Source organism: Pinus tabuliformis, chromosome 4_1 (genome assembly GCF_031772625.1).
Source record: "Pinus tabuliformis cultivar Carrire ecotype Pingquan chromosome 4_1, CPIR1, whole genome shotgun sequence".
Lineage (NCBI taxonomy): Eukaryota > Viridiplantae > Streptophyta > Pinopsida > Pinales > Pinaceae > Pinus > Pinus tabuliformis.
Window position 1 is genome coordinate 136,854,291 of NC_142303.1, and position 144,179 is coordinate 136,998,469.

At 38.1% G+C, this 144,179-nt stretch overlaps 1 long non-coding RNA gene and 1 pseudogene across 1 annotated transcript; one reads left to right on the plus strand and one right to left on the minus strand.

The window, feature by feature from the left end:
• Positions 1-5,765: 5,765 nt before the first annotated feature.
• On the minus strand, positions 5,766-108,597 carry LOC149174586 (uncharacterized; annotated as a pseudogene).
• Positions 108,598-128,477: 19,880 nt separating this feature from the next.
• On the plus strand, positions 128,478-130,353 carry LOC149174587 (uncharacterized). The gene is made up of 2 exons (XR_016258504.1): positions 128,478-128,887; positions 129,651-130,353. It is a non-coding gene; the product is annotated as an uncharacterized LOC149174587 (long non-coding RNA).
• Positions 130,354-144,179: the final 13,826 nt, after the last annotated feature.

The following is a 144,179-nucleotide window of genomic DNA, read 5'->3' on the forward strand; positions in this document are numbered from 1 at the left end:
ACCCTTTCAGGTCTGTAATATCACGTCGGGTGCATTTTCTTTGTGTTTTTCTTATTTAACGAAAAACACAAATACAAAGGAAATTGCTGTTTTATGGAACTCAAATTATATCAAATATTGTTTATAATGTTATCGGGTCTGGCTATCGCGAGCTATATCGGCCCCACTCAATTGTAATACTCCGATACAATGTTGCGATTGTGACTTGTCACTAATCGCATATCGCATAGACCCCGGGCCATTGTAACTGCTCCTTTTCATTTTCCGATAGCGATTCTGCGATGCAACTTGGGTCGTCGATCTATGTGCTTGATCAACGGTCCTCGTTGACCCCGCTAATTGCCATTGAAACATTTGTGTGGTATCTGTCGATAGCCTCCCTTTGCCACTGCCTATTGTGATTTGCCTATTAGATCTGAATTGTTGATCGGCCAGATCCAACGGCTCCTGTGCATTCACTGTTCAAGCCTCCGATACTCTGTTTTTTAATGTTTTCTTTGTGTTTTTGGCTACCGATAGTGTTTTCCCTTGTTTTATGAAGGTTTTCCCATGCAATAATTTTGATCTTTTGAATGATTTTTAAAGACTTGGAGAGTATTCTAGGATGCATTTGGATCATAGATATAGAAAGCAATTCAATTCCTTGGCTATCTTACAATGAATAAAATTATGGGTACTACTCGAATCAATCAGTTCTGTTACATTTCCTTTCTTGATATATCCTTTTGTCTTGAGAGTTTGAGGAGTGGTAACTCCTACCAGTGCATTACAAGATATTTCTGGATTCATTTCTTATTTATCTAGGGTCGGTTCCGAGTGTATATCCTGTTTTGTTGATGATTCTTGTTCCTTTTCTTCCTCCTCTTCACAATCTATGTAAAATAATTTCTTCTCAACACACTGATGGCCTTTAGTGTATTTTCTATCACAATTGTAAAAAATCCCTTTTGCTCTTTTTTCCTCCAGATATTGTGGTGTAAACCTTGTAGGTTGTGGATGACTAGGAGTGGAAACATTTCCATATTTATAGTTGTAAGTGGTATACCTCCTTGTTGCCATAATTTTTCTTTCAAATTTCCTTTCCACCATAAATGAATCCTCAAATGACTTAGGTTCCCAAAGGTGAACCTCATGTTGTATGTTATCCTTTAAAGCCCCTATGAAGAGATCAATCAGATTCTCCTCAGGAATGTCAGTTACCTTGATATTCAATCTTTGGTATTCCTCAATGTGCTCCCCAATTCAACCTTTTTGTTTGAGATTTATCATTTGGATAAATAAGGTGTCACTACTTGTATCCTCACAATGTGCTATCAATTCCTCTGTAAAAATTGTCCAAGTGACTAGTGCTTTATGAGAAAAAAGCCATCGATACAATATAAATTTATTGGGTTCAAAATATAAATATGTGATATGTACCTTTTGTGTGTTTTGCACAGCATGTAGATAAAATAACTGCTACATTTGTAGTATCCATGTTACTGGAACCTTGGCATCAAACTTCCTCATATCAGAATTTGGAATGTGGTATGTGTTAAACCTAGCATTGGAGTCTCTAAAGTCGTAATTCATATTCCTTTTGTCCTCATCCCAATTTTCATGGAGTACCTTGTCACCGCTAGGTATCATTTCTTGTAGAAACTTTTTCAAACCTTCCTTCAATCCTTCAATGTCTTCTTTTAAATCATTCTTCCAACCATCTATTTTAGCTTTCATGTCTTCTTTTAAACCATCCTTCAATCCTTCCATGTATGATTTTAAACCATTATTCAAACCATCCATTTTAGCTTCCATGTCTATTTTTAAACCATCCTTCAAACATTCTATTTCTTTAAAACCATTCATCAAACCATCCATCCTAGATTAAATATAATTTTTGGTTATTGTTGGCATAGTGGATCTTGACCCAGGTTCAGAGTTAAGTTTTCTAAACAAATCCCTACACTACTAGCCCTTACGGCATCAATCCGTGGAGAGCGGACTAAAGTCTCACCCAAAGAAATTGTTTCCGCACCCAAAGATCATGGTTATGATGTCGTTTTATGCCCTAAACCTTCCTTCACAGACATCGAGAAGCCCTTGAGGCTTATCGATATAACTCCCTCTTACCCGCCTCTAGACCTTCACGAAGGTCAATGAATGTCATTAGAAGACCCTAAATAGGTGAGTCAACCACTTATGCACCTCTGTAATTTCCCTTAGTTCAGTATTTACCTAGAACGCTTACGTGTCTGATAACTTTACCATGCATTAAGATATTCTTCGCGTAAATAGATATTAGTACTTGCGTTTTTATAAGAATATAAAATATGCATAATCACACATCAATAGAGTAGTACATCATAAACCCATTATTCATCATAACATAATCGCATTTATTCATAACAAAAGTAAATGGACAAAACATAGGTATTTCCAGAATAGTCTCTTTATTGATACTTCATATTTGCTTACAGAATCATGACTACCCTATCCGCTCAACTGCAGGGGTCTGTGCACTCAGCTGCAGACTCTACTCTAGGCCTCTGTGCATAGAGCTGTAGAGCCTCTCTTCTACTCTAAGACTCTTCACTCTTCACTTCTAGTGACCCATTACATTCATCATCATCAAATATGAGCTACGAACTCCCTTAGACTCTCTAAGACTATCCTTTTTTATACAATCCCATGGTCCATGGACGATGGGTAGATCTACTAAATCCATTGACACAACTTACACAAAAGAAGGGAAAATCCCTTTATGACACTTACTATCTACGTGCTTTGCAACCACAACTTGTGGAGACTTTACACTTTACATCACAAAAACTTGGGCTTTCTGCCCAAAAACTTGAGCTTTTGCCCCAAAATTGACCACAAGGGACTCTATCCCAACAAGCCCCCAAAAAAAATATTGTGACTCACCCCCAAGTCACTCATATGGTGCTGAGATCTTACTCTGGAGACCTCCTAGCTTGACTTGCGCTACTGCTACGTCGGTCGTGCTCTGCGTGGCTGCTTGTTTGAGTTGCTCAATCATTGGTCCTACACTATCTTCTTTGACCTTATGTTGTGTCCTATGTAGGCCTACCAACTTATCTTCAATGGTATTAGAGATGACATAGGCCTCGTCCAACCAAGGCCCTAATCTAGCCTTGAGGATCGCTTCTTTTCATTGCACTTCCTCCACATGTTTGAGCAACTACTTTGCCTCATTACGCTTAGCCAATCGTTCTGATATAGCGACAATGCACATCGTCATTCTTGCTTCGTCATAATTCTGCTGCAATTCTTGGGCCTATGTGTTCAGCCTCTACAGGTTAGGATCCTCCTGCAGAGTTATAATGACCTCCATCAACTATTCAAAGAGCGCAATGCAATCCACCACCGCGACATCTACTGTCGCAACTCCATCCTTTAAATTTACCTCGTGCTAGTCTCTGACCTGTGGAGGAGTTGAAGGTTGTGTCTTCAATTCAATCTCTATGATTCTAAGGTTCAATTCAAACTAAACCTTGGCCATCTTTGTCCTTGCATCATGCACACCTACAGCCAACTTCCTAATCTTGGCCTCCACCAGTGCTTCTTTTGGGATATGCAGCTCCAGAATGGTTCTACATGCTTCAGCTACCACTGCTGCGGTGTGCTCATTATTCTCCTGAACCTTCTTCCAAGCTTCTAGCATGGCTATCTTCTCAACGAATATTTGTTCGCTGTTGACTTTCTACTCATTGATCATGCTCAGCTTGTGATGCTCTCGGGCCTTAAGCTCTACAATCACACCTGCTTGCAATGTGTAAAGGAATTCACTAGGGAGCACAGCCAATTTCAAACCAATATTCTTTAAAGCACTGACAGTAGCCTTTTTAGCTTCCACCACCACATTCAGAGCTCCATCTGGCACCGTGACTACCCAGAGATCCAAGGATCAAACCAACTCAGTGGCTTGAGTAGTCCCTGACACCAAAATAGTTGATGTCATGTTGCTTTGCACTACACCTGCCTGCAGTCTAGTTGTTTGGATCTGCAGCTCACGCAGACCTGTCTGTATGGCACTTAGTGCCTGCTTATGCTACTGCTCGAAGTGCTGCAGCAGTTCCGCTGTCGTATCCCTTACCTTATCTCCAATATCATCCAAGTAACCCTCCGTCAAGGTGATTAGATCTAGTGATGATTTGGAGGCTTTAGTCTTCTTTCACTGTCCCTCCTCTTCCTGTTTCCAATGTAGCTTTACATGAAAAGGAGTGATCTCCAGATCTCCACTGTCATTCCCTGACTTTTCGGCTTCCTCTGTTTGAGGTGAAGGATATTTATGACTTCTGTCATAGTCACACTCTTTCTTCTCCATTTGCTCCTTTATGGCGTGCTATGCTTCTGTGTGGGCCTTCTCCTCAGTCGCCTTCTTCCTCTTTTCTGCCAACTGCTGAACCTTCAGTCAGAACGCTTCCTTTTTCTGCTTCTTTGCAGACTTTCTAGTCCTAGCGGTCAAATCTGATCATGTGTTCCAATCTTCTAGCCATCGCTTGAGGACCTCTGTGATGGCATCATCCATAGCCAAGTAGGGGAGATCATACCACTTATGGTCTGGATCCTTTAGTGCCTAGATGTAAATGTGGTGGAAGTCTACTTTGAACTCCGCATACCTAGATAACTACTAAAAAATGGTTGGTGACAACCGCGGCTTTCGGTTGATGGCCATATGAATGCTCATCTCCATTAATCCCCAAAAAACTTTAGTTTCTCGAACCCGTGCAACATCCTTTTTGTCCCATAGCAAAGAAAACTTCACTACTTCTGGTAAATATATCTAAATCAGAGGAAACTGGTTGTCCCCTGGCAAATCACATGTGACCAACACAATTGATAGTAAGAGCCATGAGTAATGGAAAGTTTTACTCTAGTACTATGCCGCTCTATAGTTCACAAGGAACTCGCTGAACAGGTAGTGCGCCCAGTTGAACTGTATGCCCTCCACACACTGAGTTGCTAACAAAACCACTCGTGCCTAAATCTCATCCGTGCAACACTTCCTCATCACTTTGCCAGCCAAAATTTGGGTGGCCACCTTCACTGCGGGGTCAGTAATACTAGAGATGGAATACCCACGCACTTTCTTGACAAGTTTGAACTTGTCCTTCATTTTCTCAGCAAGGTCACACTCGCCCATCTTTCTACCACATGCCTTTACAGGATTTATTCCAGAGTGAGGGAGTAATGTGATCCTATGGACCCTCATATCAGTGACTGGTATTGCCTTAGTCAACCACAAGCACCCGTCATGCACAAGGCACGAAAACTGCTTAATAACTATTAAGTTTATGGGGGCACAGTTGTTGTGAGGCACCCATAGGAGGTTCAACAACCCTGCCTTGTTTACCCAACTAATCCATTCCACCGGTTCCAGCGCGGTGACACCAGACTCCTTGTAAAATACTCGCTTCATGAAGGTGTCGGTAGCTAGGTAGGGTAACCGCTCAACGTCTCCAAAATCCCAATATTCAAGTTTCAGATGTGGGACATGCACCAAGCACGGACCTTCAAAAGAGATTTTTTCTGGTAGCAGGGGTGTGTTCAGGAGGAATTGTCCCTCATCTGGGTCCTTCAGGACCTTCGCCTTGCCTTGGCATGGAGGGATGTACTCCAGCAACTTCAAAATAGGGTCTACCCCCTCAACATCTATGTCTTCCACACCCTCATCACCCTCCAGGTCTACCACTTTTCCTTTCTCTTACGCGGTTGGCTTTTGTTTCCGCTGTGCCTATGTAGTTGCATGTTTCCTTAGTGACTCATGCACCGATAGCATCTTCTTTTTTTTTATCTTTCTTCAGCTTGGGAGCCTCTCTCGGTGGCATAGGCTTTGGCCTAGGTGACCTCAATGCCTTAGGCATTGCCAGGCGAACCTCCATACTCACAACTTTAGGGGCATCTCCCTTAGAGATGACAATGCCCCCAGCACTAGCAGTCTCATCTAGTGTAGACATGCTACTATTAAAGAAGTTCTGATTAGACTCAGACATAGGCCTTACAAGCAAATTTGCAAAGAGATCACGTAATAGACAATAACAGTTAGAAATTCTTAGAATGCAAAGTGTTTCTCGATGGGTGACCATCTGTAATTTATAGGCAATTTCAAATTCAAATTCAATCATTCCCCTCGAAATCCATTCATAAATGTGAGATTAGCAACATATTTCCAAATATTTCACACTTGATTTCAGCCCTAAATGCCTTAAAGTTCAACCACCCACTCCTCTTAATCGCCTTCTGGTAGTCAAATCATGAGTAGTGTCAGTAATGGTCACTTTCCGGCTATGTTGCGTAGCCTCTTGTCCTGTATCACATCTCCCTTCATGCATCTTCTGATACTGTGACACCCTTCGATTCCTCGCAGACCCCTCATTACGCAACTCTACAACCCAAACAATCTAGTTTATAGTCTTGTGCCTCCTTGCAGCTGCCTGGAGTGCTAAGACTATGCTACGATCATATAGTCATCTGGCCAAATCCCCAGTGTATGGCTTCAATCGACTTCCATTTACCTTTCCAGGAAATGGATCTCCATTCAATTTCACAAGTTGAGCTACTCCACCATTGGTAATCTCCTTGATTGTTGGGTTGTGTTATATTCCTTCCACGACTAGCCCATGTAGTTAACTAGGGGGTTAGAGAGGGGGCAAAGCCCCCCTTCGCTGCGTCGATTGTGTAGCGTGGGGGGGGGGGGTCACAAGGGCTTTGAGGTGTACCCGTAACCCACTTATGGGGTCCAGGAGCGCCGCGGAAAATTTTGGTTTTGGACCCTATGTTAGGTTGGGCAGACCCACCTATGGTTTTGTGCATAATTTTCGCACATGTTTTTTGGATGCAATGGTTTTCGGTCCATGGTATTGGATGCTTCGGCCTGTATAAATATGTATTATAACATTGAAATGAAAATAATGAAAAATCAAGCTGGTAGTCCCGATTTTGGGATCCAGGGGAAAATCTCTGTGTATATGTGTTTTTTATGTGTTATGCTCTAGCATTGTTTATTTTCTATGTTTTAGAATTTGTATGCAGGTAATTTCTGTATGGGGTTAAAACCTACATTTGGTATCAGAGCAGTTTTGGCTTCAAGAGGACGCCTTTGTTGCTGAGGGGTTTCACTCGGGCCTATGGTAGACCCTGTTCAGTGGGAGATCTGTGAGATCGATTCTGGTGGTGAAAGAAGATGGCGAGCAGTGGAAGGATAGAGATCAAGAAATTTAATGGTTAGAGTTTTGAGTTGTGAAAACTCAAGATGGAGGATCTATTGGTGGATAAAGATCAATGGATCACGGTAGATCTAGGTACTAAACCAACGGGAGTGTTCGATGAAGAATGGAAGAAGTTGGATCGGAAGGCAAAGAGCACAATACGATTATGTGTCTCAGATTTAGTATTGTTGAATGTATTAGGGGAAGCTACGGCGAAGGCTTTCTGGGACAAGTTAGGGACTTTGTACCAATCTAAGTCTCTAGTGAATAAATTATTCCTGCGGAAAAAGTTGTATAACCTGAGGATGAAAGATGGAGACTCGGTGATAGAGCATATGAACGCATTTAATACTATGGTAAATCAGTTAGCATCTGTTGATATTAAAAACAGAGCATCTGAATGCATTTAATATTGTGGTAAGTCAGTTAGCATCTATTGATATTAAAATTTCAGATGAAGATAAGTGCATTAGTTTGTTGTGTTCTCTACCAGATTCGTGGGATAGTCTGGTTATTGCAATAGGTAGCAATGCAACTACCTTGCAGTTTGATGAAATAGTCTCATCCTTGCTGACGGAGGAGATGAGACAAAAAAATATGGAGAGCTAGAATGGTGATGCCTTGTCTGTACGAGGATGGTCCTAGAATAGAAACAAAAATAAGTCATTGAGTGGGAGATCTAAATCTAGAGGGAGATCTAAATCTCGAGGAAAACCTGTAAAGGTGGTGTGTTGGAAATTTGGAAAGGAAGGGCACTACAAAAGGGACTGTAAATCTAAAGCTACTGATAAAGGAAAGGGATCTGATGATGCTCCTTTTGTAGAGGCAAAAACCACCTTAGATGAAGGTGGGGATGTGTACTTAGCTTCTTCAAGTACACATGTAGATCATGAGGCATGGTTGATTGACTCAAGTGCATCCTTTCACTTCACTCCCCATAGAGAGTGGTTCTGCAAGTATGAGAAATGCAATGGTGGTGATGTCTTCTTAGGGGATGATAGGAAAGCTAGAATCATTGATCGCGGAAAAGTAACGTTGAAGTTGCAAGGTGGAAGGGTTAGAACACTTCTAGGTGTTCTGCATATTCCTGCATTGGCCAGAAATATAATTTCTGTAAGCAAGCTAGATGATGCAGGTGTAAAAATAGCGTTCGAGAAGGATACCTACAAAATGGTTCGAGGAGCACTGGTATTGATGCGGGGAGTTCAAATTGGAAATCTGTACAAGCTGCAAGGTAGCACTGTTATTGATGGGTGCAATAGTTCTGTGGTTCCTGAAAGTGGAGGAGAAAATCTAGTGGTCTCTGGATAGAAGACCATGCTGTGGCATCAAAGGCTTGGACATATTGGAGAGAAGGGCCTTCAAATACTTCATGGTAAAGGTATGGTAGAAGATATGGGTAATAGTTCTCTGGATTTTGATTTCTATGAAAATTGTGTATATGGGAAGTAGAATCGGGTGAGTTTCCCCTGTGGTAGTAAGAGAGCAAAATAGATATTAGAACTTGTGCACAATGATGTGTTTGGACCTATGAAGGTTCCATCACTGGGTAAGTCTGTGTACTCTGTATCATTTATAGATGACTTCTCAAGGAATACATGGATATATTTCCTTAAGAATAAATCTGAAGCCTTTGACAGGCTTAAAGAATTTGAGTCTCTCGTGGAAAATTAGATAGAAAAGAAGTTAAAGCTGTTGAGGACATATAATGGTGGAGAGTTTTGTAGCAAGGAATTTGAAGAATTCTATAAGTGTGGTATCTCACGACAGAAGACTACTCCATATACACCTCAGCAAAATGGAGTTGTAGAAATAATGAATAAGACGTTGATGGAAAGGGTAAGAAGCATGCTCAGTGGTGCCGGGTTAGGATAGGAATTCTGAGCAGAGGTGGTGGATACTGCATGTTACTTGGTCAACAGCTCACCTTCATCAACATTGGAGGATAAGACTCCACAAGAGGTATGGACTGGTAAGAAACCCTCTCTTCCACATTTGAGGCTATTTGGATGTGATGCATATGTACATGTTCCAAAGGAGAAATGAACCAAGTTGGATAGTAAATCTGAAAAGTGCATCTTTATCGGGTATAAGGATGGTTTAAAGGGTTATAAGCTTTGGAACCCAGTCACATGGAAGGTTGTGTACAAACAAGATGTGGTGTTCAGAGAGGTAAAAGATGTTATTAAACATGAATTCCAACCAAAGGAACCTATGAAGATAGAGTTTGAGCTTAAGGAGGAAGAATCAGACTCTACAACAGAGGAGGAATTAGAAGATGAAGAGCCACAAAATCCAGGTGTGAGAAGATCAATTCGAGAAAGAAGGCAGCCAAAAAGGTATAGTCCATTTTCTTTCTGTTCAAATTTTGCTTTATCTATTATGGATGATGATCCCAGAACTCTGAAGGAAGCAGTAGATTTAGAGGATGGAAAACTCTGGAAAGAGGCCATGGCTGATGAAATGGCATCTTTGAACAAAAATGAGGCTCAGGATATGGTGGAGTTGCCATCTAGAAGGAAACCCATTGGTAGCAAATGGGTGTTCAAGAAGAAGACAAATGTAGAAGGAAAAGTGGAGAAATACAAAGCTCAATTGGTAGCAAAAGGTTACTCACAGGTGTCGGGAATTGATTTTGGTGATATTTTGTCTCCTGTTGCCAAGGTAACTTCCATTAGATTAATTTTATGTGTTTCTGCTCCTTTTGATTTTGAGGTAGAGTAGATGGATGTGAAGACAACATTTCTTCACAGGGATCTAGAAGAGGAAATATACATGAAGAAACCTGAAGGCTTTGTGGTGAAGGGTAAGAAAGAACTGGTATGCAAGTTAAAGAAGTCTCTGTATGGGTTAAAACAGTGACCAAGGATGTGGTATCAGAAATTTGATACATTTATATGGGGACTTGGCTTCACCAGAAGCAAAGCAGATCATTGTGTTTATTTTAAATTAATTGGTGACTATGTTATTTATTTGGTCTTGTATGTGGATGATATGTTGCTGGTTGGAAATGACAAAGAAATTATCTAGGATTTGGAGACCCAATTATCCTCCAAATTAAACATGAAAGATCTTGGTGCTGCAAACTATATTTTGGGCATGGAAATTAAAAGAGATCAGGCAAAGAGGAAGCTCTGGTTAAACCAAAGGAAGTATGTTGAGACAATATTGCAGAGCTTTAATATGCAGGATAGTAAACCGGTGAAGGCTCCTATTCCTGTAGGTGTGAGGTTATCTGCTGAACAGTGTCCCAAGACAAAAGAAGAGGAAGAGGACATGTCCCGTGTTCCATATGCAAGTGCAGTCGGTAGCTTGATGTATGCAATGGTCTGTACTAGACCAGACATTGCACATGCAGTGGGAGTATTGAGCAGGTTTATGTCAAAATCAGGGAAGGAGCATTGGACAACAGTGAAGTGGGTTTTCAGGCATTTGCGTGGCACTAGTGATTATGGTTTGTGCTACCAAGGAAGATCAGGATTGGACAGAATGTAGGATATTTGTGGCTTTGATGATGCAGACTACGCTGGAGATCTGGATCAGAGAACATCTACAAGTGGGTATGTGTTTAACCTATTTGGAGGTGTAGTTAGTTGGATGAGTAAGAAACAATCTATAGTGGTACTATCAACTACAGAGGTAGAATACATGGCAACCGCTCATGCAAGCAAGGAAGCAGTTTGGTTGCAGAGATTGTGTTCAAGTATGGGGTTAGTAAAAGGATCTATAAGGATATACCGTGACAGCCAAAGTGCAATTTTCTTGGCAAAGAACCCCGCATATCATTCAAAGAAAAAGCACATTGATGTTCAGTACCACTTTGTGAGGGATATGATAGAAGACAAAAAGTTGTTGTTAGTAAAGGTGAACACTTTGAAGAATACTGCAGATGAATTGACAAAATCTGTGAGCTCTGAGAAGTTCTCTTGGTGTAGAGAGACAATGGGCATTTCAGGGCTAGAAAGATGACTAAGCTCTCTTGTGGCCCCCTGTGGAAAGAAAACAACAAGTGGGAGAATGTTGGGTTGTGTTATATTCTTTCCACGACTAGCCCACGTAGTTAACTGGGGGGTTAGAGGGAGGACGGAGCCCCCCTTTGTTGCGCTGATTGTGTAGTGGGGGGGGTCACAAAGGGTTTGAGGTGTATCTATAACCCCACTTTATGGGGTCCGAGGCAGCGCCCCAGAAAATTTTGTTTTTGGACCCTATGTTAGGTTGGGCGGACCCACCTATGGTTTTGTGGATGATTTTCGCACATGTTTTCTGGATGCAATGGTTTTTGGTCCTGTTAGATTTATATACCAATAGGGGTCATATTTCATGATCTACTATGGAAATGCCAAATATGATCATCCTTTCCATGCTGCAAAGATTCCATATTTTCAGAAAACCAAAAAATTAAAAGAATGTAAAGAAGGTATGCCCTAAAAGAAAAATCAAAGGGCAAAAAGAATGAATTGGTCAAGAAAGAAAGAAAATGAACCCCAAAGAAAAGACCAGGAAAGTGTGTTAGTCCAAAATGCCACTACTATCCTATTTTTTGCAAACAAATTCAGAATGTGCAATCACTGACTTCTGTCACACTTGATGGATGGCCAAACCACTTACCGCCTATGCCCCCTCCGCACCAACGTCACCCTCACGTCATCAAACATGTCATCTGCCACCCCGCCTCCGTATCATCCGACGTGTCCGCCACGTCACTGCCAAGTCAGTCTCCGTACCCCTCTATACCACAAAATCATGATGCCATGCTGACGTCACCTGACCAAAGCATGCCAAAAACCCACCAAAATCAAACTTTTTGTCAAAAAAGTCGTTAAATGTCGTTTTTTGTCCATTTCACTTTGTATTTTCTATGTGGCTTTTGCATGGTTTTTATGGCCAAAACTCCATTTCCACTGAACAGTTCACCATCCAGTGAACGTTCGATCCACAGCTTAGCCCTTCAGCTCGGTCTGCAGTCCACATTTTTCACAGAGCGCCTATAAAATAGGTATTTACCCCAAATTCTTCTTTCAGACCCTGTTTTTCCAAATTTTTCTGTAAAAACTACTCGCATAACCAAAATTTGAATTAAAATTACAGTGCTGCCTACAAACCTCTGCATTTTAACTTTTGTTCGGCCCATTTTTCTGAGAAATTTCTCAGAATGTTACTCCCTCTGCAAATTTACCTATTTAGCTAGAAGTTCAAGCTCATTTTGGCCTGGAATTCCCGAAGAAAGCTCTTGAAACTGATATTTTACCCACTGTTGCTGTGAAAGCCCAAATTCCAAATAAAAAAAATCACAGAAGATTGAAAATGGAACCTCCAGTGGCCCTCAATGTTGCCCCGTTGAATGCACCACACAAGGAGCTGGAATGGTTGCCCTTAGCTGATAGGGACATCTAAATACAAGACTTAATGGGTATCAAAAACCATCTGCAAACATTTTGTGAAATTAGAAACAACTACCTAAACAAGACTGATCTCTATGGCATCGGGAGTCCAATCTGCCCATATATTATCTTTCATCAGTCAATGTATTTCCATATATAATCCACTTGTGTTGTGCTAACTATGAGCCTACTCAAAGGGCAGTCATGTCCCCAAATGGCACTGTCCTATTCTGTTATGAAACCAACTCAAGAAAAGATAGATCAACGCCTTAGAATTCAGCCTCTTCGAGGGGGCAACCTCCTTTACATTACATAAATGAACAATTCTTGGATGATTCAAATGACAAAACCTCCTTTCTATATATAGGAGTCTAAGGAGTCACAATATAATCTAGCCGACCTAACAATAATAATATAAAGCCACAAAAATAACAATAGAGGAATTCTATGGGGCACAGTAATAACAATATGGGGGCAATAGGGGCACAACAATATTAATAAGGGGTATAACTACAATAGTAATGGGGTAATCACTAGTATTATAGGGACCCAACATGCCCCTCGCCTTCAAAAGCGTGTTGTCCTCAACGCTTGAGTAGTTCTGGATACTGCTGCATAAAATTCTTATCCTCCCATGTGGAATCTTCAGCGGATAAGTTCTTCCACTTGATAAGATACTCTGAAATTGATCGATTTCGTAGCTGTCGAGTTCTTGTTTCTATGACTGCTTCTGGTTCCAATATAATTTTTCCTTCCTTGTCAAGTTCTGGCAATATTGTTTGAACTGGGAGCTTGTCACCTATAACCTTCTTTAAACATGAAACATGGAAAACTCGGTGCAATCGAGAAGCTGCAGGAAGCTCCAATTTGTATGCCATAGTACCAATCTTTTGCAACACCTTGTACGGACCATAATACTTTGGTGATAATTTATTATCCTTCTTAGCTTGCTTGAGGGACATTTGCTTATATGGTTGTAGCCATAGGAATACCCAATCACCTACATCAAAACTTCTTTCACTGCGATGTTGATCTGCCTGTTGTTTCATTCTATTCTGTGCCAACACGAGGTTATCCTTTAAGAGTTGGAGGACTTGTTGTTGATGTTCGATGTGATGTTCCACTGCCTGAACCTTAGAATTTTCTCTTAAATATGATGTGATGGATGGTGGTTGATACCCATAAAGTGCCATAAATGGGGTCATTTTTGTTGCTGTATGGAAGGAAGTGTTATACCACCATTCAGCCAGAGGCAACCATTTGACCCATTGTGTCTGTTTATCAGATACAAAGCAACGAAGATATCCTTCCAAACATTTGTTTACTATCTCAGTTTGCCCATCAGATTGAGGATGATAAGATGAGCTATGAGCTAACTGAGTACCAAGACAAGAAAATAATTATGTCCAAAAATTTCCAGTGAAAATGGGATCTCTGTCACTTACAATAATCTTTGGGTTTCCATGTAGCTTTTGAATTGTTTCCATAAATGCAGTAGAAACTGTACTGGCTTTAAATGGATGTGATAATGCACAAAAGTGTGCATACTTGGTAAGTCTGTCAACTACCACCATGATGACACTCTTTCCCTCAGACTTGGGTAAACCTGTGATAAAATCCATTGAAACCTCCTCCCAACGTTGGCTTGGAATGGATAAAGGTTGTAATAGACCTGGTGTCTTAATTGTTTCAACTTTATTTTGTTGGCAAACCAAACATTCCGCCACAAACTTTTGAATATCTGATTTAAGGCCATCCCAAAAAAATTCCTTCTTAACCCTGTGGTAAGTTTTTAAAAATCCTGAGTGCCCTCCTAAGGGAGAAGTGTGCAATTCCATAAGAATCTTTTGTTTTAGCTGGGAATTCTTACAGAGGTATAAGCGATCTTTGTACCATAACGAATCATTTTGCCAGCTAAATGTATCAGACATACTGGAATCTTGTTGTAGCTTTCGAATAAGTGCCCACACTTCTTCATCATTCTTCCATTCCTCCCTTGCTTCGTTTATCCAATCTGGTTGGATAATAGAAATGGCGCACAACAATGCTTCCACATCCTCATCCTTTCTTGAGAGTGCATCTGCCACCACATTTTGCTTCCCTTTTTTGTAGATGATTTCAAAGTCATAACCCAACATCTTTGTGACCCACTTTTGTTGCTCTTCAGAGGATAATCTTTGTTCTAAAAAGTATTTAAGGCTATCATGATCCGTTTTTACCTTGAAGTGTCTTCCCATTAGGTAGGGTCGCCATTTCTTAAGTGCATGGAGTATTGCCAACATTTCCTTCTCATAAATAGCTTTTCTTAAAAACTTTCCCTTGATTGGACGACTTTCAAAAGCAATGGGTCTTTCATCTTGCATTAGAACAACACCAATTCCATTTCCTGAAGCATCACATTCCACAATAAAGGTTTTTGTGAAGTCTGGTGTAGCTAAGACCGGTGCTTGGCACATTGCCTCTTTAAGATGTTCAAAGGCCTTTGTTGCTTCCGAAGTCCATGAAAATGCATCTTTCTTCAATAATGTTGTTAGAGGTGCTGCTATTCTCCCATAATTCTTAACAAACTTGCGATAATACCCTGTCAACCCAAGGTCCTCGTAGATGCTTTATGGATGTGGGGATTTTCCATTCCTTAATGGCTTTAATTTTGCTAGGGTCTACCTTAACTCCTTCATGAGATACAATATGACCCAAATATTCCACCTCCTGGACTCCAAAGAAACATTTGGATCTTTTTGCATATAATTGTTTCTCCTCCAATAGTTGTAGCACCCTGTCAACATGTTCAACATGATCCTTCCAAGACTTGTTGTAGATTAGTATATCATCAAAAAATACTAACACAAATTTTCTAAGGAATGGTTTGAAAATTGAATTCATCAAACCTTGAAATGTTGAAGGTGCATTGGTAAGGCCAAAAGGCATGACCAAAAATTCATAATGACCCTCATGAGTTCTAAATGCGTTTTTGGAATGTCTTCAATCTTCATTCTGATTTGATGATATCCTGAACGAAGATCCAACTTGGTGAAGTAAATTGATCCATGCAATTCATCCAGTAATTCATCAATGACAGGAATGGGGAACTTATCTTTAATAGTGAGCTTGTTGAGCTCCCTATAATCCGGACACATGCGCCATGATCCATCCTTCTTGTGCACCAATACTACTGGAGCAGAGAAAGAACTTTGACTCGGTTGAATTATACCAGCCTCTAGCATTTCTGCAACCATACGTTCAATTTCATTTTTTGGACATAGGGATATCTGTACGGCCTGATGTTTGGAGGAACACTTCCTGGAATCAGATGAATAGCATGATCATGATCACGCATAGGTGGGAGACCTTTGGGAGTCTCAAATACCTTGGAATGATTGTCCAGGACTTTTTGGAGATCTGGAGAAATAGATGATTCCGATGTGGAAACATCTAGCGAACATAATTGTGCAATTACACCTCTTTGCTCCTTTTTTAGAAGCTTTGTCATACCATTAGAGCTGATTATCTTTCCTGGTTTCCCTGCAATACCCCTTAATTCAACTTCCTTTCCTTCCACAGAAAATTTGATGAAAAGTTCTTGAAAATTAAAAGCTATTGTACCCAAGGATTGTAGCCATTGGACTCCTAGTACAACATCAACACCTCCCATTGGAATGGAAAGCATTGGGCTAGTCAATACATATTCTCCCATGGATAGCTTGATATTATGGCACTTTCCAGAGCAATTTATTGTTCCTCCATTTGCAATCATCACTTGACACTCTGGTGCTGGATATAGGAAGCAATTCAATTCTTTTGCTACCCTACAATGAATAAAATTGTGGGTGCTTCCTGAATCAATCAACACTATTACCTTTTTCTTCTTGATTTGTCCTTCTATCTTGATGGTTTGAGGAGTGGTAATTCCTGCCAATGCATTACAAGATATGGTCGGATTTATTTGTTCTTCATCTAGGCTTTGTTCCTGGAGTATATCCTCTTCTTTTGACCTTTCTTGCTCCTTTTCTTCTTCCTCTTCACAATCTATGTAGAATAATTTCTTCTCAGCACACTTATGACCTTTAGTGTATTTGCTATCACAACTGTAACAAAGCCCTTTTGCTCTTTTTCTTCCAATTGTTGTGGTGTCAACCTTATAGGTTGTGGAAGACTAGGGGCAACAACACTTCCGTCTTTATAGTTGTGAGTGGTATGCTTCCTGGTTGCCATAATTTTGCTTTCCATTTTTCTTGCTAACCTGAATGCCTTCTCTAATGAATCAGGTTCCCAAAGGCGAACATCATGTTGGATATTATCCTTTAAAGACCCTATGAACACATCAATCCTATGCTCCTCTGGAATATCTTTTACCCTTATGTTCAATTTTTGGAACTCCTCAATGTGCTCCATTATTGAACCCTTTTGTTTGAGACTTATCAATTGGCTAAAAAAAGTGTTGCTTTTTGTATCCTCATAATGTGCTATCAATTCTTCCGTAAAAATTGCCCAAGTGATAAATTGTTTACGAGAGCAAAGCCATTGATACCATACAAACTGATTTGGTTCCAAATATAAAGTTTCCATACGTACCTTTTGTGTGTTTTGCACATTATTGAGATCGAAAAATTGCTCCATCTGTAATATCCATGTGGCGGGATCCTTGCCATCAAACTTCCTCATATCGATTTTTGGAATATGGTGGGTCTTCGATCCAACATTAGAGTCTATGGAATCATGATTAACATTTCTTTTGTTCACATCATGAGTTTCCTTTACTACCTTTTCACCATTAGTAAATATTTCTTGTAGAAAATTTGTCAAATCGGTCTTCATATTTGTCATGCCTGTCTTCAAGTTTGTGTTCAAATCTATCTCCAATTCTTCCATGTCTGTCTTCAAATCTGTCTTCCAATCATCCATCTTAGCTTCCACGCCCTTTATCTTAGATTCCATGCCATTTATCTTAGCTTCTGTTAGCTTTTGTGAGCGTGACATTTGTTGCACTTGTTCTTGTAATTTTGATATATCATGTAGCATTTCTTCCTCTTCTTCATGAGTCATGCTAGAGCTTTCAGGTTCCTTACTAGGTGTTTGCATTTTCTTTCCTCGGGGCATCAGTTACCGATAATAATGCTTTACTATGCCCTTTGAATTCCTTCAAACCAAGCTTACGCAAAAAATAAAAAAAAAAAAACTACACACCTTTTTTCACTTTGTAGAAGCCTGATATTGAATCTGATGTATCTCTGTAATTTCAGATCATCCAATTCTGAAGTTGTGTCCTGTAGTAGCCTTCTGTGTCCTCTTTCCAATGCCACAAGTCTGACCCAAATTGGATTCTCCAAGGAAGAGTTATGCGAAATCTCCCACAGTGACTTGATTATAGACTAGTTCAGTAGAGCGAACTTGTACGACATGCCACGAGTCACTGTTTCTACCTTTGGATCTGAAACATGCATACAAGAAACTACAGTCTGTCCTCTTTCTATACCTTCTTACGAAATTTCAATCTGATCCCCAGAGAGAAAGTTATGACGATTTTCCCCAGGTCACCTGTTTGGAATGTAATTCAGGAGTCTGCAAAAAGACCAACTTCCTCAGATCATATCTCAGTAAATATAGCGTGCAAAGCTCTGAAATTCAGACCCGAGGTTCAGAGAGATTTCTTCTCAAATGGGTTTTTTTTGTAACTTCTGAAACATTGCAGAAAACAAGTTATAGCGAAAATTCCACGATGACCTGTTTGGAGCAGCGAAACCCTAGAATCCAAAGCTCTGATACCAAATGTTATGAAACCAGCTCAAGAAAAGATAGAAAAGATAGATCAACGCCTTAGAATTTAGCCTCTTCGAGGGGGTAACCTCCTTTACATTACATAAATGAACAATTCTTGGATGATTCAAATGACAAAACCTCCTTTCTATATATAGGAGTCTAAGGAGTCACAATATAATCCAGCCGACCTAACAATAATAATATAAAGCCACAAAAATAACAATAGAGGAATTCTATGGGGCACAGTAATAACAATATGGGGGCAATAGGGGCACAACAATATTAATAAGGGGTATAACTACAATAGTAATGGGGTAATCACTAGTATTATAGGGACCCAACATATTCTATATCACTCTTGACTCAATCAATGAGATGTTGCATTTCAAGCCTAATCAGCCTCTGGCTCCTTTTTCTATGAAACATTTGCTGGACCAAGGCTCCAAACTATCCTCTGCAGAAATAGGACAAATTGCCAAGTTATTCATGAGCCTAGACTCCCAGCCCAGAGACTCACCTCCTTTTCACCATGTCTATTTCAATGAAGTTGGGAGAACTATTATTGACATGATATCCTATGTCCTGGGTTTTAGAACAAGTGAGTATGTTGATGAAACCATTCTAGCTCTGATGTCTATATTTATTCCAGGAAACCCTCCTGCCATCAAGTTTGACTTTGCGACCTTCATTAGCAACAAAATCCATGAACAATTCATGAGCCTAAATAGAGAAGGGGTTTTTAAGTATACAGCCTATATATATCATCTGTTCTTATACTATCAAATAGATAGTTTTTAGTTCCCTGTCAAGAAATTGGATGCAAAAGGAGAAAGGAGATCTGTCATATTTTGGACCCCAGTCTTCCATATAGTCCATAATTCTCCTTATACTTATTGTGAGTTCACTGATATATTCATATATCCAGTCTCATCTCTGTGGATGAGAAGTCCCCCTCCCAGACTCTCAGCTGAAATGCAGAAAATCTTGCAGCTGTCCAAAAGCTATAAAATAGGTGACTAGTACTTTTACCAAAATCACATAGAGATCAGGATTTATGGCTGTGAATTGTGCCCCTACAAGCTGCCAAAGTATGTGCCTATGAGATTTTTTGCCCTTGAATACTTTAGGTAGTTTATTAGCTCAAATTTGACTCATTTTTATGGGGCGAAGAAAAAGGCTCAGCTGAAGCTAAGAAACCAACTAGGCCCCCCCATCATTAACAAAAAGGAAGGGTGGAAAGATGCTGAAAAGATATTAAGTGAGAAACTCAAACTAAAAAGGAGTTTTTGGTGGGTACCCTATGACCCAAAGGGATTTATCCATGATAGAAAGACAAAATATAGGCTATCAGGCTATGAACATTGTAGAATCCCTGATATAGAACAATATGCTAATCAAGATGAATGGGTAGAAGGTACATTGGTAGAACAGATTACTGAGGAAGAGAAAATGGAGCAGGCAATGAAAGACCTTAAAAAAACTCTTGACCTAGACTTTTTTGGACAGGTCTCTTTCAAATTGCCTCAACACATTGGAGCAGGCACATCATCTACTACGATTGCACAACAACCTGCCCAAGAAAATACTCCTCCTGCAAGTACATCCAAAGGCAATGAAGTGCTACATTCAGAGCAACAAGAAATGACAGATCAGCCAACATCATCACAGCAGCAAGGCCAAGGGCAAATTCCTCCTCCCTAGACCCATGCACTAGAGATACCAGCATTGCAGACTCCTCTCAATGAGGAGAAGGGCAGAAAAAGGGACCGGGAAGAGGACACACCAACAAGTGGGCCAGCTAAAGAACCAGAAGAAAATAGGCAGAGAGTGGATCCTCCACCTGAAGAGGAAGTTATTGAGGAGATCATTGAAAGTCCAAGAAGTGAAAGGGCAGCCAGCCCACTAACCTCCCCAGTGACAGAATCACCTACTAGTTCTCATGGACAGCAATTTGGAAAACAACCTATTATGGAAATCTCATCAGCACGGCCACAAAGCAAACAAAGTTCTAATATTAAGAGAACATTCATGGAGATCAAGGCACAAAATGAGCCAATAAGAATGTAGCTTCACAATTAGTTCCTCAAAATGACTCCTGCCAAACAGCAGAGATTGATGTCTGCCTATGATATCAAGGAAGGGAAATTGATCTTGAGTCATTTCAAGCCCACAGTGCAGTAGCCACAGTCGGCTACCGACGATATTAGAACAAATCTGGAGGCTCTGGCCAAAGACATTCACCCTTTGGACCAGGTTGAGCTGCACAAACAAACTGGTGAAATGGTTTATTCCACTTTAGTAGATAAAGCCATACTAGCTCAGCAATTGCAGAATTCACTAAACAATACATCTGCTCAATTAGAGTTGGAAAAGGTATCCTCTCTAGCCAAGGACAACAGGATAAATTCCTTAGAAGAAATCATCATTGAGCTGGGACATATTCCCAAGGACCCTAAGGCAATAAAAGCACTGATAAAGAAAAAGGAGGATGACATAGCTGCCCTCAAGAAATATTTAAAATTGTTAGTTACTATGCATCTGCAGGCCACAGAGATGGTGAAAGAAAAAGAAGAAGAAGATATGATGGAGTTGTTAATAAAAATGAATCAAAGGCCAAGTGAAACAGAGCAGGCTTTGAAGAAGGCATTGCAGGAAAAATAGGGAGATTTGGCCTCTCACCCAGCTCAAACAGCCCCAATAGCTACAACGGCTCCTTCTACAACAACAACAACAGTCCCTCCCACTGCCCCAACATCGACAACAGGTACATCAGCCACAGATACTTCAATAGTAGCAACAACAACAGTGCCAGATACCAGCATGAGCATGTAAAAGATATGGAGGAAATAAAGGCCTTAGGACTCCGAATGGCAGAGCTAAAGGAAGCCAAAGAAAAACTGGCCAAGTTAGAGGTAAGCTATGATAAATAAAAAATAACGGTGGCTGAAAAAACAAGAGAGGTAAAGGCCTTGGAAAATAAGGTAAAATCTTTGGAGAAAGATCTGACTCTTCATAAAACTCTGTCAGAGATCAAAACAATTTTGTGGACTAAAATTGGCCAGTCCATTACTGATCAATGGAGATGAATACAGACTATCCATGAGCAAATCGAATTGATAGAGACAGCCCGAGTGGAGATTCAAAAGGCCAGAGCATTATTGAGAAACATGCTCGAATAGGCCAATAAACTAATTCATTTTTTGAATACTCATACCAGAGAGCAACTAGCAGCTCTAGATATCGGAGACAGAACATGTACAATTTTGACAATTAAAAAGGTGCTAACTATGAAGAATTTTGTACAAAATCTGGAGAGAAAGTGTCAAGAAATGCAGATAGAAATAAATGCTTTTACAGAAAAGTTTACAATCTTGCAGCAAAAGGGTCTACCCAGTTTGTTAACCAGCAATCATAGGCTATTGACACATGAAAAATATGCTCACAGGGTAAACACATATTTTGCAAATCAGATCACAGCATCATCAAGCACTTCAGAAGACATAGTACCTCCCTTTGGACAAAGCTTATATGACAAGTTGGAAAATCTGTCCTATATTGAGCATGAAATAACACATCTTTTTGAAGTCCAACCCAATTTCTACAAGTATACTGAAGTTGATGAAATATTGATAAAACTACAAAGACACCAGTTGCCAACAGACCAATGGTGGCAGAGCATGTTGGAGATTTTACCAAGGTAGTTTTAATTCTCTTTTGATCATCTGCATATAATCAAATTCAAATGCACGTGTCACATATCAGAAAAATGAAAACAACAGAGGAAGGAATTCACGCCAAAATGCATTAAAGCGGAATCAGGAAGGGATGAAAGGGTCGGGACATCAACGCAGGAACGTAAATGAAAGAGACAGCTACCAGCTGACTTTTTGAGTTTAAAAGTCAAATATATTAGACCACCTAAGGTAGTCAGTATAGAGGAAGTTACTCCTACATTCATTACACTCTATTTTCAATGTCATTTACTACCTTTGAAGAAGTAGATGGATAAAGTTATTGCTTGATATTTTCCCTATGAGATATTTTGTAACTCTTTTTGTATAAATACCTCCCCTAGAGATGTATTGGGGGTTTGGTTGGTGAATATCATTCTGGACCTGAGCTATAAATTTTGAGAGCCCCTTTGAATAAATATTGCTGGAATGCTTTGCTGATGAACTCTCTGGTTATGGAATTAATGACAGAAGAATATGTTGCAGAATTCTTGGATTGTCTCATGGATCAATAAGTCTTTTCTAACTCATGTTTTATTGTTTCTATGTTTTATATATCATCTAAATACCATGTTCTAAATTGCAGGGAAAAAGAATAGCCCAGAATTTACTTTGTTGTACTCTATGTTCAATTCCTGTAATTTTTTATGTTTTCTACATGACTAGCATAGGTAGGAATTCTTGACTGCTCCTGTCTCCCTGGTTCTTACACTCTGAATATAATTAAGGAATTCTTAACTGCTCCTTGATAATATTTATTCATTTTCCCTCTGTTAGCATAATGAAATATCTTTAACTTCCTTTCATTCCCTGACTCCATTACATCTTATTCCAACTTGAAAATTGTTCCGTGGTTAATCATCTTGCTCTGTAGTTCCTCCTTTTGCCAAAGAAACCATACCCAGAAGTTTATTTTCATTTGACTCCATTAACCCAATGGTCTAAACTTCTTATACTTTGCAGTCCTGTTTTATTGAATGTCACCATCCAAACATCAAACAACTATCTGCACTTCATAACTAGCCTAACATATAACAAAACAAAGCTAAATCATAAAGAGAGAGCCCTCTCTGGTTGTAGATTGGCTAGAATCTGCAGCTAAAAGACTGGTTAGTGGTTACCTCGGCCATATGCCCTTTTCCACTACTTTTGGGGAACAACCTGAGTGATAACATCATTGGCGACTCCACTGGGGAACTGAATGACTATGTTTGTTACTGCTGTCTATTTTCTAAAGCTACAGATGGAGCCTGAAGTTAGCCAGGTAACCTTTGAAACTGTTTTTGATGTGCATTTATAGGAGTAAATAAAAGCTAATTCAGTCAATCTCCATAGGATTTACACAACTGTCTCAAAAATTTGATCAGTTTCCTTCAGTTTTCAAAAGATCTTTAGGAAAATTCAAGACTTCCACAATTCATACTTTCCTAGAGAAATACTTTCAAAAGCATCATTATATTTCCAAAAAATACCAAAAACAGATTTAGAAGCTAGCTACAAAAAAGAAAACTCGTTATACTAGATCAAATCTAGATCCTAATCCTCCAACTATTTTTGAAAAGCCTAACTTGATCTCCAAGACCCTAAGAAGACAAGAAAGTCTAGAAAATTCTGTTGATTTAAATCTTGATATACTTCAACAAAATCTTACCCAATCACCTCCTGGAAAAGTAGTAATCCTTTCTACTGTTGCTGCAGCTTCTTCTATTTTACCATCATCACTTCAAAGCACATATTCCACTCTTCCATCCACTCTGTTTATCTCAGTTGTATCCCTGTGCTCCCAGCTGTCCCATTTATACATGTAAATATGGAAAACTGATATGCCCCTCTACAGTTGCCTGCAAATCCAGGGGCTATGCCTCAAGATTATCAAAGCAAAATTACATATTTTGATGGTACTAGCTCCTATACAGCCCAACAACATACTAAGAAAATGATGGACTACTTTGAGAATTATGAAATTGATGATAACGATGTTAGAATGAAAATTTTTGTTCAAAGCTTAACCGGTGATGTAAGGACCTGGTTTAGGGCACTTGCTGCAAACACAATTGCTGATCCGGATGCCCTTTACCAAACCTTTTTGAACAGATGGGAAAAGAAGAAGGACCCATTACATATCCTATCAGAATATGAAAGTTTAAAAAGAGGCCCACAAGAAACTGTCCAAGACTATTGTGCTAGATTCAATAACGTCTACAATGCTATTCCTCAGAACCTTAGACCCCCACCTGACTTAGCCTTGATCAAATTCCCTGATGGATTTGATTCTGACATGGCATATCAACTAAGGGAAAGAGCTCCTCCAAGCTTAGAAGACATGCAGAGCATAGCTGTTAGTGTAGAGGCAAATCTGATCTCTAAAAGAGCCCGAGCTAGAGCTGAAAGAAGGACTCCCTTCAAAGAAGAGCCTTCAACATTTGAGCAAAAACTAGATGCAATCATCAAAGGAATGGATAGACTGGGTGATAGAGTGGAAACCATTGAAAGAAAATCTTCTTGGGAAGGTCAACCAAGTAACACCACTAGAAATCCAAACTTTAGAAAAAATCAAAATCCTAACATTGGGAAGGCTGGCCCTGATCAGAATATCAGACCCCCATTTCAAGAGAACTATGCCGAAGCATCAACCTCTAGTGAGCCAACAAAGGATACTCAAATCAACCTAATGGGACTAAACAGTGAACAACAAATCTTTTTAACACAAGATGACCAAGAAGCTCATAATTTCAACCAATTTCAAACCAAATCCGAAGAATCATTTGATTTCAGAGAAGGATATGATGCAGCGGTCTATGAGGTCCATAAACAATACAAATTGAGAAGCAGAACGGTAGATGTGCCTGAACCTAGCAAGCTGAAAGATACCAAGCAGCCTAAGAAAGCAAAGGATAAAACTACCCTGACAGAACTCCCTGCTAAAACAGACCTCAATCCAAAAGAACCCATGGTTGAGGACATATCAGACTTACAGCCATCAAATAATCAACCATCCACCTCCTTTCCTCCAAAAAATAATGCAAACAACTCTCTAGAAAATAATTTCAAAAAAAATTTAGTACATAACAACACTCATGATGAAGAAAAAACCACTGAAAACAGAGCAGAAAAGGAAAACCTTGCTGCGCGGAACACAAAGATTCAAGTGTAAAAACCTTTCAACCTAGAAACAGAAATAGGCAAGTTAAAAATAGCCATTCCATTGTCCGAATTGGCTAAACATGAGGTTTATAGGGAACAAATCAGCAAGTCACTTCAAATATCAGAGAATAGAGATGCAGTCAATGTTTTAGATGACCAACCAGAACTGATCTTTGGTCCTGAGGTGAATGGTAAAATAGTAGATGGAGGAGTTCCCCCATTCTATGTAAGCCTAAACATTCATGAAAAAGTACTGCATAATGCAATGTTTGATTCGAGAGCTTCCCATAATCTGATGCCTAAAACTGTGATGGAAAGATTGGACCTAGATATCACACGGCCATATAAAGACTTATTTTCATTTGATTCCAGCCAGGTCAGGTGTCTAGGCCTAATCAAAGATTTGTGTGTATCTCTAGTGCAATACCCTGCCAAGACTATTTTAATGGATGTAGTGGTAGCTGATATCCCACCAAAGTATGGAATGCTTTTGTCCAGATCTTGGGGTGGAAAACTTCAGAGATCCTTGCAGCTAGACATGTCTTATGCCACCATTTCAGTCTTTGGCCAGCCAAAGAGATTGTACTAGGAAACATTGATGAAATATGTGGTCAGCAGTCAAGAGAAACCCCAAAATTTCCCCATTTATTCCATGCATTCTGATATGGATTCGTTCATCTTATACAATGCTGAAATGTGTCCCAAAACTAATGACAAACTTCTAGAATTAGCACAAGCAAGAGACATAAATGAAGAATCTACTGCTCAAGCTCAAAAAATGGTTGAAATAATTGATATAACATATAAACAAGCCAAACCATCTCAGTTACAAAACCCAAATCTGCCCACTAAGACAGTTTCTAAAACTCCTCATCCTAGTGGTAATCAAGAAATCTTATGGTACTTAGAGTTTGATGGGTCAGTGAATAAATTGGGAGCAGGGGCAGGGATTTGGATACACAACATGCAAAATGACCATGCTCAAGGACATGCATATAGGCTGAATTTTAGATGTACAAACAATATGGCCGAATATGAGGCCCTTTTGCTGGGACTCAAACTGATTAGAAATCTAGGGGCAACTAAAGTTTCAATTCTAGGGGACTCAGATTTGATTATCCAACAGATGAAGGGGAACTTTGTTACAAATGATCTTAGGCTGAGAGCTTACAGAGGGGCAGCAATGGAAATACTCAATAGCTTTCTAGAGTCTCATCTCACCAAAATTCCAAGAAACCATAATTTACATGCTCACAGTTTGGCAACATTTTCTAGCACTTGTAAGCTTCCATTTGAGCCTAACCACCACTTCACTGCTGAGATTAAACACAGACCTGCTATTCCAGACAATGTTAAAAAATGGCGGGTGTTCGAAAATGATACACAAATTAATAATTTCTTGACTTTGAAAGAGGAAATCTCAAGCACAAACATAGATACAAGTACCATTTGTGAAGAATAGCAAATAGACAAAATTGAAAAAAATATATCAGCTGAAACAGCAAATCACATTTGCATCCAAAAATCTTCACCAGCAAAAATTTTACAAGAGCTGAAACAAATGGACCTTGATGAAATTGCCGAGAGAGAATCTGAAGTAATTGAGTTGAAGGATAATTTTTTGCCCACTGGCTTGACTCCTTTAGAGGATATTTTTGATTCAAATGATATACCAAGAAAGCCAAAAATGCAACCTTTAAATGCAGAAATTGAGGACTGTAATATAGGAACTGCAGAAGACCCTAAAATGGTAAAATTGTCCAAAGCCTTGCCTCCCGACCAAAAACTGAAATATATTGAGCTGTTTAAAGAGTTTCAAGATGTCTTTGCATGGAGCTATGAAGACCTCAAGTCCTATGATACTTCGGTCATCCAACACACAATACCTTTAAAAGAAAATCAAAAGCCTTTTAAACAAAAACTTAGAAGGGTTAATCCAGTCCTCCTTCCTCTCATTGAAAAGGAAGTCAAAAGAATGTACCAAGCTGGAATAATTGCACCTATTAGATTTTCAGAATGGATTTCAAATCTAGTGCCCACTAGGAAGAAAACGGGAGAGATAAGACTGTGTGTTGACTTAAGAAACCTGAATAAAGTTTCTCTCAAAGATCACTATCCCTTACCTAAGATGGATCACATTTTGCAAAGGGTAGTAGGAGCTTCTAGGATCTCACTGTTAGATGGATTCTCAGGATTTAATCAGATCCTAGTTCACCCGGATGATCAAGATAAAACTGCCTTCACAACACCTTGGGGAACCTTCAAATATGTAAAAATGCCTTTTGGACTTAAAAATGTAGGGGCCACATTTCAACGAGAAATGGACATAGCCTTTGCAAAAGAAATTCATGATTTTTTAGTCATATATCTTGATGACCTCACTGCTTTTTCCAAATCAGATCAAGAACATTTAGAACATCTCAGACAAGTGTTCCTAATTTGCAGAAAATATGGCATATCATTGAACCCAAAGAAGTCATTGTTTGGCCTTGAAGAAGGCAAACTCTTAGGTCACATAATCTCGAAAGATGGCATTAGAATTGACCTGGATAGAATACAAGCTATTCTCCAAGTGCCTCACCCAATAAATATCAAAGAACTGCAAGCCTTCCTAGGAAAGATCAATTTCCTAAGAAGATTCATACCCAACTTGGTTGAACTAATAAGATTGATGAATAACATGCTAAAGAAAGATTCCAAAGTCAAATGGACAATAGAAGCTAAGCAAGCCTTTGAAGATATCAAAATAGCTTTAACTAAAACACCAGTCCTCACAAGCCCTAAGTTTGATAGAGACTTCATAGTCTTTTCCTTTGCATTTGAGCATACTATTGCTGCTGTCCTATTACAAAAGGATGATCAAGGATGTGAGAAGCCCATTTCTTTTTTTAGCAAAGCACTTAGAGATGCTCCACTCAAATATCAAATCATGGAGAAACAAGCTTATGCCCTTGCAAAAGCCATCAGGGATTTCGGAGTTTACATCTTGTACTCTCATATAATAGCTTATGTCCCAAATGCCGCGATCAAAGATATTCTAACTCAAGAAGGAATTGAAGGCAAAAGAGGCAAATGGATAGCTAACATTTTGGAATATGACATTGAAATCAAGCCAACAAAATTGATAAAAGGACAAGGTTAGCTAAACTGATGACTGAAACCAATTTTCAAGCCCTTGACATCAATGAACTGGATAACAAACAGGAGATGGTGACTCCACAGATCAATCATGCCTTCTTACAATCACCTTGGTATGCTGATATAATTTATGTATTGTTAAACCTGCAAGCTCCTTCAGGGTTATCCAGAACTAAAAAGAGATTCTTGAAAATGAAAGCTTCAAAGCTCTGTATTCTAGACAATGTTTTCTTTTGGAAAAATCATGAAGGGATCTTATTAAGTTGCTTAACGAAAGATGAAACTGACAAAGTGCTGAAAGAATTTCATGTAGGGGACTGTGGTGGACATTTGTATTGGAAATCAACAGTTGATAAAATCCTAAGAGCTAGGTTTTATTGGCCCTCCCTGTTTGCTGATGTAAAGAAATTTGTAGTTTCTTGCCATAAATGTCAAATCTTTGAAGGCAAGAGAAAATTGTTACCTTTACCCCTAAAACCCATTTCCACTGAGATACCATTTCAACAATGGGGTTTGGATTTCATTGGAGAAATTCACCCTTCCCCTTCTGGCCAGCATAAGTGGATTTTAACTGCCACAGACTATTTTACCAAATGGATAGAGGCCATTCCTTGTAGGCAAGCCAATGACTCAGTCATCATGCAATTTTTAGAAACCAATATCCTATCTAGATTTGGCTGTCCAGAAAAGATAATAACTGACAATGCTGCTGCCTTTAAATCTAAAAGAATGATCAATTTTTGTCATAAATACCATATTACCTTAGGCCATTCCATAGCCTATTATCCTCAAGGTAATGGTCTAGTCGAATCATCCAATAAGAGCTTGATCAACATCATAAAGAAAGTATTGGAGGAAAATAAGAAGAATTGACACAAAAAGCTTGTCAATGCACTTTGGGCAGACAGGCTGACTACCAAGAGATCTATTGGAACAAGTCCCTATGAGTTGGTTTATGGTATGGAGGTTGTATTCCCTTCATCCTTTGGAATCCCTGTGATAAAATTACTGCAAGAAATACAGGCAGAACCCAATGACACTCAGAGAAGAATCAATCAAACAATTCACTTATAACAGACTAGAGAAGAAGTGTATCACAGATCTCAGATCCTACAAGAGAAATTGAAGAAGATTTTTGAAAAAAGGACAAAGGCAAAAGATTTTTTCATAGGAGACAAAGTGCTGAAGTGGGATTCCAGAAGGGAAGATAAAGGAAAACATGGCAAATTTGATTTCCTATGGAAAGGACCTTTTGTCATTCAGGCTGTACAAGGAAACAACACCTATTTTTTGAGAAGCCTAGATGGTACAGAAGCAGAGGATGGGCGGTCAATGGTCGGATGCTCAAGCATTATTTTGATCCACTTTGTTAAGATGTTAGGACTGTATTTTGTACATAATAGTGCCTATTTTCTGCAGTTTTTTACAGCAATAAGGTAGGGAGTAAGATGCAGCAAATTTTGAGGAAAAGAAGCAAAGAATTGTGCTACCTTTTTATGTTACATTTTGAGTATATCAGAGGAAATGAAGAAGAAGACTTGGGAGTTAAAAATCTGATGGCAAATATTCAGACAAACTATCAAAGACAGAGCTGTAATTGATCAAATCAGCTCATGAGGAATGTATATATGTCACAAAGATACAGTTTTGTTTGTCTTCAACAAAGGGAATTTCAGATTGCAGCAATAGATGAATATAAGGCCATCTGGCCTGCTGTTCTTGGCTTTTCATCTGGAAAAGCCATCCCCAAGTGGGGTCATTGTTAGGTTCCTATACCAATAGGGGTCATCTTTCATGATTGACTATGGAAATGCCAAATATGGTCATCCTTTCCATGCTGCAAAGATTCCATATTTTCATAAAACCAAAAAAATTAAAAAATGTAAAGAGGGTATGCCCTAAAAGAAAAATCAAAGGGCAAAAAGAATGAATTGGTTAAGAAAGAAAGAAAATGAACCCCAAAGAAAAAACCAGGAAAGTGTGCTAGTCCAAAATGCCACTACTATCCTATTTTAAGCAAACAAATTCAGAATGTGCAATCACTGACTTCTGTCACACTTGATGGATGGCCAAACAGCTCAATCTTGGCCAGTCCATGTTTAAATTTCTTGTTGTAGAACTAGAGAATAAGATCTGTTCCAACAGTTCAAGCTTGGCAGATCATTAGTTAGGTAGAGAAGCAAGGGTGCTCAACAGCTAAATCTGAGCCCCTAGAAGAAATAAGGGCAGACTTAGATAGGAGGACAGCTAAAAGAAAACAAAAGAGAAAGGGTTTGCTAGTGCAAATGCACCCTGGAAAAGGAAGAAAAAATGATAGGATAAATAAGCTGGGTAGGCAGTTTTGGTGTTGCAGAAGCAGATTTGTGATCAATTTTGTCTTGTTGAATATGATCTATCTCATGAATATCACAAATACCATAGCAAGGTGGTTACAGTTCAGTGGAGCATGACTAATTTCCCCTCTCATTTCCCCAAGAACACTTATTAACATCCCTTCAAGGACAGTGAGATCTGCTCAGTGGTCCTAGTTCATTTCATTTTATGAGAAATACTAAGTGAAACTCTGTGTTTACTTAGCCAAAACAAGCCACATTTCTTGTGTAAAAAGATCCTTCCATTTCCCTTTCATTTCCCTAAAAACCTAAGTTGTTACCTTATAAACTTAGCGTTTTCTATCCGCAAAACCATATTAACACTTTAACTCTATTATATAGCTCCTATTTAAAGTTTTCCCCACCCCTATTATACATAAAATACATACAAAAAACCCCAAACTTTATAATATCCTGCCCCGGGCTTATTAAAGCCATATGTCAATATTTTGGGGGTCCAAGGTTTACCCGAAACCTTGTTGACAACCCTCCCCGCGCATACAAACCATGGGATTTAATTAACACTTGGTTGATTAAATAACCAACCCGCAAAACCCAAAATTGAATTACACTGTAATTCTTCGCAAAAACCTTAAAAAACAATGGAATAACATGGCAGGTCCCATATATTACCCCTCCACCTGTTTATTAGATCTCCAGCCATTGGATTCGATCCCCTAGATCGTACAGCCCACATGCATATCGCAAGCCTTCATATGCCGAACAATAACGTCCAAGGGATGGGTGATATTTCCACCGTACGCGAGACATGCGGCAGGCGCCCAGCGTGATCGCTGCCCCCTCTAACAATACCACTATGGCCCAAAGGTGGTGCGGGGGCCAAACCGCTTACCGCCTATGCCCCCTCCGTGCCAACGTCACCCTCTCGTCACCCTCACGTCATCAGACATGTCATCCGCCACCCTGCCTCCGTATCATCCGACGTGTCCGCTACGTCACTGCCAAGTCGGCCTCCGTACCCCCACTATATGACAAAAACATGATGTCATGCTGACATCACCCGACCAAAGCACGCCAAAAACTTGCCAAATCAAAATTTTTGTCAGGAAAGCCATTAAACATCATTTTTTGTCCATTTCACTTTGTTTTTCTGCGCTGCTTTTGCATGGATTTTATGGCCAGGACTCCATTTCCACTGAATAGTTCGCCATCTAGTGAACATTCGATCCACAACTTAGCCCTTCAGCTCGGTCTGTAGTCCACATTTTGCACAGAGCACCTATAAAACAGGTATTTACCCCAAATTCTTCTCCTAAACCCTGTTTTTCCAAATTTTTCTGTAAAAACTACCCGCAGAACCGAAATTCGAATTAAAATTACAGTGCTGCCTACAAACCTCTGCATTTTAACCTCTATTCGGCCCATTTTTTCCGAGAAATTTCTCAGAATGTTACTCCCTCTGCAAATTTACCTATTTAGCTAGAAGTTCAAGCTCATTTTGGCCTGCAATTCCCGCAGAAAGCTCCCGAAACTGATATTTTACCCACTGTTGCTGTGAAAGCCCAAATTCCAAATAAAAAAATCACAGAAGATTGAAAATGGAACCTCCAGTGGCCCTCAATGTTGCCCCCTTGAATGCACCACACAAGGAGCTGGAATGGTTGCCCTTAGCTGATAGGGACTTCCAAATACAAGACTTAATGGGTATCAAAAACCATCTGCAAACATTTTGTGAAATTAGAAACAACTACCTAAACAAGACTAATCTCTATGGCATCTGGGAGTCCAATCTGCCCATATATTATCTTCCATCAGTCAATGTATTTCTAGATATAATCCGCTTGTGTTGTGCTAACTATGAGCCTACTCAAAGGGCAGTCATGTCCCCAAATGGCACTGTCATGTTCTATATCACTCCTGACTCAATCAATGAGATGTTTCATTTCAAGCCTAATCAGCCTCTGGCTCCTCTGTCTATGAAACATTTGCTGGACCAAGGCTCCAAACTATCCTCTGCAGAAATACGCCGAATTGCCAAGTTATTCATGAGCCCGGACTCCCAGCCTAGAGACTCACCTCCTTTTCACCAGGTATATTTCAATGAAGTTGGGAGAACTGTTATTGACATGATATCCTATGTCTTGGGTTTTAGAACAAGTGAGTATGTTGATGAAACCATTCTAGCTCTGATGTCTATATTTATTCCAGGACACCCTCCTGCCATCAAGTTTGACTTTGCTACCTTCATTAGCAACAAAATCCATGAACAATTCATGAGCCTAAATAGAGAAGGGGTTTTTAAGTATACTGCTTATATATATCATCTGTTCTTATACTATTGAACAGATAGTTTTTAGTTCCCTGTCAAGAAATTGGATGCAAAAGGAGAAAGGAGATATGTCATATTTTGGACCCCAGTCTTCCATATAGTCCATAATTCTCCTTATACTTATTGTGAGTTCATTGATATATTAATATATCTAGTCTCATCTCTGCTGATGAGAAGTCCCCCTCCCAGACTCTCAGCTGAAATGCAGAAAATCTTGCAGTTGTCCAAAATCTATAAAATAGGTGACTGGTACTTTTACCAAAATCACACAAAGATCAGGATTTATGGCTGTGAATTGTGCCCCTACAAGCTGCCAAAGTATGTGCCTATGAGATTGTTTGCCCTTGAATACTTTAGGCAGTTTATTAGCTCAGATTTGACTCATTTTTATGAGGCCAAGAGAAAGGCTCAGCTGAAGCTAAGAAACCAACTAGGCCCCCTCATCATTAACAAAAAGGAAGGTTGGAAAGATGCTGAAAAGATATTAAGTGAGCAGCTCAAACTAAAAAGGACTTTTTGGTGGGTACCCTATGACCCAAAATGATTTATCCATGATAGAAAGACAAAATATAGGCTATCAGGCTATGAACATTGTAGAATCCATGATATAGAACAGTATGCTAATCAAGATGAATGGGTAGAAGGTACATTGGTAGAACAGATTACTGAGGAAGAGAAAATGGAGCAGGCAATGAAAGAACTTGAAAAAACTCTTGACCTAGACTCTTTTCGACATGTCTCTTTCAAATTGCCTCAACACATTGGAGCGAGCACATCATCTGCTATGACTGCACAACAAACTGCCCAAGAAAATACTCTTCCTACAGGTACATCCAAAGGCAAAGAAGTGTTACATTCAGAGCAACAAGAAATGACAGATCAGCCAACATCATCACAACAGCAAGGCCAAGGGAAAATTCCTCCTCCCCAGACCCATGCACCAGAGATACCAGCATTGCAGACTCCTCTCAATGAGGAGAAGGGCAAAAAAAGGGATCGGGAAGAGGACACACCAATAAGTGGGCTAGCAGAACAACCAAAAGCAACGAGGCAGAGAGTGGATCCTCTACCTGAAGAGGAAGTTATTGAGGAGATCATTGGAAGTCCAAGAAGTGAAAGGGCAGCCAGCCCACTAACCTCCCCAGTGACAGAATCACCTACCAGTTCTCATGGACAGCAATTTCGAAAACAGCCTATTATGGAAATTTCATCAGCACGGCCACAAAGAAAACAAAGTTTTGATATAAAGAGGCCATTCATGGAGATCAAGGAACAAAATGGGCCAATAAGAATGCAGCATTACGATCAGTTCCCCAAAATGACTCCTGCCAAACAACAGAGATTGATGTCTGCCTATGATATCAAGGAAGGGAAATTGATCTTGAGTCATTTCAAGCCCACAATGCAGCAGCCACAGTCAGCTACCAATTATATTAGAACAAATCTAGAGACTCTGGCCAAATACATTCACCCTTTCGACCAAGTTGAGTTGCACAAACAAACCGGTGAAATGGTTTATTCCACTTTAGCAGATAAAGCCATACTAGCTCAGCAATTGCAGAATTCACTAAACAATACATCTGCTCAATTAGAGTTGGAAAAGGTATCCTCTCTGGCCAAGGACAACAGGATAAAGTCCTTAGAAGAAATCATCATTGAGCTGGGACATAATCCCAAGGACCCTAAGGCAATAAAAGAACTGATAAAGAAAAAGGAGGATGACATAGTTGCCCTCAAGAAACAGTTAAAATTTCCAGTTACAATGCATCCGCGGGCCACAGAGATGGTGAAAGAAAAAGAAGAAGAAGATATGATGGAGTTGTTAATAAAAATGAATCAAAGGCTAAGTGAAACAGAGCAGGCTTTGGAGAAAGCATTGCAGGAAAAACAGGGAGAGTTGGCCTCTCAGCCAGCTCAAACAGCCCTAATAGCTACAACTGCTGCTTCTACAGCAACAACAGCAGTCCCTACCACTGCCCCAGCATCGACAAAAGGTACATCAGCCATAGATACTTCAGCAACAGCAACAAAAACAGTGCCAGATACTAACATGAGCATGGAAAAGATGATGGAGGAAATAAAGGCCTTAGAACTCCAAATGGCAGAGATAAAGGAAGCCAAATAAAAACTAGCCAAGTTAGAGGTAAGCTATGATAAATAAAAAATAATGGTTCCTGAAAAAAAAAGAGAGGTAAAGGCCTTGGAAAATAAGGTAAAATCTTTGGAGAAAGATCTGACTCTTCATAAAACTCTGTCAGAAATCAAAACAATTTTGTGGACTAAAATTGGCCAGTCCATCACTGATCAATGGAGATCAATACAGACTATCCATGAGCAAATTGAATTGATAGAAATAGCCTGAGTGGAGATTCAAAAGGCCAGAGCATTATTGAGAAACATGCCCGAACAGGCCAATAGACTAATTCATTTTTTGAATACTCATACCAGAGAGCAACTAGCAGCTCTAGATATCAGAGACAGAACAGGTACAATTTTGACAATTAAAAAGGTGCTGACTATGAAGAATTTTGTACAAAATCTAGAGAGAAAGTGTCAAGAAATGCAGATAGAAATAAATGCTTTTATAGAAAAGTTTACAATCTTGCAGCAAAAGGGTCTACCCAGTTTGTTAACCAGCAATCAGAGGTTGTTGACACATGAACAATATGCTCACAGGGTAAACACATATGTTGCAAATCAGATCACAGCATCATCAAGCACTTCAGAAGACATAGTACCTCCCTCTGGACAAAGCTTATATGACAAGTTGGAAAATCTGTTCTATATTGAGCATGAAATAACACATCTTTTTGAAGTCCAACCCAATTTCTACAGGTATACTGAAGCTGATGAAATATTGATAAAACTACAAAGACACCAGTTGCCAACAGACCAATGGTGGCAGAGCATGTTGGAGATTTTACCAAGGTAGTTTTAATTCTCTTTTGATCATCTGCATATAATCAAATTCAAATGCACGTGTCACATATCAGAAAAATGAAAACAACAGAGGAAGGAATTCACGCCAAAATGCATTAAAGCGGAATTAGGAACAGATGAAAGGGCCGGGACAACAATGCAGGTTCACAAATTAAAGATACAGCTACCAGCTGACTTGTTGAGTTTAAAAGTCAAATATATCAGACCACCTAAGGCAGTCAGTACAACAGAAGTTACTCCTACACTCATTGCGCTCTGTTTTCAATGTCATTTACTGCCTTTGAAGAAGTAGATGGATAAAGTTATTGCTTGATATTTTCCCTATGAGATATTTTGTAACTCTTTTTGTATAAATACCTCCCCTAGAGATGTATTGGGGTTTTGGTTGGTGAATATCATTTTGGACACGCGCTGTAAATTTTGAGAACCCCTCTAAATAAAGATTGCTGGAATGCTTTACTGATGAACTCTCTGGTTATGGAATTAATGACAGAAGAATATGTTGCAGAATTCTTGGATTGTCTCATGGATCAATAAGTCTTTTCTAACTCATGTTTTATTGTTTCTGTGTTTTATATATCATCTAAATACCATGTTCTAAATTGCAGGAAAAATGAATAGCCTAGAATTTACTTTGTTGTACTCTGTGTTCAATTCCTGTCATTTTTTATGTTTTCTACAGGACTAGCATAGGCAGGAATTCTTGACTGCTCCTGACTCCCTGGTTCTTACACTCTGAATATAATTAAGGAATTCTTAGCTGCTCCTTGATAATATTTATTAATTTTCCCTCTGTTAGCACAATGAAAGATCCTTAACTTCCTTTCATTCCCTGACTCCATTACATCCTATTCCAGCTTGAAAATTGTGCCATGGTTAGTCATCTTGCTCTGTAGTTCCTCCTTTTGCCAAAGAAACCATACCCAGAAGTTTATTTTCATTTGACTCCATTAACCCAATGGTCTAAACTTCTTATACTTTGCAGTCCTATTTTATTGAATGTCACCATCCAAACATCAAATAACTATCTGCACTTCATAACTAGCCTAACATATAGCAAAACAAAGCTAAATCATAAAGAGAGAGCCCTCTCTGGTTGCAGATTGGCTAGAATCTATAGCTAAAAGACTGGTTAGTGGTTACCTCGGCCATATTCCCTTTTCCACTACTTTTGGGGAACAACCTGAGTGATAACAGGTCCATGGTATTAGATGCTTCGGCATGTATAAATATGTATTATAACATTGAAAGGAAATAAATGAAAAATTAAGCTGGCAGTCCCGGTTTTGGGATCCAGGGGAAAATCTCTGTGTATATGTGTTTTTTATGTGTTATGCTCTCACATTGTTTATTTTCTATGTTTTAAAATTCGTATGTAGGTAATTTCTATACGGGGTTAAAACCTACATTGAGCACATATGGCCCCAGCCAATGCATTTGAAATTTTCCTGGAAATTTATCAAACTTTTTGTCATATAATAAAGCTAAATCGTTTACCTTGAAGGTGTGCAATTTAATGTGTCGATCGTGCCATGCCTTTTCACGCTTCCTCTAAACTTGTTGATGGAATCTAGCTAACAATCTATCTTCCTCCATCTCTATCATCTGTGCGAGCCTCTCTTCTAAGGCTCTGTGGTCTGCCATTCCTTTGAATGCCACTATGCGTAGACTAGGTACAATGTATTCCATTGGCATCATAGCTTCTACACCATAGACTAGCCTAAAAGGTGTCTGTCCAATCAACTTTTTACAAGTAGTTCTATAAGCCCATAACACTGGCGGTATGCTCACGTCTCAATCATTCCTCTATGCATTGCAAACCTTTGTCATCACATTCTCCAATATCTTATTAAAAGATTCCACCATCCCATTATCCTGAGGATGATATGGTGTGCTCTGTTGATGATACACTTGGAATTCTTCCATCAGCGTGTTGAACTTTTCATTAAGGAAATGCGTACCACGATCACTCATCAAAATATTCAGGTAACCGAACCTGGTCAGCACATATTCAAATAGGAACTTCACTATTGTTGCCCCTGTAAAATCCTTCACGGGTTGTGCCTCCGCCCATTTGGTCAAATACTCAGTCATGGTGATGATATACTGCGCACCCATCTTCTTTCCTGGAGGCTGAATCGGTCCTACAAAATCAATTGCCCACTTTTCAAATGGCTGCAATGACACTTGCGGATTCAGAGGCAGCTCATCCCTCCTCGATGGCCTGCCCGTCCTCTGACATGCATCGCATGCCCTAAAATATTCTTTCAAATCCTTATGCACTGTTGGCCACCACAATCTGGAATGTAAAATATTCTGCGATGTTTCCTTTCCTGCATAATGGCCTCCCGCAGACCCTCCATGAGCTTCGGCTAGGATGTTGCTTCATTCAAAATCAGGTACATAACATCACAATATCTCATCCTCTCCCATCTTATACAAGTGACCTACAATAACAGAAAACCCTAGGGGTTATAGATCATCTTTCCTTGACAATGGGCAATGTAAAGGCATTGTTTTACAACTTGACATTGTTTCATCGAGGGTAGCACCTATCTGTGGGAGGGTAAAAGTGATCCAGATCTCTACCGTGGGGCTGGATTTTCATTGGATTTGGGTGTTTGGTGCACAAAAAGCATGGCATCTCAACCATCCTAGTGATTTCAGCTTCTATCTGCATTGAACTAGCAACAACTAGTTGGAAACTAGAGGAAGAGAAATGCAGTGAGCTACTGAAACCTGAAGGAAAGTGAGTAGGCTTTTAGATTCGAAGGTCCTTGTAATGGAGACCTGGTGGGTGGTGGGTGCTTCTGTGGCCGTTTGTTACATTCCTGGTAGTTCAAACTGCTACCAATGAGATCAATGGATGCAAAGGTTCATCGAGGCAAATTCGTCTTTGACAAAGTTGAGGAAGCCTTCTGATCCAAAGCTCGACTACTCTCACATTGTTTTTGAGCTAAATCAAATATTCAACTTGCAGAATGATTGATCCAATCATTACGCACTATGGAAAAGGTCAACTATCTTGCTTCTTGGCCAATCCAGATATTGTGTTTGATTTGGTAAGTAACTCTTAACAAAGTGTGAAAAATCATTTACTAATTAATTTTAGATTTTACAGGAGTATTCCTATATTTTTTTTATTAGATTAGGTTTTTATCTATGTTTTGATGATGATAATGGATGGTTCCAAATTTAGATTTTACATTTCTTAATTATTTAAAGATTTTTCATGAGCATCTTCACATTATTTATTTTTCTTGGGAGATCTGATCTTCTATCTATATCTTGAGGATGACCGTGAATAATTCAAAAATTCGACCCAAAAAAACCATTATCTACTTATCCTTTTTCTCTTAAATGTGGTACTTTATCTTTTTTATATAAAAAAACCATTATCCTTTTTCTCTTAAATGTGTTATTTTTTTGGTTGAATTCAAATTGCAGATATCAGCAGACATGGTTGTGAATGCAACTTTAGCAGCTATGGCCAAACACGCAAGAAAGTGTGGCGTAAAGGTTTATCACGTTCCTTGTGTGGTAAATCCCATAACAATTCGAGAATTTTTAAAAATAATATTTCAACATTTTAAATGTAATCCATACATTGATCCCAAAAGAAACCCAGTAAAATTGCTGAAGCAATTAACTTGTGTTAATACTATGGAGAATTATTGGTAGGACACAGCTATTAGATCATGTAAGTTGTAATGATACTTTGTGTTTCTTACTCGAAATTTGATGAATATAAGTGGAATTTGAAAAGTTAAAAATTTACTCATGTAAATTTTATTTTGCATATAATCTCCATTCAAGAAGTAGATTTGTTACTTAGTCTATATTAATTGCTTAATCTAAAGAATTATCGATTCACCATAATTATAAAAAAAATACATAAAATTATAAAAAAATATACATAAAATGAGTCATTGCAAACTGATAGTGATATTGCAGATAGTGGGGTTATCAAGATCATTTACAAAATATATGTTACAGCAATTGAAGCACCTAATTCTATGAAGGAAGGTGAATTATGTGCAATGGATATGAAATACAAATTTGTTGGTGGTGTATTGTTTTAAACATTTTGATTGGTAATCACGCAACATACATTAATAAATTTTTTAATATATTTGTGGAGATTTAATATCTCCAATTTTGAAAAATTGTTTTAAGAGCTCTCTCGAGATGAACTAGATAGTTTCGGATTTGATGTTAAGAATATCGAGTGGAAAAATTACATCCGAAATATTCATATTTTGGGACTTCATGAATATGTCTTAAAAGGGTGAATATGTATTAGTGGATCACAATGGTTGCAATGGCAATGAAGACATCAATTTTCGCTTCACTAGGTTCACTATTTCTGGGAGAGTGTTGGGGGTTGTTGAAGCAGAAAGTTGTCTAGAGATAAATGGAGGTCCTGCCAATGTGAAAGTTGAATTCATTTCCACCAGCAATGACCTCATTAATGTCATGTTTACCTCACAGGTAGGCAATTACACGTTTACAAATGTTACTCCGAGTAAATATAGGTTGGTTGTTTCCCATCATGAATACATAAATTTTGTTAATCCTCCAACAGTATAAAAATATCATTCATATCAAAACCCACTATAATTTTTGTCAAAAAGGAAAGATCATGCTATTTTTCTCACTCTTTGCCTTCGTTTGATATGCACAATAATTTTGGAGAAAGAATCATTTGCCTAAAGTTCAGTGACCAAATATCTGTCAAGCATAATTTCAATCAGAAATAGTAGCCTAATGTTTTCAACCTAAAATACTACATTGTGAAGACATTAGGAAATAAAATGTAGAAAGTGTTGACATGCGCTTCTGTTTGTTTGTGCATCAACATTGACTATGCCCACGTAAATATTTCAGAGTTATTCCTTAAGGATGAGCATCCAGATGACACAATATCCCTCCATCAAATGTGAAGAAGTGGAAAGAGTAGGCTCTCTGAGCCTATAGTTAAACGGAGGAAGAAGATACAATGACCTGCCTAATGTAGGTCCTAGCCACGATGGTGCTACACGTGAGGTACAACAATTGAGGTTTATAGAGTATATTTTCTATAATATTCTCTTTAAAATACATGATTCTCATGTTCTCTTAACAATTGTGCCAAGAGGCTCTCCAGAGATGGAGTTGGGCTTTGGAAATCTGGGAGTAGATGACATATTTTATGTCCCTGGTTATGATATGGATGTCTCGCTTGTTTCTCAGGGTAACCCTGTTTTAGGTGCTCATGTATATCTTTATTCAAATGATGTCCATGACGTGAAGTGCCCTCACTATTTTGGAGCAGCTCCTTGGCCAAATCAAGTGCTTTGTCATGCAATATCTTATGCAAATGGGAAATTTTATTTTAATTTTATTCCATGTGGAAAACACAAGTTGTTTCCATTCTACAAGGGTGAGAATACAATATTTGATGTTTCACCTCCATCTATAGAGGTTCTGGTTGAGCACGGTCATGTTAATATATCTCAGCCATTTCAGGTCATAGGTTTCTCAGTTGGAGGATGTGTCATGACTTCTCAAGGTGTCAGTGTTGAAGGTGTTAATATATTAGTTGATGGACAAGAAATAGCTACAATTTTTTTTTAGGGATATTATAGACTTGATCAGGTAACATCAACACACTACACAATCAAGGCCAAGAAGGATCACTTCGATTTTAGCAGTTTGGAGAAATTCATAGTTCTGCTAAACATGGCTTCAATCTGTTATGAAACCAACTCACAAAAAGATAGAAAAGAGAGACCAACACCTTAGAATTCAGCCTCTTCGAGGGGGCAACCTCCTTTACATTACACAAATAAACAATTCTTCGATGATACAAATGAAAATACCTCCTTTCTATATATAGGAGTCTAAGGGGTCATAACATAATCAGAGCCAACATAACAATAATAATGTAAGGGCACAATAATAACAATGGTGGGCTTCTATGTGGCACAATAGTAACAATATGGGTACTACATGGGTACATCAATATAATAAGTGGGTTGTACTAATACCAATAAGGGGTTACACTAGTGGTATAGGGGCCTAACATGCCCCTCTCCTTCAAAAAGCATTGTCCTCAACGCTTGAGTAGTTCTTGATGCTTCTGTATAAAATTCTTGTCCTCCCATGTGGAATCTTCAGCAGGTAAGTTGTTCCACTTGATGAGATACTATGAAATTGATCGATTTCGTAGTTGTCGAGTTCTTGTTTCTGTGACTACTCCAGGTTCCAATATGATTTTTCCTTCCTCTTCAATTTCTGGCAATATTGTTTGAATTGGGATATTTTGCAACTTTTGAATAAGTGGCCATACTTCTTCGTCCTTCTTCCATTCATCCCTTGCTTTGTTTATCCAATCTAGTTGGATAATGGAAATAGCACAAAACAATGCTTCCACATCCTCATCCTTGAAGAGTCTTCCCATTCAGTAAGGTCGCCAATTTTTAAGTGCATGTAGTATTGCCAACATTTCCTTCTCATAAATAGCTTGCTTGAGATGTAGCAGTAAAAATACCGAATCACCTACATCAAAACATTTTTCACTACAATGTTGATCTACCTGTTGTTTCATTTGATTTTTCACTGAAGTGGCATTATCCTTTAAAAGTTGGATGACTTGTTGTTGATGTTCGATGTGACCTTTCTCTGCTTGAACCTTTTTCTTCTTGATATGTCCTTCTATCTCTAGAGTTTGAGGAGTGGTAATTTCTTCCAATCCTTTACAAGATATGGTCGGATTCATTTCTTGATGCTCGATGTGATCTTTCACTTATTGAACATTTTTCTTCTTGATATGTCCTTCTATCTTGATAGTTTGAGGAGTGGTAATTTCGACCAATGAATTACAAGATATGGTTGGATTCATTTCTTCTTTCTCGATGTGATCTTTCACTTCTTGCACCTTTTTCTTCTTAATATGTCCTTTCATCCTCAGAGTTTGAGGAGTGGTAATTCTTGCCAATGCTTTACAAGGTATGGTCTGATTCATTTCTTCTTTCTCTGGGGTGGGTTCCTAGCGTATATCCTCTTCTTTTGATGTTTCTTGACCCTTTTCTTCCTCCTCTTCATATTCTATGTAAAATAATGTCTTCTTAGCACACTTATGACCTTTAGTGCATTTGTTATCACAATTGTAACAAAGCCCTTTTTCTCTTTTTTCTTCCAATTGTTGTGGTGTAACCCTTGTAGGTTGTGGAAGGTTGGGAGAAACAACACTTCCATCTTTATCATTGTGAGGGGTATGCTTCCTGGTTTCCATAATTTTGCTTTCCACTATGTCACAAAGTCCTTTTACTCTTTCCAATTGTTGTGGTGTTGCTCTAAAGAAGGTGTTGCTCTGTGTATCCTCATAATGTGCTATCATTTTCTCCGTGAAAATTGACCACGTAACAAGTTGTTTACGAGAACAAAGCCCTTCATACCATAAAAATTGATCCGGTTCTAAATATGAAGATGCAATACATACCTTTTGTAACAGTGGTACACCATGTAGATCAAAATATTGCTCCATCTGAAGTATCCAATTTACCATATCCTTGCCATCAAACTTCCACATCTTGATTTTTCTTGATTTTAGGAGCTCGATCTTGAAACGACTGTAACTCTGTACTTTCGGATCTTTAAGTTCTGAAATTGTGATCTGTAGTAGCCCTCTGCGTCCTCTTTCCAATGCCACCAGTCTGATCGAAATTGGATTCTCCAAGAAAGAGTTATGCACAATCTCACAAGATGACCTGATTATAGACATTTCCAAAAGAGCGACCTTTTATGAAGTGCCATGTGTCATTGTTTTGACCTTTGGCTCCATAAAATATATACAAGGAGCTATAGTCTTTCGTATTTTTGTACCTTCTTATGAAATTTCAATCCAATGCTCAGAGAGAAAGTTATGACAATTTCCCCAGGTCACCTGTTTGGAATGTAATTCATGAGTCTACAAAAAGACCAACTTTCGTAGATCATATCTCAGCAAATATAGCACGAAAAAATCTGAAATTCAAACCCAAGATTCAGGGCGATTGCTTGTCAAATGGGTTTTGTTTTTAGCTTCTGAAACGTCGCAGAAAAAACGTTATAGCAAAAATTCCATGATGACCTGTTTGGAGCATCGAAACCCTAGAATCCAAAGCTCTGATACCAAATCTTATGAAACCAGCTCACAAAAAGATAGAAAAGAGAGATCAACGCCTTAGAATTCAGCCTCTTTACATTACACAAATGCACAATTCTTCGATGATACAAATGAAAATACCTCATTTCTATATATAGGAGTCTAAGGGGTCATAACATAATTAGAGCCAACATAACAATAATAATGTAAGGGCACAATAATAACCATAGTGAGCTTCTATGTGGCACAACAGTAACAATATGGGCACTACATCAGTACATCAATATAATAAGTGGGTTGTAGTAATAACAATAAGGGGTTACACTAGTAGTATAGGGGCCTAACACAATCCAAGAGATAGAAGCAACACATTATAATATTTGTGGTTGCCTAAAATTAGTGACAAATGGTTATTATGGCAAGCATCAGGCTAGATTGACACACAAGCTAAAGAATGTTAAGCCTCAAGTAAAGAGGATTGAGGATATGGGAAACTTCTGCTTTGAGGTTTAACTAGGTGAATATCAAATATCCCCATTGACCACAACAATAGAACGTGATTTTGGTCTTCAATTTTCACCATCACATATTGATGTGACAATAACTCGACCAATGCTTGGCATTGAATTTATAAAGTCCCTTGTTGATACCCATGGATCAGCGATATGCAAGTAAGAATGTGACTCCTCGGTTTCTATATCACTTACTTCTCTAGTTGTTGAACTCTGGGTTCAGAGAAGTTGAAATATTTAAGTTTAAAAAATGAGATCAGTGACTTCATATTTGAGAGAAAGTCTTACCTGGTACATGGTGTCTTAAGGTAAAACATGGACCTTTTTCTGATTTTTTAGACTAGGATGATGATTGGTGTTGGGAGAAAGGTTATTGATGTCAAGTTGTTGTTTTTTATCATTCGGAGATAGTGTTTATCCAAAAGGCTATTGGTTACGTATTATGTCTACTCATCATGGGGCTTATTACATCGTACAGCCAAACAAAGAACCCATGAATTTGTTGATTGAGAAAGGATGGTAGAAAATCTACTTAGAAGCTCCTGGTGTGCACATGCTCCATTTCTTGAACTCGTGCATTTTCTTTGGAATGTCTCCATTAGAATTCAATGTATTGAACCATAAGCCTATATATTTGACTCGTGAAAAATATCTATTGATTGGTGAAATACATGTTGATTCAAGTTCTTATCTCGAAGAAAATGAGTTGTCTTGAAGCATTATTGTAGACATATGGAAAAAGGAGGGTGAATTTATAGATATGATCAATGATGTCAAACTTGTTTCAAGTGCTAATGGACCAAGCAACATTGTTGTATATCAGTACACTCATTGGGCCAATATTGAAGATGAACTGGTCTTTGTTCTGAGAGATAAAAGGAATGCTAGTGAGAAAAACAAATTTGAAATGATATTGTTTTATCCAAGAAGTCAACACGTTGTTGTTAAAACTGATGGGTGCTAACCTCTTATTCCTTCTTTTATGGGATGCTAGGAAAGTACATTTAGGGTGAGTTCTTCCAGCAATCCCATGTTTCAACATTAAAATAATTGCTCAAAATGAGAGTATCAATGTCCTTTTGAAAAAGGGTCACTTGGTTCTTCAAACTTTGACAAGATCAAATGGTTTGTTTTTGGGTGGTCCTCTGTATAATAATACTGAGTACTTGTTGAAGCTTTCAATTGATATAATTTAAAAGCACTTGCATAGGAACCCTTTTAAAGCTTAGTTGTATGCTCATCCAATTTGATGAGACACCCCACTCGACTAGCCAAACCATACAAAATATCGAATCGTCACTATTCGACCTTCCCCTGTGTTTAGAGGAATCACTGAATTTGCATCAAACAACTGCTAGATATAGACAAAACCTCTTCAATAACACTGCTTCAAACTACGACAATGTAAGTCTAGATTTTATTATTACTTTCAATGCTTTACAGTGAAACGAGTGTAAATGCAGGTTGTATGTGGATAAAAGATAAACCACTAAAAATGCATATTATCTTATATGTGTATGCAGGGGAATACATGATAAACGATTTGAGAGTGAATGGGATATTGTTTCAAGAGCTTTCATGCTCTATATTGAGACTCAATATGCAGCGTGGAAGTAATTTGACCGTACTGGAAATGATCTCTTGTCCTCATAATGCTTACAATTCTTTGTGGACATATTGATTGAGATGATGGGGAGATTTAAATCATTAAAGGCGCTGGTCATATTTGTTGGGACTTTGCTTAATGATATATGTGTCTTCTCAATTTGTTATTAGAGAGGCTTCCTAATCTCGAGCGTTTGTTAATGGGTGACAACTTTATCTTGGTAAGAACAAAATTTATGATTTTCTTTTACATGTGCAGCGAACAACATGTTTCAATGTTTAAGAATGTTTTCATTTGCTACCTAGTTGTTAGGGTATAACATCAAAAATTGTTTATACAAAACATATATTGATGTAGCTTAGGTTGACTATTATGTTTTGGTTCATTATTATGTCATGTTTGCATATTCAGTATATCCAATAGATATGAAACAAAACTGAGTAACGACTTTGTTTCATATCTATTCCTTAATGCAAATCTACACTAGCTAAATTAAAAATTTTAACCTCCTATAAGATGTGAAAAGACCATAAAATTCTTCCATGGTTTTTTTCGATGATGTTCATAATGAAAATTTATGTCTTTTACCTCATCAATGAGTGTAGAGTTGGCTTATGCAGGAACTTTTAAAATATCCCATACCTTGACGTCTCAAATCCCCACTCTCTCATCTCCATACAATACATGTTTATTTAGACATAAATGAATTTCATGATAGCGAAATCAGTGTATTAAGTTGCTTTATTTAGAGCACTTGTCCTATAGAGATGATGGAACTCCATTTAACTGATGACTTGAATTATGATGATCCACGATATGTAAAGTTTTTGGAAGAAGTGATTTATTTGAATAGAGTTTCAAAGCAAGCAAGGATATTGGTATGAGAATTTTTTTTTTAAATACAGGCTTCAAAATATTTAAATCATTGACCAAGAAAAAGGCTTTCTAGCTTCATTTTCTTTTATTTTTTTCTTTATGGAACGATATTTCCAATGCAGGTTGTATGTGGATATGAGGATGAATTCTACTATGGATACGAGGATGTGGACACCATTTGAATGACGTGCTTAGTCTTGGGAAACATCGAGTGTGGAAGTGGATGGAAATCTCATGGAATGGGTATGCAACATTTTGCCCCATTTTCATTTTGTTTATCATTCATTGTTTGCACTAGTTCTGACTAGGCAAGGTAAAAATTTTTGTTGTTCTACATGATAACCTGTAGGATTAGGATGTTTCTGATGAGATTTGAACATTTGTCCAATACACCCTGTCGATTTTGGATTGTCATTGCAGGTTCTCACTTGAATTCTTATCCACTTTGACATTTGATTGAAAATGAAATGTCTTGCTTTTATAAATTATTTGTATGTTACTTTTTAAAATTATTTAAGAAATTTGTCTTTAGTAGCCACACTTCAAACAATGGATGGCACACTACCAGGTTTAAAGTTTGGGTTATGTATTTGGTTAAAATTTCCCAAGATTTATATCATATCTCAAGTGTCAAGTTTGGGTTATTTATTTGGTTAAAATTTCCCAAGATTTATATCATATCTCAGCCTTTTAAAATCCATGCCTTCATGCCATTCGAATGTAACACATCACGACAAGGATGAGCCCTATTAAGCTCACCAACTTTGTTACTGTGCTTCATGAATCATAATTCAAATGGACTCTGAATTTTATTATTTTCCTTGACTAAACAGTATTAAGCAAACTCCTCCCAATCAAGCTCAACCCCAAGTCATACTAAAAATTTTGACATGTGAATAACATTGGCTCGACAACAATTTTGACACCCAAGTCCTTGCAAGTCAGACAAGAATGCCCGTTTTTAAAAAAAATTGTTCATATCCTTAAACTGTTAGCCCTTGGACTCCATCATTAAAGATAATATCATTCTATGATCTTGATAATTGTTCTATCAAAACGTTGATGGGGCGAAATATGAGTTAAGGAGTAGAGAAAGAAATTTTCCTTGACATTTCCTAGAATATTTTGAACTTTTGGGGGCACATCACGTGACACTACCATCACCACACCACCACTTTTTGGTAAAGTTCCATTGCAAGAGGCATCCACTGATTCACATTCCTCAACCCATGACCATAAAAATGATTCTTCCTAAACTTTTTTCCCAGATGATGATAAGGATATATAGTCCTTATCATCATCAAGTATGAATTTTCTTTCTTCAACCGTGCTCCACCTTCTTCCTCGCAAATTTAAATAAGCATCAATTTCTCTTACATGCTTCCCTCTAATTGAAAATTTATTCCCATACCTAACATCCTTGTCTTGATCTTCGTTCTTATGCTTCTCTGCTTCTTCTAAGCTAAGCAATCAGAAAACCATTACTTCCCTACCACCAAAAATAGATAAACCATTTTTCCTACACTATCTTTCAAGCTCCACAAGAGGAATACTAAAAAATTCTCGTGTTCTGGCTCCCTCGCTAATCGCTAGGGCGACATCATGATTTGGACCAAATCCATCTGTTATGTCCGTAATATTGTCTTCAGAACTATCAAGGTCTTTCAATGGTGGGGCCTCTCCACATATCGAATGAAAAGGAGGGACACCTGAATTTCTAGACCGAAGAAAGGTAGCTCCCAGTCCATTCACATAAGCATCTGAAAAGAGAAACCAGTCTGACCAAACCTAGAGAACTTTCATCACTCTCTCTTGCAAGGACGCCATAATATAAATGTGAAAAAATTCACAAAATGATCCACACAATCATTACACTAATTATGATATTTTTTTTTTCACAAGTAAAAATTACCAGCCGCCTTGCTAATTGATGACCAATAAGGTGCTTGATCTTCATACATGATTTGTTCTCATCATTATTATCCCCAACATGTTCTATTATTTAGAGTGCGATTTCATGAATTGGCAGCTATGTTTTTCCACATTATCTTTTTATATCCCACACAATTGGAATCTTGCTACATTAGGCCTCCTCTACTTCCCTAGGTTACATGTGCTAAAGAGGGTACAAAACACTAATGATATGTTCTTTTTCCATAAGTTCTTCTAATTTTTTGGATGGATTCTGTGGAAATTTTATTCATGCCAATTATGTGGTAGGAAACAATGTTCCATTATTATTTTTTATCAAATCATGTTGATGAGTTAGCATGCTTCTATTTTGCTAGTTCATTACGAATATGTCATGTAAAGATCAAGTTGAGTGGGTTTTACATTTGATTTCCATTGCAGTCCAAAACTAAATATATATATTTTCTGTTAGGTTGAATGATGGTATGACACACTTTCATTTCCACTAGTGCTCTCTTTTTCATATACCATCACAAGTGCACAAATACAAACTCACTTTTCTTTTTACATGGATAAGGAAATGATGACAGCTTTGTATTTTGTATCGACAAGGATAACTATGTATTAGAGCCAGACCTTGAGCCCTTCAATTCATCCTTTCCTTACCCAACATGACCATCTCCTATTGGTAATGGAGTTCAATTTCTGAACCAACATTTTTCTTCAATTCTATTTCATGATAAAGAAAGAACATAGCCATTGTTGGATTTCCTTCGAGCACAAAAATACCAAAGCCATGTCATTTTTTTCTCCTTGGTTAATATATTGAATCATTATGTTTGATAGTTAATTCATTATTATTCTATGCCAATAAATATCTATCAAATAGCAGAGAAGGATGACCTAGTTGTTTTAGAGATATATAATATGAATTAATTAAAAATTCACACAGTTATTTCGATTCTCATCTTTCTATTTCACGTCTTTAGAGAAAACTATATATTCAAATACCAACTCAATTCAAACCAAACTAAAATAGAGAATACTAGTTATGAATATGTTTCTCTCTCCATATCTATTAATGACATTATTTTTTTGAATTATACTTGAATTTCACTGATAATAACTTGGCTTTATGTATTTCTTTTAGCACCAAATTGACATAATGGTAAACATACGAATATCCCATTAAATATGACCTAAACATGATTCAAATAATATCACCTTTAGTCTGAGCACGTGGCAGAGTAATTTCTTAGGTGTGAATTTTTATTAGAGGCACTGTTTGTTTGTTTGTTTTGGTTAGAAAATGGTTTGCTCTTGCTTTTATATGACTTTCAATTTATCATATCTAGCTTGTTGAGAAATGGGAAAGAATAATGTGTGACATTTATCTTGTAGAAATTGATGCGAAATGAAAGGATATAAAGCTTAACCAAGCTACAATCCGCTTTGGTAAAGGTATAGGGACATCTTGAAAAGTTACCTAAGAATACACCATATACATAGTTTGAACATAAGTAATATATGGCTTTTTCTTTTGCAGATATGTTCTTTTTTCTATCCAATGTATCACAGCGAGACAAATATTGATATTGTAGAAATTGTTAGAGGACCTCATTGAGGTCAATTTATCTGATGTCCTACTTGATTGATACATTCTCATGATAGGAAGGATTTAAATATGAATTAATATGTTCCCAAAACAAATTATATTCAAAGTTTATACATATGAAAGATAAAAATTACAAATGTCAATGCCTTCATTTGATTGTTAGTTGACTCTGGTGGGCGCAGGTTACATGAAATGTGATTGGGAAAAGGATGGGGAGACAATATAGAGATCATGTCTTGGATATGATTCATTTGTTGTTGGAGATCCTTCAGGCACTTCAGCCATCTACTTTGGAAATGTTTCTAGTAAGTATTCCTATGGTTTTTAATGTTGTGATTCTTTTACCTCATGGTTATTTTGGGTAATAAAATGTTTTAGGAATGCCTGATAAGATATCGATGGACAGGTAAACAATTCTTTTATAATTTCACTATCCATTCCATGATATCCTCTCTTTATTGTTTGATTTTATTTTGAACGTTTATTTTGATTTTGTTTTGTATTTTAACTATGAAATATTGAAAATACTTGGTATTATCTCTGTCTAAACAACAACCAAAGCTTGGTGATGAAATTGGTATTACACGATATTGATTGAAATCCTTTTAATTGTTTTGTGTTGAAATATTTTCATGAAAATTAGAAAATTTTACTTTCGTGTTGTTATTTGAGCACATGTTGTTTATATACCTGACCAAGTTCATGCATTAGAAAACAAACTGTTGTTACGAATAAAATGATAAGGATTAGACATCACACCTTAGATTATTTGTTTTCATGAGTTATTTACAACTTGAGCTTTTTACCATGTAACTTAATTGGCAAGATTGTGCCTAAGCTTTCCCTGAAGGTTGAATACTAAGTTACTAAGGTGTTATTTTCTATTGTGACATTTATTTGTTTATACAGGTCATCTGGCCACATAGTGGACATTATCACTCAAATGAAGAAACCTTGTTTGAGTATCTTGCTTTTATGGGAAGAATGGCTTTAGAATTGTTGATGTTGAGGTATATGTAATATAAATCCTTTATAGCCTACTTTCGTTTATATTGTAGTGTTCATCATATTTCATGTCTTACACTCTGCATTGCATCTTCTTCTTCTTTTTTCAGAAAATGAACTCAGTATTGATGGTAAGCAGGGGGGTTTGAAGGAAGAGGAGAACACTAACACTGGAGTGACAAATGAAAAAAGGTAGAGAAGAGAACCATTCTACTGATACCCTTAAAGCCAATATTCCACATAAGACACACACATAGAGACTGGTATTCAAGTCTTCATAGTTGGTGAATTCACCTGCAATGACTTGACAACACAATGATAATGTTTTGTAGTGATGAAACAACATTTCATGTGTAAATTGTAGTCCAACCTATGTTAAGTTGGAAAATCATATTGTAGTCCTTAACATTTCATATAATATAATTTATGTGGTTAAAATTATTTATAGTTGAACTTGATATTGTTTAGTATTTTAACTAACATATGTAATTTTGAATTTTCATATTAGATGAACCAGTGCATATTGTACGATGTTTTTTAATTTAGTTGCAAAATCATACTAATTAATTTATGTTGATTAATAATGAACACATAAAGTCAATTTAAAACTACCAAATTAGTAGTTTATATTGATTAATGATGAACATAGATAAAATGAATATACCACTAAATTAGTCGTTTATATTTTATTGATGAAAATAAATGAAATGAATATAAACTACTAAATTAGTCATTTGTATAATGAATATGAAATTACCAAAAAAATATAAATGACTACTGCAAATGATTAATTTTTCATTACAAATGACAACTAAATTTTTCATATATACGACTATTAGTAACTAATTTATGGTATCTTATAACACGACAAAAATTTAGTCATATTTCTTTGGTCATTAATTAGTTTCAAACGAAAACTAAAATTTGCATATATATATATGACTATTATTAGTTAATTTACAGTATCTTATAGCACGACCAACATTTTGGTCATATTTCTTTTGTCATTAATTGGTTTTCTCGGATGATCACATAGTAATATATTTTGTTGTATATTTGATCATTAATTGTGGCAAATAATGACTAAATTAATGACCAAATTTATGACTAAATATACTACTAAACGATAAAATTGAGACAATCAATTAATCACTAAGCTAAAAACGACTAAAAGTTGGTTGCGTTATAAGATACTATAAATTAGCTACTACTCGTCACCGACTGAAAAATGGTCATTTATATGCAAATTCTAGTCGTTGTTTTAGTATCTAATTAGCCATTTTGTACTAGTGTTATCTCAACCCCCAAACATGCACACTCTCTCTCTCCCTCTCTTCCCCTTCTCTGTCTTTACTCTCTTCCCCTTCTCTCCCTCTCTATATATATCCTTCTCTATATTCCCTCCCACTCTCCTCTCTACCTCACTCTTTCTCCATGACTCCCTTGTCCCCACTCTCTCTCTCCACCTTTCTCACTCTATGTTTTTCTTTTTCCCTCCCTTTCTTACCCTCTCCAATTCAATCTCTCTCTCTCCACCTTTCTCACTCTATGTTTTTATTTTTCCCTCCCTCTCTTGCCCTTTCCAATTCCATCTCTCTCTCTCTCTCTCCTCATCTCTATCTTCCTTCCTCTCTATCCCTTATCTCCCACCTCCCTCTATCTCTCCCCCGCAAATCACTCTCCCTCTCTCTTCCCTCCAACTGTATCACTATCTCCCCCCTATCCTTCTCCATCTCTCTCTCTTCTCCTACTCTCCCTATCTCTATTCTCTCCTCTTCTTTCTCTTCCATCCTCTCCTCTCTCCCTCACTCTCTCTCCATATCTCACTTCTCACTCCTCTCTCTCTCCACCTCTACCTTTCTATGTCTTTGCTCTTTCCTCCCTCTCTCTCACACTCCAACTCCATCTATCTCTCTCTCCCCTCTCTCTTCCTTTCTCTTGCTCCTCTCTCCCCCCATCACTCTCTCTTTCTCTCTCTCTCTTCCCTCCAACTCTTTCACTACCTCCCTCCCTCTCTCCGCCCACTCCCCAAATATCTCTTAAATTTGATCACATTGTATTGTGTTTAAGAAATTATCTAAATTAAAAAAACTTATTTGTTTGTAAAATATTAAACCTATATTTTCGATCAATCATGTCAAAGAAAATAAAATTATGAAGAACTTTAAAAAATCATGCACGATATTTTATCTATTATAATTATTCAATTTTCTTGCTCTCCTCCCTTGGATCCTTAGCTAAGATGGATCTATGTTGGTTCTATATATATATAGAAAGAACGACATAGATCCATCTTAGCTTAATTTTATTAAAACATTAATTTAATTTCTATGGGAATATTTTTAGTAGTCTCGAGGATAGAGGAATAAGATATATCTCAATTTGTAACATTTTCCCTTTTAGATTCAATTAAAAAAATGTTGTAAAATTAAATAAAAATAAAATATTTCTACTATGAAATAGGTTATGGTCTTTTGGCATGTGCTATTGATAAGCCATGGTATTGTAAAAAGGATAGAGGGTTTAGATATATCTCAAATTGTAACATTTTTCCTTTTATATTCAATTAAAAAAATGTTGTAAAATTAAATTAAAATAAAATATTTTTACTATGAAATACATTATGGTTTTTTGGCATGTGGTATTGATAAGTCATGGTATTGTAACAAAGCCGATTTACAAGTTAATATCCATGGTAAAGTGAGGGTGAATATCCATGGTTAACAATCTTGTCATATTGTTATAAAGTATTTTGATTGTGAAATAATTTATGTTTTTTGGGCATGTGGTATCGGTAATCCATGGTATTGTAACAAAGAATATTTTTTATAAGTTAATAATATCTATCGTAATGTGGGGTTGAATACCCATGGTTAAGAATCTTGTCATATTATTATAAAATATTTTGGTTGTTAAATAAGTTATGGTTTTTGGACTTTTAGTATTGATAAGCCATGGTATTGGCCCATGGTATTGTAACAAAGCTTATTCACAAGTTAATAACAAAATCAAAATATAACAATTTGAATTTTATTATTTCTATTAATTTAGCGTTTTATTATTAATTGAGGCCATATTTAAATGTTTACACTCATCCAAATATCATTTTTAACTTCTTTTTCTCCTTCTCCTCTTTAATTTAGCCCAAAAATAACAAATTCTTATTAAAAATCAATCATTTAACCCAATTGCAATTTATATATTTTATTTTATATTATAGATATTTTATTTTATTTTTTCCCTTATAAATATTTCTTTTCTTTTTCATTTCCATTTTAGTGTTGGGTTCAAATATAATATTCATAGATTACAACATCACATTGTAGCACTGCATTTTTCTCTACCTTGCTGATATATGTGTGTTAATTCCAGAAGAAGGAAGACCATGAACGTGATCTATGGATTTCATGGGATTCGAACCCCAAATGGAGTTTGCATGGGAAACACCTTAGGAGAGCATTACCAATTATATGGAGGAAGGACAAGGTCATTTGGCATGGAGATTTTGGCCATTTGTACATGGGCATGAATTTGAACTCTAGAGAGTTCTTCCCTTTTACTAAAGATGATCCTTTTTACTAAAGACAATTTTTGTTCTTATGGGTAAAACATTTCGAGGGTTTATATGATCAAATCATAAATTTCATCTAGAATTGAGGGTTTAATGATTATGATAATGGAGATCTTGATTACCGCCAACAATTCATCAAAAGACAATGCACAAGTAAGAATTTTGCATGTACTTATTGTACAAATGGTTTAATGATTATGATAATGCAGATTTTGATTGCCACCAATAATTCATCAAAAGACAATGGACAAGTAATAATTTTGCATGTCCTGCATATACTTATGTAGAAGTAAGCATTTTGCATTTCCTACATATCCTTATTGTACAGATGAGTTAGCTCCTCCCTAACATTTCTAGGGTCAAAATGCATGAAATTTTGTTTTTTCCTTTCACCTTTTTTTTAGTGGTTGATTGTTTGTGTAATGGATGCTACTATGCCAAAATTCGAAGGGCTCGAGTGATGTAAGAAAATTTTCTAGCAGGATGCAAATACTAGACCTTCCTCGGAATTTGTTACATGAAATTAAAATTTCTTGTAATCATGAACATAAATATTTTTTGTTTCATCCTTAGATTCTGATCTCAATGCCTACAGTTTTAAACCATGTTACTATATTTTAAGTAGAATATATTTAGATCCATTAAACCTGACAACCCTCCAAATCTTAGGTTAATTTCAGCTAAAAGGAAGGAACCTGAATGGCTTTTGAACTTTAGACTCAATGGTTACGGACAATGATTAAAAATGGAAGAACCCAAATGGTATGATAACTTTTACCCACCCATCAATTTCCAAGACCTTTGCTATTATTCTGAACCTAAATAGAGAGAGTAGAAGAAGAATGGGAGCTTGGATGAGGTGGACCCTGACTTGCTTGATACTTTTCAAAAGGTGGGCATGCCCTTGACTAGAATAAGAGATTGACTTAATTTGTTGTAGATGTTGTTTTTGATAGTGTTTTCATTGATACCATGCATAGGTAGACTCTATTGGAAGTTGAGGTTATATTTTGTTCATTATAAGAGGTAATTCGGGAGTATCTTGATCTAGTTAGGAAGTATCTTGGCAGGGTTGTTCCTCATGATGATAACTATTATGTTGCATTGTAATTTTTTTAGTACTAGCTTCCTCTATTGAATCCCCAAGCACACTTTGTCACCCATGGAAATATCCACTTATTTCAGGATGAATGAGATGGAGACCAGGCAGTTTGAGAGGACTCTTATTGTTTTAGATGAGAGGAGTTCTATGAGGTGAGAGTAGTTCTATGACATATATTGAAGGATGCACTGCACCATTTTATGACACCAATCATCTCCATGCCACAATAGTGGATCTCTATTGCAGCGTCGGAGGAACAATAAAGTATTCCACTGTAAAAAATTGGTATTTCGGGGACGAGGAATGAAGACATGGGATTTATAGTTTTATTACGAAGATCGGTTTGTGCGATGGAGAAAAATCAAGGATTTCGTGGACCTGAGTAGAGACTGGCTCGACAATCACCTGGAAATACTCAAGCATTGTTTTGAAAGGAGATGATGCAATTGGAGAGTTCTATTCTGTTGCCTTGAAAAATAAATATCAATAGGGGGGGACAAAGATGATCCATATAGGGAAGAATTGTAGGAGTAGGATTGTTTCTAAAATTATATCTATAGGCAAGTCAAGGAACTACTACAGAGGATTAGGGCAGGTGTAACCAAATTCTCATAGTCATAATGCAATGAAATTTTCACATTGTGATTTGATGCTCATCAATGACCAGGCAGTTGCAAGTACTTATCGTTACATTCAGGTAAAATTTGAGTTGCATTCTAAAGTCTCTAATTTAATTTATTGATAGTCCTTCTTGTGTCCTTGTCTCTCTTAATTTCATTGTGGTAGGATTGGAATGGGTTAAAAAATCAAGCATATCATTGAGTAAAATAGACACCCACATGTCACTACATGTCATTGTGCATACTCTCTATTTTTTATACAATTAGAAGTGAGCAATATGATGTGTTCACAACTAAAAATCCTAGCAGGCATGATGAATCGAGTCTTAGCATGGAAATCAAAACCAAGAATCATAAAATATCAATAAATTTGTGACATGGAGTAAAAAACACAAAAAAAAAAAGATTCTATGCCAACATTGTCTATTTAGTGCAAGATACTACTAATATTTCATAATTTTCAGAGATGGTGGATGTCATGAAGATGCCCTCAAGCAAATTTACTAACTTGAAGATAAGATGGTTAGTGCAACTATTTACTTTAAATAGGCTAAATCTAGGTAATTAAAACAAGTTTGAAAATCACTAGAAACACCACCCCCACATCATTTTATTTCTAGATGTACAAAATAATATTGAATAAAATTATGATCACTTCCATTTAAATTGACCATACATAAAATAACAAACAAGGATGATACTTTTAAAAGTTATATCCATCATTAAATATAGGAGATGACAAGGATGAATCATAATTTTAAAGGCTATATCCATCACCAACTATAAGATAAGAGTTAATGAGATGAGAAAAAGTTTGTCTTGATATAACATGTAAACATCATATTACTTATAACTCATGCATATTGTAACTTATTGTGCATATGTTAATTGTATAACTTCAATCAGGGTAATTTTTAACATTTAAAATCTCAAATATGTAGAAGTTACATTACAATAGCTTAAATATGCACACAAATAAAATATCAAAAATATGGCAGGGGAATGAGTAAGCATTTTCACACTGCTTTAAAATTTCCCTTCGTTGGTGAAGAACCAATTCAATGCTATTTTTGGTGGAGCGTTAAGTTATTAACCAAAGATAAAAAAAAAAAAAATTACTCTCTTAAATGATTGAAAAAGGATATTTAGAATGTTATATAGAAGATACATTTCACATTAGTTGTATCTACCCTGATGTAAATATAAAATTCCAACTCCATTTTTTCAATAGAAGTTACATTTACGTGTTTTAGATAGAAGTTACATTTTACATAGCTATATCTACCATAACATAACTATAACATTCCAACTCCATTTTTTTCACGCTTTTCAACATTTTAAAGATTTTCCTATTTTGGTGTGATTATGCAATTAAATAGTTGATACTGTTTAAGACGTCTCCTATTTGCAACATTTCGAATTATTAAGTGGGATCTTGGGTAGGATTTTTTTTTACTATCATATATCATGTTTTAAGTAGATGGTCTTTTATAATTCACCCAAGAGACTTTAGGAGAAACGTTGAATTGCATGCTTGTTTCCATTATACATCTAATATTTGCAACCTTTTCCATGTGAATAACCCAATAGCCCATGTTGAAAATGAAGCAAGTACATCAAAAATTGGGGAATATCAGTTATTCTATTTCCAGAGGGGGATAGACCTAGAGAAAGCAATGACAACTATCATAAATGGCTTTTGTCAAGTTGTATTTAATGACATCCCATTAGAATTTGCTATTAAAGTAAATCAATTGATGGATTTGAAGCTTTAAGGTAGTGTTGACTAGGTGTTGCAAGGTATCTCTATAACATTATATATCTACATGATTCTAATGCCATGAGATGGTGTCTCAATAACACTATTTTCCAGTGACGAGTGCTAGATGTAGATATCTTTCTCATGTCCTACAGTTAAATCGTATCATTATATTTCTATGAAATCTCGTGTGTTCAAAGTTTGTCTCAGATAAGGAAATATGTATATACTCTTGAATTTATCTATGTTGTAATAAGATCAAGAATAAATTTGTCATTACAAATAATTGGGATCTACCATGTAAGTTTACTTTACTACATGAAATTCTTGATTTGTTAGATCCCAACTAGTTAGGGTTGAATTTATTTTTGTTGTAATGAGATTAAGAATAAAGTTGTCATTTTAATCACTGAAATATACCATGTAATATTTATTCACTACATGAAATTGTTTATTTGTTAGAGCCCAACTTATTAGGATTATGAATAGTCCTCTTTCATAACAATATTTATGAATGCTCTATTCTTGCTCAAAGAATTACATATTACAGAAAGGTGGAAAATATATGAGATGCAGCTGAATGGTTTCTGTTTTAAAATGTGTGGAGGGAGTATAAAATCATTTTTAGTTGCATTCAAATATTTTGGAGCACCCACTAAAGTGCTTCATTTTCCTCCTAGTTAATTCCATTTCTACTATCCCAATGCTTCTAGAAGTCCTTCTGCAAATTGATCTCTTAACTATCTTGGAGGGAAATTGATTACTTGATTAGAACCCACAAATTACAATTTGATTAGGAGAAAGGGATGAGAAAGCTTAATATTCTTCAATATATTCTGAAAGTTAAGAGCATATCGAATGATTTCCTTTCTGTTTAAATGATCGACAATCACTCTAGCATTTTTTAGGATTTTTAGACCTTTTTCAATGATTTTTTTCTTCTGAAAGTTATGTTCTCAATTAAAGAAATTAAATAAAAGGTGAAAATGATGCAATGGAAGGAATTTTTGTTTTAGTGCCTAAAATTGGCTTCCTAATGTGAAGGTCTTGGTATTTTCTTGACTCAAGATTAGTCATATTTGACTTCGTAACATTTCTTTTAATTTAATTTTTGTTGTGTTTATATTGCTATCCTTGAAGTTGGTGATGTACTTTGTGTGTAATGGAAATTATTAACTACTAAGCACTCTCAAAGGTGATATTGATGGATGACTAAATTTAAATGTCCCTACTTGACACTTTAGTATTACATGATCATGCAAAGAAATTATTAATCAATATTAAAGGGAAGATGATTAACGTGAAGTGTTTCTTGGGTTGTCATATAATTATTGCATTTTGACCCCCAATAATATATTTGAGGCTAATTTTTGGTTGTTGCTTATGGAGATTCCCTTTGGCTTAGAAAAAACATCGATGATAAATGCCCATTGCATTGGAATTGGACATCATCAAAGAGGAATTCACCAAAAGTAGTAGAGGACATGGGAGAAATTGGTACAATGAGCAGATAACTGCTAGAGAAACACCGAGGCACGATAATTTCTTGTGTATTTAGTTTCACTCGAAATTAACTAGTCACAAAAAAGTACCTTTTTTTTCTAGATATTTTCATGTATACAGAAATACTAAAAATGAAATTTCAAACTAATAATTATCTGATAGTCATAATTTACAATTAAATAGTATAATATTATAAATATGATAGGACACAACTATAGGGTCTGATTATGAGGGGAATTGTGACAATTTATGTACACTTATCATTGTATTAAAAAATCATCTCTCAGAGTGTATTATCCATCCAACGAAATGTACTCCCAAAGGCCATTATGGGATTGAAATTTTTTTCAGTGGACAAGTCGTGATATATTTTCTTAGGCCTTAGTTTTCTACTTCCCGAAGGTTTTGCCACTGCTCTCGGCTAGCACCTTCATTCAACCAAGTGAGGTACTCATCTTGGAAAGTTGAATCATTTTGTCTCCACAATCCAATATGATGTTGGATCAATCTCATGATCCTAAAAACAGAGCTCATAATAGCGAGGAACTTTTACTGTGGGCAAAAGAATATCCAAATTTAAGGAACATGACTCTTTTAAAAAAAACAATAAGGATATTTTTTACACTCATCTTTCTTTTTTTCTATTTGTTTTCACAAGTTATCTATTGCCTAATATTTTTGACATGTAACTTAGTTGGCATGATTGTGCCTAAGGTTTTATTCAAGGTTGAATACTAAGTTCCTAAGGTGTTATTTTCTATGGTGATATTTTATTTGCTTTGTTTATACAGGTCATCTAGCCGCATAGTGGCCATTATCGAATGTTGAGGTATATGTCGTATAAATCTTTTATAGTCTACTTTATTTTATACTCAAGTATTCATCGTCTTTCATGTATTATACTCTGCATTGTATCTTCTTTGATTTCAAGAGAGGAACTCAATATTGATGGTAAGAAGCGGAAATTGAAGAAAGAGGAGAACAATAACACTGGAGTGACAAATGAAAAATGAGAGAGAGAAGAGAATATGTCTAGTGATACCCTTAGAGCCAATATCTTGCATAAGAGACACTCATAGAGACTGATGGTCAAGCCTTCAAAGTTGGTGAATTCACTTGAAATGCTTTGGCAACACAGTGATAATGTTTTGAAACGATGAAACAATATTTCATGTGTAAATTGTAGTCCAACCGATATTAAGTTGGAAACTCATATTGTAATACTTGATATTTTATATAATAAAATTTATATGGTTAAACTTATTTTTATTTGCACTTGATATTATTTAACCTTGTAATTAACATATATAACTTTGCGTTATCATATTAGATAAACATGCACATTGTATGTTATTTTTTTAAAATTTAGTCACAAAATCATACTAATTAATTCATATTGATTAATAATAAACACATAAAATGAATCTAAAACTATTAAACTAGTAGTTTATATTAATTAATGATGAACACGAACAAAATGAATATGTGACTAAATTAGCCGTTTATAATGATTATGAATTAAATTAAATTAAATGAATAGAAACTACTAAATCAATCATTTATATAATGAATATTGAAATACCAAAAAAAGATAAATCACTACTGCAAATTATAATTTTTTTATTAAAATGATGACTAAATTTTGCATATATACAACTATTAGTAGCTAATTTATAGTATCTTATAACACAACTAAAATTTAGTCATATTTATTTGGTCATTAATTAGTTTCAAATGATGACTAAAATTTGCATATATATGACTATTAGTAGCTAATTTACAGTGTCTTATAACACAACCAACATTTTGGTCATATTTCTTTGGTCATTAATTAGTTTTCTGAAGGATTCATATAGTAATATATTTTGTTGTATATTTGGTCATTAATTGTAACAATTAATGACTAAACCAATGAAAAATTTATGACCAAATTTATGACTAAATATACTACTATATGGTAAAATTGAGGAAACCAATTAATGACTAAGCTAAAAATGACTAAAAGTTGGTCGCGTTATAAGATACTGTAAATTAGCTACTATTGGTCACTGACTGAAAAATGGTCGTTTATATGCAAATTTTAGTTGTTTTTTTAGTAACTAATTAGTCATTTTGTACTAGTGCTTCCACCAGACTCAGGCTCGAGTATGTTCTAGAAGGAACCAATTTTTTTATGGCATGGAAGATCTATATGGAGGATGTATTAGATGATAGTGGGCTACTATATTACATCAATACAGATGTAGTTAAACTCCCAACGGTTGATGCCCAGGATATCGCTCATTGGAAGAAGGATTTGGATAAAGTGAGGAGGATCATAGTGGAAGGAGTTCGAGATCATATTGTCTCGAATCACCACGGGAATGAAACTCCATTTTCAATGTGAAAAAAGTGACCGACCTGTTTGAGAACAACAGTGACCACAGGAAGATGGCACAAAAGGAAAAAATTCATAGCATCAAAATGCAGAAGGTTGAATCAATTCCCCAGTACCTAAGAAAATTCACACAGTTGTTAATTTTTCAGATTGTTCTATGTTGTATCAATTACATTAGCCCAATTTACTTCTTCATTAACAATGCATCCAATTATTAGCAATGTAACCAATCATAAACTGTAACTGAAGATATAGCAATATATGCAATGAAAAAAAGACAACAACACAACCATAAGAGACAATAGATTGGTCCAAGACCAAGGAAAACCCCCACAAGGGGAAAACCCCCACAAGGGGCAAAACCCTTTCAAATATTCTTCTTTATTATATCATCATTAAAAGTTTTCAGCAAAGAGTACAATGAGCCCAATACAGAAATTTGCAGCAGAGATTTACAGAAATAGATTCACTAGTACAAAATGGCTAATTAGTTACTAAAACAACAACTAAAATTTGCATATAAATGATTATTTTTCAGTTGGTGACTAGCAGTGGCTAATTTACAGTATCTTATAATGCAACCAACTTTTAGTCATTTTAAGCTTAGTCATTAATTGATTGTCTCAATTTTATCATATAGCAGTATATTTAGTCATAAATTTGGTCATTAATTTAGCTATTGATTTAGTCATTGATTGCCACAATTAATGACCAAATATACAACAAAATATATTATTATATGATCATTTGAGAAAACCAATTAATGACCAAAGAAATATGACCAAAATGTTGGTCGTGTTATAAGATATTGTGCATTGGCTACTAATATTCATATATATGTAAATTTGATTCGTCGTTTGAAACCAATTAATGACCAATGAAATATGACTAAATTTTTGTTGTGTTATAAGATATTGTAGATTAGCTACTAATAGTTGTATATATGCAAAATTTAGTTGTCATTTGTAATGAAAAATTAATCATTTGCAGTAATCATTTATATTTTTTTGGTAGTTTCATATTCATTATATAAATGACTAATTTAGTAGTTTATATTAATTTAATTTATTTTCATTAATAATCATTAGAAACAACTAATTTAGTCATATATTCATTTTATTTGTGTTCATCGTTAATCAATATAAACTACTAATTTAGTAGTTTTGAATTGATTTTATGTGTTCATTATTAATCAACATAGATTAATTAGTATGATTTTGTGACTAAATTAAAAAAAACATCATACAATGTGAATTGATTCATCTAATATGAAAATTCAAAATTACATATGTTAGTTAAAATACTGAACAATATCGAGTGCAACTAAAAATAATTTCAACCACAAAAATTATATTATATGAAATGTCGAGTATTACAATATGAGTTTCCAACTTAACATTGGTTGGACTACAATTTACACATGAAATGTTGTTTCATCACTATAAAACATTATCATTGTGTTGTCAAGTCATTGTAGGTGAATTCACCAACTATGAAGACTTGAACATCAGTCTCTATGTGTGTGTCTTATGCAGGATATTAGCTTTAAGGGTCCCACTAGACCAGTTCTCTCCTCTCTCTTTTTGCATTTTTCGCTCTAGTGTTAGTGTTCTCCTCTTTCTTCAAATCCTGCTGCTTACCATCAATACTGAGTTCCTTTTCTGAAAACAAAAGAACCTAGAATGAAGAGTGTAAGACATGAAAGACAATGAACACTAGAGTATAAATGAAAGTAGACTATAAAGGATTTATACTATCTATACTACAACATCAACAATGTCAAATCCATTCTTCCCCATAAGAGCAAGAAACTCGAACAAGCTTTCTTCAGTTGAGCGATCGTGGCCACTATGTGGTCAGATGACCTATATAAACAAATTAAAGTCACCATAGAAAAGAACACCTTAGTAACTTAGTATTCAACCTTCAAGGAAAGGTTAGGAACAATCATGTTGACTAAATTACATGCTAAAAAGCTCAAGCTATAAATAACTTGTTAAAACAAATAATCTGAGGTGTCATGTCTAATCCTTGTCATTTTTTTTGCGACAACAATTTGTTGTCTAATGCATGAACTTAGTCAAATATATAAACAACATGTTCTCGAATAACAACTTGAAAGTAAACTTTTTTAATAATCATGAAAATATTTCAATACAAAACAGTTAAAAGGATTTCAATCAATATCATGTAATATTAATTTCATCTTCAAGATTCGATTGTTGTTTAAATAAACATAATACCAAGTACTTTCTATTTCATAGTTAAAATACAAAGAAAAATCGAAATAAACATTCAAAATACAATCAAACAATAAAGAGATGATATCATGGAATGGACATTGCAATTATAAAAAAATTGTTTACCTATCCATCAATATCTTATCACACATTCCTAAAACATTTTATTGCCCAAAATAACCATGGGGTGAAAGAATCACAACATTAAAAACCATAGGAATACTTACTAGAAACATTTCCAAAGTCGATGGCTAAAGTGCCTGAAGGATCTCCAACAACAAATGAATCATATCCAAGGCATGATCTCTATATTGTCTCCCCATCCTTTTTCCAATCACATTTCATGTAACATGCCCACACCAGAGTCAAGTAACAATCAAATGAAGGAATTGACATTTGTTTTTATCTTTTATATGTATGAACTTTAAATATAATTTATTTTGGTAACACATTAATTCATATTTAAATCCTTCCTGTCATGATAATGTATCAATCAGGTATAACATCAGAAAAATTGACCTCAATGAGGTCCTCTAACAATTTCTACAGTATAAATATTTGTCTTGTTGTGATATCTTGGATAGAAAAAAGAACATATCTGCAAATGAAAAAGCCATATATTACTTATGTTCAAACTATGTATACGGTGTATTCTTAGGTGACTTTTGAAGATGTCCATCTACCTTTACCAAAGTGGATTATAGCTTGGTTAAACTCTATCTCCTTTAATTCAACACCAATTTATGCAATATAGATGCCATACATTATTCTTTCCCATTTCTCAACATGCTAGATATGATAAATTGAAAGTCACATAAAAGAAAGAGAAACCATTTCTAACCAAAACAAATAAACAAACAATGCCTCTAATAAAACTTCACACCTCAGAAATTACTTTGCCACGTGCTCAGACTAAAGGTGATATTCTTTGAATCATATTTAGGTCATATTTAATGGGATATTCATATTTTTACCATGATTTCAATTTGGTGCTAAAATAAATATATAAATCCAAGTTATTATCACTGAACTTCAAGTATAATTCAAAAAAATAATGTCATTATAAGGTATGGAGAGAGAAACGTCTTCATAACTAGGATTGTCTATTTTAGTTTGGTTTGAGTTGAATTGCTATTTGAATATATAGTTTTCTCTAAACAAGTGAAATAGAAAGATGAGAATCAAAATAACCCTGTGAATTTTTAATTAATACATATTATATATCTCTAAAACAGCGAGTTCATCCTTCCCTGCTATTTGATAGATATTTTTTGGCATAGGATAATAGTGAATTAACTATCAAACACACTGATGAAATATATTAACCAAGGAAAGAAAAATGACAAGGCTTTGGTATTTGTGTGCTCGAAGGAAATCCAACAATGGTTGTGTTATTTCTTTAAGACCATGAAATAGTATTGAAGACAAATGTTGGTTCAACAATTTAACTCCATTACCAATAGGAGATGATCATGTTGGGTAAAGAAAGGATGAATTGAAGGGCTCAATGTCTAGCTCCAATACATAGTTATCCTTGTCACTACAAAATACAAAGTTGTCATCATTCGCTTATCCAAGTAAAAAGAAAAGTGAGTTTGTATTTGTGCACTTGTGATAGTATATGAAAAACAGAGCACTAGTGGAAATCAAAGTGTGTTGTCACATCATTCAACCTAACAGAAAACTTATATATTCAGTTGTTGACTACAGTGGAAATCAAATGTAAAACCCACTCAACATGATCTTTACATGACATAGTCGTAATGAACTATTACAATTGAAGCATGTTAAATCATATACAAGAGATGATAAAAAAGAATAATGGAACATTATTTCCTACCACATAATTGACATGAATAAAATCTCCACAGAATTCCTCCAAAAAATGAGAAGAACTTATGGCAAAATAACATATCATTAGTGTTTTTTACCCTCTTTAAAACATGTAGCCTAGGGAAGTAGAGGAGGCCAAATGTAGCAGGATTCCAATTCTGTGGAATATAAAAAAAGAAATGTGGAAAAACACGCGTGCCAATTCACAAAATCTTACTCTAAATAATAGAACATGTTGAGGATAGTAATGATGAAAATAGATCATGTATTAAGATCAAGCCCCCTATTGGTCATCAATTAGCAAGGCGGCTGGTAATTTTTACTTGTAAAAAAATTATCATAATTAGTGTAATGACTGTGTATCTTTTTGTGAATTCTCTTACATTTATATTATGGCTTCCTTGTAGGAGAGAACAATGAAAGTTCTTTAGGTTTGGTCAGACTGGTTTCTCCTTTCATATGCTTATGTGAATGGACAGAGAGCTACCTTTCCTCGGTTTGGAAATTCACGTGTCCCTCCCTTTCATTCAATATGTGGAGATTCCCCACCATTGAAGGACCTTGATAGTTTTGAATCCAATCGTACAAACATAACAGATGGATATAGTCCAAATCAAGATGTTGCTATGGTGATTGGAGAGGGAGAAACAACTCGAGAATTGTTTAGTATTCCTCTTGTGGAGATTGAAAGATAGTGTAGGAAAAATGGTTTATCTATTTGTGGTGGTAGGGAGGTAATGTTTTTCTGATTACTTAGCTTAGAAGAAGAAGAGAAGCATAAGAACCAAGATCAAGATGAGGATTTTAGGTATGGGTATAACTTTGCAATCAGATGGAAGCATGCAAGAGAAACTGATGCTTATATACAATTGGGAGGGGGAAAGGTGGAGCATGGGTGAAGAAAGAAAATCCATACTTTATGATGATAAGTACATTGTATCATTATCATCATCTAGGAAAAATGTTCAGGAAGAATCATCTTTACAGTCACGGGTTAAGGAACGTGAATCGACGAATGCCTCTTGCATTGGAACTTTACCAGAAAATGTTGGTGTCGTGATGGTAGTGTCACATGATGTGCCCCCAAAAGTTCAAAATATTCTAGGAAATGTCAAGGAAAAATTCTTTCTCTACTCCTTAACTCATATTTCACCCCATCCACATTTTTATAGACCAATTATCAAGATCATAGAATGATATTTTATTTAATGAAGGATTCCAAGGGCTAACAATTTTTGGATATGATCAATTTTTAAAAAAATTTGACAGTCTTGTCTAACTTGCAAGGACTTGGGTGTCAAAGTTGTTGTCAAGCCAATGCTATTCACATGAAAAAATTTCGAGTATGACTTGGGGTTGAGTTTGAATGAGAGGATTTTTCTTAATATTGTTTAGTCAAGGAAAAAAACCAAATTCAGAGTCCATTTGAATTATGATTCATGAAGCATAGTAACAGAGTTGGTGAGGTTAATAGGGCTCATCCTTGTTGTGATGTGTCACATTCAAATGACATGAGTGCATGAATTTCAAAAGGCTAAGATATGATATAAATCTTGGGAAATTTTTACCAAATAAATAACCTAAACCTGACACTTGAGATATGATATAAATCTTGGGAAGTTTTAACCAAATACATAACCCAAACCTTAAACCTAGTAGTGTGAAATCCATTGTTTGAAGTGTGGCTACTGAAGGAAAAGTTCTTAAATACTTTTAAAAATTAACATACAAATAATTTATAAAAGCATGGAATTTTTGTTTGCTTATTGGGGCCTGACCCAGGTTCAGAAGTGATTTTGCCAAACAAATCCCAAAACTACTGGCCCTTTCGGTAATAGTCCACGGTGCGCGGACTGAGGTCTCACTTGAGGTAGTATGGGAAGGTGTGGAACCAAGTTTCTGCACCATAGGGATGTCTTGATGAAATCTAGGAAGTTCGCGAACCGAACTTGTGCGCTTACGCTGCTTCGCGTAGCCATCTATCCTTCGCAACTTGTGCAACTACTTCTGTGTAGACCTGTAAAGAGCGCAAAGTGGTGTTGTCTAGATCCTTTATCCTTACTGTGCTATTATTATAGATCTTAACTTAATTGTGTGGGCCCAATATTCTCATTAATCATTCAACATTCATAACAAGTGCGCGCAATCATAAAATTGTAAAGAGATGCATAAATATAACAGAAGCATAGACACATAATATTTCAGAATCAACTTATCTTTTATTAATTCTCTGTCCAAGTACAATCCCAACTCTGCCCTGCGCACTCAGCTGCAAGGGTCTGCACACACAGCTGCAGACTCTACCAGGCCTCTGCGCACTCAGCTGCAGAGCCTCTTCCTACTACTACAACCCAAGACTCGAACATACAAACTCAAAGCTAAATCATCATCCCCAAAAACATATACCTTACATCTTAGAGCCATGCTCTATTTATACAATCCCATGGTCCGCAGACCATGGGTAGGCTGACATGCTTTACAATAAATTACATTATCTTAGGGCAGACAACCCTAGACTCTTGGGCTTCGCGCCCGCGCTTTGCGGGGTCTTTACATTACGCTTGACCAAAATTCATGCTTCAAGCCCCAAAAGCATGCCATGGGGGGATTCACTACCCAACAGGCCCCCAACACAATCATCGTGACTCATCCCAAGTCACTCTGCTGGTGCGACGATCTTTGTGCGAAGTCCATGCAGCACGTCTAGCACAGCTTGGGTGTCCGCAACACACTGTTCCATCGCCTATTGTACATGTTGCATGCGTATCTCTGAACTTTCGTGAGCAAGGTCACATTCCTGTCCAACTATATACAGTTCCTGCATCTTTGCCAACTTCCCTTCCATGGTAGTTGTGATTGTGAACGCTTCATCGATCCATAGCTGGATGCGTGCTTTAAACAGGACTTCCTTTTGGTGTGCAGTGTCTAATTGGTCCTTCAATGCCCTTGCCTGTTGTAGTTTGGCGAGTCATTGAGTAAGGGCAATCGTCTGCATGGTGCCCTAAACACTGTCGTACTCCTGCTACAACTCGCGCGCCTCTGTCTCTAGGCACTGTAGGTTCAGGTCTTCCTATAGGTGCGTAAGTATGGTTAGTGCTTGCTCCAACATCACGATGCACCCCTGTTTTGCCTGGACAATTTGTTCCAACCCCATATAGATGGCACAGGCGTGCTCCTCTCTGACTTCTGGGTGTGTGGAGGGCTGCGCCTTGAATCCGAGCTCGGCAATTTGCAGGTTCAGCTCCAACTAAACCTTTGTCGTTTCCTCCCGGGCCTCACAGACTTCAGCCGCCAACCTATGGACCCACTGTGCTGCTGGTAGCTCTGCCGACATGGCCAACTCTGGAATGCTCCTACATGCATCCTCTATGGCCTGATCCAATCCATTAGCCTATGCAACCAACACATCCCTCTAGATGTTGAGCTGGTCCATGTTGATTTTCTGCTCATGTAGGACCTAGATTGCTCGGCCCTCTCAGGTGCGGAGTTCGGTGATGACCCCATCCTGCAGCTAGTACAGTATTTCACGCAGCAGGGCAGCCAAGTTCAAGCCGATGCCTTTCATGCTACTCATCGCAACCCGGTCATCCTCATTTGTTGCTGCTAATGTGCCTTCAGGCAAGATGAAGGTGTTACCCATACAGGTATGCAACAACTGTTGGGCCTCAGCAGTTCCTGTTGTGACATACTAGGCCATTGTGCCTGTTTGGGGATGCTGTACCTATAAACCTTGTAGTTGTGAGCTAAGCGCCCCCAACACAATGTTCTACTCCATCCGTAATCCCTTGAGTGCGCCCTCTGTGACTTCTCGAATTGTTTTGCTGATATCCAATAGATCACCTTTGAACTTGAATTTGACCCTTCCCCCCACTTCTACATCATTAATGCCTTCTTGGTGGCAAATCATTCCAAATCTCATTCTTAATTCGTGTCTTAATTGTCCACCGCCCACTCCTTTTTGCCTTAAATTGGACATCTTGTCATGAATAGTGACACCAACGGTCACCTCCCAGCCTACCTGCATAGTAGCGTAGCCCCCTATGCACGTTCATGACCCCTGTGACATACCGATCCTGCGTGCAACCTCCATGTCACACAACTCCCATATATACTCTTTAATAGTCCCACACTCTCTTTCAACTACTTGGAGCACTGAGACTTTGCTTCGTACAGATAGTCAGGTGGTCGTACCACTAGTGGAAAGCTTCAATTCACCTTCCTTAGTTACCCTCGTGCCAGTCGATGCCTCGCATTCCTCTTCTTGCAGTGCACTCCCCTGTTTACTTTATCTAGTAAAGTGCGGTCACAGCCATGGTAGCAGGGTCATAAATTCTTCTACTGCAATAGTATGCCTGGCTATTCCTTGTCCCATCGTGCTTATTTTCTCGGCGCAGCATGCTTGCATGACTTCAGTTTCCAGTTTGTTGATTTCTTCGTCCAATATCATGCTTTTCTTTCTCATCCATAGCCAATCGTCTTCGAGTTCGCGAAGTTTCAAGTTCCCTCACCGAATGGCTTCCTGTAACTGCATAATTTCTTCAGTCGAGTCCTCTCGTATTTTCCCAACTGTGGGAGCTATTTTAGGGGGATTCTTCTCTGCTCTTATGGTTTCGTCTCTTCTCGTTAGTGTTGGGATCACTTCCGCACTCCAGTTTTTGCTTATGGCCCTATAGGCCCATCGAACCACTGGTACGCGTAGGTCCCAGTCAGTTCGTCTTGCCTGGTGAACTCTTTTCATGATTTTGAATAGCTCTTTGAATTCTCTGATGTGGAATATTTGTCGCTTTTCCTGCTGCCATGTCTGGTTCTGATTTGCGATCCTTAGTCTGGGATGTGCTTGCATAGCACACGTCTGCACCCATCGACACAGGTGGGCACACAAGTACTTCGTCCTGGCTACCCAGCTCTCATTCAATGTTGGGGACTTCCAAACCGTAAGTGCATTTGTCTTCTACATTCATGCAATTTACAATGGTCTTCTGACGTGTACTCCACCATCCTGAGGGTGTTGCACACAGTGCCTAGTCCAGCGCACCGTACGCTACTGTTTCAGTACTGTGCTTTCAATTTTGTCCAGGAATTCATGCAGGGCTGTCACCCTATCATATGTTGGTAGTTCCCTTGCCTCTATTGTCAGGCGACGTAGTGATCTAATCATCATGTTGCAATTTAGCATTGTCACTTCGTGCAACCGGTTTTGCCAGCATTCTACTTCTTCATCTGAATCCGAAGTGCAAGAACTGTCGCGCTCCCATGAGATTCTCCCATCTGCAGTCAGGTTCACCCGATCCTGGTCTCACACCGTTATCTGGTAAATACAATCTAGCTCATCATCGCTTTCATCGTAATGCACTGGTTTAGTGTAACGCGCTCCCTTGGCTGGGTCTAGCGGAATTGCTACGCATAGGGACTTTTTCTCGAATATCATCTTTCGCTTTTTCAGGTTGATGACTACATCCATATTAGTGGCCCAGTCTATTCCTAGCAATGTGAGATAAGGATTGTTGTCATCGACAATCTCTATTACTTCAAAGTTTGTCTATGTGCTCGCACCTTTGATATCAACTATTACCCCTTGCAACCTTCCCATGGGAAAAATCTTCTGTTGGTTCGCCATTCGTAATTGAATAAGGGACCATTGTAACGTGAGCTTGCCCATACGTTCCCATGTCTACTTTGGTAATACATTCGCGTCTAAACCTAGGTTTAGGATTACCTGATCCATTTCATACTCGCTAATTTGCGCCGCCAACCTCATTTCCCTCCCAATGTGTAATGTATGCTTTCCCAATTTTCGAACTACGCATCGTTCCCATGACCCTAAACACTTGGTGATCAATTCCTATAGTCCGTTAATTGTGTTATTGTCGTGCAATAGTTTCATGCATGTCTCCAAAAAGGTAGTGAGCATAGAAGGATCCATCACTAGCTTTGGTTGAGCCTTACTACCTGAAGTAGAGGCCTCCACGAAGCTCTTCTTAGCTTCCATGAACGTCTCCTTTGAGTGTTCTAAGTCAAACTCAGGTTCCTTTGTAGGAGCCTTGCGAACCCATGTATCTTCCTCAAGCCTCTTCCCCTTATCCTCCCATGTGATTGCACCGCTTTTGAGCATCATGTTCACATTTAGTTCTTCTTCATGCAGCTCAGACCTCATTATTTGTATATTGTGAGTCAAAGGAGTCTGGAGTACCCCTTTCTCACGCATCTGTGCGATCAACGTAGGACAATCTATCATTTCATGATCAAACTGAGCACAGCATGAATAGGATATTCTCGTTGGGTTGGTACAATGGCAAGTGTAGTGCCCTGGTCCTCTGTAGTTGTAACAAATTAACTGTCTGCAGCCCCTTCCTGACCCCATTCCTCCTCGTCCTCAACCTCGCCCCTAAAATCCAGCGCGTGCCATCACTACAGCTGGGTTGAGGGCTTGTGTTTTTGTCTGCATCCTATAGGCTAGGGTCCAATCCGTCATTAACTTGTAGCTACGACAAGTGCGCTCATCGTGGCCCACTGACCTACAGAAATTACAAAACAGTTGTTGGGGTGTCGGTGTATACTTTTGCAACAAATGACAATTATCCATCGTGTGTTTTCATCCTATCTGATAGATCGCGCACCATAACACAGGTGTCGCACTCAGCCCTGCCTGTGCCTCTGGTCTTAATGGCATTGGCCCCCCTCCTGCCAAGTAGTTCGCAAATACTAGACATTGATCTTTTTCATGGCCCTGGCCTTTGCATTTTACGCACCATACTTCCTCGCGCACCTCTAGCCGCAGTGCCCTATCCTGCTTTAAGCTCTGCATTTCTAGGCAAAGATTCTGTAGTTGCATGTGGATTTGTTGAACTCCCAGCCCCAGATCCTGCATCAGTGTCTCATGCAACCTCATCGTAATTTCCAATGCTTCGGCCTGGGTAGAAAGTTTTTGTTGTGACAGCACCATCCTCAGGTGTAGTGTTAGAGATGCCACAAACCATGCACAATGATGTGCATCCACGAGCGTCATATTAACCTCGCAGATCGTACTCTTCAGCCACTGATCCAGATCCTAGAGGGTCTTGCCTGGAAGCATCGCGATCTCTTTGAACCCAATGATTGACTGTGTCTCTAATTTCGACCAGCTAAATTCTCTGTTCAACACATTTTGGATCTCCGCTATTCTTGCATTTGGGTGATCATTAGAGTGCTTGATACACCATGTCAACGCGTGATCCTGCAGCGTGCTCACCAACGTAGCCTTCTTAATGTTGTTGTTCGTGACCCCTTTCACTTCCCACACTACTCTTACCACGAACCAGAACTGGTCCAAATCCTCATTCCCTACTCCTCTGAATACGGGTAGCTTGATCACACTTGCCATGTTGAACTACAGGGTTGGTGGAGGTGGAGTGGGTGGAGATGGAGGTGAAGGAGGTGAAGCGGGTGGTGGCGTGGGTGGAGGTGGTAACTGCGGAATGCACTGCCTTATCAAACTGACCACACTTCTCAGAGAGACCCGAGTGAGCTCTTCCTCACTCTCTCGCGAAGGTGAAATTAAGGGACTATTTCCTAATTCCCCACTACCTTTGTAGATCTTTCCACTCCACGTCGTCCCAAACATTAATGTATTTGCATAACCCACTTTTCACATAACAACATCTTAATCCAAGTATTCAAAGATTTAATGTACTTACCTCATGGTCCCTTGAGAAAACGTCGTTCTGCTTCGTTGTAGCTCACGGTCGTGTCTATTGCAAACTCAATAATAAATCCCCTATTATCTGGTTGGTCCACAGCTCACACGATCTTATCATCTGATGCCTCTAGACTGTGCACTAATTCCGAAGTCAACACTATCGGTTGGTCAAGCTTGTACCTCCCCTAGCTTTCATCTAACCTCATGATCCACTCTTACAGTTCAGATTGAAAGGACACGAAGAATATCTCATGGATTTCTATATACACGTAGCGATCCAGCCACCTTTTCTCGGATACCTACGAACTCGTGAATCTTTTTGTCCGACCACTCTTCAATTTCCTTCTTTTTTGGGTTCCAGTGGCATGACATCAGACATCCCTTAGGCAGATCCCAGTCCCGGCAAGAGAACCAATTTTTGGCTTATTGGAGCCTAACCCAGGTTCAGAAGTGATTTAGGCAAACAAATCCTAAAACTACCGGCCTTTTCAGCAATAGTCCATGGTGCGTGGACTGAGGTCTCACCCGAGGTAGTATGGGAGGGTGCTAGAACCAGGTTTCTGCACCCTAGGGATGTCTTGATGAAATCTAGGAAGTTCGCGAACTGAACCTGCACGCTTGCGCTGCTCCGCGCAGCCGTCTATCCTTCACAACTTCTAAAACTGCTTCCGTGTAGACCTGTAAAGAGCGCAAAGTGGTGTTGTCTAGATCCTTTATCCTTACTGTTCTATTATTATAGATCTTAACTTAATTGTGTGCGCCCAATATTCTCATTAATCATTCAACATTCATAACAAGTGCGCGCAATCATAAAACTGTAAAGAGATGCATAAATATAACAGAAGCATAGACACATAATATTTCAAAATCAACTTATCTTTTATTAATTCTCTGTCAAAGTACAATCCCAACTCCGCCCTGCACACTCAGCTGCAAGGGTCTGCACACACAGCTGCAGACTTTACCAGGCCTCTGCGCACTTAGTTGCAGAGCCTCTTCCTACTACTACAACCCAAGACTCGAACATACAGACTCAGAGCTAAATCATCATCCCCAAAAACATATACCTTACATCTTAGAGCCATGCTCTATTTATACAATCCCATGGTCCGCAGACCATCGGTAGGCCGACATACTTAACATTAAATTACATTATCTTAGGGTGGACAACCCTAGACTCTTGCACTCCGCGCCCACATTTCGCGGGGTCTTTACATTACGCTTAACCAAAATTTGGGCTTCAAGCCCCAAAAGCATGCTATGGGGGGATCCACTACCCAACAATTTCATTGTCAATCAAATTTCAAACGGGATAACAATTAAAGTGATAACCCACAATGACAATCCAAAATCGACAAGGCATATTGGACAAATGTTGAAAACTCATTGGGAACATCCTAATCCTACAGGTTGCTCATCTAAAGCAACCAAAAATGTTACCTTGCCTGGGAAACATGGAATGTTAATGATATAAATCACAAAATATAAATAATTAAAACTGACTATTAGAACTAGAGAAAATAGAGAATGATAAACAAAATGAAAATGTGGCAAAATGTCGCATACCCACTCCATGAGACTGTCATCTTCTTCCATACTCGATATTGTCCAAGACTAGGCAAGTCATTCCACTGGTGTCCACATCCTCGTATCCACAATAGAATTCATACTCGTATCTACATACAACCTGCATTGGTCATACCCTTTCGTAAAGAAAAAAATAAAAGAAAATGAAGCCCGAAAGCCTTTTTACAGTCAATAGCTTAAAGATTTTGAAGCGTGTATTTAAAAATAAGCTTCTCATACCAATATCCTTGCTTTCTTTTAAACTCTAGTCAAATACATCACTTCCTCCAAAAACTTTACATATCGTGGATCGTCATAATTCAAGTCATCAATTAAACGAATTTCTATCATCTCTAGATTAGGGATGCTTAGAAGAAAGCAACCTAATACATTGATTTCCCTATCATGAAATCCAGTTATGTCTACATAAACGTGTTTATACGGAGATGAGAGAGTGGGGATCTGAGATGTCGAGGTATGGGATATTTTGAAAGTTCCTGCATTGCATTTCAAAACTAGAATAAGCCAACTTTTCACTCATTTACAAGGTAAAAGACATAAATATTCATTATCAACATCATGGAAAAAAACCATGGAAGAATTTTATGGTCTTTTCACATCTTATAGTAGGTTAAATTTTTTAATTTAGGTAGTGTATATTTTCATTAATGAATATATATGAAACAAATTCGTTACTTGGTTTTGTTTCATATCTATTAGATATACTGAATCTGCAAACATGACATAATAATGAACCAAAACATAATAGTCAACCTAAGCTACAACAATATATGATTTGTATAATTTTTTTTGTTGCTATACCTGACAAGTAGGTAGCAAATGAAAACATTCTTAAACATTGAAACATGTTGTTCGTTGCACATGTAAAATAAAGGAAGAAATTTTGTTTTTACCAAGATAAAGTTGTCACCCATTAACAAACATTGGAGATTAGGAAGCCTCTCGAACAACAAATTGAGAAGACACATATTTCTTTAAGGAAAGGCACAACACATATGACCAGATCCTTGAATGATTTAAAGCTCCCCGTCATCTCAATCAATATGTCCACAAAGAAATCATATTCATTATCGGGATATGAGTCCATTTCCAGTATGGTCAAATTACTTCCACATTGCATATTGAGTCTCAAGATAGAGCATGAAAGATCTTGAAATAGTATCGCATTCACTCTCAAATATTTTATCATGTATGCCCCTACATACACATACAAGACAACCTTCATTTATAGTGGTTTATATTTTATCCACATACAACCTGCATTTACACTGGTTTCATTGTAAAGCGTTGAAAGTAATAGTAAAATCTAGACATAGATGGTTGTAGTTTGAAGCAATGCGATTGAAGAGGTTTTTTCCATATCTAGTGGTTGTTTGATGCAAATTCAGTGATTCATCTACTGAGGGCCAAAAATGCAAGGAGTGCATAGAAGGATGAATACTAACAATCAAATATTATTTATGGTTTGGATAGTCGAGTGGGGCATCCAATCAAATCGGATGAGCATATAGCTAAGATTAAAAAGGGGTCCTATGCAAGTGATTTTAAATGATATCCCTTGGAAGCTTCCACATACTACTCAGTATCATCATATAGAGGACCACCCAAAAACAAACCATCTGATCCTGTCAAAGTTTGAAGAACCAAGTCACCCATTTTCAGAAGACCATTGCTACTATTATTTTGAGCAATTATTTTAATGTCAACACCTAGGATTGCTGGTAGCACTGATCCTGAATGTACTTTCCTAGGCACCCCACAAAATAAGGAATAGCAAGTTGGCACTCATCAGTTTTAACAGCAACGTGCCGACTTCTTGGATAAAACAAGACCTTTTCACAACTATTTTTCTCACTAGAATTCCTTTTATCTCTCATAACAAAGACCATTTCATCTTCAAGATTGGCCTAGTGAGTGTACTGATATACAAAAATGTTGCTTGGTCCATTAGCACTTGAAACAAGTTTGACATTATTGATCATATCTATAAATGCACCCTCCTTTTGCCATATGTTTACAATAATACTTCGAGACAACTCATTTGCTTTGGGATAAGAACTTGAGTCAACATGTATTTCACCACTCAGCAGATATTTTTCACCTGTTAAATAAATAGGCTTATGGTTAAATACATTGAATTCTAATGAAGAAATTCCAAAGAAAATGCACGAGTTCAAGAAATGAAGCATGTGCACATGAGAAGCTTCTAAGCAGATTTTCTACCATCCTTTCTCAATCAACAAATTCATTAGTTCTTTGTTTGGTTTTACGATGTAAAAAGCCACAGGATGAGTAGACATAATACGCAACCAATATGCTTTTTGGATAAACACTATCTCTAAATGATCAGAAACACCAACATTGACATCAATAACCTTTCTCTCCCAACACCAGTCATCATCCCAATCTAACAAATTAGATGAAGGTCGATGTTTTATCTCAAGATGCAATGCATGAGGTAGGACTTTATCAAAAATGAAGTCACTAATCTCATTTGTTAAACTTAAAGAGTTAAGCTTCTTTGAACATAGAACTCAACAACTAGAGAAGTAAGTGATATAGAAACCGAGGAGTCACATCCTTCCTTTCATATCACCAATCCACGGATATCAACAAGGGCCTTTATAAATTCAATGCCAAACATTGGTCTAGTTATTGTCACATCAATATGTGATGGTGAAAATTGAAGACCAGAATCACGTTATGTTGTTGTGGTCAATGGGGATATTTGATATTAACATGGTTTAACGTCAAAGTAGAAGTTTCCAATATCATCAATCCTCTTTAGTTGAGGCTTAACATTGTCTGGCCCATGTGTCAAGCCAACTTGATGCTTGCCATAATAGCCATTTGTCACTAATTTTAGGGAACCACAAATATTATAATGTGTTGCTTCTATCTTTGGGATTGAAGCCATGTTTGGCACAACCATGAAATTCTCCAAACTGCTAAACTCGAAGTGATCCTTCTCAGCCTTGATTGTGTAGTGTGTTGATGTTGCATGATAAACTCTGTAATATCCTTGAACATTTGTTGTAGCTCCTTCTCATCCATCAACTAATATCTTAACACCTTCAAAATGGGCTCCTTTAGAAGTCACCAGAAGTCATCCAACTAAGAAACCTATGACCTAAAATGGCTGAGATATATTAACATGACTGTGATCAACAAGAACCTCTATAGATGGAAGTGAAACATCAAATATTGTATTCTCACCCTTGTATAATGGAAATAACCTTTATTTTCCACATGGATTTAAATTAAAAGAAAATTTACCATATGCACCAGATGTTGCATGACAAAGTGCTTGATTTGGCCAAGGAGCTTCTTTGAGGGCACTTCACCTCATGGACATCATCTGAATAAAGGTATACATGAACACCTAAAATAGGGTTACATTGAGAAACAACTAAGCCATCCATATCATAACATGGGACAGAAAAGATGTCATCTACTACCAGATTTCCAAAGCCCAACTCCATCTCTAGAGAGCCTCTTTGGACAATTGTTAAGAGAACATGAGAATCACGTATTTGAAAGACAATATTATAGAAAATATACTCTATAAAACTCAATCATTTTACCTCATGCATAGCGGCATCCTAGCTAGGATCGTCATTAGGTATGACCTTGTATCTTCTTCCTCTGTTTAAAAATTGGCTCACAGAACCTGCTCCTTCTACTTCTTCACATTTGATTTCATGGAGGGCTACTGTGTCCTCTAGACACTCATCCTTAAGGAATATCCAAACTTATTTTGCGTATCAAATGAAGGCAAAGAGAGAAAAATATCATGGCCTTTCCTTTTTGAAAAATAATGTAATGTGATTTAATATGACCTGATATTGTATACTCCTCGAGGATTGATGAAGTTTACGTATTCATGATGGGAATCAATCAGCCTATATTTCCTTGGAGTAATATTTTTAAACAAGTGACTTCCTCCCTGCGACATAAACATAGCATTAATGAGATCATTGCTGGTGGAAATGAGTTCAACGTTCATATTAGCACGACCTCCATTTATATCTGGAAAACTTTCTTCTCCAACATCCCCCATCACTCTCCCAGAAATAGTGAACTGAGTGAAGTGAAAATTGATGCCTTCATGGCCATTGCAACCATTCTGATCCACTAATACATATTCCCCCATTTAAGATATATTCACCAAGTCAGGAAATATGAATATTTCCAATGTAACTTTTCCACTCGACAATCTTAACATCAAATCCCAAACTCTCTTGTTCATCTTCACATCAAATTTGAAATTGTCTCGTTCATCTTGAGAGAGCTCTTGAAACAATTTTTTAGAATTGTATCGAATCTACACAAATATATTAAAAACATTATTAATGTATGCTGCTTGATTACCAATCAAAATGTTTAAAACAATACAACACCAACAAATTTGTATTTCATCTCCATTGCACATAATTCACCTTCCTTCGTAGAATGCATATGGCTCGTAGATCTTTTCCAGGTGCTTCAATTGCTATAACATATATTTTGTAGATGATCTTGATAACCCCGCTATCTGCAATATGACTATCAGTTTGCAATGATTCATTTTATGTATTTTTTTATATAATTATGGTGAATCGATAATTCTTTAGATTAAATAACGAATCTACTCCTTGAATAGAGATTATATGCAAAGTAAAATTTACATGAGTAAATTTTTAACTTTTCAAATTCCACTTATATTCATCAATATTTCGAGTAAGAAACACGGAGTATCGTTACAACTTACTTAAGTTGTTTGGTGAACTCCCAGAGCCTACCCATAATTCTCCATCGTATTAACACAAGTCAATTGCTTCAAAAATTTTAATGGGTTTCCTTTGCAATCAATTTAGGGATTACATTTAAAATGTTCAAATATTTTCTTTAAAAATTCATGTGTTTGGCTATGGCTACTAAAGTTGCATTCAAAACCATGTCTGCCAATATCTGCAATTTGAATTCAACCAAAAAAAATAACACATTTAAGGGAAAAAGGATAATGGTTTTTTGGGTCGAAGTTTTGAAGACAAATAAATAATGTAGAGAAGCTCCAGAAAAATCAAATAAATAAATATTTAAAAGATGTCAAATCTAAATTTGGAAGCATCCACTATCATCTTCCAGATATAGATGAAAAAAGTAATCTAATTAAAAAAAATACGAAATGTTTTTTCACACTTTGTTAAGAGCTACTCACGAGATCTAGATAGTTGACCTTTGATTTAAATAATTAAAAAATGTCAAATCTAAATTTGGAACCATCCACCGTCATCTTCTAGATATAGATGAAAAACATAGTCTAATAATAATAATAATAAATTAATATGGAAATTGGCCTTTGATTTAAATAATTAAAAAATGTCAAATCTAAATATGGAACCATCCACTGTCATCTTCCAGATATAGATGAAAAATGTAATCTAATAATAATAATAAAATTAATATGGAAATACTCCAGAAAAATCTAAAATTAGTTATGAAATGCTTTTTCACACTTTGTTAAGAGTTACTCACCATATCTAGCATAGTATCTGGATCAGCTAAGAAGCAATATAGTTGACCTTCAATCATTCTGCAAGCTGGATATTTGATTTAGCTCAACAACAATGTGAGAGTAATCGAGCATCAGATCCAAAGGTTTCCTCAACTTTGTCAAAGACCGACTTTCCATGAAACCTTGGCATCCATTGATTGAACTTCCAGACATGTAACCAACCTCGGATGCACCCACCATGTCTCCATTCCAAGGAACTTCAAATCTAAAAACCTACTAGTTTTTTTCCAGGTTTCAGCGGCTCACTACATCTCTCTTTCTCTAGTTCCCAACTAGTTGGTGCTAGTTCAATGGCGATAGAATCTGAAATCACTCTGATGGTTGACATGTCAGTTTTCAGGGGCACCAAACACGGATCCACTAGCGATATGGATCAATTTTACCCTCCCAGATATTTGGATAGGTGTTACCCTCATAGAAACTTTGGATAGGTGTTACCCTGGTAGAAACAATGCTATATGTAAATCAATGCCTTTAAATTTCCAATTATCAAGGCAAGATTATCTATAACCCCTACGGTTAAGGGAAAAATCACCCAAAATGCCAAATTTACGGCAGAATCATCCAAAACCCCAAATTTACGGCAACATAAATTATTAAATTATTAAGTTATTTGTAATTCAAATTTTAAATAAAATAATTACAAATCTCTTTACTCTCTTTAAAAATAGAAAATAACTTTTCATTCAAATAATATTATTTTAACTTTCAATTAATTGAAATTTATTTTATTTTAATTAATATAAAATTATTTTTGGTTATTTATATGTATTTTTCAAAGTTATTTGTAATTTCAGATTAAAATAAAATAATTATCATCCATGAGGTAGATTTTGCGTAAAAACGCAAACATCTAAACTTAAATGTAAATGTAAAAATAAACGTAAATGTAAACATTTAACATTGTTAATCTAATGTCAGCACTATTTAAAAATCAATCTAGCTATTAGTATGTATAAACACAACATAAATTTAAAATATAAAGAGGTTTACTAATATTTTAAAAAAAGAGCTATGGTAAATAAATAAAAATATAAATAAACTAGAAGTATGGTAAATAAATAAGACTTTTTTTATATTTAAGGTATAGTAAATAAAAAAAAAATTAAATAAACTAGAGATATGGTAAATAAATAAAACCTCTTTTTATATTTACTCCATTAACCTCTTTATATTTATGAAAACTCAAAAAAAGGGTTTTATTTAGGTGGATCGTGGAGAACACAAAATTAAATACCATGGGCCAATTATCATATTTATAAAAGAGGTATGATAAATAAATAAATATACAAGAGGTATAAAGATGTATGGTAAATAAAAAAAAACATATGAAATAAGATTAGAAATCAACATCTAATTATATACCAAGCCTATGGGCCAAATACCATTGTAAATAAAAGAAATATGATAAATATATATATATATATATATATATATATATATATATATATATATATATATATATATATAGATATATATATATTTTGTCAAGTAAGAGTGGAACCTTCAATTAACCGAACAAAGATTACATATTGTACACGTCTTTACAAGTGTAAAGACCAACAAAAGACAGACCGGTTGAAAAAACAACAAACAACCGGGTTAACAGAACCCAAAACCTTACATACATAACCACAAAAGCCCCCTGGGCAAAAATCCTAAGTGAACAGACTGCTACTCACTCCACAATTCTTCTCCTTCAAGTCTTACTGCTCAATCTCCCCAAATCTTATCCATCTAACCCCACCGTCGATCTACCTTTCAATCGGACGGTAGATACTCACTCCGATCAACCAAGAACTACCAAGATCCACTGTCGATCTAGCCTTCAATCAGACGGTAGATACTCACTCTGATCAACCACGAACTCCCGAGATCCACCGTCGAGCTAACCTTAATCGGACGGTAGATACTCACTCCGATCAACCGAGTTGCACGTTGATCCTGTGTCGTTGATCTAAACCCTTTTTATCTGACGGTCCACAAGATATCGCTTTAGAAACATACGCAATAATTATCCACTATCCAGACCCAATCTAGATTATAGCCTTGGTCTAAAAAGATATTGGGTCCGCTCAACCCCTTAACCTCCGATCAAAATTGAACCCGATATCCATTCGATATCGAAGGCCTTCAAAACCTATGGTTTGCGGCCCTTCAATAAGCACGTTGTTTAACATGCTCTCAACTTCCATAATTGGCTAAGAAGAAAGTATTTGTGATTTGATTGACGGTTAGAAATCATGCCAGCACTTCATCCAGGTTCTAAGACTTCCGCGTCTGCCCACACCCACTAGTCTCCCTCCTACTTATTTTCCATGATCTGGAAGTACTCCATGTATTTTGCCACCTGTCGATAACAATCCTCCCTCAATTTACCAGAGGGTATAGAATCTATTAGCACTCGAATCTACCTCTGGCTGAAGGAAGGTGAGGTTCAAGGCAACATCAAACCAAGCTCAGCCTCGTAGCTAGCCCTACGAGGACAGGAGAGGGCTCTCTCCAGTCAATCTCGATAAAATGAGCAATAGGGTGCGAGATGACTTAAAATGGGAACTGATTTTAGGCTAGTAAATGAATTTGAATGAGGGATATTTGATTTAATGACTAAGTTGCTGGGCTGTATGGGACGAGGACAGCATGAACAGAGATTTAACCAAAGGCACAGGATATTTCATAAGGCGAGATAAGCATGAGATTTTAGCAATCGAATTGAAATTAAATGGGGTGAAAAGACTGTTTAAGAAAGCTGAAAAGGGCATTAATGTATGAATCCTTTCCAGGCAGAAGAAAACACATAAAGACTGAACACTTCCTCAAGGCAGAGCAATGACTGAATTCTACCTTTCTCACTTGAAAGTATTCAGCTGGAAACAATCATGAATGGACTGCAAAACAACACATGATACATATGAAACAGAGAGAAAAACACATTGCCAAAACTCATACCGCAAGGATCTTATAAATCAGAGCTGCACCATTTAATTATTTCTCTGTCAAAACTGTACAGTGATAGTGCTGGGTTTTTTCTTCCCACACTTTTTCTCAGAACTCAGAACCCTTTACAAATGATTTTTTATGCCATAAATAAGCTCCACTATGAGAAAACAAATCGATCCAAATGGGGAGCTGTTACAACTCAAATCCTGAGGATATGAAATGAACCGTCCATCTGTTCTATAGACAGAACAGCGTTTCATTATTTCACTTGAAAATCTCTGATGACCAATGGAGAGGTGGTATCTGTAGATGTAAATCCTTTTGATTTGTAACTGCAGTTAAAAATAGACCGTCGGTTCTTGTTTCTCTGCTATGACAAGTGTTTTTGTTTTAAATGTAGGCGTTTCAATCTGTGACTGTTCGCTTTTCATTTACCTGGGCCTTTTGAATAAAACTAATTTTTTAATAAAAATAGCCTTTAAACTAAAATTCCGTCTTGAATAAAGGGAACCGCCCTTTCCAGTAGCAATATAGCCTGCTATGCCAGATGTAAGAGCATATATAACAACGAGAGGGATGCTTGCATGTCTACTTGCTGAACGAAAGTAACATCTGGCACAGTCCTTGGACAATCCACTGCGATCTGCTATTTCTCAGCTTCAGTGCGCTCGGCATTTGTCATTTGAACGAAAACCAACCTTTCCTGAGTAATTTTTCTTTTGAAAGAAATGCCAAACATTTCAATGCATTGACAATGATTTCTTCTACATGTTCGTTGAGAGCCTGCTCAATATAAGGCAGCAGATACTCCTCCACCGTTTCCCACAATCATAGCACTCCATTGCCTATAAATTATGTTACCGTCCTCGTCCCAATCATCTGAATCTCCCTCTGAGGGTGGCGCTATCTTTAACTGTGATGCTCTACGCAAATTACCAATCAATGCCATGACCTGCGAGTTAAAAGGAGCATAACCCAAAATTTTGTTTTCAACTTGCATAGGCAACTTGTCAAAATGTTTGCCAATATAAACAATTTCAAATTTTATTTGGATGTCATTTAACGTCTCCTCAATTAGAGGCCAAGGGTGGTCAGAATTGAAAATTGCACGGTTATCGAACATAATAAGTATGGAGGTGTTTGGAGGACAATTAGATAGATGGAACGGGTTCCCTTTTCCAGGAGTGAGAAGGCCGTCTAAATCCGATAAAAATTTCTTTTGCATATTGGTCGCCTCCTCTTCTGACAAAGCCTGCCCTGTATGAACTGTAAAAGGCCATGATTGATCGCCTTCTCTTTGAATTTCTGCTCATCTCAACAAAACCTGAGCCACAGTCTTTCCGCACCTTTTGGCAATTTCCCGAATGACAGTATTTTCCATAGCGGCATTGGTCCCATAGTAGGTACCAGATGATCCTAGAGGAGATGCATCTCGACCTGATTGACAGCAGGAGGAATGTTGGCATATGTCAACAAATCTTCAATCTTTTTGCATGAGAAATTGCTCACGCCAATCGATTTGGTAAGACCCAACTCCACACATTGCTCTAATCCCCTCCATACAGACTTGATATCTAATGGAAAAAAGTCTTCCTCTTTGTGAATTGGATGCGAAGCTCCTTTTCTCAAATTTATAGGCCAGTGGATCAGCTACAAGTCCAAATGTTGTTTTACCACCTGTGGGTTATGAGCATCAACTTGAGAATGTTCAATTGGTCTTGAGAAAAGCTTAGGAGGGTGTTTCATGAAGTGTTGATCAAGAGGTCCTTCAAATGCTACATAAACTGACAGTGAGGCCTTTTCTCTCCTCCCTGCTCTTCCAGCTTGCTGCCACAAACTTGCAACACTACCTGGAAAACCAAGGTGCAAAGTTGCATCAAGGTTCCCCACATCAATTCCAAGCTCTAAAGCATTGGTTGCAGCAACACCAAGAAGATTTCCCCCAAAGAGACCACTCTCAATCTTTCTCCTCTCCTGAGCAGTATAGCCGGCTCGATACACACATATTAAATTGTCAAGATGTGGTGCCGTCTCATTTAGAATCTAATTGAGGACGAGCTCGCTGAGTTTACGAGTGTTGCAGAAGGCTATGGAGTGCGAACCATGCTGAACCAAATCCGCAAAGATGTGAGAGGCCTCTACAATAGGACTGGCACGTTTCAAATTTGTAATTTGTAGTAACTGTATCCTACATTTTGACATGTTTTCGTGTCTTTGGCTTCTGCATTGCTGTTTGTTGATGGTCCAAACAGACTGAAGGATTCCAGAGGAGGAAAATCTTTGAGCCACAAGGACTTCCATCGTCTAACACCCTTCTCCTTCTCGCAGATTAGCAAGTCCCATGGCATGTTCACATGGATTCGCAAACGTTGCACTACTTATAACGAAAGTTGGATTACTTCCATACACTGCACCATTCTGAGATTAGAAAAAATACGCTCAAACTATTTGTGCGATGGCAATATTGACATATGCAACATATCTGGATTTGTAATTAGCAATCTAGCATTTTCACGGAGCCAAATTTGGAGAAGAATTGAGCCGCAACAAATTGAATTTTTGATGAATCGATGATAAAATTCGGCCTTGGGGCTCTGTGCGGCGCGCGCACTCCCAGTGCGCCGCGCTTGGTGAGTGCGTCGCGCCAGTGTTAATTTTACACTGTGGAGGAGCGCCCCATGCGCCGCGCAGCCCATGTGCGCCACGCTCTAAGCCAATGCGCCGCGCAGACTCATAACACAGTCTTAGTCTCAAAAAGAATCACCAGTTTTTCCCTCTCTCCATGAAACTTCGACTTTCCTTGATTTTTTAGATGAAGACCTCTTTCTGTCCTTATGCTACCACAACAATCATACAGTTCAAGTGCTTCAACCCTTCCATGAGACTTGCAGACAATTGCGAGCATATTCTCCTTTCCCACATACTCAGATAGTGCCCGACTGATGGCATCATCCTCTACTTTCCCTAACAAGGCAACAACTCCAACCACGTCCTATATGATAGGGAGTTTTCTTGATTGAACATTCACCCTACTTAAGTGAAGCCAGAGGGAAGCTGTAGTGATTCCCTGTCTATTGATTTTCTTCTAAAGTATCTTCAACACTGTGTGAATATGGATTTGAATTTGCCTTCCCATCACTTTTTGAAGAAAAGGTACATTTGTTGAGCTCTCTTCGTAAGCATGACAGATTGCTCCATCATCGAAAGTTTGATCCGGAACACTAACAATCTCCAGCCGTGGATTTGGAAGAATATCAACCTTAATATGCACAAAGAGCTCGGTATGCCAGGAATGGAAAGCTTTAAATTGCAACAGTCTAATGTCTTCTGGAAGCATAATGTTGGGCACCGTACCTTTCCCTGACTGAATTTGTATTGAACAAAACTCAGAGTATACAAATCAACTATCAACGTATGGTGGAAACCATCCATTTTAGGAGTCACTTTCAAATATACCATCATACTTTGACCTCCTTTCAGACTAAAAGCCTCCTCAGATAAAACTAATGAAGAAGCACCACGATCATATATGTTCCCCTCTTCATTGATGCTATGATTAGATAGTGCAATTTCAGATCCAATTTCTTTTTCTCCATGATGACCAACATCAACGTTCTCCGACATGTGATGAAATCACATATGAGGGAAACTGCAGATATATCAATAGAGATATGAAGAGGATTCTTAAACTCAAGCTCCACATTTATAGCCTCTCTAGCAATACAAATATTGCTATCTTTTCCTTTCGAAGATTTGGAAGAAGACCTTGCTGCAGAATCTAACCAGTTACTTGATGTCGGGGATGTTGATGGAACTAATCCTTCCTCCAAATATTGCCATGTCTTTTCTGGTAAAAGAATAGCTCCAGCAGAGGCATATGTGCGGTGATCCTCTAAATGAATTCTCAGTGATGTCATATTAATGGCAGGCAAATTCAGTTTGAACATTTCATCTTTTTTTACCAACACTCCCAAAAACATGCAGGAAATCTCCCAGAAACATTTCCTGAGTTACAGCTGATTGATGACTACATGCAAGTAATCTCATTAAATGTTGAATGGCTAGTTCTGACTTCCCGATAACAGCATACCATCTTCCAAGATTAAAGTGGACATGGTCTCTGATATAATTCCATCCATCGCTTTCAAATACAGGAAGAACACACATATATGCTCTAATGGCATGTTTCCATTGTCCACATATAGTATAGTGATTTCCTGCAAGGACAAGATGGAATCCAAATTTCCTAAGCATGCATGGATTTGCACGTGGATAACAATAGGCTACCTGCTCCAGAAATATCCCTGCACGTAAGCTTGGTTCCTCACTAGAGATACGGAAGTAGAAATTGGCAGCCTCCTTGAATTGCCCCCTAGCTTTGTGCAATTCCGACCACCAAAGTGCACATCTTGTGGCATATCTCTGACCTGAGGCACCTATTTTCTGATAATTTGTAAAATCCATTTCCATGGAATACTCTGCTTCCTTTCTTGATTGATCCAGCATAAATAGTGAAAGTCCAATCATTTCCTGAACACTAGCATAATGCTTCCAAGCCTTGCCAATCTTGTAGTCACGGGATAACAATCGATAATTTGAAAGAGCAAGTTCATAATCACGCAACATAAAGGCATAGTCTCCCAAAATTCTGATTTGAGACTCTATCGAACTAAATGTGTAGATGGACCCATTTGAAACATCAGCAGTATCATCCTTTCCCTTATGCCACCAAAGGTTTTTAAACTAATTTTTCAACCCCTTCCTTGTTGCTGAAACCTATTGATTCAAGGAGCGTATTTTCTGCTCCATGTATGGGATAATATTCTTTACAAAAAATTCTTGCACGAATTCATTAATCTGTTCCAAGTCATTTCTGTTGAAACAACGGCCTAGACCATGGTCAGATGATGAATTATCAAAGATGATGAAACAAAAGGAGTCCAGATATCTTCCGGTAAGATCTCTTCATTTGATTGTGAAGAATTAATACATTGCAGCCTACAATCATGTGGTCCAAAAGTTCCCTTCATTTCCAATAGTATTTCATTTGCTTTGTCTGCAGGTCCATCTTTAATAAAGGAAAACTGGTACTGTATTGAGTAAATGAATTTTCTTATACTTAATGTTGTCTAGGGGCTTCAGTCATACACTTGTTGATATGAGATATAACTATATTAGCTTTGAAAAATCCCACTCCAGCCCCTATAGCTCTTGCTTTGTCTCTTTGTGCTGATGATGTTATGTCTATTTGTGCTTTTGTAGGGATGGGGGCTGCTGAACCTAGCAAGATGGGCAGGGCTGCCTGAAGAGCTGTAAAACCTTATCAACCATGTATTGAACGAACTTAATAATTTCTTCTTTAAAACATAGTTTTGAAGAAGAACTGTCCTTCAGCATTATTAATAATGTGGATCTTGAAGTGAAACCCTATTGAAGCTCTCTTTGGCCTACAGGAGTTAGTGAACAATTCTGGAGACAAAATCCTGGACTCAAGGATTAAAATGACCCTTTTTGACCAAACTGGTATTTGATGACTGCAAATAACGAGAAATGAACTTTGGTGAATTTGACTCTGACAGAGGATTGGCAAGACTAAGTCTAACAGAATCCATGTCATACCAGATATAACTCTCCTTACATATCATGCCTTCATTCATGAGATGATCAGCTAAATAATTTTCTTTCCTTCACACATGAACAAAAATGACGATTCTGAGGGTTCGCAAGTGGGAATGAATACGCTGAAAGACTTGCGAGAGCCTCCAGTGTTTCAACACTTTTCCAGGTGCCATTCCATTACACATTTTCTTGGCCACATTAATGACCAATTCTGAGTTAACTTCAATGATGGCATTGTGTAAATTTAACTCAAGCAGGATTTCCAGGCACTGTTCTAAGTCCATTAGCTCCACCATGTTATTAGTGGTAGTCCCTAGATGACCTATGCTCCCCTGTTCATACCTTATGACACCTCCAAAACCAGCCATCCCTGGGTTGCCCTTAGAGGCCCCATCTATATTGATCTTCAAAAATCCATGAGGACGAGGCTGCGAGAAATATTTATCACTAGTTTTTTTACTCCCTCCCTTAACAGTTCCAAGGGGAACTAGAGAGTGGAGATCCAACTGCCTCAAAATGTGAGCCTCCTGGGCCGAAGGGGGGTCCTCAGGAATTTTCCACATAAGGGCTCTTACTGTATCTTTGATCTGTCTTAGAATTTGGGCAATGATATTCTGGGTCGAGCCTGTTTTGTTCTTGAAAATCCTGCCATTACATTCTTTCCAAACATCCCATATAATAAATCCTGGAAGTAGATTCCAAGCCTTGTTAATGATTTCATTACCAGAGAAGTCTTTCCTCCAATTCTTCAAGGTGTTGGTGATGCTGAGTCTGTCTCTATCAGTTTGCCTGAAGACTGAGGCCACCCAATCCCACAAGGTAGAGGTGAAGGGGCAGAGGTTTAGTAAATGCTCCATCGTTTCTTCCTGTAAGCCACATAGATGGCATTTGGATGGGCCAACAAAACCCCTTTTCAGAAGATTCTCCCAAGTGAGAATTTTCTTTTGGTGCACTAACCACATGAATAACTTGACTTTCATCCACTGCGAGTTCCTCCAAAGGTTATTCCAAACCTGGTCAGGGTTTGGATAATCAAAACCTATGGCCATGCGTTTAGCTTCTTTGAGGTTAAAAGTGCCTTCAGTGTTTCGACCCCATCTCAATTGGTCAGATGAGGAAGACACTAAAATCTTCCTCTTCTCCAAGTCAAGAGCAAGGGAGTCTGCCTGGGCTTTCAAAGGGCTCTCTTCATTGTATCCATGATTCTTCCACATTCGCCATTTTTCATTGTCCCTTTCCTGATCCTAGAAGTCACTTACCATGAGTAAACCTTTGTTATTGGTGTCATTTTTTAGAGTGGTTAGTTCTTCTCTAAATAGATTTGGTTCCTGTTGCTAGTTATCCTCCCAAAACCAAGCAAGGTTACCAGCTCTAATCTCCCAAAAACTATGCTTCTAGACAATGCCTCTATTCTCCCAAGCAAGGTTCCAAATGTGGGAGCCCTTGATGAGCCCTGACATTATGATATGATCCCTCTCCTGCCAATTACTTGCATATTTCTGCTTCCAAAGCTTGGCCCAAGGAGTTTCTGATTCCTTGAGCCACCTCCACCACAATTTTTCTCCCGAAACTTTTCTTAGGATTTCACGGTCATGAAGCCCCAAACCTCCATGGGCCTTAGGTTTGCAGAGCTTGTCCCATGCTACCAGCACCCACTTCTTTTTCTCTTCCCCATTTCCCTAAAGAAAATCTCTTTGAATACTTCTGATTTGTTGTATGACCCCTTTGGGAGTAGGGAGAACTGAAAACATGAATATGGGTATAGCCTGCAGGACAACCTTAGTAAGCACAAGGTACCCTACCAAGTTCAAAGACCTATAGGTCCATTTCTTGACTTTGTCCTGAAGTTTATTGGTGACCAGTTCCCACACTCCCTTACTCAAAGGTTTGTTAGTAAGAGGCATTCCTAGGTACTTAGAAGGTAAATGAGCCCTTTGAAAACCAAGAATTCAGGTGATGTTCCTCTGAATAGCAATGTCAGTATTGAAAAAAAAAACCTTTGATTTGTCAAGGCTTACCTTTGTACCAACCGCCATAGCAAAGTCGTTCAGTATTTGTTTGAAAGCTCTAGCTTCCTTGACCATAGGAATGCCCTGCAACATTGTATCATCCACAAATTGTTGATGAGTGGATGCATCCCCATCCGAGGTAAGTTTCAGACCCTGGATTCTTCCTTCAGCATTTTCCATTTTGATCACTCTGCCTAGTCCTTCCATCATGAGAACAAAGAGGAAGGGGGAGAGTGGATCCCCTTGTCTGAGACCCCTAGAGGGAATAAAGGTTCTAGATGGAGAGCCATTAAGTAGAATTGAGAAGCTAGTTGTGGATACAAGGGCCATAACCCATCTTATCCAGTTGTGGTCGAAGCCATAAGCTCTTAGCACTTCCTTGATGTACGCCCAACTTAGCTTATCATAAGCTTTCGCTAGGTCCAATTGCATGATCATACCAGCTTGCTTCTTGCTCTTAAGAGAGTGTACCACCTCGTGAGCTTGTATGATGTTGTTGAGAATCTGTCTTCCTTCCACAAAACCAGTTTGTTCCTCTGAAACAAGATCAGGAAGAAGAGGCTTGAGTCTGTTAGCGATCACTTTGGAGATAATTTTGTACACCACATTGCATAAGGCTATGGGTTTGAATCTATCTGGTGTCATAGATTTTTTCTGCTTTGGAATCAAAGCTATGAAAGAGGCATTAAGAGCTTTCAAAACAGTTTTGGATCTCCTAGAGTCTTCCACAACTTCAAGGATATCTTGTTTGATAGTTTTCCAGCAAGCTTTGAAGAAATCGACATTGAAACCATCAGGGCCTGGAGCTTTCCTATTTTGCATCTCATTGATAACTTTACTAACCTCGTCCTCCAACACTGACCTATTAAGATTGTGGTCTTCTTCCTCGGTTACAAGCTTAGGAATGAAGTTTGTGAATTTGTTGATGAACCATGATCTGCCAACGTGAGGCTCCTCTGCTATGCTAAGGAAGTGTTGCACTAAGACAGAGTCTATTTCTGTGTGAGAGACAAGCTCTTTCCCTTGAGAATATTTAAGCTTGGAAATTCCATTATGGGGTCTGTGATCCAAGTTTGATCTATGAAAAAACTTCATGTTTCTTTCTCCTTATTTGATCCACTTCACCCTCGATTTCTGTCTCCATAAAATCTCCTCTTGAATACATTGATCTTCCCATTCATTCTGAAGAGAGTCAGCCTGAATTTTCCTTTCCTCAGTAAAACCCTCTGAGATGTTGATCTAATTAATCTCCTGGATTTTCTGCTCAACTTCCTTTTTGGCTTTAAAAATATTTCCAAACTCTTGTTTGTTCCAATCTTTAAGCCTTGATTTGATGTGTTTGAGCCTCTGCTGTAGTATGAACATTTTGGTGCCTTGAATGGGCCTTTCTTCCGTCCACCATTTGTCAATATTTCTTATGAAATCAGGGTGAGAGAGCCAGATATTTTCAAACCTAAAAGGTTTGTTCCTCTGTGTTCCCATAAAAGAAGCTTCCAGCTGCACATGCCAGTGATTCGAGCCTCCAAAGGGTAGGATTAAAGCTGACATATCAAGGCCTGATAAGGAGTTCCTCTGAGATTATGAATCTGTCCAACATAGAGGCAACCTGAGAAGCCCCTCCTCTCTTTTATTCCAAGTAAAAATGCCATTTTCTACTTCTATGTCCACTAGCCCCATGTTATTCATGAAGTTCTAGAAGGCAATGGAGTCCTTGCCTAGTTTTCTTGTACTACCTTTTTTCTTTGTAAGAGATCTGATCATATTGAAATCCCCTTCTAGAATCTAGAGCATATGAGGATATCTCTCCCTAAGTTCCCCAAGGGAGGTGAGACGCTTTAGTTTGTCTTCTAGTTTTTGAGGGCCATAGATGTTAGTGATCATGTAGATCTCCTTATCCCCCAACAGTTGAATCACCATCGATAGATAATTCCTAGAAGCTTTAGCATCCGGGATTCCAAGTTTTTGAGGATCCCATAGAGTGAGAATCCCCCCCAATAAGTTATTTGCTTTAATCTCTAGAGACTCATACTTTATTAACCACTTATTGTGTATCTCTTTGATCTTTTCCATCGAACATTTTGTTTTCTAAATAAAAATCATATCTGAATTTTCTTCTTTTATTCGACTGCTAAGATTTCTTTGTTTCCTTCTACTTCATAGACCCCTTATGTTCCAGGTTGTAAGCTTCATCAAGAAAGGTTTGTAAAGGAGTAACTAGTAAGATCCTTCATCTTACCTGAGTTAATCATAAGTTTCCCACATTCAAACAGCAACTCGTTCTATTTTTTCCTTCCCCTTTTCCTACCCGGGTTCTTTGAAGAAGTCATTGGTGTATCCTCCATCGTTTTAACTCCCCTATTCTCCTGGAAATCATGGTTTCTTTTGAGTCCAGAACACTTGGTTTGTGCTCTCTATAGGAAGATCTTTTGAACCCTGTCAAAATCATCTTTAGGCAGAGAGTCAACCCCTTTGGTGATTCCCTATTCCAAAAAAAATTCTAGATCTAAATTCTCTCTATCTAGAATCTCCTACAGTTCATGGTCTTCCGTTCTTGCCTCACTAGGGGTCATCTCATGGTCCATGCTGAGCTCCATCATGCTTGGCACATCATCCGTTTGTTTTTTGTTTTCTGGTATATCCTCCATGTTAGCATCCCTTTCCTTCTCATTGGGATTATTCTCCAATACCTGGTTTGTCCCATTGATTTCTACTTCTTCTTCTAAGATATTGAAACTATTGTGGTTTGATTGTCTGTCTTCAGTGCCTTTATCTTAATACCTCTTACCTCCTTTCCCTTTACCCCCAACCTTCGTAAAACCTTCAGGATCCTTGCCTGTAGGGACTTTCATGTTGTTTTCCAGCTTGTTCAATGGGCAGTCCCTGTATAAGTGCCCATGTTTATGGCACATATGGCACCTGAACGGGACGTGTTCATAATATACCACCTACACACATTCATTTTCATACACTTCCAAAATGATTGCATTTGCAAGTTCCCCAGATAAGTCCATTTCCAAACATATCCGAGCGAAGGAGGTGTATTTTCCTCTTAGAGTAGTATCTGAGATTTTTATAAAATTCCCTATCTTGTTACCGATAGCCTTCAGAGACTCCAACATCCAGTAATCTAAAGGAAGGGAGTAGAGTCTTATCCATACTGGTACCGAGGTGAAAGTTCCTCATTCTGGGACAAAGTTCATTACCCATGGTCTCATGTAAAGACCTACAGACGCATAAAAATAGGGTCCTCCCTCGAACACTCTGTCTTTGTCCTCTAAGCTTGTGAACCCATCGTGAAGAAACACTTGGACCCTAGGTGAAGGTCTATTTTCCCCTTTGGTTTCTAGTGGTTCCTTATCCATGCTTGCAATGCCTTCTCCGTCGACCAGATCCCCATAAATTTATAGATAACAACATATTCCACCATGTGTTCTCTGTGCACCTACAGCACTGGGTCACTTAAGACGACTCGAGGAATAGTGGTCACCTTGGCTTTACATGTCCCTAATGTATTCATGGAAGCAACTTTCTGACTGCTACCCTCTGTCCTCTTCTCCTTACCAGCTTCCTCCTGGTTCTCTTCCTGTTCTTGAGGTCCGATGGTTTCTGATTTTTCTTTATTCATAACCTCTGTTGCCACCTCCATTGGTTTCTTGAAACAATGGGATCCAACTCCCTTGTTTCTATCCACAACCAATTGATTGTGGGAGGGAGAAGACCTCCCTCCTCCGCGCCCTGCAATGGTAACCAGCTACACAAACCCTAAAGCAAAACCCTTAACCCCTTCTTTTGTAGCAGACACAATCCTCCATCACCCTTGAGAAATAATTAGTGGTCCGTGCAGGTGGGAACACTCTAGATTAGGAAGCGTCGATAACACTGATAAATAAATAAAAATATAAATAGACAAGAGGTATGGTAAATAAATAAAACCTCTTTTTATATTTTCTCCATAAACCTCTTTACACTTACTAACACTCAAAAAATAGGTTTTATTTGGATGAGGCCTATGGGAAAAATACCATGGGCCAAATTATTATTAATACCATGCAAAAAATACTATTAACCATAATATTAATATTAAAATATTATTATTATTATTATTATTATTATTATTAAATCTAATATTGACATTAATATATCATAATATTGATATTGTTAAAAATAATAACTTTGTAGCAGTATGATCCAGATTATCCACAGTACTATGTTCATTATGTCGACGTTTCGAACCCCAAAGGGGGTCCATCATCAAGACAAAAAATGAATGATAGATTATGAATGATAGATTGAGAGAAGAATCTTCCAACCAAAATATATATAAATAAAACCTAAAGTATGATAAAATCCACTGTTTTAGAAATTGCAGGTCAGCAGTTCTTCTTTCAATCTTTATCCTTGAAATTTTGAGAAAACAAATCTCATTCCATGTATCCCCTCCATACAGGGAAGTTATGTTAGACTTTAAGCTTTTTTTGTAGTTTTTTGGACCAGTATGATCTGGATTATCCATAGTACTATGTTCATTATGTCGATGTTTCAAACCACAAAGGGGGTCCATCATGAGGACAAAAAATGAATGATAGATTGAGAGAAGAATCTTCCGACTAGAATATATATAAATAAAACCTAAAGTATGATAAAATCCACTATTTTAGAAATTGCAGGTTGAAAGTTCTTTCAATCTTTATCCTTGAAATTTCGAGAAAACAGATCTCATTCCATGTATCCCCTCTGTACAAGGAAGTTATGTTAAACTTTAAGCTTATGTGGTAGTTTTTTGGAGTAGTATGATCCTGATTATCCATAGTACTATGTTCATTATGTCGACGTTTCGAACCCCAAAGGGGGTCCATCATCAGTATAGAAAATGAATGATAGATTACGAATGAAAGATTGAGAGAAGAATCTTCTAACCAGAATATATATAAATAGAACCTAAAGTATGATAAAATCCATTGTTTTAGAAATTGCAGGTCAGCAGTTCTTCTTTCAATCTTTATCCTTGAAATTTCGAGAAAACAAATCTCATTCCATGTATCCCCTTCGTACAGCGAATTTATGTTAGACTCTAAGCCTCTGTGGTAATTTTTTTGGAGCAGTATGATCCGGATTATCCATAGTACTATGTTCATTGCTCCAAAAAACTACCACAAAAGCTTAAAGTCTAACATAATAACTTTGTTTGAATCCAATATTAAATTTTTTATATTATAATATATATTAATATATCATGATATATATTAACTCTATATATATGGGAGGTAAGAACAAAGACATAAATTTATAGAGGTGGAGAGATACGGGGAGTGACAAGGGAGAGATGGAGATAAACTGAAGGAGAGAGGAGAGGAGGAATAAAAAGAGAGAGAGGTAGAGAAGGGTAAAAGAGGGAGAGGGAGACACAAATATGGAGGGGGAAGAGAGGGGAGAGTGCAAGGGAGATAATGAGAGGATTGGAGGGCAGAGAGAGGGGGAATAGAGATAAACGTAGGAGAGAAAGGGCAAGAGAGGAAGGATGAGAGAGAGGAGGAGAGAGGGAGAGATATAGATATGGAGTTGGAGGGGGAGAGATGGAGGGAACAAGAAAGACATAGAGAGTGAGAAGTGGAGAGAGAGGGGGGTTGAAAAGGGAGAGATGGAGAGAAAGAGTGTATGTTTAGGGGTGAGATAAAGAGACAAATAAGGAGAGATAGAGAGAAGGGGGGAGAGATGGAGACAGAAGGAGAGAGGGAGGGATATAGTAACATATTTAGAGAGAGAGAGAGAGAGAGAGATGGAGGAAGAGATAGGATTGGAGGGAAAAGAGAGAGAGAGAGAGAGAGAGAGAGAGAGAGGGTAGAGAGAGATAGAGAGAGTGAGAGAGTGAGAGAGAGGAAGAATGAGACATAATACTTGAGAGGGAGAAGGAGAGTGATGGGTAAGAGAAAGGATTAGAGGGAAGAGAGAGAGAGAGAGAGAGAGAGAGAGAGAGAGAGAGATGGGGGAAAAGAGAGGGAGGTAGGAGAGAAAGGGAGAAAAAGGAAGTATGAGAAAGAAGATTTGAGAGAGGAGGAGAGAGGGATGGATAGGGAGATGGAGTTGGAGGGGTAGAGAGGGAGGGAAGAACAAATACAGCGAGCGTGAAGTGGAGAGAGAGAGGAAGTAACAATGGATAGATGGAGAGAGAGTGTGTATGTTTGCAGTTGAGATAAAGACAAAGAAGGAGAGATGGAGAGAATGCAGGAGAGAAGGAGAGAGGGAGGGATATAGTAATAGAGTTGGATGCTGAAGATTAAGAGAGAGAGAGAGAGAAAAAAAGAGGAAGGAAGGGAGATAGGATGTGAGAGAGTGGAGTGAGGGAGGGAAAGAGAGATGGAGTTGGAGGGGGAGAGAGAGAGAGGTAAGAATAAAGAAATATAGAGAGAAAGAAAGAGAGGGAGTGATAAAGAGGATGGAGAGAGACAGGGAGAGAGGAAAGAAGTAGTGAAGAGAGATAGAAATAGGTGAGAGGGAGAGAAGGGGGAGAAAGAGAGAGAGAGAGAGAGAGAGAGAGAGAGAGAGAGAGAGAGAGAGAGGAGGATGGACGGATAGGTAGATAGATTAAAGAAATAGAGTGTATGTTTTGGCTCTGATATAGAGAGGCAAATGGAGATAGAGTTATAGATGGAAAGTGAAGAGAGGAAAGAAGAGAGAGATGGAGAGAGGGAGGGTGATATGATAATCAACCTTTGAGTGATCTCAGTTAAAGGATTATGAATGAAGGTATTACAGACTCATGTGTTGGTGGGTGTCTATGTTATTTTAGGTAATGAACCGATCAGATTGCAAAACACACAGACACTTGAAATGGAAAACAGCAGAGAAACATAGTAAGCAAATACAAAAACACAAAAAATTAATAAGGAGTTCACCCTATCCTGCAGGGCTACGTCTCCGGTCCAGCTTTTAGTGGTGGGCTTCTTTTATTGTGTCTTTAAAGAAGAGAATTACAATGAAGAAGCTCAATATGAGTCTCTTGAAATAGAATTTTCTTGGCAGGGTGGTTCTTGAACTCCCCAAGCCACTAGAGTGCACAGACTCTTTTCCTTACCAACTCTTGACCTTTCTAGTCTTTAATGGAAGGAGCCCAATGTGGTGCTCATTCCTAATAGATCCTCTCAGGGATGGCTTGAACCTCTCAAGCTCTCTGGTGCTCGACGTTGCCTGTGGTCAACTCAGCCCTCTGTCTTTCTGCTTTTTGCTTCATTGTCTCTTCTTCTCTATCTTCTTCCTTTTCTTCTCTCCTCCATCTTTGGTGTCTTCTACTTTGTCTATTCATGACTTTAAAGCCAATGGATCTCATGACTGCTTGATTCCCCTTCTTCCTCTGTTGGATCGCCTATTGTTGTTCATTTGGAATTCCCTGTCTCTGCATCATGGTCATCGGTTCACAGGGAGTGGCCACTTTTCCTCTTGCGAACTGCGCCAGCTCTTCCTCGTCAGTTCGGTTCTTCAGTTAAATCGTTGAATGAGTCATCTGCCACCTCGACGATCAAATCAGACCTCAAATCCTTGTAGATCTCAGCTGAATCCCCTATCAAATCCGGTTCTTTCATCGGGAGCATTCTCAGCCATTAGATCTAGAGCCTCCAGATCTGACGTCATTCTCTCATTTCACACAGTTGACTTGCTCGACCGTTAGCGTGCGATGAGCGATGGTTTTCTCTCTTCTCCGCTTGTCACACATCAGGTGCTGAGTGGAATCGCTAGGTTTCAGCCAAATTCACTTACCGCCCAAGGGTTCCCCTAATAAATACCCCTGGTTTCTAGAGCGAGGGTCCCGCCTTTAGCCTTTTGCGCTTTTTCCCATGGTTTCCCCGGCTTCCATGCAACCAATTGCTTCGGGGCCTTTCCATTTCGAGGGGTTTTGCCCAGTTGTGCATCAAAAACTACCTCCATTTCCCAATCAGGGCTTCCCAGGTGCTAGTTTCACCTCTTGCATTGTCTCCATGGGCCTCGATCAGCGCGCTTTGACCGAGGTCCTCCTCATTCCACACTGGCTACCAACTGCCACTGTTTAGAGGTTTTTCAGATCGCTCTGTGCTCTTGAATTTGAATTTTTGTCCCGATCTGATACAGTCATGGTACTTTGATTATTCTTCATGGATCTAATTCGGATCACGGCCTTCCCATTGAAAAATCTTTTGGACCACCAAAAGTTGGTTTTCAAGCATCGACTAAGTGAGGGTACTGTTGCCTCGCTTGTCCAATCTTAATCCACTTTGCACTACTCGGTTTTGAGCCCTTGAGCCCTACTCTGAGGCACTCAACATCTCCTCTGCGCGTTGTCCTCACCTTCCTATCCAAAACCATGTCTTCCTGCAATTCATTAAGATATTCAGGTAGCAGGTCATCAATAGAAGGCAAATGACTCTGCTCTTCGGGATCCTCAATTAGAGAGGGTTCAAACAATCTCAAGAAATCTACATTTACAACTGAGTAGATTTGCATGTAAGCTGGTAGATCAAGGCAAAAAGCATTTTCAAACCAATCTTCTCAAGTATTTTGAAAGGTCCATACCTAATGGGCTTTAGCTTTTTACCTTCACCTTGCATCCGGTCCTTGCTGATATACAGCCATACTTGGTCACCAACTTTCAAAACTATGCTCCATCCGATGCTTGTCATGCCTAGCCTTGTATTTGGCTTGGCTCTTTTCCAGCTGTTCCTGTACTGCCTGGTGGATCTCCTGGATTTGTTCAATGAACTTAGTTTCCTTGTCCACATCATTGTGTCCCTCAACTGTGTTTTCTTTACCAAAGACAAAATCCAAAGGAGACCTTGGTGTGAAACCAAAATAGGTCTCAAAAGGAGATCTCTGTGTAGAAGAATGTTTTTCTCTGTTGTAAGCATGTTGCACATAACACAAATGTTCATCCCAAAGCTTAGGATGTTTACTGCAATATCCTCTAAGTAACTAGATCACTGTCCTATTAACTACTTCTGTCTGGCCATCAGTTTGTGGATGAAAAGTTGTGCTTTTGTTCAGTTTGGTGTCCATCAGTTCCCACATACTTGACCAAAACTTCCCCACAAATCGGGTGTCTCAATCAGATACAATGGAAGTGGGTAATCCAAAATGAACCCATACATGTTCAAAGAACAGTTTTGTAGTTTTTTCAGCTGTAATCTATTTATTACAAGAAATCAAAATACACATTTTGCTGAACCTATCCACAACAACATATAGGTAATCATGACCTTTCCTAGATTTAGGTAGTCCTCCAACAAAATCCATGGAAACACTTTCCCAAGGGTGAGAAGGTACTGGTAATGGAGTGTACAAGCCTAGTTTTATGTTGTTGGGCTTGCTTTTAGCACACATAGTACACCCTCTTACATATCTAGAAACTATCTCATTCATTTTTGGCCAATAACAAAATCTTTGCACCTGTGCAACTATTTTATTTACCCCAAAGTGACTTGATATCAGAGAAGTGTGTGCTTCTCTAATTATCTTTACTCTCTCAGTTTATGGAATGCAAAGTTTCCCACAATGGCATAAGAGTAGGTCGTTTACATGATAATCCAATTCTTCTACTCTTTTGCCTTGACTTAAAGTTGCATATACATCTTTGAAATCTATATCTTGAGTATATTGTTCAATGTAACTCTCATGTAGCACAGAATTATGCTGAAGTATAGTAGATGCATTTATAATGGGTCTAGATAACATGTCTACAACTTTATTGTGTATGCCCCTTTTATATCTAATAACTAAATGAAACTGTTGTAGAAAACCCATCCATCTATAGTGTCTTGATTGCTGCAACTTAGTTTGGGAGTGTAGATATTGAAGTGGTTGATGATCAGTATGTATTACTGTCTCTTTACCCATTAAATAATGTTTCCACTTTTTCACACTCTAAACTAATGCATACAATTCTTTATCATATGTAGGATAGTTAACTATTGCAGGATTAAAAGTCTCAGAATGATAACATATGGGTTTACCATGCTGTGTCAACACTGCTCCCATGGCATAGTCACTAGCATCTGTTTGGATCTCAAATGGTATTTGCAGATTAGGCAGTGCTAGTACAGGTGTTGTACTAATCTTTTCTTTCAAGGTGTCGAAGGCTTTCTGATGTTTTCCTCCCCACTGAAACACCTTGTTCAATCCTGTTAAAGCATGTAAGGGAGCTACAATTGAGGAAAAGTTAGAAATGAACTTCCTCCAATACTGTGTTGCCCCTAAGAAGCTTCTCACTTCTGTAGCAGACTTGGGTTTAGGCCAATTTACAATGACTTCCACTTTAGAGGGATCCATCTTCAATTCACCACACCCTACTATATGACCCAAATAATTTAGAGATGTTTTTCCAAATTCACATTTTGAGAGTTTAACATGAAGTTTTTCTCTTTTCAAAACATCTAGTGTCTGCTTAACATGCTTTAAGTGTTCTTCCCACGTTTTACTAAAAATCAGAATGTCATCCAGATACACAATAACAAAATCATCAAGAAAAGGTCTGAGTACATCATTCATTAATCTCATGAAAGTAGCAGGAGCATTAGTTAAGCCAAAAGGCATAACTAGCCACTCATACAATCCCTGCTTTGTTTTGAAAGCATTCTTCCATGCATCTTGTTCTGCAACTCTAACTTGATAGTATCCACTGTGCAAGTCTAGCTTGGTGAAATAAACAACTTCCTTCAATTGATCTAAAAGATCATCTATGCGAGGAAGGGGATAACGATTTTTTATTGTTATCTTATTCAGTGCTCGGTAGTCAATGCACATTCTCCACGAGCCATCTTTCTTTCTCACCAAAATGATTGGTGACCCACATGGTGATGTGCTAGGCCTGATGAACCCCTTCTCGAGCAACTCTTGCACCTGCTTCTTGATTTTAGCATTCTCTAAAGTAGACAACCTGTACATTCCAATGTTAGGCAAAGGAGCATCTTGCTGCAAAATAATATCATGTACTATTTCCTTTTTGGGTGCCAGACCTTTAGGTTCTTGAAACAAGATATCATACTCTGAAACAACCTTAAATCAACTTTATTTTTAGCACTACAGCCCTCAAATACATTGGTTTTATAAGGCTTCTTTTTCTTTACAACCATTAGTAAGAATTGTTTGCATGAATTTATCATTCTTTTCATCTGCCCTGAGTTTATGAGAGTATAATTATTCTTGGGCTTATGAGCTCTTACAAAGTATTTGATTCCATCTTTAACAAGTAAATACTTGTTGTCAACTGTATAGAAAATAACTTTTCTATCATACAAGTAAGGACTTCCTAAAACAATTCCACATATATCCAAAGAAATTATGTCTAACTCAACCTCATCTACAAATGCTGACCCAAAAGAAAACTTGAGTTTGCACTGTCTAGTCACTTGTAGTTGTGCTTTATCATTCAACCATCCTAATGGGTATGGTTTCTTGTGAGGTGTAGTTGAAAATCCCAGTTTATTTACAATTGCTTCAAAAATTAAATTTACTTGTGAGCCACTATCAAACAAAGTATCAATCTTTTGATGTTTGGAAATAACTCGAATATGGAAAAGCTCACGTCTTTTTCTCTCATTTTCTTCATCAGTAATAGATTGTGCAGAATTACTAGTAGATGCTTCAGAATTCTTATCTTTTATGCCTATGGCTGTAATGGTTGTTTCATCTCTCGAGTGTGAACCCAAATCTTTCTGAATAGATGCAGCAGTCTTCTTCTTCTTGCCCTCGAATTTCTTAGGTCTTAGCTCTGGATGCAGAATCCAACAATGCTCATCATCATGCCCATTATTTTTACAGTGAGTACATGAAGCCTTGCTTTTTTGTGCAATGTTAGCCTTCCTTGCTTTCCACTTCTGCTTTCTTTTCTCCATGCTCTTGCTTGCAGTGGGTTGGGATGGTCCCCCAACTTCTGGATTTCCATTCTTTCCTCTAGCTTCTAGATGAGTAACTTGTACAGATACCTCATCTATACTAGTGGGATTAAACATGAGGATGGTATGCCTCATGTAGCTGTGTAAACCACCAATGTACTTCAAAAGAGTCTCTAGTGAGTCTAATGAGATTCCTAGAATTAATGCTCTCTTTCTAAATTCTTGAGTGTACCCTTGCACACTTTGCACTTTCAACTGCTGAAGGGTTTGCCAACTCATCATGGCTTGTTGCATGTAGGGAAATGGATAGAACTGCTTTTTGATTGCAAAAACAAATTCACTCTAGACAGAGATAGTGTTACCATATCATTTTAGGTCAGATTGGGTTCTGCCTTCCCAGCAAACCAAGGCAGTGCCTCCTAGGTGTAGGCTTGCCAGCTGAATCTTGCTCTTGTCTGAGTCGATGTTCTGCACTCTGCAATAAACATCAATTTGTCTAATCCAATTGTCCAACTTTTCTGAATTTATCACTCCATCATATATAGGCAAATCAAATTTAACATCTAGCTTGATCAAAGATGCTTTCTTGTTATGTACAGGGCTATTAGGAGGTGTGAGAAAGATTTCCTCCTTCCCTTTTCCTTTTGAGTGGTCATTGAAATGTGATTCATATTCTCCTTTGTCTTGTTTAGAGCCTGATGAATCTTCATCCTTATGTTTTCTAAAGTCTTTATACATTTCTTCTACCATAGACTTTCTGGCCAGGAAACTTTCTATGAATTGAGGGTTTGGACCCATAGGACCTTCCTCTGACATCGTCTTCGGACGATAGACTCTCCCAATCTCAGGATTAGTTTCGACCAACTCTCCTTCTCCTAATTTGAGCTTTGATCTAGTGAGCATTCACAACTAAATCAACACAAGCTTGTCTAACCTTAACAACCTAAAGCTCTGATACCACTTGATCTGATAATCACCCTTTGAGTGATCTCGGTTAAAGGATTATGAATGAAGGTATTACAGACTCATGTGTTGGTGGTTGTCTATGCTATTTTAGGCAAGGGATCGATTAGATTGCAAAACACACAGACACTTGAAATGGAAAACAGCACAGAAACAGAGTAAGCAAATACAAGAACACAACAAATTAACAAGGAGTTCACCCTATCCTCCAGGGCTACGTCTCCAGTCCAACTTTCAATGGTGGCCTTCTTTTATTGTGCCTTTAAAGAAGATAATTACAATGAAGGAGCTCAATATGAGTCTCCTGAAATAGAATTTGCTTAGCAGGGTGGTTCTTGGACTCCCCAAGCCACTAGAGTGCATAGACTCTTTTCCTTACCAGCTCTTGACCTTTCTAGTCTTTAATGGAAGGAGCGAAATGTGGTGTTCAGTCCTAACAGATCCTCTCAGGGATGGCTTGAACCTCTCAAGCTCTTTGGTGCTCGACACTTCCTGTGGTTAGCTCAGCCCTCTAACTTTCTACTTTTTGCTTCATTGTATCTTCTTCTCTATCTTCTTCCTTTTCTTCTCTCCTTCGTCTTCGGTGTCTTCTTCTTTGTCTGTTCATGGCTTTAAAGTCAATGGATCTCATGACTGCTCGATTCCCCTTCTTCCTCCATCGGATCGCCTGCTGTTGTTCGCTTGGAATTCCCTATCTCTGCATCATGGTCATCAACTCACAGGGAGTGGCCACTTGTCCTCTTGTGAACTACGCCAGCTCTTCCTCGTCAGTTCGGTTCTTCAGTTACATCGCGGAATGAGTCATCCACCACCTCAGCGGTCAAATCAGACCTCAAATCCTTGTAGATCTCGACTCAATCCCCTGTCAAATCCGGTTCTTTCATCGGGCGCATTCTCAGCCGTTAGATCTGGAGCCTCCAGATCCGACGCCATTCGCTCATTTCGTGCGGTTGACTTGCTCGACCGTTAGTGTGTAATGAGCGGCGGTTTTCTCTCTCCTCTGCTTGCCACGCATCAAGCACTGAGTGGAATTGCTAGGTTTTAGCCAAATCCGCTTACCACCCAAGGGTGGCCCCGATAAATATCACTGGTTTCTAGAGCACAGGTCCCGTCTTTAGCCTTTTGCACTTTTTCTAACGGTTTCCTCGACTTCCATGCAACCAAGCACTTCGGGGCCTTTCCATTTCGAGGGGTTATGCCCAGCATCAAAAACTACCTCCTTTTCCTAATCCAGGATTCCCAAGTGCTAGTTTCGCCTCCTGCGTAGTCTCCATGGGCCTCGGTTAGCGCACTTTGAACGAGGTCCTCGTTGATCCATGCTGGTTGCCAACTGCAACTATTCAGAGGTTTTTTTGATCGCTCTGTGCTCTTAAATTCAAAGTTTTGTCCCGATCTAATACAGTCATGGTACTTTGATTGTTCTTCATGGATCTAATTCAGATCAAAGGGAAGGACAAAAGGATTAATAGATATGAAGTGAAATAGCATGTGTGTTAGGGGGGTTGAGATAGAGTGGAAAATAAGGAGAGATGGAGGGAGTGTTGGCTTAGTGGGGCCTAACCCAGGTTCAGAGGTGATTTAGCCAAGCAAATCCCAGTACTACTAGCCCTTTCAGCAACAGTCCGCGGAGCGTTGACTGAGGTCTCACCCGAAGTAGTATGGGAGGGTGCTAGAACCAGGTTTCCGCACCCTAGGGATGTATGATGGGCTTCTATAGGTTTGCGGTCTAACCTGTCGCTACACACACTTGTGATCCATTTGCAACCTGTGGTGTGGCTTCCGCGCAACCCTACTCAGGACGCAACCCATTTAATACCCACGATCCTTGTTACTTAACTGATTACTTAACTTGCGTGTGTAATATTTATGGTTATTACAACATATATATCAATTATATCAGTGCGCACAGTACCTAACCGAATACACACATAAAGAAGATAATGCACAGCAAATACATAGGAATAGAAATCAACTCCTCTTTTATTAATCTTCAATCTTGCTTACAAACTTGACACCACCCTGCGAAATCAACTGCAGACTCTACTAGGCCTCTGCGCAATAAACTGTAGAGCCTCTTCCTACTACTACAACCTAAGATGCTTAGGAATCTACTCTAAGCTCGAACCATTCCTTCGCTATTCATCTATTCCTCCTTTTTTTACTTTTTTTACAACTTAGAGCCTCGCTCTATTTATACAATTCCATGGTCCACGGACCATGGGTAGGCCGACTTTACACTATTTTACAATACAATGTTTAGGGAGGACAACCCTATGATTCAATTGTACACTTCGCGCTAAGCACCCGCTATTCGCGGAGTTTTACAACATCTCTGACCAAAACTTGGGCTTTAAGCACCAAAAACATGCTGTGGGGGGATTCCATGCCCAAAAATCCCCCAACACAATCATTGTGACTCATCCCGAGTCACTCTGCTGGTGTGGCGATCTTCGCATGGAGCCCATCCAACTGTTCCTGTGCTTCCCGGAGGTCCGCGGTGCACTGATCTGCAGTTTGTTGGATCTCCTCCATTCTCTCGACCAAATGCTCGCTGTCATGGGAAAATCCCTATCTTAAGTCATGCATCGCCTTCATCTGTGCGAGCTTTCCTTCAATGTCTGCAATGATGAGGAAGGCCTCATCAATCCAAGGCTGCACATACGCCTTAAGGACTGCCTCTTTCTGCCAGACGACATCCCCCTGGTCCTTCAACACCTTTGCCTATTGTAGCTTCGCAAGCCGCTGGGTCAGGGCAACTGTCTGCGCCATTCTACGCACACTGTCACACTGCACTTGAAGCTCTCATGCCTCCGTTTCCAGGCGCTGTATGTTGGGGTCCTCCTGTAATGAAGTGAGGACCGTGAAGGATTCTTACAACATAGTGGTGCAGTTCTGTACTGCCTGGCCTATTTACTCCAGCCCTTTCTAAATAGCACCAACGCACTGTTCCCTAACTTCCGGGGGCATAGAGGACTACGCCTTTAATCACAGTTTGGTAATCTGAGGTTGAGATCTAGCTATACCCTCGTTTCTTTTTCCTTTGCCTCACGGAATCCAGTCGCCATTCGGTGGATCCACTCCACTACTGATAGATATATCAGGATGACCAATTCTAGGACATTTCTACAAGCATTGTCTATCGCCTGCTCTAGTCCTTGAGTCTGTGTAACTAGTTCATCACGCTGCCAGGTGAGCTGTTCCATATTGATATTTTGTTCGCTCAATACTTGTAGCGTGTGGCCTTCTCTGGCGCAGAGCTCGACTATGATCCCATCCGGTAATTGGTACAGGGTTTCTCATGGAAGGGCAGCCAAGTTTAAGCCCAGTCTCTTAATCCTTCCCACCCCAGCTCGGTCAACTTTGTTCGCTACTACTAACGCACCCTCAGGGAACACAAAAGTGTTGGTCATTCGAGTGCACAACATCTATTCTGCCTTTGATGTACCTACTGCAACATATGGAGCCATCGTTCCTATTTTTGGGGTTTGCACCTGTAGTTCTTGTAGCTTTGCACTTAGCGCCCCCGACACAGTGTTTAGCTCCGTCATCACCTCTTGGAGCGCATCCTTAGTGACATGGTGAATCTTTTCACCGATGTCAAAAAGATCACCTTCTGTAAGCATGATTGAGTCGATGGACGTCTTCACTTCCTTATTCTTCTTTCTGGGGATCGGTCTCTCAGGGACGCGTGGTCGTTTCAACTGTCGCGAGGTGGTTTCTGCACGTTCTTTGGCCAGGTCTATGTCCTCAGCCCCTTGACCTGTGGACATCTCATGGCCCACCTCAGTCCCTTCTGTTGGTGTTGTTGTTGTTTTTGCTATCTGTGCTGCTACTGCTTCATCGGTCGGCTTCTACTGTGCGGCTACCTCTGTTGCTACTTTTTCCTACCACCTCTTTTCAGCTAGTTGCGCGATGCGTAGGTTGTTGTCCTTCTTCCTTTGTTGGGTTGCGGCCCTTTCCATTCCTACCAGGTCCGGAGCGCGCCACTCTGGAGGCCATGTTTCCAACTCTATGAATATGGTGTCGTCAGTTGCAATGAATGGGAGCTTCGTCCATTCCTCTGCTGGATCCTTTCACACCTAGACATAAATGTTATGCATGTCCCCTTTAAACTCTGTGAAGCTCTACAGAGTGGTGTACACTGTGGGAGACAACCGTGGTCTTCTATTTATCCACATTCGGATGCTCACCTCCATCAGTACCCAAAAAACCTTGGTTGCGCGAATCCGCTTCGCGTCCTTAGTGGCCCAGAGTGAAGCATACTTCGTGGCCTCAGGTAGGTCCTGGTCAATATTTGGGAACTGGCTATCTTCTAGTAGTTCGCCTGCTACCAATAAAATGGATAATAGCAACCACGCGTAGTGGAAGGTCTTACCTTGCTCTTGGGCCTCCTTGCAATTCAGCAAGAATTCCTCACAGAGGAACGTGCCCAGTTGAACTGGACCCCCTCCACGCACTGTTTGGCCAATGCAACCATAGGCACTAGTACTTCATCAGCACAACAATTCTGCATTAATTTTCCAGCCAGGAGCTACGTGGCTATGCACACGCCTTTTTCCTTGATACTTGCAATTGCATAGCCTCGCTTCTTCTTTTCCAGCTTGTATTTAGTTTTCATGGCTTCTACAAGAGCCAAATTGCTTCTCTTGCCCACCGTCATCGCGGGGTCCTTTCGCTTACAGGGAAGTCGAGAAATCCAGTGAATAAGCTCCGTCGTGATGGGAGTAGGCTCCTCCAGCCATAGATACCCATCATGCACTAGGCGCAGTAGCTACCTGATGACAAAAATGGTGATGGGCACATGGTGAAAGTGGGGTATCCATTGTAGATGAAGTAACTCGGCCTTCTCCACACCACGCAACCATTTTCGTGGCTCCAGTGTAATTACTGGCCCCTCCGAATTTTGCTTCATCAAGCTCTCCATCACTAGGTGTGGGAACTTCTTGCTATCCATGAGGTCCCAATCTTTGAATTTCAGGGTAGGCACCTAGCCTAGGGGTGGACCTTCAAAAGTAATTCCATCAGGGAGGAGCGGGGTCTGGAGCACACTCTTCGTGGCCTCCAAGTCTTTGGGTGCCCTAACTTTCCCTTTCCATGGAGGGACGTACGTGGGTAACTTCACTGTGGAAGGCATTGGTGGGACGTCCTCCTCCACGTCATCTTACACCTCTATTTTATCGATTAAAGCCTATAAGTCCTCCTCCTCTGTGTCTGATTCAATGGTGATGGCCTTGCCTTTTTATTTCATTGATATCTTGCTGAACCGCGGGTTTATTGGGGACACGCGGACTGGTCCCATAGTCTGTTTATCTTTCTTCAACCGTAGTCTCTTTGGTGACTTTGGGACTTCTAGCGTAGCCACTGCATCTGCGGGGCCCTCAGTGGTATCTTCGGCAAATTTCACACCTGGCTTAGTAGCAGTCATCGTGTTTTCACAGGATATGTTATGTTGTATAACCAAAGATGGTAAGATTGTTCGACGCTCAATACTCTGCAACTGCCCAAATCCCAAACAAACGAGTGTCGTCTCATGGTCAGTCCTTGGAGTTTTAGAGCGTCTTCTGAATTTGAATTTGACTGTCCCCCCATTTCTGAGTCATTAATGCATCCTTGGCGGCAGATCGTCCAAAATCTAGCTCTTAATTCATGTCTTAATTGGCCACCACCCACTCCCCTTTGCCTTAAATTGGACATCTCGTCATGAATAGTGATGTCAACAGTTACTTCGCAATTGACCCGCGTGGCAGTGCAACCCCCTATGCGGGGGCATGAATCTTGTACCACGTTGATTTTGCGTGCATCTTCCTCATCACGCAGTTCCCAAATAGACTCTTTTACATTGTCGCGCTCTCTTTCAACTGTCTGGAGTGCTAAGACTATGCTTCCTACGGCTAGTCAGGTGGTTGCACCATTTGTGCGAGACTCTAATTTGTCTTCCAGTCTAGTCAATGGACACTCCTCAATTCCCCTCAGAACGACCGGCGCAGTACGTTCTACCTCACATGGTGCACTCCCCTTTTTACTACGTTTGGTAAGGTGTAGTCTCAGCCATGGTAGCAGAGTCATACATTCTCGATGACAATCGTCTAACACAATGCTATGATCATCCATATCTCGTCCTGTCATCCTTATTTTATCAACGATACATGCTTGCATGACTTCGTTTTTCAATCTTTTGATCTCAGTGTCCATCAACATGCTTTTCTTCCTCAATCGTCTCCGATCTTCTTCGAGTTCACGAAGTCTATGGTTCCCTCGCCGAATGGCTTCCTAAATCCTTATATTGTCATCCTCGCATAGCTGTGTGATTCCTTCGTCCTGGTTTTCACACGCTATCATAACTGATTCTACTCTGTTTCAAACCTTTGGAGTCATCTCCGCGCTTAGGTTTGTCCACATAGTCCTATAAGCCCATTGAACCACTGGCACGCGTAGGTCCCAATCAATTCATCTTGTCTGTTAAACCTTATTCAGTACTCTGTGCACCCTATTGAATTCCTTGTCATGGAAAATTGGTAACGCACGTTGCCCTTCATGCTGTTGTGGTTTGTTCCGATTCTTTAGGCTATGCACTTGTGCAGACTGTACGGCATATGCCTGTACCCATCGGGAAAGGTGGGTGCGCAAGTTGTTCTGCCCCATCTGATTGGCTTTCATTCAAAGCTTGGGTTTTCCAAAACGTAGGCGCATCATCCTTCTGCATCCACACCAGTCTTCAAAAGTTCCTTGATGTGCACCCCACAATTGTGTGGGTGTTGCATGCAGTGCCCACTTCAATGCATTGAGCCATTCCTGCTCTCGTACTACACTTTTGAATCTACTCAGAAATTCATCCACCACTGACAATCCATCATATCTCAATAGCTCCCTTGCCTCTGTTGTTACGCAACGTAATGACCTGATCATCATGTTGTAGTTCAACGTTTTTACTTCATGCAGCCAATTCTGCCATCACTCTATCTCTTTGTTGGAATCCGAACTACAGGAGCTTCGCGCTCGCACAAAATCCTTCCATCTGTAGTCTGATTCACTACTATGCATAGTGACTTTTTCTCAAAGGTCATTTTGCGCTTCTTTAAATTTATGACTCCATTCATATCAGTAGCCTAGTCTATTCCTAGTAGCGTGGGATAGGGATTGCTGTCATCGTCAAAATCTATCACTTCAAAATCTTCCTGCGTGCTCGCGCCTTCAATGTCCACCATCACCCCTTGCAATCTTCCCATCCGTAACTGAATAGGGGACCACTATAACATGGGTCTGCCCATGTGTTCCCATGTTTGCTTTGGTAGTACATTCGCCTCAGAACCTAGATCTAGGATTACCTAATCCATTTCATACTCACCTATTTGCACAATCAACCTCATTTCCCTTCCTATGCACAATGCATGCTTTCCTAGTTTTTGGGCCATGCGGTTCTCCTAACCTCGCGCACCTAGTGATATGTTCCTATAGCCCTTTGACTGCCTTGCTGTCATGCAGCAATTTCATGCATGTCTCCAGAAAGGTAGCGAGCATGGAAGGATCCATCCATGGTTCTAGTTGACCCTTAGTACCTGAAGTGGAGGCCTCCATGAAACTCTTCTTAGCTTCCATGAATGTCTCCTTCGCGCATTCTAAATCAAACTCGGGTTCCTTTGTAGGAGCCTTGCGAACCCATGTGATTTCTTCTGGCTACTTCCCTTTATCCCCTCTTATTGTCATACCACTCCTGAGCATCATGTTTATGTTTGGGTCTTCTTCGCATGGTTCAGACCTCATCATTTGTAAATTCTGGGTCGGTGGAGGCTAGAGTACCCCTTTTTCACGCATTTTCGCTATCAGCGAAGGGAATTCTTATACCTCATGATCAAACTGAGTATAGTACCAACATGATATCCTAGTCAGGTTCGTACAATCGTGGGCATAATTCCCTGGCCCTCCACAATTGTAACAGATTATCTATCTGTGACCCCTCCCTGGTCCCATTCCACCTTGACCCCAACCACGCCCCTGAAACCCAGTGCATGCCATCCTTGCATTTGGGTCGAGAGCTCGCGTTTCTGCCTGTACCTTGTAGGTAGAGGTCCAATCCATCATTAGTTCATATCTTTGGCAGGTGTGTTTGTTATGGCCTACCAACCTACAGAAATTACAAAACAATTGTTGGGACGTCTGCGTATATTTTTGCAACAGGTGACTGTTATATGTGGTATGTTTTCCTCCTATCTCACAGATCATGCACCATAATGCAAATGCCACGCTCAACCCCACCTGTGCCTCCGGTCTTAAAGGCATTGGTCCTCCTCCTACCAAGTAGTTCGTGAACACTGGACAATGATCTTTGTCGTGGCCCTGGCCTTTGCATTTTATGCACCATACTTCTTCGCATGCCTCTGGCCGAGGTGCCCTATCCTGTTTCAAACTCTGCATTTCTAGACATAGATTCTATAGCTGTGTGTGGATCTATTGAACCCCCAATCCAGGGTCTTGTATAGGGGTGTAATGCAACCTCATTGCCATCTCCAACGCTTCGGCCTAGGTGGAAGGTTTTCGCTGTGACAGCGTTGTCCTTAAGTGTGGCATAAGTGAGGCCTAAAACCATGCGCAATGATGTACATCCGTTAACATCATATTGGCTTCGTAGATCATACTCTTCAGCCTTTGGTCCAGATCATAGGGGGTCTCGCCCAGAAGCATCACAATCTCTTTAAACCCGATGATTGACTGTGTCTCTGATTTTGGCCTGCTAAATTCCCTGTTCAATGCATTCTGGATCTCTGCAATTCCTGTGTTCGGGTGGTCATTGGAATGCTTGATATACCACGTTAATGCGTGATCCTACAGCACGCTCACCAGCGTAGCCTTTTTGATATTATCATCTGCGACGCCCTGTGCTTCCCATACTGCTCTTACTACAAACCAAAATTGGTCCGGATCTTCATTCCCTACTCCTCTGAATACTAGTAGTTTGATCGTGTTCGCCATACTGAACTGTGGAGGTGGCAGAGGTCGAGTGGGTGGAGATGGAGGTGAGGGGGTTGAAGCAGGAGGCGGTGTGGGTGGAGGTGGTAAACACAGAATCCGCTGCCTTATCAAACTGACCATGTTTCTCGGAGAAACCTCCACGAGCTCATCCTCGCTCTGCCGCGAGGGTGAAATTAAGGGACTGTTTTCTAATTCTTCACTACTTCTACTTCTATAACTCTTTCTGCTCTGCGTAGTTCCAAACATCAATTTATTCACATAACCAGCTTTTCACATAACAGCATCTTAAGCCAAGTGTTCAAAGATTTAATATACTTACCTCGCCGTCCCTTGAAAAAATGTTGCTCTGCCTCGCTGTAACTAATGGTCGTGTCCATCGCGAACTCAGTGATAAATCCTCCTATTATTTGGTCGAGCCAATGGTCGACAACTTGCACTATCTTATTCTCTGAGGCTTCTAGTCTGCGCACTAGTTCTGGAATCCACACTATTGGTTTGTCGAGCCTACACCTTCCTTGACTGTCTGCTAACTTCGCGATCCACTCATACAGCTCAGATAGAAAAGATGCAAAGAAAATCTCGTGGATTTTAGTGTACAAGTAGCGATCCAACCACTATTCCTTACATACTCGTGGATTTTTGTTTTCCTGCGCCATGAACTCGTGAATCTTCTTGTCCAACCACTCTTCAATTTCCTTCTTTGTAGGGTTCCAATGGCACGACATCAAACATCCTTTATGCATATCCCGGTTTCGGCAATGGAACCATTTGGTGGCCTCGTGGGGCTTGACCCAACTTCAGAGGTGATTTAGCCAAGGAAATCTCTATACTACTAGCCCTTTCGGCAACAGTGTGCGGAGTGTGGACTGAGGTCTCACACGAAGTAGTATGGGAGGGTGCTAGAACCAGGTATCCACACCCTAGGGATGTCTGCTGGGCTTCTGTAGGTTCACAGTCTGACCTGCTGCTATGCTTACTTCTGATCCCTTCGCAACCTGCGATGCGGCTTCCGCGCAACCCTACTCGGGGTGCGACCCGTTTAATACCCACGATCCTTGTTACTTAACTGATTACCTAAATTGTGTGCGTAAGATTTATGGTTATTACAGCATATATATCAATTATATCAGTGTGCACAATACATAACCAAATACACACATAAAGAAGATAATGCATAGCAAATACACAGGAATAGAAATCAACTTCTCTTTTATTAATCTTCAATCTTGCTTACAAACCCAACACCGCCCTACACACTCAGCTGCAGGGGTCCGCGCACTCAGCTGCGGACTCTACTAGGCCTCTGTGCACTCAACTGCAGAGCCTCTACCTACTACTACAACCCAATACGCTTAGAACTCTACTCTAAGCTTGAACCATTCCTTCGCTATTCATCCATTCTTCCTTTTTCCACTTTTTTTTACAACTTAGAGCCTCGCTCTATCTATACAATCCCATGGTCCGCAGACCATGGGTAGGTCGACTTTACACTATTTTACAATACAATGTTTAGCGCAGACAACCCTATGACTCAATTGTAAACTTCGCGCTCCGCGCCCGCAATTCTCGGAGTTTTACAACATCTCTGACCAAAACTTGAGGTTTAAGCCCCAAAAACCTGTTGTGGGGGGATTCCATGCCCAAAAGGGAGATATAGATATATATGGGGGTGGGGGAAAGGGAAGAATATTTCTTGCACTAGATACATTGATTTCAATGTAGACGATGATTTCTAATCTGATTTGATTTCTTGCACTATATGCATTGATTTTAGTGTAGTTGTTGATTTCTAATGATATTTGATTGCTTTCACTAGATGCATTAATTTCAATGTAGATGATTTCTAATCCTATTTGATTGCTTTCCCTTAATCCATTGATTTCAACATAGATGGTGATTTCTATTTCTATTCCTATTTTCTTGTTTTCATTAGATGCATTGATTTCAATATAGATGTTGATTTCTAATAATGTTTGATTGCTTGCACTAGATGCAAAGATTTCAATGTAGATGGTGATTTCTAATCTTATTTGATTGTTTTCACTAAATGCATCGATTTCAATGTAGATGGTAATCTCTAATCCTATTTGATTGCTTGCACTAGATGCATTGATTTCAGCGTAGATGTTGCTTTATGATTCTATTTGCTTACTTGCACTAGGTGCATTAATTTTAGTGCAGATGTTGGTTTATAATCCAATTTTATTACGTGCACTAGATGAATTGATTTGAGTGTAAATGTTGATTTCTAATATTATTTGATTGCTTTCATTAGATGCATTGATTTTAGTGTAAATGTTGTTTTCTAATCTTATATAATTACTTGCATTAGATTCATTAATTTCAGTGTAAATGTTAATTTTTGCTTTGATGTAATTGGATGTATGATGGTACATTAATTTTAAAGTGATTGGATTAACATTATGCATTGATTTTAGTGTAAGCACAAAAAATTATTGACAATGTACATTGATTTTTGTGTTATAGTAATTCAACCTATTAATATTGGAGAGAAGGAGAGACAAGGAATGCTGTTTACTACAATAGATTGAGCTAAAGATTTAAATGGTTTATGGTTTAACCTATCCTTTTCATATAATCAATATGAAAATATGAAAATCAATATGAAAAGATGACAAAAGTAAAAAGGCTGACAATAAGAATAATAGAATAAAATAGTTTTAGATTAACCATAATGAAGACTATTTGTAATTAACTATATTCTTATTATGCACTTTTTTTTATCATTCAACACTATTATCATTAAAGTTATTATCATCACAACAAACTGAGGCAACTAAGAAAATTTAAAATTAAAATATACAGAGTAATATGAGACATATTAGCATATTTAAAATGATTATATTAATATTAGATGAATTTACGTATTATTGATCAAATTAATCATATGTTCATTAGATTTTCTTTGGCCGCACATGAATGAAACCAACCTAGATCCATCTTAACTTTGGATCTATCAAGCACCAAGAGGGATCAAATCTCTCGAAGTACAAACTTTTCGTCAAGTTTTGCACTCAAAAAAGAGGTTTGAACATCAAGAGATGTTATCCCTCTCATCGCTTGATAGATCCGGAGTTAAGATGGAACTAGGCATCAAGAAAATTACAAATATTTTTGAAAGTAACTTTTCATTAAAATAATAATTCTTTACTTTCAATTACATAAATTGATATAAAACTAGCTTGGATCTATCTTAATTTTAGATCTTAATTTTGGATTTACCAAGGGCATAGGGGATCAAATATCTTTTCACTTTAAAAAAGCTTTGTATATGAAGAGATTTTATGCCTGTGACACTTGGTAAATTGTAAATTATGAGAAATATGATTGAATTATTAATTATAATTATAGTTATTAATTTTATATTTCACTTTACTTATTCTTATTTTTATAATTTACCCCTAATTTATTTTGCTTAACATTTTTCACATTGATGAGTAATATGATTGAATTATTAATTATAATTATAGTTATTAATTTTATATTTCACTTTACTAATTTTTATTTTCATAATTTACCCCAACTTTATTTTGTTTAACATTTTTCACATTAAATTTTATTTTACGAAGTTTCCTCAAATTAGATGTTAAAATTGATTATAAAATAAAATAAATTGGCTATATTTTTTAGTATTTAAAGCTATTTTTAATTTTCCCCATGGTGTAGATTAGTTGATTATAGAATGGGTTAAGGAAATTCTTATGATGGTATTGGTTTAAACTTCGATCAGCTCAGTGTGCCACGTGTGAGGCAGTGTGGGTACACTTGGAGGTGCTTGAGGTAGTGGATATAATCGATCCTTAAGTACAAACATGATATAGTTGTCTATTCTCTCATATACAAAAAAATTAACAATAATAATAATAATCTTATTTTTTTAATTTTATTGAATTAATTATTTATCAAAATTAGATTTTATTAAAAGCACATCATTTTATTGGAAGTAGTTTAGTTGATGGAAATAAAGGAAACTAATTTTCTTATATGAATTTTCTAAATTGTATCTCTACTCAAACACTCTCATAGAAAAAAAAAAAGTCTTGACCCCACCCACCAAGCAAGCCACCCAATGTCACCTTGGTGGCCTTCTCTCACTCTTTAGACTACAAGAAGGATATCCTTATCTAGGGGGGAATTCTTAAATATCGAGCTAAGCTAGGTCATTGAGTAATGAAAGGAAGTTCCTTAACGAAGACTAGTGATTTGACATTACTCACTCTCAAAGTAAGAGGTCAAAGTAAAAGGCCAGGTATAAGTGTGCGAATAGTAAAACAAACCGTGATTATTAACAAATTTTGAATGATTTTAATTACACAACTATGCTTATTCATGCAACCAAATTATACTTGAAAAATGAAAGATAAAGCTTGCTCAATTAACCATATAGCATGAGATGCTAGTGAAGCATATATACAATGGCACAATAAAAATAGAAAATGAATCATAAATTATCTATACAAGTAAGGCATTAGATCATTCATTCATCGTATTCATGAGAATTGGAGATTGAGAGTTCGTTATCATCATCAAGAGACCATTCCACAATTAAGAGATCATACACCAACAATATTAACTATGTTTGGGACAACAAAGAGTTATGTGTTTGCGATGATAAATAAAGGAAATATTCAAACTTGTCGTTGTTACTAAGGACAATGAAGACAACAAAGTTGAATGTGGACTACTTACACGTTTGTAACATTCAAATGTCATCCATTTATCATCATGCAAGTTGCATGAAGGAAATTTGGTAGTGGTTCTAAGTGAACACTTTGTTCAAATTTCATACCCTCTCCTTAGCACTACCACTTTGCAAGACGAAGAAGAAATGTGAAATATATGTGCAGCCAACTAAATAAGTTGGAAAGGTTGTTGCAACATATATAGGTGGTCATGTCATGTTGCAAGTTGAGGTGTTGGCCCAATCCACTTTTCCATAATTTTTCAACCTTTGAATTTTATTCCCTGTGAATGTGATCAAATGATATGACCCTAAAGATTCTAATAAGCTCCATAATTTTAATCATCGTTTGATCCAATAAAGAAGTGTACAAGGAAGTATAACCTTTCACCCAATATAAAACAACCTTTGAATCCCCTATGACTTATAAGTTTAGATTGTTGAAGTGACATAATTAAAATGACTAACATAAACGACTAATCCATATTATTGTAGTTTTTGTTAGGTAGTCATATTTTTTTCCTAGACTAAATTAGTCATTTTTAGTAGTATTACTTATTATCTAGTCGTATATTTTAACTAGTGACTAAAATAGTCATTTATGTTAGTCGTTTTTAGTTGGGTCTCTTAATACTTCTAATTTTTGGTAGTATTTCACTTGCAAAGGTTGTGGTGACTAACATTTTTAGTCACCCAGTCACTAATTTCAACATTTTCTACCAGTGATTGTAGATCTATAAAAAAACATAGAGAAACCCTGATCTGATAGATCACTGAAGCCAACTGAAGTCACCTATCAAATCCTATATCAAAACCCTGTACGCTCTTAGAAAGACTGACTACTTGCATTTGAAACTCCCTGGACGCTCCCTCGGCCACTGTGTGAGGGCGTCTGTTTCTGGCTAGATGCTCTTAAGAAGAATGTGTGTAGGTGTCCGCAGTCAAAATCACCAAGATCTACTCCAAACCCCTATACGCTCTCTTCCAGTTACTATGTGTGTCCGAGACTTTCTGGACACTCCCTTGATCATGTTGTGCGAGTGTCTAGGGACTAATACTATCTAATCTATCTCTGAATCCATGTGCACTCCCTTCATGCATCTATGTGAGCATCCGAGACTTCCTGGACTCTCCCTTATCCACTCTGTGCATGCATCCAGGAACACAAAAGCTCAGTTACGTTCCTACGTCCAAGAAATAGAAACCCTAGATCCATGCAAGCTTCACGCCTGTAGTTTTGGACCCTTTCATGAATTCCTTCTATTAGAACTGGGCGAACCAAGACAAAAGAGAAGAATAGAAGATGGCTTGATCAATGTGTGGAAATGATCTTGAGGTATCTTCTATTTATAGTATTCCATGAGGGTCCACTTGGGGTTGAGGCCGACCTAATCAATTTCACATGTGCTTAGGGCTGACCCATTCCATTATACATGAATGAATAAAACAATTCAAAATTTTACTTCCTCTTATCCAAATGGCATGATCTTTGGGCTGATTTTTATCCTCTCAAAAAGAGGAGTTTAATGCAATCAGCATTCGGTCATCTGAGTTATCCAAGGTGGAATTTTACCCTAGTTGAAAAAATTAACAATCCCTCTCAACTAGGAAGAATTCCAACTACTAATATATGTCTGTTGATCAACATGTTATCTTGTCATGTTATCGTCATGCCTTGGCTATCTCTGCTCACCTCTATATGCTAAAAATTTCTCGAATCTAAAAAAAGAAGAATCAAGGAACAATAGCTTCCACCCATACTGATCAATAGGATAAATTTGTCATACAGGGCATCACAACTTTGACCCTAGAATCTCATCGGGGAACTCATTCTCAACCTGGAATCTCAAAAGGGGAGCAAGTCTCAACCCAATCCTATTTCCTACTGATATTCTCATCAATGACCCTCAATGGTCATGTGGTAGAACTCCTGCATCATAATTGACTTGGGTTATACACCTTAAGTACACTCTCAACCCATTGACCAAGCAGGGAGCAGTATTCCCAATAAGCCTTACTTGAGGGTATGATGTCAACTAGGGTATACTTTGTATAAACTAGATAGGGGAGAAACATCTTCGATCCTATGAAGATAGGGGAGAAACATCTCCAACCCTATGGGTAACAGATAGGGGAGTACCCTATTGTCTACAGATCCCTCAATCCCAGGAGCCCTTTATCTCAATTCCTCACCTTGGGAGCTCAAACAGGGTGGGAAGAGTTGGCTCAATGTGCTCGATCAGTGTTTCCCCTTATCTAGAGGGCCACATCCATCAATCCAAGATACTCTCTGAAGACCAAGAACGTTCCTTTCGGTAATGCCTCGGTGAGAATATCTGCAATATGTTCATCTGTCAAAATGTGATGGAGTCTAACAACTCCTCTATGCAACATGTCTCGAATAAGTGATATCGAATCTTAATGTGCTTGGACTTGTAATGAAACATGAGATTCTTTACCATACAGATCCCACTCTTTTTTTCGCAATATATCAATGTAGTGTCTATGACCTGCTCAAATAGCTATCCAAAGAGCTTCCTCAACCAAACTACTTCACGGTTAGCCATGCTAGTGACAATATATTCTTCTTTGACGGTGCTCAATGCTACAAAATTTTGTTTCCTTCTCATCTAGGATATCATGGTAGATCCAAGGCTAAAGCAGCATCTAGATGTACTCATTCTGTCGATAACATGCCCAGTTAGCATTAGTGTATCCATGAATTTGAACATCTCCTACAGAATATCTCAGACGAAGTGTGATTGACCCATGCAAATATCTCAATATGTGTTTGGCAGTGATCCAATGTGCATGGAGAGGATCTGTCATGAATTGAATCAATGTGTTTACTTCATAGCATATGTCTGGACAAGTGTTCACAAGGAACATCAAAGCCCCAATAAGTCGTTTATACTCGGATGGATTTTCCAAATCAGGTCTTACAACTTCTCTACATAACTTCTTGAAGTTCATTTCCATCAGTGTAGCCATGGATTTTCAAGCAGTCATTCCAAATCTTTCCAAGAGATTCACAATATATTTTCCTTTTGAAAGGAAAATCTCACCAAGCCTTTGCCACACCTCAAGACCTAAAAACTAGTGCATGAGACCAAGGTCATTCATCTTGAATTCAGAGGCTAAATCCCTCCTACATTCAATCATCAAAGGCTCACTAACTTTCAAGAATAGATCGTCAACATATAAAACCAAAATCAATGGCATACCTTGGAATACCTTGAAGTAAAGGTTTGGATCAGTGTTACTTATTGTCAATTCCAACTTCATTAAGTAACTATCAATGCATGCATACCAAGCTCAGGGAGCTTGCTTCAAACCATACAATTCCTTCTTCAACCCACAAGCATGAGTTCTTCGATCTTCCACCTCAAATCCCTGTGGTTGTTCAACATATACTTCTTCCTATAACATGCCATGAAGGAATGTCGTCTTTACGTCCATCTGATGTAGAGTCCATCCTTGACTAGCAACAAGGGTAGTTATCGAATAGGTGGTTATATATCGAGCCACAGGAGAAAATATCTCATCATAATCTTCTCCCTCTTTCTGAGAGAATCCTCGAGCTACAAACCTTGCTTTGTATTTCTCAATGCTACCATCAATTTAATGTTTGATCTTGAATAACCATTTTGAAGTCACGAAAAAACTTCCCATTCGATATTGGCATGATATCCCACACATCATTTTTCACAATTGATTCATATTGCTCGACCATAGAATCCTTTCAAACTTTTTCTTTTACAACTTCTTTAAATGAGGATGGTTCGGCTTGAATCATAACTGTGCTCATGGTTGCAACATATCCCTAATACCTGCATGGTTGATTCCTTTCTCTAAATGATCTATGAATGGGAACATTTCTTTCGACATTATGTAGATTATCGTGGAGTCAAAGTGGTCTCTTCCTAGTAGGAGGATCACTTGGAGGAGGATCTAAAGTATCTATAGGTTCCATGGGAACATCAACAATATCTAAATTGGGCACGGAAGGACCATCTAGAATATCCCAGTCATCATTCTCCTTCTTGGGAGAAGGAGGGAGAGGAATGTCTCTCACTTTTCCAAGAGTTGCATCTTCATCAAATGTTATGTCCCTGCTGATTTCGACTTTCCTTTGACCAAGAATATATATTCTATATGCTTTAGAATTTTCACAATAGCCCAAAAATGTACCTTTTCTTCTTGTAGATTCCTACTTGTTCCTTTTGTCCTTCAGTACGTGAAAATATATGGGGCATCAAAATACACGAAGATGGTTGTAAGACCTTCCTCCCATATCTACCCAACTAACTAGCCAACTACGGTAAACATGCGACGAGAGGCTACTATGATTGGGTTTGACTTCCTATGTGATCTTAAGGAAGTGGAATCAATGAAAACATCACACACAATCATCCAACATCAACTTCAGGACCCACAGAAACCAATCGAACACTTCAGATATCTTGCCCTTGGGTCCTACTAAAACTTTGACCATATTAGGCCTTAATCACTCTGATGCTACAGGCATGAAAGCATCTACAAACCCAAAGTCGCTCTCACAAGCTTATGTGCCAGCATCCAGGGACCTAACTTGCCATTTTTGTGCGAGCAACCCCGGGATTTAAGTGACGTTTTTAGGCCAAGAGCCCACGTCATTGCCCAAAATGGAGTGATAACTTAAGATAAGTAAAAGAACATGAAACCAATGATGCCAAATCAATAAGTTGAACAAGACTTTAACCATACACCTACTAGCCATGACAAGAATTTCATCAAACATATCATCAACATGTAACCTATAGGTGTAAACAACATAATTAAGTGTAGGGATCTCATACTTATCTGAGAATCGCTATGAACCATTATTTCCTCATGTCATTTGCTATATTATCATCTATTGGGCCATAGATACGTTATCCATTCATTTACGAGTAAAAATATGCTAAGAGCCATACATAGCTGCTATCATAAAGCATACATATAACCAACATAATAGGGACAGAAATATCATAAACATATTAGCCATAAAATCCACATATACATCAGTACATTTACACATGAAAATCAAGGGAATGAATTTGTCATTAATCAATGCAATAAACCAACTGGAGATAGGACTACCACATTCCACCCAACCATAGATTAGCTTAGCCAAGTCTCTCTTGAGCCAGTCAGCCCGTGCCATATTCCAAGCATGAATGTGGGACACACAGAACACACCCAAAAACACCAACAAGCATGGATGCCACCAGAGTTCTTCGCCTACACCGTGAGGAATTTGAGTGCCTCCTAGTCTCTCACGCTTTACCGTAATCCACAGTTTGATCCAAGGATCACTAGGACCTACACTAACACACACTTTCTAGGCTTTACCATACAGCCCATCCAGGGACTACTAGGCGCAATGGAGAGAAATCCACCTCTTGGCTTTATCATATATCCCGCCATTCACCGACAAGGATTCCTAGGCCCACCGAAGCACACAATTTGGCTTTACCGCAACCCACAATCCAGTTCAAGGATTACTAGGCCAGTGGATTTATCGTGATCCATAGTCTGGTTTAGGGACCACTAGGCCATGTGTTTGTCAGTTCGGAGATCCACCCCACTCAGCTTCGAAGCCATCCCACATTAGCTAAATATGAGAAGGCCATCTCATCAAAGATATCAGGAAATGGCAAGGTTAGGCTAAAGAAAATGGTCACACGTGGCAAAACCCATTCCATGATAAAAAAGAACCACATGCAATACCATGCATGCCAAATCTAGCAAAGAAAATACACATGCAAGTCGATATTTGCAATGAAGCCTGCTATAACTACTTGATCCTGCCTTTCCCTGCTTGATCTTTTCTTCCTCTTTCCTTCTTTTCCTTTCTTTCTCCAATGCCAATGTGCTCCAAGAAACTCTAAGTGTCCTAGAGTGAGACAGAGAGAGAGAATAATGAGAGAGCTTCAAAGCTAAACTGGCAAAAAGTTACCAATTGATCCTCATAAGCCTTTTTATCAATGAGTCCTCTATTTTCTTCCTTTTCCATTATTTTCCTTCATTTTCCTCCTCACATGCAACATGTGACCTTTCACCTCCTTTTTCTACTAATTTCTATTATTTCCATAAATAATTGTGCCAAAAATGCAATTTTTCCTTTCCAGATCCTTAGCCATTGCCTTTGCCAATTTCCTTAGCCATAAACAACCAAATGAGCACCCCCTAGGATGTCTTTCCCAACATTCATCTTGGAATAAGTGTCCCATCAACTGTGGTTACTCTTTTTAACTTTTATTACATGGAATTTTCACCAAGGCTATTACAAAACCCTGCCCTTGGGGGACACCATCCTCGGTTTTCAATAACACATGCCTCAGCAACCTACTGAAATAATACATGCCACTCATGGAGCTTTATAACATAGCTCGATGTAGTATTTACAATGAAGGACCTGCTCAAAAGCAAAACATCATGACAACATACTGCATACTGGAGCTTTTTAAGCTAGCTCATTACGGTATTTCCAGTGATCATCCTACTGAGTGCCAACCCACATGACATCATAACATCATGATAACATAACCAAATGATAGCATAGTAACATGACAACATAATCATAATGACATGACACCCATACCGCTTAATGGAGCTTTATAACATAACTCATGGCGGTATTTACATCACATATAGCAATATCACCAAAATATATACCAAAAACATGTACCAAAACATATACCAGAACACCATCTCAAAATATGTACTAAAACACCATATCAAAGCATATACCAAAACACCATATCAAAGCTGCCTTGCCTCAACCGGAAAACAAGGAAGGATACATAGCCCACATTTGATCTTCCATCTCCCATGTAGCTTCATCGAGCCCAAAGTGCTTCCATTGTACCTTAACTTACTCGATTTCTCGGTTATGGAGCATGAACACCTTTTTCTGCAATATACACGGAGGCTCTGACTGGAATTCTCCATCTGGTTCCACCTGCAATACAGATTAGTCAATCACATGATTAGCATCCTTAACATACTCCTTAAGCAAAGATACATGGACAACATCATGGAATTTCATTGTCGGAAGCAATGCAATTCGATAGGCTACTAGCCAAATCCTCTCAATGATACTGAAGGGTCCACAAAACCGTGGTGCCATCTTGGCACAAGATCCAATCTGCAAGCAGCTCTTCTTTACTTTGATGTGCAAGTACACATGTTCCTCGACCTGGAACTCCTTGAACAACCTGTTCCTATCTACATAACTCTTCTGCCTATCCTATGCTGCCTTTAGATTCTTCTCGATCACCTATTCCATAATCTAATCTCGAACTTGAAGGTTTAATAATTATCATGCCTAAGTGGATGGACATTTGGATATGAATGAATGCAACTACACATTTAATGGGATAAGTACATATGGTGCGATGGGTTGTATATAGTGCTTGGAGAGCCTTATTTGTGTAGAAAGTGCAAAACTAATGTTAACAATTAATCAAATGACCCCTCCACCTTGAGATAGACTTTAGCATAAGTGTTAAGTGATTGCTACTTGAATTAGTGATTGTTTAATATGTTAAATTAATGATCTTTAAACAAGTGGGAGGTTTATGGGAAAATGCAATGCTTAGTCATTATGGGAGGTGAGACAAAGGTTTTTCTCCCATATTCATTCAACTTTGGGGAGGCATGGTGTAAATCTTGCTATTTTGTGCTAGATCTTATTTAGTATTACAAAATTAGTAAACATTATTCTTCAATGAAATTTAATTAACATATTCTAACACCTACATGACAATGTTTTTTTAGGTTAGAAACAATATTAAAGTAACATTCTTGGTTAAGATGGAATAAATTTGTTCTACCATCCATGAGGATTCATTTTGGTTAGAGTATGTGTATAATTGTAGACATCCATAGAAAACAATTCTTTTTGTCACAACTATATAATCTAATTTTGAAAAATACAAACAATTAAATAGTGCTCTCCACTTCCCTCCCACATGATAGTGCACTTCTTTAGAGTCATGAATCTTACAAGAAATTGAACTTCAAAACTTCACGAAGGTGAAGATGAAGGTGACTTTAGATCTTAAAGGGTATGACCGTTATTTAACCCATTAGAAAAATATACTTTTATTGCCACCAAGATAATGATTCACTCAACGCCAATAAAGAATTTTAATGCATTTGGATTTTCCATCGCATCGAGTTGAAATGACTTTATTCTTATTTAAATGAATATCTTTATTCTTAATCATAACAATTAAGTGAAGCACTATCACGTGAACATGGAGCACGTGTTCATCTTTGGTTGGGAGCTAGGGAGGGTAGACATGTACAGCGCTACGAATGTCAACACATGGGTTGAAAATTTTGATTTTTTTTTAAATTGTCCACCCTGGGAGGAGGTAAGTTTGGGCTGTTTTTCCGAGTAGGTTGGAATTTCAAAATAGATTCACTTGTCAAATTTGACGGTTTTCATACTTTCTTAATAAGGATTCACAATTTCTGAGAAAGATATTGACGTTTTTGTAAATTGGTTGGAATTTCAATATAGACTCACTTGTCAAATTTGACGGTTTTCATACCTCCTTAATCAGGGTTCACAATTTCTAAGAAAGATAATGACGTTTTTGTAAATTTTTAAGATGGTTTTGTAAATTTTTAAATCATATTTGAAAGACAAATCACCCCATAACTAGCTCAAATTCCATCCATCTCTAGGAAAGCAGGGTCAAGGAGTTAGTCTCGAGCATTTAATATTAGGGGTAATTGAAAATGAAAACCAGCCCAGCATGATGTGTATATACTGTCTCTTAGTGATCAAAGTTGACATTTTGCTCATCTGTGCCAAAATAAATATTTCAAAAAATCTAAACTAAAAATAAAATAAAATAAAATAAGAACAGAAAACATTTAAATAATGTCCTCTCATTAAAAAAAATTGTAGGAAGAAATTGGATATCTGTCCGCTCATGTTCTATTGTATTTAAGATGGATCTATGCTCATATGTATATATTATTTTAGGCCGAGTCTAGGGTTATTATCACAAGGATGGTGTTGAAGTGAGATTTGGTGAGGATTAAATCTTAAATAAATAAATTAATTTGATGAAGTTTAGTGAACTTGAGGTTTGGTGAGGACTAAATCTGAAATAAATTAATTAATATGATGAAATTTCCATAAGATTTGGTGAGCATTAAATCTTAAATAAATTAATTAATATGGTAAACATTTTAATTGGGTCATAATAAAATAACAAAAATATGACTTTACAAAAATAAACTAATAATAAAAAGAAAAATGACTTAATGAAAAGAAAAATGATTCATGGTATTCATGTGGAATATAACTTATTTAAATATGGGAATTAAACCAGTGTAAAATACATGTTAATTCGGATCTAGAAAATTTGAAGAGAGATCAATCTTTTGAGATGCAAATATTTTTTAGAGTGAAAAGAGATTTGATCTTCTTAAAACTAAATAGATTTAAAATTAACATATATCTATGCTAATTTGTTGTATAATATATATATATATATATATATATATTTTAAAAATAAATAAAATTTTAACATATTAATTTTTTTTTATCAATTTTAATTATATAATAATAATAAAAATATTACGCAATATTATAAAATTAAATTAAATTAATTTTTGTGTGTCAAATATTATATTAAACTAGAAATTATCAAACAATTAGAAGAATTAATATTTTGAAACTTAATTAAAAAAAAAACTCTTTAATAAATCCATTTAAAATGAATATAAATGGGAAGAAATCCAACTTCTTTATCCAGCATGAGTCATGACTACGTTTGAGGCATACAATTTCAAGAAAGCCTAGATCCTCGAATCCCCTCTTAAGGTCAAGATACAAGATACAGGTAACACAGTGGAATTTCATCACATAATCAAGAGGATCTGGAATTTAGAAGAATTGGTTTCGGAACCGGTGAGAACTGGAAATGACGCCATGTCCACCCTACGCATAAAAGATTCCATGTAATGTCCAATGCGGGTTGTCATTTGATTTGATGGCTAGTGAATTGAGCTGGTCTACCTGTAGGAACTGTGAGGGCGGTGGAGGCTGTGAGATGAGTTGTAGCTGTCACCTCGATGTCGGCTTAATGCCTGCCGTCTATCTTTTCTTTCTCTGGCCTCTGAAGCCGAGAAAGATTCGTAATTGCAATTTGCCCTCTCACTTCACCTGGAGAATGTATTGAAATAGGGCTGACTTTAGGCATTGAAAAGGATAAGAATAAACAGCCAGGTCGTACATCGATGGCCCAGGCGTCAGGCGCCCGTGTATTTTTTCGCTCCACTTTCATGCCGTGGAGAATCGGCACGCCTAAGTGGAGTCTCTGATCACGGACTGCGCCCAGCAGGTGCCCTAATTCGTCTTCTCATTCATTGTAATATCTTCTTTGCATTTGCAGCCGTAGGTTATTGTGATTATATTCGTCAAAGTTCTATGCAGAATCACGCTGTAAGGACAGATAATTTAGTTCTCAGGTCTGATTATGGAGTAAGTTAATCTTCCCCTAACAGAACTCATCCAAATTTGACAAGAATCTCCAAAGCTTTAGGGTTCTACCCAAATTTCGAATCGCTTCGATTCCCTGGCAGATCAAAATTCAAAATTGTCGCCAAATTCCACAATAAGACCCATCTGCATCAGATCATTTTTATCTCCTCCAATTCTCAAGCTGCCTCCGCCGTAATGCCCAAAACGTTCCTCCCTGAATACTGAAGAAAAGCACGTTATTCACTTTGTATTAGGTTTAGCACTCGCTTCTAGCTTAAAGCACTCTGTTAATTTCAATCGCATTAAAGATTTCAAGATTTAAAAATCTTCAATCTCATTAAAGATTTCAAGATTTTAAAATCTTCAATCTCATTAAAGATTTCAAGATTTCAATATTTGAGATCGAATGGTTTGGTGCCGCTGCAGCATATCCGTTGGCCTTATAGGTCATCAAGCCCTAAAATCCCTAAGAAATAGACTGCAATTATTGGCCGGATCTTAATCAAGCTTTTAGGATACCGTGATCTTCAAATACAGTGTTCCACAGCAGCGTCATGATAAGTCTGCATGTGACGCCTTTTATTTCTTTGATGCACTTATTCATTCCAAGACTTTAATTGCAGGCGTGCCGCACACAATGATCGAGTCGTATATGGTTCGACCACACAAAGGGCTTTTCTCCGGTGTTATGGATTATTATGTGCAGAGCAACAGGGACTTCCCAACCTAAAGCGAAATTGGGCATAATTATTTTCTCAAAGAAATGCAGAATCTTTGTGACTCAGAAGGATCCACTTTGATTAGCGTAAATATAAACATATAGTTGCTATTTTCTTGTGTTGCCGGTGTGTTGTGTGGCCCACCTTAAAGTTTCTCATTTATTGCTCATCGTGTAGATGTGAGCAAGTTTAGGGATATATCATCTATGCATCTGTGTTCTTTTGGCCTTGTCATACTGAACAGTTTCACTCTGGCTTGAACAGTTTCCCTCTGTTTATCTTATTGAGTGAATGTTCAAACTTTATAAACTCAAGAATGGCTGCACTGTGGGGAATAAGTGGAGATGGTCCGACTTAATCTTAGGATTTTCTGTTCTACTACAAATTGTGGAGGTCGCATAATAATTACTGAACAGTCGATAGATATCTGAGATACAGCCTGTACACGACCAACGAACATGGAGCCGATATGATTGTTGCGTGGAGTTCACCTCACCTTGTAAGATGGTATTTCATCTCTTGTATCTTTTATGATCTGGATTTGTGTACGTAAGTGTAAACTTGTATGGGCTGTATTGGTATAAGAAATGTGCCAGTTACATATTAATGTATTTTTTTTCTATATTTGTCAGAATCTCAGACATATGTATCAAGCTTTAGTAATCATCTCATTACTTTTAGTTAGTCCGTTTCAGGAAACTTAAATATCTAAGTCTTATCAGTTTTTCTTGAGTAAATATATGATTGTGCTCTCACAGTGGAAATCGTATGGTTTTGTTCTTACAGTAGAAATCCACCATACCCAGAGTGGAACAATCAAATCCTTTGGTTTTATGATCGTCATTATTTAGAGTTATAGTTTTTGCTCAGCGTTTGTATCAATCTGGTTTCCCCGAGAGAAACGAGGTAATATACAGCCTGCAGTGGGGAAGATCCTCTGGGCCTGTGTATGGGTAAGATAAATTGTTGGAGGAATCACCACACTTCTATAGAATCTATAATTTCTACTCTGGGGATCTAGTTATTGGTTTGGAAGTTTACTAAAATTTGCTGGTTTTGGTGTAACTGCAAATCTCTTCATAGTATGTCTGGACACAAATTTGATTCCCACAAGCTAGTCTTAAGGGGTGTTGGAGGAATCACCACATAATTTGTACAGTAAAAATCCTAGTTACCCGTTTAAAAAGTTTAACAACACTTGCTGGTTTCCATAATTTGTGCTGTAAAAATCCTAGTTACTCGTTTAGAAAGTTTACCAACACTTGCTGGTTTTGACATAATAACAACTTCTTCATAAATCAAAAAATCAAAAACCCCCGGTAGATTTATTATGGATAGAGAGGTCCATTGAAACTTCTTTCGAGAAAAAAAGAAAACATCCTTAATGCAAGTTCATACTTTCCATTTTTATCTAAGCTAGCTATTTCCCATCCACATGCCTACCTCCTTAACTGTTCAAGGCACCATTAGTTTAGTTCAATGAAAAAGATTTTAGCTTTTTATAATTTGGCACTGGGTCGAACCATTGCAAAAACCCATGTAGATTACTAAATGCATGGTGCATATTCAAGCTGAATCTGCGTAGATCATATTAGTTTCAAGGAAGATGATTCTTTGAACGAGTACTTTGCTTTACAGCAATATACATGGATTTTTCATTTGTGTCACATTTCTTTTGATTAGCTAAATATATCAGAACTGTTTGTGCCATCTTCAATTCTGATGCAGTTAATCATCCTTGAAATCCTGAAACGACGGAATATAGTTTAACTACATGCTTAATGCTGATCGCCCTTAACAATTGTGTGTTTGTATACCCCCATACACAATCACCGTCTTAATTTTTTGGCAAAATGTCAAACCTTAATGCAATATTTAGTGCCATGCCGTAACCTAATTATTCGATGTTGAAGGCTGTGCAATATAATATCTATATCTAGTGGCAAGCATCATGGATCCAGCCAGCTCCTGAACAGTGTATACATAGGAAATGGATGCTGAGACGCTCTATAGTGTAATATGTATATTCCAGTCAAGAATACAGCGATGTTGCATTGAATGCAAAATATACTGAGTTATATACCTATTTATCTGAAGCATCATCTCAAATCCAAATTCAACCGTATTTGTGATTAAATATAATGGAATCAATACAACATTATCCAATAACTATTTACTATTACACTAATTATGGACTACACTGAAGTATACATGTTTCACCTGCAAAGGATTTTATATATAATTTCAATTAGCGATGATGCTGGTGGTTGATTTCACAGGGTAGCATAGACCCACTTGTCCTGGGTAGCTACATATATATTACTGATATCAACATTTTTTTGTAAGTTTTATATTGGTGATAGAATAACATCTGAATAAAGAAGGGAATTGAGTGGGTGATTTAACAATCACTATCTATCCCAAACCAATAGACATTACTAATACAACCCTTGTACATGCAACAGATATTCAGTAGCATAGACCCACCTATTCCCAATACATACTATGTATATATAAAACTATAAATATTCCTTATAGTACAGTAGAAAATTGGCGAAATAAATATGGACTTATTTTGGTATTCAAATAACTGGGTAATTACATTGGGTTTGGTAACGGCTGAGCATGTATTCTATCCGTGAACTTTAACCTGCCATGACTCTGAAACACCGTAAATGCGCTTTCAACAGTGTATTTCCATGAATAAACAAATTCTAATAGTTTATCCATGACATACCAGTTCGCTTCTGTACCAGTTTTTCAGACGCAGGCCGTACACATGGAGGAAAAGTACAAAGTATCACTGTCGACTAGAAGTAAATTTATCCTGCTCCTCCTCTTTTTCTTTGTAGCATTTAAAGCAGTTTTAGCAGTCCTATTCCACACTAACTATTGAAGTAAATTTATCCTGCTCCTCTTCTTTTTCTTTGTAGCATTTAAAGCAGTTTTAGCCGTCCTATTCCACACTAACTATTGTCGGTTATACGATGGCAAACCTAATTCGTCCTTTCCATAAACCTAGTTGCCCGCTATTTCAAAACCAATAATTTGCCTAAACCATATGCATACAGACATAGCTGGATTTGTTTTCTTGTTGGCCCAAACTTTTCTCGGGAAGAAATGACCATCTCATAAATGTAAGAAATAGTGTAAATGTTTCTCCAACCAAATATGAGCCATAATTATCATAACTATAACATATTTTTACCTTGCGTTGAAGTAGAAGACAATTTGATTTTTAAATTTGGCTTGATTTATTAATTGGGATGGCTATTTTATTGAGTTATACTTTTATCTTGGATTGAAGTAAAATATAATTTGATTTTTAAATTTCGTTTGTTTTATTAATTGTGATGGATATTTTATTGAATTATAGATTTCATAAATTTTAGACTATTTAAATGAATTTTGTTTAAATTTAGGTAGCTATATAAATTAAATGATTAATTAAGATTTATAGGTCTAGTATCATTGACTTTAGGTTATATTCTCTTAAATTCAATTGAATTTTATTTAATCCTGTTTTTTTTACAGCAATGGTTCCTTCCGATTTTAATCTTATTTTTATAATAGAATCATTTAATATGCTACATTATATAATCTTTCATTATTATCTTCCTAACACCAAAATGTCTTTCAACCTTAGAGGTGTGAGCCTATCTAATAAGATATTGTATTTCACCTTTAGAAACACAACTTTTAAAGTATAACCTATTTTTGGAGATGATACTCATTCTTATTGTAACCTTCTTCTATACGAATTTGGTCTAATATCTACTAAAACACTTCATTGAAGTCCTCATCTTTTTTATTTTTATTTTTTATGCTGCTTTCTATACATCACAATTAAAGACTCCATCTACATAAGAGTTACCAAAGATGTATTGTGGGATGTTGGCGGTTTGCCAACATATTAGTGTTATCCTTCCACTTCCAATGTTTTCTTTATTGAACCTTTTGTGAGCCTACAAATATTTTAGTGGATGGTGATTTGTGTGGATAAAGGTTTATTTTTCATCAAATAATTCTTTTGCTCCTTAATAGCTTGAACGATGGCTTACCTTTTATTATCAGAGGTAGGATAGTTGAAGACTCTCCCATGAAATTTTTCTTAATTATAGAATAGTGGCTTATCTCCTTGCTTCAAAATTGCTTCATAGCACACCCAGTTGCATTTGTCTCCAATTTGCAAGGCTCCTGAAAATTTGGCAATGGAAGTGTTAGCCTCGCTAGAAAAAGGCCCAAAATTGGATCCATATATGCTCTTAAAAATTTCCAATGTTTCTTAAAATCATCCTAAGGGATGATTTAAGTGCTCTTGAAATCTTCAAAATCTGCTCAAAATCACCCCAAGATAAAAAGCAACACAAGAGGAGAGCCCTTGGAAGGGCCGAAATACACTAGCGAGAAGCAAAGAAACGCTTGAAAATCGTGAAAAACCAAAAGCGCAGGCTTAAACAGTGGTTGCATAGCAGCCGTTAGATCTAGATGATCAACGGCCCACATCTAATCGGTGGATTGCATCGGTGGATCTAATCGGCATAGGCGGGCAATGGCAATCAGCACTGGACACTACCAATCAACGATCACCGATGATCGGATCAGCCGGTCGCAATGGCGAAGGCAAATCGACGCAAACCATGGGGCGATGGCAATGGTGATCGGCGATTAAACAAGGATCATCGATTGCGCACGCGGATTGACGACCCAAATCACATCGACGGATCGCAGATCGGGGAGACCAAGGGGCAGGGCCTTTACATATAGCGATATGTGATTGCGATCAGATCGCATCGCAATATCACATCAGCAGAAACCAAAGGGGCAGGGTTTTAACATATTCATATGGTGCGACCTGATGGGCTGGACCCTACGTAATTATATGTGATAGTTGATAACTTCTGAACTCCGAAAATGTCGATTTTTCACAGTTTTTAAGTGTTTTATGCATATTTCACAATGCGAGGAAAATACATAGGGTAGGCTTCTTTGCGACTTGTGATAATAACATGGGCGGACCCGAGAGGATATGAACCATTTTTGAGGACTTTTTGAAGTTTGAAAAGGACAGGGAATGACAAGATTTTGCAGTATGGCTGTGCTTTTGGTTGATAACAGAAACAGTCACAGTTTGCAATTGAAAGAGAAAACAAAGGCACACAAACCCTTTCCACTACCTCACAGAGTCTAGGAGAAAGGGACAGAGGCCGAATCAACGATAAAGAAATTAGGGAGCCACAACAATGCCACACTGCCAAATCAAACAAGATCAGGAAGCATCATCAGCCCAAATAGTGCAACAACTACCCAAAATATCTTAATGCGGTTATTCCTCTGTCAGAAGAGGAAAACCACCGAGCCATGCTTGCATTGAGGGAATCAGTCAGTTGAAGAAACAAAGGGATAGATTAAGACCCCTAAAGCCTCAAAAGGCTCAAGATCATTGTAAGCTGGCTATAAATAGTTGTTAGTAAGATGTAATAGGGGTTCAAACTTCTGGAGACTGTTGAGACTTTGCTATTCAAGCGTCTCATCTTCATTCATTAGTAATACAAGCTTCTTTTGTTGTTATATGTTCAATATTCCATTTTCTCTTATGTTCTAAGCTTGCACTTGAATAGTTTGTTCATGTTTTATTTTCTGTCTAAGGCCAGATAATTGTTGTTTTATCTCTGCTTTGATAAATCAAATTTGCAAGCTTCTTTGCTACCTCTAACTAGCGATTCATATGTGGTCATATATGCATTTGCCGGTACAGTCAGTATTTTCTTTTGCTACTTGTAGCTAGCCATTCATTTATGTTTATGTATGCATCTGTCGGTATGGTTAGTATTCTCCATCCATTCATTGAAACTACAAATTGTTGAGCATTAGTGGTCTAAAGCCTTGTAAGCTGAGGGTGTTCATGCATGTCTTGAGTAAAAACATAGTTGAAATGGTTATCTGGCTTGATCCAAACCATCATCCATTCCAATAGTTCTGAGAACAATATTGAAGATTATATGTTACCAGGCATCTCCGATCTACAACCTAGGAGAGTTTCTTGGAGTGATAACATAATTGGTGCCGTTGCCGGGGAGAGGAAACTGAAGCTCAGCTTCCCTGGGAAATGACATAGATCCAACTTTGATGATAGAAAAAGTTTGGGCATTTTTTTTGGTTGTAATTATCTATCTAGCGACTCTACTGGACGCCGAACCTCTTGGCAACTCCACTTCATAGTTCTGGCTCAGTTTGTGAGGCATACTCGGAGAAATCCTCAAAAGTCACAAGCTGACCCAGTACTTGACCCTGAAAAGATTATCAAAGAAAGAAATTTATTACAGAAAGGAGCATCAGGTTCAGGTAAACCTAAACAATCTCCTATATCTCTTCAGGAAAGGCCTGTAATAGAACAAATACCTGTTGAGAGTATAGCTTCTAATACTAGCAGCGAATAAAAACTCTTAGAGATTCATAAAGCTCCTTATTCTTTAGGTTTTCCTTTTGTTGTATGCTCAAAGGAAACCTCACCTCCTATCCATCATACTCCTTTAGTCCTATCAATCACTCCTTAGCCCTCCATCATTCAGACTGCCAGTACTCTTTTAGCCACCATAGCTATGGCAAGTCCACAAGCACCTACCAAAATGGAGAGAATCATAGCTGCTAGGTATGGACCTCTAATATTGCCCACTCCTTTGAATGCTATGCCTACTGGAGAGTATCAGAAGTATATGCCTAAGTTCACTGGGACTGAAGGTGTTTCAGCTGAAGAACATCTTGAGTCATTCTATAGCTATGCTGATAACCTGGACATTAGTGAAGATGATGTCTGGATGAGAGTCTTTGTCCAAAGCCTAGATGGAGAGGCTAGAAAATGGTTCAGGGAACTAACCCCAACATCTATTGCAGATATTGAGGCCTTAGATGATGCATTCCTAAAACATTGGGGGATAAGAAGGATCTCCTTTACTACCACACTGAGTTTGCGAACTTACAGAGGGAAAATAGTGAGCTGTTGTCTGAATTTAATAAGAGATTTAACCGCATGTACAACAAGATACCAACTGAAGTAAAACCCACCACTACCTTTGCTAGACTCATCTATGCCAATGCCTTTGATTCTGACTTCTGTTTATTATTGAGGGAGAGGCGATGTGTTTCTTTGGCTGATATGCAAGATGCAGCCCTGGAAGTAGAATCAAACATCATGGCCGCAGAAAAGCTTAAAGGTAATGTTGATAGAATGAGACAGAGGGGCGAGCCTTCATCATCTTCAAATCCCAAGATTGATAAAATGGCCAGGATAATAGAGTCACTAGCCTCTGAATTTTCCAAATTAAAGGTTGAGCAACATTCTGGGAAGGGAAAAGTTCCTAACACCTTTGCTCCTCCAAATCCAAATCCATATAAAAGACCTAATGAGCAGTTGCAGATTTTGCAAAGAAGCAAAGAGGCCAAGGAAGACCAAAGGGTGAAGGTCCCTTCTCAGAATGCAGTCATGGAAGAAGAGCAGTTGGAAGAAGATGACGAGATCCATTGTATGGAAGACAAACGCGAAACCATTTTTTTAACCAAAGCTGCCTATGAGAAGTCGTTATTCAGTGACCAGATCAGCCAAGCATGGGATGGTGCAGCTGTTTTACAACCTGTAGATCAACACCGATATAATCTGAGGTCTATGATGAATAATGTCAAAGAAACTCCTATTCATAAAGCTGTTGTCCCTGCAAAACGACAAACCAATAAGAAGAAGCAACCAGGAGTTGATCCTATCATCCTCAAAGCTCCAGCAATAGAGGTAAGAGGCCTTAACAAGTCCCCTTCTTCTTTCAATTTTCAATCAAAAATTTAGAAGCCAAGAATACCTATGCCTCTGATTGAAATAGTGAAGAATGAGTCCTTCAAAGCATCCATCCTTGAGGATATTGAGCCTAAAGTAATCCAAGCCTCCACTGACTATGTAAATCTGCAAGATGACCAACTTGTGGTTATTCTCAGCCCAATCATTGAAAATTGTGAAGACATCTCCCCATCATTCTATGTTTCTCTGTCTATTCATGATAAAATCCTTCATAATTGTCTTCTGGACACTGGAGCCAACCATAATCCAATGCCCAAGGCTGTCATGGATAAGCTCGATCTTGACATTACCAAGCCTTATTAGTTGGCCTCTATGCAGCTTAAAAAACCAGTTTGCCAGATCACAGAGGAAGAAGGCTCACAGATTTCGGACATGTTCTTTGATGGGGCTTGCTCTAAGGAAATTGTAGGAGCAGGTGAAGTCCTTGTGTCCCTCACACAATAATGCATTGACTCATCCTTCATATTAACTTTTTAGGTCACAAATGACACAGCAGAGTATGAAGTAAACCTTCTCATTCAGCAGGTGTACAAAACCTTCCAAGCAAAACATCCAAGGCTGAAAGCATACAGAGATGAGGTGAAATATAGACCATCTCTGCCTGATAATATCGAATGCTAGAAAGTTTTTGAAGGATCAAATCAATAGGCTTTTGCAAGTCTTTGATGAATTTTCCGATATGCACATTGACCAAGACAAAGAAACCTTTCATAGAAAGGTAAAAAGGGTCAATTTTCAGTTTAGTTGTTTTCTCAAAAGGAATGCATCAAAGGAAGGAGGAGATGTTTTTGATGGCCCATTCAATGGGCTGTTCTTCGAACTTTATTTCAGTTAAGGCTTTCGAGCCTTGGTATTGTAAATATGTTGTTTTCGAGTTTTTATTTCAAGCTAAATAGACTCCATGCCCAATGCAACACTAGGAGGAAGATTTGATCTTGTTTTACAGGAAAGGCATTGATCTGTAGTTCTTGAAACCTCACAAGGAGGATTTCATCCCCAGAAGGAGCTAGTGTTAGCCTCGCTAGCAAAAGGCCCAAAATTGAATCCATATATGCTCTTAAAAATTTCCAAATTTTCTTAAAATCATCCCAAGGGATGATTTGAATGCTCTTGAAATCTTCAGCATCTGCTCAAAATCACCCCAAGGACAAAAACAATGCAAGAGGAGAGCCCTTGGAAGGGCGGAAATGTTGGACACAAATTGTCATTGATGTCAATATGGCAATATTCAAGAGGAGGAGACAGAGCCATCAGAGGAGCAGACGGAGCCAAGAGGAGCAAGTGGAGCAAAGAGGAGCTATAGGAGGAGCCATATACATGCCAAAGAAGAGGAGTTATCGGAGCATATCAGAGCAAGAGGACGGAGGAGCAAATGTAGCAAACAAAGCCATATATGCCACAGTTAACACTATCGGTGGCCATAAATCATATAAACATGCACATAACAGCTATCGGGAGCTATTGGGAGCCATATATCCACATATAATACTATTGGGCCCGAAAAACCCACGTATGCACGTTTTAACATTATCGGCGGTTAAAACCCATATATATATATATATATATATATATATATATATATATATATATATATATATATATATCTTAACACTATCGGCGCAACAATACCAAAGGAAGAACTATCGGGAGTACTGAGGAGTATATATATATATATATATATAGAGAGAGAGAGAGGCGATATATTAACACGGACCCGCGGCTCCATTATAAACTGGCTAAATGTAATATCGCATCCGCTATGTCGCTGGTCTCAAAGGGCTGTCACTCCCGAAACCTCCGATTGCGATATACGGTTGTGGACCCGACGGAGGTATTAAAACCAGTCTAATGATATATCGCATCCGTCATTTCGGAGCGGGTATCGCAAGTGGGTTAAGCCTGCCACATTAAAAACGCCGACTGCGATAATAACACGGACCCGACGCGGGATTGTGTTATGGTTGAATGCTATATCGCATCCGCCCATCGCAACAATACACAAAGGCATGACACTCTCCCAATCGCCGATAGTGATATTGCATCGGACCTCCGCCCAGGGCAGTCCCCGATTGCAATGAACTGTTGCAGACCCGACGGGAATATAGACTGTGGCTTAATATCATATCGCATCCGGTTCATCGGAGCAGTGGTGTATCGGCCATTGGCGACTGCCGATTGCGATAAGGGAGTGGACCCGACAGGCACATAAAATATGGTTCAATGCAATATCGCGTCCATGAGAGGATCGGCCCATCGGCCATCGGCCCTTTGCGATCGCCGATTGCGATGAATGCTGCGGACCCGATATATTATAGATACGGGTGCTATGACCCTTGAAGTCTGCCCTTTAGCACTGTCGACTATTTTTTTATATATTTCCTCTGTAATTTGATATTTGGCCTGCGCGCGCGCCTCTGAGGAAAAAATGCATTCGATAATGCTCCCGATAGCTTAGGATACTGACTCATGTCGATAATGATTACAATTGGGACGTGGCTGTTCGTTAAACTATGTCAATGTGTGTATGCGGCCTCTCTTTCCCTTGAACGTGTCCTGTGAATATTGAAACGCCCAGATAGACAGAGGACGCCATGGATTGGAAAGCTGAAGTGTCAAGTGAGCATAGAAGACCAAGCGATTCATAGGAATCGATAGCCACTGAGGAAGAAGCCAAAGAGCCAACATGTAAGAGGAAACGAATGGACAGAGGCATGGAATGTATAAAAACAGAAAACACAGAGGACTGTGTGACTGTTGTTGTGGTGAAGAACCAGAGGAGAAGCAACAAAACCAACGGAGGGTGCAGAGGCAGTAGAAGCAACAGAGGCAGAAGTGGCAGAACCAGTTTATACCAAGGTTGGGTTGGAGCCCAAGAGGTTGGAGCCTCAGAACTGAAGTCCCTTGGGAGTTGGTTCTCCTAAAGTCCAAGATTGGTGTCTTGGCAAAACAGAGTTGGTGCTCTGGAGGTTGGACCCTCACTGAAGTCCAAGTTGGAGCTTGGCAACTATTCACAGTCAGATATACTTATATTGTATTTATTGCACTGTCTTGAGTTTTAATAAAAGCATTTATTCCAGCTGTTGATTTCTGCGTTCTGTGTATACATATACATATCTATATATGCTTTTGGCAATCACTAGAACAAAAAATAAGAAATACTGATTCACCCCCCCAGCATTTCCAAAAATTGGTATCAGAGCCAGGTTTCTTCATACTAGCCTAACAGCTTGAAGAAGGATTGGCAGCCATGATGAGAAATCATGAAGCATCAGGAAAACCTCCTCTATTCGATGGCACTAACTTTGGGTTTTGGAAGAAAAGAATGACTTACTACTTAATGTCCCTTGGACCTGAAGTCTGGCATTTTTGTCAAACTGAATACCAAGCGACTTCCACTCTTCCAATAGACCAAGACGAGAGGAAAGCCTACATTGCAAATGCAAAGGCCATGAACTCTATCACTAGTGGAATCACTGATTCCGAGTTTACTAAAATCATGCACTGTAACTCTGCCAAAGAAATGTGGGAGAAGCTAGTTGGCTTGTACGATGGAGACTCAAAAGTCAAAAAGGCAAAGCTTCAAACTCATAGAAGACAATTTGAAAGTTTGAAAATGGAAGATGAAGAAGACATTGCAGCATACCTCCTCCGAGTAGCTGAAGTGGTAAATTCCCTGAAAGGATTGGACGAAAAAGTTGAAGAAAGTACCATTGTTCAAAAGGTATTAAGGTCTCTTCCAGACAGATTTGACTCCAAAGTAAATGCTATAGAAGAATCAAAGGATATTTACACCCTCAAAATGGATGAACTCCATGGAATTCTCACTGCCTATGAAATGAGGAAAGGTGGTCCTAGCTCCAAAGATGCAGCATTCAAGGCCTCAAAGTCAAAGGAAGGGAAAGAAAGGAATGACTATAGTGATGAGTCAGATGTGGAATCCGAATTGGCTCAATATGTACGAAAGATGAAGAGAGGATCTAAGCTTAAAGGAAAGTATCCTCTTATCTGTTTTAAATGTGGTAAAATAGGTCATTATGCAGCAAAATGTCCTCATAAACATGACAGTGATGATGAAGGAAATTCTAAAAGAATGGCACATAAAAAGAAAGGGTTTAATAAGAAAAACTTCTTCTCCAAGCAAGATGAGTCTGATGAGGATGAGTTTATGGTCATCAAAAGGAAATCAGATGAGGAAAGTGATCATGATGAAAGCCAAGAAGCATTATTCATGGCACTCACAGATGATGATGGCTCGGGCCTAGAAGGGAATGTAGATGAACTGTTAATAAGCGCCATTGAAGAAAACGAGAAACTACGGAACAAAATCATTTTTCTCAAAGTGGAAAACGAGGAAATAAGACAGAGGGAAGATCTCTTGGAAGCAAAGCTTAAAGAAAAAGAAGAGACTTGTGAAGAACGCAAGGCCGAAGTAGTATCTCTGAAAAAGGATTTGGAGCAAATTAAAAAAGGTTGTAAAAGCTCTCAAATACTTGAGACTATTCTGAAAAATCAAAAACCTCAACATGATAAGTCTGGAATAGGTTTCAAAGGAGAATCCTCAAGCACTAAGAATAGTGCGAGAAGCTATGCCCATGCAGTTTCCTGCAATCCAAAAGATGAAAAAGTATGTTATCAAAAGTGCATCCCAGATTCCGAGAATGAAGAAAGAATTACTCCAAAGAAGAATGTGGAGTCGAATCATGGACACTACAGCAAATTCAAACCTGTACTCCACCAAGGGCCCATCAAAAATTCAAAGAACGAGGGAGGAGTAATTCCCAGGAAGGAAATCGACTCAAACCGTGGTTGCTTCAAAACCATCTTTCTTGGACACTGCTTTCACTGTAAAAACTTCGGTCACCAAGCTAGACACTGTATGGCTCGCAGAAGTGAAAAGACAATGCAAAAGGACCAAGTAATCAACTCATATGCCCCCAAAAAGCAGGGACAAATCAAAACCTTCAATTCATTTGATCCCTTGACCAAATTTGCTCTGATTTGCTCTTTTTTCTACAATAATGGACACTATGAACAAGACTGCCCACTCAAAGGAAGAAAGACGAGTAGCAAGAACTCCAACATGAACAAATGCATTCTGGCTCTATGTGCTCAAAATAATGGAAACCAGTGGTTTTTAGACAGTGGGTGCTCCAGACACATGACAGGGGACAGAGGGAAGTTTGTCTCACTAAGAAAAAAGGAAGGGAATGTGTCTTTTGGAAGCGGATCTGGCAGAATTGCAGGAAAAGGAACAGTTACTCTGATAAATGGAAAAGGAAAAGCTCAAGATGCTTTGCTGGTTGACGGACTCAAACACAACCTTCTGAGTGTCAGCCAAATCTGTGATCAAGGACATAAGGTTGTTTTTAGCACCAAACACTGTGAAATAAGGAACTCTGCCTCATGGAAACTTGTGGCAAAAGGGGTGAGAACACCAGACAATATTTATGTTCTAAACAAGATTCAGGAAAATAAATGCTACTTGAGTCAGACAGATGAGAGTTGGCTGTGGCACAGGCGACTTGGACATACCTGCTTCGAAAATCTAATCAATATCAGCAAGATCAAAGATGTACAAGACATTCCAAGGCTATTCAAACCAAATCAAGTAGTGTGTGGTCCATGTCAACATGGAAAGCAGACCAGAACCAGCCACAAAACAAAGGAACACTGTACATCAAAGCCCTTGGAGATCATCCATGCTGATGTGTGTGGGCCAACTAGAAATCAAGCACTCCAAGGAGAAAGGTAATTTGTGTTATTTGTTGATGATTATACTAGAATGATGTGGATATATTTCATAAAGTATAAATCTGAAACTTTTGAGTGTTTTAAGAATCTAAAAGCCCTTGTAGAAAATGAAAAAGATTCAAAAATTAAGTGCCTCAGAACAGACAGAGGAGGAGAATTCACATCAAACGAGTTTAGTGAGTTCTGTAATATTCATGGAATTAAAAGGGAATTCTCGGCTACCAGAACACCTCAGCAAAATGGGGTAGTTGAAAGACGAAACCGAACAGTCCAAGAGATGGCAAGAACCATGCTATTAGCAGCAGACCTACAGCCTAAATTCTGGAGAGAAGCAGTAGGGACAACTGTCTATACACTGAATCAGACTCAATTAAGACCCAATTGTGATAAAACTCCTTATGAGCTATGGAAAGGAAGACCTGCTTCGGTGAAATACTTCAAGATATTTGGAAGCAAGTGCTTCATAAAAATAAATGATGGCTCACCTGGAAAGTTTGATTCTCGGGTTGATGAAGGGATATTTCTTGGATACTCTCCACGGAGCAAGGCTTACAAGTGCTACAATTATCGACTGAAGAAAATAGTGGAAAGCATTGATGTAAAGGTTGATGAAGATCTTCTAGAAAAGGAAATTGAAGAACATGAAGATGACGTTCTCCTTGAAGAAGAAGAACCTAAAGAAGAAAAGATAAATGACGAAGAAGAATAAGAGAAAAGAGAACCACCTCATACCCCTTCAAAGATGAAGTATGTTGAAAGATATCATCCAAAAGAGCAGATCATTGGCGATAAAGATGAAGGTGTGCAGACCCGAAGAAGGATATCAATCACACCCA